This window comes from Staurois parvus, unplaced genomic scaffold (genome assembly GCF_062004578.1).
Source record: "Staurois parvus isolate SC_StPar_1 unplaced genomic scaffold, SC_StPar_1.0 ptg000170l, whole genome shotgun sequence".
NCBI classification, from domain to species: Eukaryota; Metazoa; Chordata; class Amphibia; order Anura; family Ranidae; genus Staurois; species Staurois parvus.
The window spans coordinates 4265001-4408957 of NW_028317966.1; the positions used below are offsets into that span (position 1 = coordinate 4265001).

Here is a 143957-nt window from a genome sequence, read left to right on the forward strand (position 1 = left end):
CGTTGCCGGTACCATGTGACCTGCTGTGACCAATCACAGCAGGTCACATGACAGTTGTATACAATGGATGGCTTCATTCATGACCAAATCACAGCTAAGCACAAAAAAAAAAAAAAAAAAAAAAAAAAAAAAGCTGAATGAATCGATTTCATTCAGGTAAATGCTTGCTTATAGCAAAGTAATTCTTTGCTATAAGCAAATTGTGTAAAAAAAAAAAAAAAAATACTGATCACTTCCCCAAAGTAGTACAGTGTTACTATGGTAACATTGTACTATTTTGGTCATAGTAAAATATGAAAAAAAATCTTAAAAAAAATAAAAAAAATGTAATAAAAAATTAAATATAATAAAAAAAATTAAAAAAAAATTAAAAAATATATATATATTTTTTTTTCTTCATACTGTCACCAGTCAGTGTCGCTGTTCATCGCCATGCCAGTTATATGATGATGCTGTACTGCACTGGTGACAGTATGTAAAAAAAAAAATAGTGAAAATAATTTTTTTAATTTTTTCATTTTCCAAAAAATTATGACAAAAAAATACAACTTCAAAAAACTCGCCATGCCTCTTATGAAGTACGTCGGACTGTCTACTCTGCAAAAAGGGGTCATTTGGGGGATATCTGTATTGTTCTGACATTCTTGGACCTCAAGATATTAGATTGGCTGTCAGTACTTCAGGATTGATCAATATTCAGATCTATACCATAGTTAGTGAACTCTATAACTTGCCTACAAACTAAAAAATACATCCTAATTTGGGTTATTTTCACCAAAGACATGTAGCAGAATACATCTCGGCCTAAATTTATGAAGAACAATTATTTATTTGTAAACTTTTATAACAGAAACAAAGAAAAATGTGTTTTTTTTCAAAATTGTTGGTCTTTTTTTGTTAATTTAGCAAAAAATAAAAACCCCAGCGGTGATTAAATACCACCAAAAGAAAGCTCTAGTTGTGTGAAGAAAATGATCAAATTTTAGTTTGGGTACAATGTTGTATGACCGCGCAATTGTCATTCAAAGTGTGAGAGCGCTGAAACCTGAAAACTGGCCTGGGCAGGAAGGTGTAAAATTGCACCGTATTGAAATGGTTAAGAAGCAGAAAACCTGTTGTTTGTGAGACAGCAACACAAACCTTTGAGATCCATTCTCTATTTGATCTGGTGATCATTGTTACCAGGAAAGTGAGGGAAATCTGATTCTTTGAATATGTCTAAGCGGTTCAGGTTTGTGCTTTCCACTTTGGTTTTTAACAGTATCAATAGGAAAATATCCTTCATCAAAAGCAGCTTCTGAAAAGTCCTGTCAAAAAGGTGCAATATGACTGGCATTCCATATGAATCCATCAGAGAATTCATAGGTATGAGGTTCTCATTGATTTGTCATTCTAAGTGGATTGTAAAAATTGTTCCTGTTTTAATAAGTAGACATGTGCACACCAAAAAATTTTGTTTTGTTACAGATGCATTCTTTCATTGAAGAATTTCATTTTATCGTATTCCCGATTTTAAAAAATGTAGCAGTTTTTCCAAAAGATTGCTACTGTATATATTCAATATACAGTTGTGGCCAAAATTATTCAACCCCCAATGCTGTAAAGGGGTTTAGGGACTATAGTGTACATTTGGAATTGTATTCAGAATCAAATCCTACAAGGACGTTGTAACTACCCAAATGCAACTAAAATGACATCAATTGTTTATGTAATACAGTAGTAAATGGTTCTTATGTGGTTTCTTCATTGCCACAATTATTCAACCCCTTAAAGACTACCACTCTGAAGAACAGAGGTTCATACAGGTGCTTTCCATCAGGTATTGAAAACACCTGTGGATGTCACCGAGCAGCAATCAAGCATAATAAGCACCAATTAGGCAGCTTTAAAATGACTGTGATACTCAGCTCCTTCTAGACATTTACTGGTGTGGTTACAAACATGGTGAAGGCAAGAGAATGGTCCAGGAAGACAAGAGAAGAGGTGATTTCTCTTCACAGGAAGGGCAATGGCTATAAGAAGATTGCAAAGATGTTAAACATACCAAGAGACACCTTAGGAAGCATCATTCGCAAATTCAAGGCAAAGGGCACTGTTGAAACGCTACCTGGTCGTGGCAGAAAGAAGATGCTGACTTCGACTGCTGTGCGCTACCTGAAGCGTAGAGTGGAGAGAAGTCCCCGTGTGACTGCTGAGGAACTGAGAAAAGATTTGTCAGATGTGGGTACAGAAGTTTCAGCCCAGACAATAAGACGCACACTGCGTAATGAAGGCCTCCGTGCCAGAACTCCCAGGCGTACCCCCTTGCTGTCTCCAAAGAATAAGAAGAGTCGACTGCAGTATGCCAAAAGCCATGTGGACAAACCACAAAAGTTGTGGGATAGTGTTCTGTGGACTGATGAAACAAAATTAGAACTGTTTGGGCCCATGGATCAACGCTATGTTTGGAGGAGGAAGAACAAGGCCTATGATGAAAAGAACACCTTGCCTACTGTGAAGCATGGTGGAGGGTCAATCATGCTTTGGGGCTGTTTTGCTTCTGCAGGTACAGGGAAGCTTCAGCGTGTGCAAGGTACCATGAATTCTCTTCAGTACCAGGAGATATTGGATGGAAACGTGATGCAGTCCGTCACACACCTGAGGCTTGGGAGACGTTGGACCTTTCAACAGGACAATGATCCCAAGCATACCTCCAAGTCCACTAGAGCATGGTTGCAGAGGAAAGGCTGGAACATTTTGGAGTGGCCATCGCAGTCACCAGACTTAAATCCGATTGAGAACCTCTGGTGGGACTTAAAGAAAGCAGTTGCAGTGCGCAAGCCTAAGAATGTGACTGAACTGGAGGCCTTTGCCCATGAAGAATGGGCGAAGATACCCGTAGATCGCTGCAAGACACTTGTGTCAAGCTATGCTTCACGTTTAAAAGCTGTTATAACTGTAAAAGGATGCTGTACTAAGTACTAAGATTGAATGTCACTTGGGGGTTGAATAAAACTGATAATGCTGTGAGCACAGAAAAGACATTTGTGGTTATTTCATTATAACTGTTATGTTATATTTGTCTGACCTACAAGTGCCTCTTTAATGTAAATGTAAGCAAGATGACTGAATGATCAAAAGCAATGTCAAACTGGCCAAAACACTCAATTTCAGTGGGGGTTGAATAATTTTGGCCACAACTGTATTATTGAACTGGATGGATTTGAATCAGAAGGATTCAATCATTTTCAGATGCTAGTCCAACCCACCAATAGTAATGGCATGAGTAGATTGGACAATATCAACTGGCGTCAGGGGCGGACTGACAACTCATGGGGCCCCTGGGCAATAGGGGATCATGGGGCCCGTGTCCTTGCCTACACTCAAACCACACCCAAAAAAGCCTATGAAAGGTACCAAGGGCATATCATGGGGCCCCTTACTGACCCCAGGCCATCGGACAGTGCCCAAATGGTCAGTCCACCCCTGCCTGGCGTCATGTCCATCCAAATTACAAATTGGTGTGCTGGTGACATACTATCTGCTTTGAATGTCTATAGTTTTCAGGAGGTGGTAACTGCAGCACCTACTGACATCCACAGCCATTACTCAAGAATTGGGAATATTGTGTTTGGGCTTTTATAGTCCAGGTGCTTTGTAGACATGTAAGAATGCTGGTCATATGTTGGCAAAGACATCAACCCAGTATGGCCATGTTTAGCCAATGCTTTAACCGTTATCCCGCCTCTTTCCTTTACATAGCTGATGACAGCTCAGATTGTTGTCAGTCATTTAGCTAGTGGAACCATCGGGATCAGTTAAATTTTTTTTATTATTTATTTTTAAGAGGACCCTTCCCCCCTTAAATTCCCCCAAAGGGTCTAGTATGGATTTCCTGGGGATCTCAAGCTTTTTTTTTTTCTGTATGAGATACCCGCTTTAAAACCCATACAAGACTTATACAGTCTGGTATATATTTTGGAGAGGGTTCTATCCATTTTTTTAAATTCTTTCTGTAGAAATGAGTAACAGTTACACAGCATGGAGGTTTTTTGGGAAAAGAAGTGTCATCATTATCCACACATCCTGGGAAGTAATCCCATGCACATGGCGAACAATACCGATGTGGCAAATTTGTACACAATGTCCCATTTTCATGTATGTGCAGCTCTGCACTGAAGTTTAGTGATATCTTCTAACTTTGTATTGGACCAAACGTGTCTTATGAGAGGACGATTCTACATTTTCTGCCTGCTTGGTGTCAAGTCCCATGATTGAGGATTTTTGCCTCAACGGTTTCACTTTGGCTTAAAATTGTAATAGCCTTTGCTATAGGTAACCCATGTTCCAAGAGCAATCTTTCTCTAATGTAAACTGAATTGGTTTTTTCTACTAGCTGGTATCTTATCATTTCATCTGTCAGCGATCCAAACTCACAGGTAAAAACCAGCTCTCTCAAAGCTGTTATAAATAGAGATGAGCGAATCGAAGTAGCCGAAGTGGAATTCGAGTCGAATATCGGAAAAATTTCGATTCGCGCCGAATCCGAAAAATAGCCTACTTCGGAAGCGCGAATCGAAATTTTTCCGAAAATGGCGGCGGACATGTGCGGCGACGGTGCGGGGATGTCTGGGAAGGCGCGCTGACCCATAATGCATTCCTCAATGACATGTGATCGCATCAGCCAATCAGCAGCCAGCCAGCCAGCACTGTGTAATGGTCGAGCTATAAATAGCGGCCATTTTGGAATTCTTCATTTGCCTGCAGTCATTGAACAGAGGCAGACCGCTCTGTATTAGGGACAGAGTTAGGGCCACAGAAACGATACTTGGGGACAGAGAAACGTTACTTAGGGACAGAGAACCATTACTCAGGGACACAGAATTGTTAGTGAGGGCCACAGAATCGTTACTTAGGGACAAAGAAGCGCTAGATAGGGCCACAGAATTCTTACTCAGGGACAGACAGAATTGTTACTGAGTGCCAGAGAATTGTTACTTAGGGCCACAGAAACGTTATTAGGGCCACAGAATTGTTACTCAGGGACAGACAGAATTGTTACTGAGTGCCAGAGAATTGTTACTTAGGGCCACAGAAACTTTAGTTAGGGCCACAGAATTGTTACTCAGGGACAGACACAGAATTGTTACTGAGGGCCACAGAACTGTTACTTAGGGCCACAGAAACTTTAGTTAGGGCCACAGAATTGTTACTCAGGGACAGACACAGAATTGTTACTGAGGGCCACAGAACTGTTACTTAGGGCCACAGAATTGTTACTCGCACAGACACAGAATTGTTACTCGGACACAGAATTGTTACTGAGGGCCACAGAACCGTTACTTAGGGCCACAGAATTGTTACTCGCACAGACACAGAATTGTTACACAGGGACACAGAATTGTTACTGAGGGCCACAGAACCGTTACTTAGGGCCACAGAATTGTTACTCAGGGACACAGAATTGTTACTGAGGGCCACAGAACTGTTACTTAGGGCCACAGAATTGTTACTCGCACAGACACAGAATTGTTACTCAGGGACACAGAACTGTTACTGAGGGCCACAGAACTGTTACTTAGGGCCACAGAATTGTTACTCGCACAGACACAGAATTGTTACACAGGGACACAGAATTGTTACTGAGAGCCACAGAACCGTTACTTAGGGCCACAGAATTGTTACTCAGGGACACAGAATTGTTACTGAGGGCCACAGAACTGTTACTTAGGGCCACAGAATTGTTACTCGCACAGACACAGAATTGTTACTCAGGGACACAGAATTGTTACTGAGGGCCACAGAACCGTTAGTTAGGGCCACAGAATTGTTACTTGCACAGACACAGAATTGTTACACAGGGACACAGAATTGTTACTGAGGGCCACAGAACCGTTACTTAGGGCCACAGAATTGTTACTCAGGGACACAGAATTGTTACTGAGGGCCACAGAACTGTTACTTAGGGCCACAGAATTGTTACTCGCACAGACACAGAATTGTTACTCAGGGACACAGAACTGTTACTGAGGGCCACAGAACTGTTACTTAGGGCCACAGAATTGTTACTCGCACAGACACAGAATTGTTACACAGGGACACAGAATTCTTACTGAGAGCCACAGAACCGTTACTTAGGGCCACAGAATTGTTACTCAGGGACACAGAATTGTTACTGAGGGCCACAGAACTGTTACTTAGGGCCACAGAATTGTTACTCGCACAGACACAGAATTGTTACTCAGGGACACAGAACTGTTACTGAGGGCCACAGAACTGTTACTTAGGGCCACAGAATTGTTACTCGCACAGACACAGAATTGTTACACAGGGACACAGAATTGTTACTGAGGGCCACAGAACCGTTACTTAGGGCCACAGAATTGTTACTCAGGGACACAGAATTGTTACTGAGGGCCACAGAACCGTTACTTAGGGCCACGTAAACGTTAATCAGGGACAGACACAGAATTGTTACTGAGGTACACAGAATTGTTACTGAGGGCCACAGAACCGTTACTTAGGGCCACGTAAACGTTAATCAGGGACAGACACAGAATTGTTACTGAGGTACACAGAATTGTTACTGAGGGCCACAGAACCGTTACTTAGGGCCACAGAACCGTTACTTAGGGCCACATAAACGTTAATCAGGGGGACACAGAATTGTTACTGAGGGCCACAGAAACGTTACTTAGGGCCACATAATTGTTACTCAGGGACAGACACAGAATTGTTACTGAGGGACACAGAATTGTTACTGAGGGACACAGAACCGTTACTTAGGGCCACAGAATTGTTACTCAGGGACAGACACAGAATTGTTACTCAGGGACAGACACAGAATTGTTACTCAGGGACACAGAATCGTTGAATTAAAGAGTATGTCAGACAACATGCAGAGGAGTGGCAGAGGAGGCAATGTTTTAGGAGCGAGCAGGCGTGGCAGCAGAGGAAGGGGTCGAGGCAGCACTATTCGCAGCCAGAGGCCAGTGCTCCCGGTGTCATCCAGCGGTCGTGTCTCCACCGACAACCCTGCCGTTATCGATTGGTTGGCTCGGTCGTCTTCCTCTTCCCAGGTCACCTCTGACACCTACAGCCAACGGTCGGTGGGTACGTCAGACACAACCGTTAGTTGGCATGGCCCGGGACCAAGCCCACTGAAATCACGTGTCCTCTACCTGCCCCTGTCCTTTGGTGTTCCCTCACCAAGCGAAGTATCGCATGCTGTGGGTTCAGCCCCACTGTACAGTGAGGAAGAGCTAACAGAGGGCGGTCAGGAACGGGGGGAGACATCCGCCTTTTCAGCAGCCAGGCAAAGAAGTAGTGGCGAGGAGAGTGGCCCGGTAGCCGGTCTAGAGACAGGTCTGTCTCCTGACCCAGACGCAGCCGAGGGGGCTAGTAGTGAGGCGGAGACCCTACTTGATGATGAGGAGGTTGATCGCACTTGGCAGCCTCGTCGTCATCAGGCAATTTCTTCCGCATCATCAGGAGAAGAGGGTGGCAGCTTGGCAGTGAGCGAAACAGTCGGTGGGTTGCCCAGGAGACAGCAGCAGGGTCGCAGCAGTGTCAGTGGAAGCAGTGTCAGTGGAGCCAAACGGCCACGGAGTAGAGCACCAGCTCCACTGCAGCCTACCACCACGGCCAGTAGTGGTGCCGGTGTGCACGGAGGAAGCAGCAGTCAGCCAGTGAGGAGTATCGGGGGCAAAGTTTCCTACTCGGCGGTGTGGCAATTTTTCGTCAAGCCGCCCGAGGAAGTAAACGTAGCCGTATGTCGACTATGTGGCCAGAAAGTCAAGCGCGGCCAGGGGGCCCATGTTGGGACTACAGCGTTGCGGCAGCATATGCAGCGTCGCCATTTGGTGGCCTGGGAAAACCGTGATAAAGATACGGCGGTTCTGCCCGCCCCAGCCCCCGCTCCATCACCCGCTCCGTTACTTGCTCCGTCACCCGACGTCAATCGCCCTCCATCAGCCAGTCAAGGCTCCAACACCTCTGCTGAGGGGAGTTGTCGCTCGTTGGCATCTTCTGCTCGTTCAGATGCTCCTTCTCCTGCTACTCCTCTTCACGGATTCCGTCAGCAGTCTTTCTTGGAATCCGTTTCCAAGAGACAACAGTTTGCGAGCACGCACCCGACGGTGCAAAAGCTGAACGTCCTCCTGTCCAAGTTGCTGGTGCTGCAGTCCCTCCCTTTCCAAGTGGTGGACTCAGCACCTTTCAGAGAAATGATGGCTTGTGCCGCGCCGCGGTGGAGAGTGCCAAGCCGTCATTTCTTCGCCAAAAAGGCAGTGCCAGCCCTGCATTCACATGTAGAAGACATGGTGGGCCAGTCTTTGAGCATGTCGGTCTCTGCCAAAGTGCACGGCAGCGCCGACGTGTGGAGCTGTAACTACGGTCAGGGACAGTACATGTCATTTACGGCCCACTGGGTGAACGTGGTGCCGGCACAGCCGCACCAGCAACTTGGACAGGTCACGCCGCTTTTGCCTCCACGTTTGCACGTCCTTGGTCCGGCAAAGATGTCCGCCTCTACCACCTCTTCTTCCGCCGTGTCCTCAGCCGCCACCCCCGTGCCAAGTCCCATTACCCGACCGGCATATCACATGTGCAGGGCGCAACGGTGTCACGCTATTCTGCACCTGGTATGCCTTGGCGAACGTAGTCACACAGGGGAGGAACTTCTGAGTGTAATGAACAGAGAAATCGACAGATGGCTGTCTCCGCGCAAACTGAAAATCGGAACCATGTTGACCGACAACGGAAAGAACATGGTGTCTGCTCTGCGTCAAGGAAGGTTGTGCCATGCGCCATGCATGGCTCACGTGTTCAATCTGGTTGTCAAGCGGTTCCTAAAATCCACCATCCCACTGCAAGACATCCTTAAAATGTCACGTAAACTTTGCATGCATTTCAGCCATTCCTACACCGCAAAGCACACCCTCCTTGAGCTGCAGCGGCAGAACGGAATTCCACATCATCGCCTGATCTGCGACGTTGCAACAAGGTGGAATTCAACCCTACACATGTTAGACCGCCTTTACGAGCAGCGAAAGGCCATCACCGATTTCCTGATGTTACAAACGGATAAAGGTACTCCCCTGTGTAACTTCGATGTCAGCCATTGGCAGCTCATGCGTGACACCTGCCGCTTGCTCAGGCCCTTTGAGGAGGCCACGCTATTCGTGAGTCGGCAGGACTATGGGATGAACGACGTCATTCCTCTGTTGCACGTCCTTGAACAAATGCTGTTAACAATGGCTGGTCAGGGTGCGGTAGACGTGGCGCACAGATCTCAACGCCACATGACCCCTGTGGGGGCAGGACAGGAAGAAGAGGAGGAGGTAGAGGAGGACATTGGTGCTCAGGAATTATTGAGTGAAATGGGTGGTTTTTCCACTCAGCGGACAGGAGTGGAGGAGCAGGAGCATCTGGTAGAGGAGGAGGAAGAGGAGACAGAGGACCCAGACGCACCGTGGCAGTATGCTGTGGAGATGGAGGCAGGGAGTCCCTCGCATTCCTTGGCACAAATGGCCCATAGCATGCTCGGTTGCTTGCGTAGTGACAGCCGAATAATAACCATCAGACAGAGGGATGACTTTTGGCTGTCCACCTTGTTGGACCCTCGCTACCGTTCAAAAATGGTGGCCTTTTTCACACCTGCTGAGAGGGAGGCCAAAATAACGTACTATAAAAACCACCTATGTAGTCAGTTGGTCTCTGCCTTTCTGCGCCAACGTCCATCCTCAGACACTGTGGGCCCTGTGCGCTCGCGTTCCGCTGCCATGGCAGCAGGGGAGGGGTGGGGTGGTAGGAGCAGTGGCAGCTCCACCAGCAGCGGCTGCCTCAGTCTGCAGTCGATGATGAGTAGCTTTCTTCACCAGCGCAGTGAGGAAACTACTAACCAGCCGCAGCAGCAGCAGCAGCAGCATCAGGTGGACCTGGAGCAGGACCTCAAACAACAGGCTTGGGCCTACTTGGACAGCACCCTGCCAACCGAGGTAGACAATCCCCTTGACTACTGGGCAACGAAACTTGACCTTTGGCCCCAACTAGCTGAATTTGCCCTTGAAAGGCTGTCATGCCCGGCCAGTAGCGTGGCATCGGAGCGCGTGTTTAGTGCGGCAGGAGGTATTGTAACTCCGCGGAGGACACGTCTGTCCACCCAAAGTGTGGAGAGACTCACGTTTGTGAAAATGAATCAGGCGTGGATTAGTCTGGATTTCAAACCACCAGTTCCTGACACAACTGACTAAATCCGCCATGAATCATGCCTCAAACATGTGCCACTTTCAGGTCTCCTCACACACTGCTGGTGTGTTCCATTTTTTGTCATAGGGTGCTGGCAGATTACGGGCCTCCCATAGCTGCTGCCAGGCCCCTAATCTGCCATGGGCCCCTATATACCGCCTCCTCATGCTGCTGCCAAGTCCAGAGTCTCTCATGGATCCCTGTACGGCCTCCCATTGCTGCTGTCTCCATCGCCACACTCTGCCATGTGCCACTTTCAGGTCTCCTCACACTGCTGGTGTGTAAAATTTTTTGTCATAGGGTGCTGGCAGATTACGGGCCTCCTATAGCTGCTGCCAGGCCCCTAATCTGCCATGGGCCCCTATATACCGCCTCCTCATGCTGCTGCCAGGTCCAGAGTCTCTCATGGGTCCCTGTACGGCCTCCCATTGCTGCTGTCTCCATCGCCACACTCTGCCATGTGCCACATTCAGGTCTCTTCACACTGCTTGTGTTTTCAATTTTTTGACATAGGGTGCTGGCAGATTACGGGCCTCCCATAGCTGCTGCCAGGCCCCTAATCTGCCATGGGCCCCTATATAACGCCTCCTCATGCTGCTGCCAAGTCCAGAGTCTCTCATGGGTCCCTGTACGGCCTCCCATTGCTGCTGTCTCCATCGCCACACTCTGCCATGTGCCACTTTCAGGTCTCCTCACACTGCTGGTGTGTAAAATTTTTTGACATAGGGTGCTGGCAGATTACGGGCCTCCTATAGCTGCTGCCAGGCCCCTGATCTGCCATAGGCCCCTATATACCGCCTCCTCATGCTGCTGCCAGGTCCAGAGTCTCTCATGGGTCCCTGTACGGCCTCCCATTGCTGCTGTCTCCATCGCCACACTCTGCCATGTGCCACTTTCAGGTCTCCTCACACACTGCTGGTGTGTAGAATTTTTTGACATAGGGTGCTGGCAGATTACGGGCCTCCTATAGCTGCTGCCAGGCCCCTAATCTGCCATGGGCCCCTATATACCGCCTCCTCATGCTGCTGCCAAGTCCAGAGTCTCTCATGGGTCCCTATACGGCCTCCCATTGCTGCTGTCTCCATCGCTACACTCTGCCACGTGCCACTTTCAGGTCTCCTCACACACTGCTGGTGTGTAGAATTTTTTGACATAGGGTGCTGGCAGATTACGGGCCTCCTATAGCTGCTGCCAGGCCCCTAATCTGCCATGGGCCCCTATATACCGCCTCCTCATGCTGCTGCCAGGTCCAGAGTCTCTCATGGGTCCCTGTACGGCCTCCCATTGCTGCTGTCTCCATCGCCACACTCTGCCATGTGCCACTTTCAGGTCTCCTCACACACTGCTGGTGTGTAGAATTTTTTGACATAGGGTGCTGGCAGATTACGGGCCTCCTATAGCTGCTGCCAGGCCCCTAATCTGCCATGGGCCCCTATATACCGCCTTCTCATGCTGCTGCCAGGTCCAGAGTCTCTCATGGGTCCCTGTACGGCCTCCCATTGCTGCTGTCTCCATCGCCACACTCTGCCATGTGCCACTTTCAGGTCTCCTCACACACTGCTGGTGTGTAGAATTTTTTGACATAGGGTGCTGGCAGATTACGGGCCTCCTATAGCTGCTGCCAGGCCCCTAATCTGCCATGGGCCCCTATATACCGCCTCCTCATGCTGCTGCCAGGTCCAGAGTCTCTCATGGGTCCCTGTACGGCCTCCCATTGCTGCTGTCTCCATCGCCACACTCTGCCATGTGCCACTTTCAGGTCTCCTCACACACTGCTGGTGTGTGGAATTTTTTGACATAGGGTGCTGGCAGATTACGGGCCTCCTATAGCTGCTGCCAGGCCCCTAATCTGCCATAGGCCTCTATATACCGCCTCCTCATGCTGCTGCCAAGTCCAGAGTCTGTCATGGGCCCCTATATCGCCTCCTCATGCTGCTGCCAGGTCCACAGTCTCTCATGCCATGTGCCACTTTCAGGTCTCCTCACACTGCTGGTGTGTTGAATTTTTTGACATAGGGTGCTGGCAGATTACGGGCCTCCCATAGCTGCTGCCAGGCCCCTAATCTGCCATGGGCCCCTATACCGACTCCTCATGCTGTGATGTTGCAACAAGGTGGAATTCAACCCTACATATGTTAGACCGCCTTTACGAACAGCAAAAGGCCATCACAGATTTCCTGATGTTAAAAGCGGATAAAGGTACTCCCTGTGTAACTTAGATGTCAGCCATTGGCAGCTCATGCGTGACACCTGCGCTTGCTCAGGCCCTTTGAGGAGGCCACGCTATTCATGAGTCGGCAGGACTATGGGATGAACGACGTCATTCCTCTGTTGCACGTCCTGGAACAAATGCTGTTAACAATGGCTGGTCAGGGTGCGGTAGACGTGGCGCACAGATCTCAACGCCACATGACCCCTGTGGGGGCAGGACAGGAAGAAGAGGAGGAGGTAGAGGAGGACATTGGTGCTCAGGAATTATTGAGTGAAATGGGTGGTTTTTCCACTCAGCGGACAGGAGTGGAGGAGCAGGAGCATCTGGTAGAGGAGGAGGAAGAGGAGACAGAGGACCCAGACGCACCGTGGCAGTATGCTGTGGAGATGGAGGCAGGGAGTCCCTCGCATTCCTTGGCACAAATGGCCCATAGCATGCTCGCTTGCTTGCGTAGCGACAGCCGAATAATAACCATCAGACAGAGGGATGACTTTTGGCTGTCCACCTTGTTGGACCCTCGCTACCGTTCAAAAATGGTGGCCTTTTTCACACCTGCTGAGAGGGAGGCCAAAATAACGTACTATAAAAACCACCTATGTAGTCAGCTGGTCTCTGCCTGTCTGCGCCAACGTCCATCCTCAGACACTGTGGGCCCTGTGCGCTCGCGTTCCGCTGCCATGGCAGCAGGGGAGGGGTGGGGTGGTAGGAGCAGTGGCAGCTCCACCAGCAGCGGCTGCCTCAGTCTGCAGTCGATGATGAGTAGCTTTCTTCACCAGCGCAGTGAGGAAACTACTAACCAGCCGCAGCAGCAGCAGCAGCATCAGGTGGACCTGGAGCAGGACCTCAAACAACAGGCTTAGGCCTACTTGGACAGCACCCTGCCAACCGAGGTAGACAATCCCCTTGACTACTGGGCAACGAAACTTGACCTTTGGCCCCAACTAGCTGAATTTGCCCTTGAAAGGCTGTCATGCCCGGCCAGTAGCGTGGCATCGGAGCGCGTGTTTAGTGCGGCAGGAGGTATTGCAACTCCGCGGAGGACACGACTGTCCACCCAAAGTGTGGAGAGACTCACGTTTGTGAAAATGAATCAGGCGTGGATTAGTCTGGATTTCAAACCACCAGTTCCTGACACAACTGACTAAATCCGCCATGAATCATGCCCCAAACATGTGCCACTTTCAGGTCTCCTCACACTGCTGGTGTGTTCCATTTTTTGTCATAGGGTGCTGGCAGATTACGGGCCTCCCATAGCTGCTGCCAGGCCCCTAATCTGCCATGGGCCCCTATACCGCCTCCTCATGCTGCTGCCAAGTCCAGAGTCTCTCATGGGTCCCTGTACGGCCTCCCATTGCTGCTGTCTCCATCGCCACACTCTGCCATGTGCCACTTTCAGGTCTCCTCACACTGCTGGTGGGTTCCATTTTTTGTCATAGGGTGCTGGCAGATTACGGGCCTCCCATAGCTGCTGCCAGGCCCCTAATCTGCCATGGGCCCCCGTACCGACTCCTCATGCTGCTGCCAGGCCCGTAATCTGACATGGGCCCCTGTTGTCGCTTGTTGGCATATTCCGCTCGTTCAGATGCTCCTTCTCCTGCTACTCCTCTTCACGGATTCCGTCAGCAGTCTTTCTTGGAATCCGTTTCCAAGAGACAACAGTTTGCGAACACGCACCCGACGGTGCAGAAGCTGAACGTCCTCCTGTCCAAGTTGCTGCTGCCAGGCTCGTAATCTGTCATGCGCCCCTGTACCGCCTCCTCATGCTGCTGCCAGGTCCAGAGTGTGTCATGGGCCCCCGTACCGACTCCTCATGCTGCTGCCAGGCCCGTAATCTGTCATGGGCCCCTGTACCGCCTCCCCATGCTGCTGCCAGGTCCAGAGTGTGTCATGGGTCCCTGTACGGCCTCCCATTGCTGCTGCCAGGCCCGTAATCTGCCATGGGCCCCCGTACCGACTCCTCATGCTGCTGCCAGGCCCGTAATCTGTCATGGGCCCCTGTACCGCCTCCTCATGCTGCTGCCAGGTCCAGAGTGTGTCATGGGTCCCTGTACGGCCTCCCATTGCTGCTGTCTCTATCGCCACACTCTGCCATGTGCCACTTTCAGGTCTCCTCACACTGCTGGTGGTTTCCATTTTTGTCATAGGGTGCTGTATGGCCTCCCATTGCTGCTGCCTCCACCGCCACACTGTGGCTCCACACTCTGGTTTTGGCCCCGTGACTGCCCAAATGAGTGAAGTGTGCGGTGATTCTAAGATCGACGGCACTCATCTGCATGTCATACTGACTGACAGTATTATTTCTCTTCCCCAGCAGACTCCAAGGGCATTTAAATTAAAGGTACAGTGTTCTGCACTAATATTAAGTCTCTCTGAAGCCTAGAAACACCCTTTTTTAAGTTAAATTCACAGCGAATTTATTCGACTCGAATCGAATATTGTCCACGAATTCGCCGAATCAGTCGAATCTAATTTTTCATTTCTTCGCTCATCTCTAGTTATAAACTGTACTGTGGGTTCACCATTATGCTATCCACGTTGCTGGAAGTTATATTGATCTGAAACCACATTTACTTTAGGCACAAAGAAGTTCTTTAAAGCAGTGAAAGATGTATCATAAGGGTCATCTGCTTCCAGTACAGTATAGAAATATGTGGTCCTTCTGCTCCCAGGCAGTGTATAAGTAAAGCACAGTTTCTAGCCGGAGAGAAGTCCCCCATGATTAGCAGCAAGTATGTAATTCTCAAACACAAGAATCCAAGCAGTATAAGGTACTGCAGACTCATCAGGATGTGGAAGAATATATGCAAGGATGCTGTAGAAGTGGAGGAGAAATCCTCATTGTGTCCTGAAATCTGGGAGGCAGATTAGTCATAAAGTGCTTTATTGACAAGTTCAGGCATCCATAATACATGTGCAACCTTCATAGTATTTATCACACTATAGTGAATTATTAAAGTGATACTAATATCAGGACCCTGCATTCACTATATCTGGTCTCTCACAGTACACAGAACATGGAAATGCAATTATTTTAGTAAATATAAAATGCTAAATACCTTTTCCCATCAACAGAGCAATCTTTTGACATCAGCAGAGCACATGTTAAAGCTTGTAGGAGGAGTTTTATTTCTGCTCTAGGAGTATGCAAAACCCCTGACCCTCTCTCTGGAAAGTACTGATTGGCCCTGTGCTGATCACATGCACCCAAGAAAAAAAAAAAAAAAAACCTCTCTAGCAAAATATACACCAAACTGAGCATGTGCATGTGACTACAGATTCAGTTTGATCCTTTCTGTTCTGCCCCTCTTCTTGTTGAAAATGTCCACCTGATACAAACAGCCTTTTTACACAATGCAACCTTCGTAGTATTTATCATAACAGGAACATGAGCTTTGTACAGAGTATAGCGTGTATTATAGACATAACTGTAAACAGTGACATCTAAAGCTCAGGAGATATGAACACCACACATTACGTATACTTTACATTTTACAAAGTTCAACAATATAGTGAATTATTAAAGTGATACTGAAATCAGGACCCTGCATTCACTATATCGGGTCTCCCACAGTACATAGAACATGGAAATGCAATTAGTTTAGTAAATATAAAATGCTAAATACCTTTTCCCATCAGCAGTTAGAGCAGTCTTGTGACTTCAGCAGAGCACATGTTAAAGCTTGTAGGAGCAGTTTTCTTTCTGCTCTAGAAGTATTTGAAACCCTTGACCCTCTGTCTGGACAGTACTGATTGGCCCTGTGCAGATCACATGCACTCTCCCATGGAAAAAAAAACTCTCTAGCAATACACACCAAACTGAGCATGTGCCTACGGATTCAGTTTGTATCAGGTGGACATTTCAACAAGAGGAAGGGCAGAGAAGAAAGGATCAACCAGATTTTTTACACAATGCAGAGGATTAACCCCTTAGGATCCACAGTGAGTATAACAAGCATGCTTTACTGCATATACAGACTGATTTTACTGTTGTGGGTTTAGTAACACTTTAACTCCTTGGTGTCAGCGCATCCCGTCCCTTTAAGGGGTTTGTGACCTTGGGAGGTGGGGAGGAGTTTCGGGTCATGTGACAGCCGTGATTGGTTGACACATAATGAGAAAGCTCCCAACCGCAAGTAGCAACAAAGACCTTTCTGTAAAGTGCCAGTAAACGTCCTAGGAGCACACAGGATGAGTGCTCTTGGCACATCTTTTGTTTGCATTGGGTATGCAAATATGTGGCCCCTCAGGGCCCATAGTTGCGTGCGTTTGGCGCCAAGGAGTTAAGCAAACTTAATTTTTTTTAAACAAGTGTTTAAAATTGTTATACTGATCCCTGAAGAATTGCTAGGACAGTAGCAATGAGGTTCAGGTTCACAGCAAATCCTACAGCGTTGAAAGTTGAGGTCTTGGAGAATGTTTATGGAAATTCACTGAACCAAATTCTCTGGAAACATAATTCCCTAATATTAGGTGTGCAGTACCAAAAAATAATCAAAAGTGAAAATTCATATACAGAAATAAATAGCAATAATAATTAAAAAAGCGTAATGTCTAATGTGCACAAATCAGTGACAATCTAAAAGTGACAAGTGCAAAAAACAACCATATATGACAGTTTATAAACAGTCCCAGTGCATTGCCGGATAATGTCGTCAGTGTGTAAACATATGAACACTTCAGAATTAAGTGCTTATAACCTGAATTTTTCAGTTCAAGAAATTCATCACCGAAACTTCAATGTCTCCACCAAGGACAGGACAAACAACATAAGAAAACTGCTTAACCAAACTAATCTGCCCCACAAAGATTGAGTGGTCAAGTAGCACTTGTCTGAACAGTCCCCAAACAACTAGGTCAGATATTACGTAAATGCCAAACTCATACGGATCTGAAAAAAAGAAGAATGTCAGTGTAGCAGTAAAGATGCTCCTTTATTGAAAGTTTAAAAATGCTTACTCACATATTGCATAAAAGTATGTTATATATGACAGCTGACAAAGTGAAGGCAACTCCAAAATGCCACATTTCAGTAAAAAAATTAAACTAAAGCTAATTGGGCACACAAATGCAATACATTGCCCAACCTCATTTTTTATATTTTACAAAAAATTTGGGCAGAGTACATAGAGATTCTCGCCAGTGGAATTTCTTCCTAGACCGGGAGCAGCAAGGAGGCTCCAGGTTAAAGGTCTAAAGGTCATAGTAGGTGTGGTCTGTGATCAAAATGTAAAAATATTGATCAAAAGAGGAAATTTGTAAATTCTGTATGCTTGAGATGAGTGTAGCCGTATTAGTGCATTTGCGACAGAAACAATTGAGTACTGTCCGTGATACTTTTTTTATTTGCACTAACATACAATTTTGAGGACAAGCTTTCAGGGCGTGTCCCCTTCTTCAAGGTCCAAGCAGTACTGCTTGGACCTTGAAGAAGGGGACACTCCCCGAAAGCTTGTCCTCAAAATTGTATGTTAGTGCAAATAAAAAAAGTATCACGGACAGTACTCAATAAATTCTGTATAAAATTGTATTCTATTTTGTATGCTTTGCCTATGTATTGTACACTGCACTCCTTGTGAACATGGAACTAATTATGTTTTCATTACGTTTGAATTCCTTCAAATTAGAATTTAGCCTGCCTATGTAACTCCCCTTGTTACCATAAAAGTACAATTGTGATTTGATGTGATACCTATGTAATCAGGTGTATGAAAAAAAACTTCAAATGTGTTGAATAAACAGAACAGTTATTTGGAAAGATGCTGAGTGTATCTTTTTGTGTCTGTTCCCTACTGCAGGAGTTATTCATTTGGAACCACTAATCAATATGGGGATAGGAGTTGCCCATCTATAAAATTTTCAGTATTAACCACTTGCCCTCCAGAGGATTTACCCCCCTTTCTGACCAGGCCATTTTTTGGGTTACAGAGCTGCGTTATTTTAACTGACAATTGTGCGATCATGCAACACTGCATTCAAATTAAATTTACGTCCTTTTTCCCACAAATTGAGCTTTCTTTTGGTGGTATTTGATCATCTGTGCAGTTTTTATTTTTTGCGCTATAACAAAAAAAAAAAAAAGAGACTGACAATTTTGAGAAAAAAAAAACAATATTTTGGACTTTTTGCTATTAAACATGTCCAGAAAAAAAAATCTAATTTTGTCAAAAATTTAGGCCAACATGTATTCTGCTACATTTCTTTGCTAAAAAATCCCAATACGTGTAAATTAATTGGTTTACGTAAAAGTTATAGCATTTACAAATGGCGGTATAGATACTGGGATTTTTTTTTAATGTTTACTAGTAATGGCAGTGATCAGTGACTTATAGGGGGACTGCGGGACTGTGGCGGGCATTCTGACACTGGGTGGGACTGATTTGGTGTCACTGACATCCCCAGTGACACTGACACAGTGATCAGTGCTAAAAAAAAAAGGAAAAAAAAAAAGAACTGACAGTACTAATGGCACTGAGCATGAACGGGTTAACATGAGGGGGATCAAAGGGTTAACTGTGTGCTGGGAGTGTTTTACTTGTGTCTGTGTGTTTCACTGTAAGCACACTGCTTTGCATAGCTGTGCTGTGTACAGCCATCCAAAACAGTATGCACGAGCTGACAGAGAGGAGTACTGTTTTGTTTACAAACTGTTCTCCTCCTCATCGGAGATGCTCGGCAATCACCGGGCGCCGGCGAATAATCACCAGCTGGGACCCAGTGATTGACAGCTGCAGCCACAAATGGTGGGCGCGCCCCCTACCCGGAAATGCAAAATCACATATATATGTGATTTTGCACACCCATGCTGCCCTCTAGCAGTATTTCCGGTATAGGGCAGTCAGGAAGTGGTTAATGTTCAGAGCAATACCAAATATGTCAAGCATTAAAGTTGCGTGTGCCTGTGAAATTTCAGCAAACATCAGTACCCTACATTTTCCATAGACAACACTTTAAAAGTCCCTACAGATCATCAGTTTACAATGAAAAATAATATATTTATGACATGGTATTCAAACTATACAACATAAAGATCTCAATGAAAGATTTCTGAGACTTTATATAAAATGTTTTTTTTTCTAATGGCGTCAGAATGTCTGGAAATGTTACATCTCTCTGAGAACACCATGGCTAGAGTGGTGGTAATTGAAGGACTGTGACTAGATGTACTATTAGGGCTCGTTCACACTTGAGGGTGGTGGTGGGGGGGAGGGGTAAAGCCTCATGGCTGAGCTGCAGTTGTACTATCCTTCAACTGCTACCCTTTTTAGCTGCAGAGGCAGTGGCACAACTGTGGCAGGAATTAAACCCTCTGTACTTTATACCCACCAATCGTGACCCATTCAAATGAATAGGGGTGCTTGTGCTGAGTCCAAGGAGTTAAAGCAGATAGTGAGGAGGTGATACAATGCCCCCTCACTGCCTGGCCAATGCTCTCTGAAGAGCTAGCTAAACACAGATCTATCTTCAGAAAGCAACACTCCCTTCCAAAGTGCAAATTCCCTTGCCATGTGAACAAGTCTTTATGGTGACACTATGACAGGGTGTGGCAGTTACCAGGGACACTGTGACTGGTGTGGTGGTGATCTGGGACAATGCGAAAGGTGTGTCAGTGATCAGAAACACTAACTGGTATGGCAGTAATTAGGTACAATATAACTGGTGTGGGAGTGATCAGGGACACTGGGACTGGTGTGGCAATGATCAGGGACACTGGGACTAGTGTAACGGTGACTAGCGACTCTGAGTGAGTGGCAGTGATTAGGGACACTAACTGGTGACTGTGTGTAAAAAGAGGAAAAAATTTTTTTTTTTTTTTCCATACTGGCACCAGATTAGTACAGTGTTACCCTAGTGATGCTGTACTGCCCTGGAATGGGGGGGGGGGGGGATTGATCAAGATTTTTTTTTTTTAACTGTGGTTGCTTTTACAGCCATGATGGCTGTATAAGCAATATTTTTTTACACTTTCCAGCTACTGTGATAGTTGTGATTGGCCATAGCTATCACATAGTACAAGGCTTCTGTGATAGGCCCTGCACCATGTAATTGCTATGCCCAATCACAGAGATATGTAGTATGAATGATGAATGACAGCCCTGGTTTACTACTGTTAAAGTGATCCCTGTGATTGGTCACAGCAATCACATGGTACCAGGGACAATCACAGTGGCGCAGTATCCTGATCTGTGATACACTCTGTCTGGTGGAAAAAGCAGTCACAGATTTTGTCTCTGCCTGGTCCAAAGGCTGTGCACGAGCGCCCATTCTTGGAGGACGTACAGGTGCAATGCTTTTCCTGCTTGGCCATTTATGCACAGTGGCTGGGTGGGAAGTGTTCAAGACTACAAAAAAGTGGTAGCGCTATCAGATTTTGTGGTTGATTTACTAAAGGCTGTTTAATTTACAAGGGAATCTACCCTTAGCTAAATGAATGCAGGGAATCAATGCTAACTTCCATCAATACATTATGTGCTGGCAAAAGTTCTAGGGTGTTTTTCCTTGCATGTGATTGGGTATTCTTTGCAAAGTTGGTTTCACCATATTCACTAAGCGAAGGCAAACCTTCCTTCCAAAGTGCAAATTCCCTTGCCATGTGAACAGCCTTTAGTAAATAAACCCTTTGTCTTGATTTTTAAATGAGTTCCTGTCCACTATAGGCTCAGCTAGGCAGGCCAAACAGGAACTGTACATCTGTAAAACATACACATGGGTTCATTTAGATTTCTCAAAGCCAACTGGATGAATTTTGCTCTGTATTTTCTTCCTACTACAATCTGTGTTTGCATCTGCTGAATAATCCAGCTCATATTGGCATATTTGCCTATTGTTCCGGTGAATGCTTTCATATACAGTAACAATTCTATAGACATTATAAATAATGAATAAATTGCTTGCTTCCAAAAGCAAAAGACCATCTCGGTAAAGCAAAATTTTAAACAAAGTCAGGCTTTTAATATTATAATGTAGGTTTGCTAGAAACCTTTTCCACGTCTTTATTTTAACAGACTTCTTTTTTATGAACGTACAAGTAAGGAAAAAAAAAGAAAAAATTACATATTTTATTCAGTAAAATGTTCAAACGGCAGATTTTCAGTCCCAGTGGCTGAGGCCTCAGCTTGTGAAAAGAGGATCATTACTTTTGAAAGTTGTATTTACTTTTCCCCCAGACTGTTGGTTAAGAGCTGGAGATCGGAGATTCGGTGCCAAATTTTTAAATAGTGGGGGTTTGAAGCGGCATATCACAAACCACGCTTATTACCGCCATGCAGTTTATCTGCCATGACAGCTTTGATATTTTCTTAAGTGCTTTCGGTTAGGCAATTCATGTACATCTGTAGCATTTAAACTGTCACTTAAGAGATCACCTTCTGGTAAGTAGTTTTACATCCAGATAAAAATCATGCTGATCAAACTACTGAATTGCTAAACACACTTTCATCAGCAGAAGCCAGATGAAGAATCCAAGTATCCTAGTAACAATGCTGAGGCAGCTGCAGCTGCTTCACACACTAGACTAGAAGAAAAATGATACAGCGGGTTAAAGAATGGCACCTTCCAGTTTCCTACTTGGAAGATTAATGGAAGTATAATGGCTTGGGAAAGGCAAATAAGAAGTCATCTATTTGTACAGGTCTCTAACTGATTCGGATTAAGGAAGAACATACAAAAAATATTGATTCTACTTTAAACTATGTTATGCATTCAATAAAAAATATATTTAAAGTGTAACTAAAGGCAAAACTTTTTTTTTTCATTTTGGATAAAGTAAGAGAAGGTTAGAACCCCATTAGTTTTTGTTTTTTTTCACCATCTGTATCCAATTGGGGAGATTCTCCTTTACTTCCTGTCTCATAGTCAAAACAAGAAGTGATGGAATCCCTGTGTGTCACCTGAACTAGTGTCCCCCAAATTTACCCTCTATTATTGTTCTGGTGTCAACCCCAAATTTGTGATTTTCTTTTGCATTCACTTTCAATGATAAATGCAAACAGGACAAATAGTAAGGGTTAATGTCGTTAACGGGAGCACAGACAATAAAAACTAACAGGTGTTTGGAATCCTCTACACTCTGTCCAAAACCAAAAATAAAGTTAGGCTGGCCACACACTATACAATTTTCTTACAATTTTCTGTCCTTTAGATTTACCTTCAGCTATGTAATGCAAGGGCCTGCCTAATTGGATACAACTGAAAAGTATTGTTTAGGTTTGACCTCGTTTTATATGGTTTTTGGTAAATCTAAAGAAAAATTCTCAAGAAAATTGCATAATGTATGGCCAGTCTTAGGCTGGCCATACACTATACAATTTTCTGTCCAATTTCCTTTATATTTACCTTCAACTATGTAGTGCAAGGGCTTGCCTAATTGGATACAATTGAAAGTGTTGTTTAGGTTTGACCTCATATTATATGGTTTTTGGTAAATCTAAAGCAAAATTCTGAAGAAAATTGTATAGTGAATGGCTGGTCCTATTGAGTGTATCTGAATATGTGTCAGGGTCCTGCCCACGGCATAAGTTCTGGAAGATCTGGCATTTCTGCCAGTATTCTGCATGGCCGCAGAAGCACACATCAGTCTCAGTTTGGTGCCAGACGGCCTTTATAAAGAGGCTCATCACTTCCTCAGGTTGCTGGATGATCTCTAGCTCCCTATGCCCTGTTCCTGTTTCCTGTGATTTTGACCTGTGATTTCCTGTTACTGACTTGGCTTGCTCCTGGACCTGTCTACTCTGCTTAACCCCTGATCTGACCTCGGCTTGGCTTACGGATACTCTCTCTCTCGCTCCTCTGTGTATCCCATCTGACTACGTCTGCTCTGATTCCCACCTGGTACCTGACCTTGGCTTGAACCAACTACCCAGTAAACATCTAAATCCTGGAAGGGCTTGCATACCATGCACAGGCACCTCCTGTCTGCAGACCTATCTCCGTGCACCATGCAAATAAAAATGGCCACCTCCCCAAGTCTATAACTGGCTTATGAAGCAAGGACACAAACAGGCATCACATAGTGAAATAAAGGGGAGAGAACAATGTTCTTGGACAACTTGCCAGCCAGCTTGCTAACAACCGAATTAACCTGTATAACAGTATGCGTTTATAACAGGGGTTTAGTTAGCACACATTTGCAAATACATACGTAAGCCACAGAGCCACGTCACGGCACGCTGATAATCTCTGGTCCTAACTCTACAATTTGAGAGTCCCCATAGTAGAGGCACATGCATTTAATGGATAGATCAAGGGCAGGTGAACCTGAGGGAGCCCACCCCTCTTAAAGGCAAAGGAGTGCACAGGACCCCAGCATGTAGCACAATGGCAGCCAGGGTCCTAGTTCATCCATGTACCAAAACTCCAACATGCAAATAAAAATGGCCACCTCCCCAAGTCTATAACTGGCTCATGAAGCAAGGACACAAACAGGCATCACATAGTGAAATAAAGGGGAGTGAACAATGTTCTTGGACAACTTGCCAGCCAGCTTGCTAACAACCGAATTAACCTAACAGTATGCGTTTAAAACAGGGGTTTAGTTAGCACCAGCTGTGCTTCTGAGTGGACCACCAGCCAGCACTCCTACAGGCGACCTGTGTAACTCTGGGCCTGACTCCTGCTGTCCCACTCTCAGGGGAGTCCGGAACTTAGTTGCAAGGGAAGCCCTCCCTCCATTGGCCTCCATCACCAGGTACGTGATAATAAGCCTCAATTCCTGATCATCAGCACCCTCAGCCAATTAGGACTTTTTGTTTTGTATATTTCATATTGCAGAGCACAGATGACCTCCTCGGTGTGATGTTGCTCTTTTTGGTAGCCAGTCATAAGAGGTCCTTGAGTAGACCAAACAACTTAAAGTGGAATGTAACTGTATCTGAGCACAACAAACCAAAAGAGCTATTCATTTGTAATACTCAAAGTAAACTCACCCATCCATGCATGCCTCTGAGTTTTATTTTGTTGAGAAACCACTTTGAAAAACACTCCCTAGCATTTCTAGCCACAGCCATCTTAAGTAAGTGCAGATGATTCATGTAGCATTTACCTCCATCTGCCCTTAGTTCAGGAATGTAGCAATAGGGCATAATTAGCAGAGAAAACCCCTCCTCCAAATGAAAGAAAAAAATGCCAATGGAGATTCCTTGGATGTATGACATCATTTTGGCCTTGGTCAAAAACCAGGAAGCAACTGAAAAAATGTTTAAAATAAGTAAATCAAATATACCTTTCTATGTATCTACTAAGGCTAGCAGCATAAGGATTAAAAATAGTGTATGTTGATTGATAAAGTCAGGCAGCACTGCATTGTGGGAACTATAGTCCATAGGAGAGAGACTACCGTGCAATCAAGAGCTTTTGAACTACATTCCGTAGAGAGAGATTGCCAGGAGAGGAAAGCTTTATTTTCCCAGGCTGTACAGGACAAAACTCTCTTGTTGTGAGAGAGACCTGAAGGTGCACATTGCTGTCCAGTGTGAACCATCACTGCTGTATAATGGTGACCTAAGTAAAATCCGGAGTGCCAAGTTCAGGGGTGGACTAATCGCTGTGTGTGACAGGAAGGTGAGCTACAATATCGCTGGGACTGGTGAGCTGCTGCTGTAAGATTTACTGTCTGCTGCTAGAGTGAGAGACTGAGCCCTTTGGGAACTGACTACATATATATCTTGTATCCTTTATTGCTGCCTTCAAGCTTGGCTGGAACTATTCTCATGTGCACCAATGTACAACTGGGCCCCAATGATAGCCAGATACGACTATAGACTGCCCCTTTACAGCTGCTACACAGAGACTTTTACCTATTTTTTATGCCAAGAGGTACCTCTCAGGGGACATTCCACCATATCCTAGCCATTCTCCTAGAGCAGGGGTAGGCAACCTGCGGCTCTCTAGCTGTTGTGGAACTACATTTCCCATGAGGCATTGCAACATTACAAAACTGACAGTTACAGCTATGACTTGCAGCAGCATGATGGAACTTGTAGTCCTGCAACAGCTGGGTAGCCGCAGTTTGCCTACCCCTGTCCTAGAGTGAACTCTATACTAATTATACTATTAATATTCACATTGCAGTTAATGCTAATATGCAGTGTTTATTGCTGATTTCGCTGATTATGTGTGGATTCCAGTCTAGTGGTAGAGAACTCTATTCTAAGTCACTTTGGCATAGTGATTATACTATATAGCAGACTGTGTCCAAGCCTAGCCTCTGTATGCTCATTTATTTTAACTCCTACCAATATATTGATTACATTTACAACTAAACAGTCTGGTGTCTATTTCTTGATTGTGTCTATTCACATTCAAGTTAACCACTTGCCCTCCAGAGGATTTACCCCCCCCCCCCTTCCTGATCAGGCCATTTTTTACGTTGCATTGTTTTAACTGACAATTGCGTGGTCATGCAACACTGCACCCAAATCAAATTTATGTCCTTTTTTTCCCCCCACAAATTTAGCTTTCTTGTGGTGGCATTTCATTGTCTGTGTGTTTTTTATTTTTTGCGCTATGAAAAAAAAAAAAAAAATTTTGAGGGAAAAAAACTATATTTTTGACCTTTTGCTATGAAACATGTCCAGTAAAAAACTTAAAAAAATAAAAATGTCATCATAAATTTAGGCCAAAATGTATTTTGCTACATGTTTTTGTTAACAAAAAAATCCCAATACATGTAAATTAATTGGTTTATAGCATTTACAAATGGCGGTATATATACTGGGATTTAAATTTTTTTTTTTACTATTTTTACTAGTAATGGCAGCGATCAGCAACTTATAGCGGGACTACGGAAGGCATTCTGACACTGGGGGGAACTGACCTGGTGTCACTGACATCCCCAGTGACACCAATACAGTGTCAGTGCTAAAAAAAAAAAAGCATTCACACTGTACTAATGGCACTGGGTTGGAAGGGGTTAACATGAGGGGCAATCAAAGGGTTAACTGTGTGCTGTTTTACTATAAGCTGTGTCCATGTGCTTCACTGCAAGCACACTGCTTTGCATGGCTGTGCTGTGCACAGCCATCCAAAGCAGTGTGCACGAACTGACAGGGAGGAAAATGGTTTTGTTTAAAAGTAGAGATCCTGAGTAATCACCGGCTGGGACCCAGTGATTGACAGCCACAGCCCCTACCTGGAAATGCAAATTCACATATATGTTTCTGCTATAGGGTGGTCGGGAAGCTGTTAAAGATATCTACACTTGTGTTCTTATGAGTGCTTGCAGTAACTTTCACTCAGCCATGTGTTTCAGAGGGGCTAAGGCTGTTCTTGGAGTCAAGACACAGAACAGAGAACCCAAATTACCAAGCAGTACTTTGGGGGGTAGCATTACACGTTCTTAAGGCATTCTTTTTTTATGCGCATTTATACCTACATTTTTCAGGTGTATTCAAGCTTGGACAGTTTTGTTTTAGCCAATAGAAAGCTAGTAACTAGGATAAGCAGCGACAAACCATTACGCACAAATGCACATTACATGCATGTTCAGGCTTTTTTAGGTGCCCTAATTGAAGTATATAGAGAAAAGAAAAACACAACTCTGTCCCAAAAATGCTCAAGTACTCTTTCAAGCTTCCAGTGACATGTTTCAAGTAATATAATAATGTGTGAGTGGACACAACTGAATATGAATAAAACAAAACTCACTGCGCTCAACCCATGGATTTTTTGAAGGCTGTAGGGAAGAGGTGGTGCTCCTACAAGCAGTAATGATTCCACTATGCAAAAAAAGCTGGCAGTGGGTCAGGGACTGAAATAATAACTATTCATTGCCAGCGGGGTGAAAAATTCATGAAGTATAGCTACTCTAATGTGTTACAGCCAAAGAAAGCCAACCTACAAATGGTTGGGATCAAGTGAAAAAGTAGGCAAGGAACAAGCCAAAAGGTCAATAACAAATGGTTGCAGGTTGGGGTCAAGTGGAAGCATTGTTGAGGAACAAGCCAAAGGTCGGTAACGTATGATAGTGAAGATAAGGACAGCTGCAGGTATGCAAAGGGGCAAGATATTGGCCAGAGAGATCACAATAATCTGGCAAACAGGAAGTGCAAAGGCATGGCTTAAATAAGAAGTTCATGGTAGGAGCAACGAGTTCAAGGTTCACAAGAAACAAGGCAGGATTGTCCAAAGGATCACATAGGGTGCTGTTCAGTATCTCAGGTGGCTTACCAAGCAGAGCTACTGCTGGACACAGCAAAGGTTCTGGGTTCAGATTCTAGTCCTGACACCCTAAATGACACCACTGGAAGTAATGTGAATCTTCATGGTGAGCACTGAAGCTTTTCAAAAAACATGCTTCAAATGTGTTAACTGGACTGAATTATTCTGATGACTAATGTAAATAAGAATTAGGCTCCATGTACACTGCAGCTGATAAATTCACGTTTAGGAGCTTTTCTGTGTGCTTTTTCAGCAGCCCCTGAACTCTCCCTAATGTTTTCCCATGTGTCTATGTACACATCGTCGTTTACAGTCGTTTACAGGCAGTTGAATTTACAGTTATTTTTTTTAAAGCACCAAACTTGTGTTCAGGAGTATATTTTATCAGTGTTTCAAACGCCAAATGCTTGTAAACGCAGCTAACCGCGTTTATAAGCAATTGCAAATTTTTTTTAACTCTTCCATTTCCAGATGCTGTCCAGAGCCTTTTTTCATCCTGGAAAATGCATGCAAAGCGTTTTCCCAGTACTCAAATGGACCTGGTACACCATACTTTGAGGTTTTGCATGCAAGAAAATATGTTAGACACTGCTGCAATAATTTCTGCACAGAAATGAGCTGGAACACATCCAAACACCACAAAAAAAAAGACAGCTAATCTCAACAAGTACTGCTCTCTCTGCTTCTGCTCTCAAAATGTCTGAAATAGTTAATTTTTTACAGTTTTTCAGTGCATTCTGGGCATTTTGGAAGGTCTCCTGAGGTTATCTGTAAAAAACACTTCTAAATGCAAAAGCTCATAAACATGCATAAACGCTGTATGCAAACGCAGCTAAACAGACATTTTTTAACCTACGTTTTCTAGCAGTCAGTTTCCATCGTTCAGAAGTGTTTTCCAAATGTCCTGTGTACATGGAGCCTTAAAGTGAGAGTGAATCCAAAATTGACCAGAAAAGAAATATGGAAGAAGTCTTCCAATTAGGACATTTACTCCTATGGTCTGTCTTATTGGGGATTTCCCTTACAATAGAAAGATATCCTCTCACATCCTGTTGAGTCTACAGGGCAGAAAGTGTCGAGAAATTTTCCTAATAAGATACACAGGGGAAAAAAACAAGAAAAAACTGTCACTTCACTGCCTTCAGCGTTTGATTGGACTGTGAATAAGCAGACTGATGAGGTCGCCTCTACACCATTCAGCATATTCTTTGTCAGGTCATGTACATGCAGTACACTTTATTGTCTATAGCGCTGGCCCTGTTTATCACAGTTTGAGAGCTGTTGAATGTAGCATTAATACCAAGTCAAAATTTAGATATTTATATTAATTACATTTAAAAAAAAACTATATTTGATGATTTAATAAATGTTGAACTGCATTACTTGGTGTTTATTATAGCCTGAGGCTAGTTTTAACAAAGAATCTCTCATGATAGCTTTCTGACAGCTTTCATTATTTCCTTTGATATTTGAGAAGTCAAAATCCCCAATCGAGAATCCGTGAAAATGCCAGTAATATATTGGATTGTTAGTGTGTATGATTTTATCATGACGGGTTCACTTAGCTAGTTTCATACTTTATAAATGTCACTCACTTCTGCTCAGGAACTACTTGTCAGTTTAAACTAAAATTTTAGGGTGGCCATTTACAGTGGTTGTAAATGCTGATATATACCAACTAAAAGTCACTATCTGCAAATGATACACAGAGATGAAGCAAATCCTCCTGCATAGGTTGAACCTGTTTATCTGCAGTCATATCTCCTCTACAGCCTCATAAAACACACATTTTAGTGCTTTTGTACACAGGACATTTGGAAAACACTTCTGAATGATGGAAACTGACTGCTGGAAAACGTAGGTTAAAAAACGTCTGTTTAGCCAGGTTTGCGTATAGAAGCGTTTTTTAAAGATAACATCAGGAGACCTTTCAAAATGCCCAGAATGCACTGAAAAACAGTAAAAAATGAACTATTTCAGATATTTTGAGAGAAATAGAGAGAGCAGAAGCAGAGAGCAGTATGTGTTGAGATGACCTGCCTTTTCTGGTTGTATTCACTATGGATCCCATCATGAGCATAATGCGGCACATTCTACCATTTTTTCCTTCACGCAAAACCTGGAACTGAATGCCCTGGTGTACTGGGTCCATTTGAATACATGGAAAATGCTTTGCTTGCATTTCTGATGATGAAAAAAGGCTCTGGACAGCATTTGGATATGGAACAGTTAAAAAACGCTTCTAAACACAAACACTTATAAACACGATTAGCCGTGTTTACAAGCATTTGAAATGCTGATAAAATCTATTCCTGAACATAAGTTTGGTGCATTACAAAAAAGACTGTAAACTCAACTGCCTGTAAATGACATAGTGTACATGGACACATAGGAAAACATTAGGGAGAGTTCAGGCGCTGCTGAAAAAAATGCAGAAAAGCTCCTAAACGTGAGTTTATCAGCTGCAGTGTACGTAAGCCCTTACACATTTTTCTGAGCTTCCAGAGGATCCAATGTCATACATTGCACTGTATAGAGCAGGAAACTGAGTGTAATCTGAGACCTGAGTAGAGTTAATTGACACACCCCTATTCACAGTCTCATAGGGAAATATGCACAGCTGAGGCTGTCAATCACCTGTTATGTGCTGGAAAGTGGGGGGGGGGGCAAGTCCATCTCCCAGGGTTGCTTGGTGTCAGCATAGAATCTTAGAAGTGACTCATTGTGATACGAGTGTGACAAGCTTGTATAGAATGAATGTATAGATTATAATTGAACGCTTGGTTTCTCTGTTACCGGTATAACAGGTTATTACAGGTCTTGGTTTTGCACTGTTACAGGTATAACAGGTTATTACAGTTCAGATTAGTTTGTGCAGAAGGGGATGAAACTGGTTTTATCTGGAATTATGACTCATGGTCATGAGATAGGGCACACCGTGAGAACAAGCAACTGAGCATGAGTACACACTGTGTTCACGTGCCAGAACTTAAATACTGCGCATATACACGCGTGAAATAACAATTTTATCTTATAAAAAGGGGGGATTTGTGGGGAGAAAACCGGGACTTCATCGTGGTGCGACAGACATGTCTTGCAGTGTTTGCCCTGTTTCCTCCTCGCTGATTGCTGGAACTCCCCCAATCGAGGCGACGAGTGATGCTACAATATCCGGTGATGTATTGATGCTTACTCTTTATGATTTATTCTATATGATTATCTGTAATAGGAAATATTAAATATCAATAAATATACTTTTTTATTTTACCTCAAAAGACTTGGTCTTTGCCTATCTAGTATGATAGTGAGTGAGCTGTAGATTTAATTTTGAGCAGGTAAAACACTCATTCAGATAGATAAGGAATGGCAGGGCATACAGAAATCACACTTGGTGCTTTGCATAGAGGCAAGTACACACTATAGAAGGATATGATTTGTCCATTTTTCATTTCACTTTACAATACAGTTTTGAAAAATCTTTGGCATTTCTTAAATATAGATTTAAATTGAACCATTTTTTCCCTGGAATTCCATTTTAGAGCCTGCTAAACAGCAGCAATCATATCATGTATATAAATGGCTGTGCTAACCCATTTCTGTGCACAGCTATACATATATACATTCACTCTGCCTCCATACTAATATGGTTACTAAGTATATGTGACTTCTGGATGACACCATAGCATTTTATAGGGCTATGAAAAATGCAATAGGGAGAACTGCTCTGCTATACGAGAGTTGTATGTACAATAAATGCTTTTGGTATGCAGCAATATAAAGGCTACTCTGTCTGTATTTTTCTCTTACTTCACTTTAAAAAGGTTTACAATATACATGAATGTATACATTATTAAACAGGCGATATGTTGCTTGTTGTGTCCTCTATAGCATATAGGAAACCAAAATCCCAACGATAACTAGTGACCTTTGTTGAAAATTCTTATTGTAATATTATCTCATCACATATAGTTTTCAAAGGCCAGCATATCCCCAAATGACTGGAGAGTTGGGAAGGAAATAAGACTCAGAAGAAGCACTACAAGGTCATGGCCAGAAAGATAACTTCAGTTCCCTGCTGTAATAAACACATTATGCTCGGGAAGCATTAGCAAAATAAACTTCTCTCTCCATCTCCTGCTGCTCAATCCTAGGGTTTTTAAATTGAAGTGGAGAAAAAAAAGGCTGTGCATCTACTAGATTCACATACTTTTAAATATGTAGGCAACTTGGGCAATAAAGTGCAAGCCTTAACCACTTCCCGTCTGGCCCTTGTATATAAATGGCCGGACGGGAGCAGTGCAGGGGTAAGTTGCTGTTCATAAACGGCGCCCGCCATTTTAGCCTGTGCGCGCTCCCTGGGAGCGCGCAGCACCGTGATCCAGTGCCCACTGTGTCCTCCGGATCGCTGTACGGGACCTCTGTGTGAGGTCCCGATCATGTGATCACTGATTGGCCAATCAGTGATCACATGAATAGTAATAAGCAAGATGTGACATCTGACATCATTGATTACTACTAGTGAAATCTGTGAATGATCACAGAGATCACATGGTTAAAGGCTATTCACAACAGCCTTGTACCATGTGACAAGCTGTGACCAATCACAGCTCTCACAGTATTTCTCAATGGATCAGAGAGAAAGAGAAATGATTGCTTTTATAGCCTTTATGGGTGTAAAAGCAATCTGTAAAAAAAAAAATGATCACCCCCCCCCCCCATGGTGACACTGTACTGCTAGGGTAACAGTATGTTAAAAAAAACAACATAAATAATAATATAAAAAAATAAAATAAAAATGTAAAAAACATTTTTGAAAAATTATAATTTTTGTTTATAATTTGGGTTATTTTTTTTTTACTAAAAAGATAGATGAATACATTTTTGCCAAGATTTATAAAGATGATTTATTTGCAAAATTGTTTAAAAAAAAAGAATTTTACAAAATAGAAAGTTTGTTAAAAAAAGTTTTAAAAAACACCGCAAAAATGTTTAAAGCCCCCCTGCCCCCCCCAATTTATGTACATTGAGTGTGCGTACATTTGGAATTACAATTATAGCACACATATTAGGCATCCCTGGATATGCAAGAGTGAGAGCAATAATTATATTGTGCGTGCTTGTTACAAAAAGATGCTGATGAATGGCTGTGAATAGTGTGTGCTCCCCCACCAGTAGTTTGGGGAAGTGGCATTGAGACTCAAACAGCGTGCTTTAAAGTAGATGTTTTGGGCCTGAAAAAAAAAAATTTTAGGGAATGGGGAAAAATTGAGCTGGACCTATGAGGTTATCCTTTTGGTACTGCTGTCCTATCTGCAGACATTGATGTTGATGTAGGTGATCTGGTTCTGGTACAGTTGGTGTCTTCTACAACCCAGAGAACACAAATGGAAAGTGAAGAGCCACACCATTGCTAAATGGCCCAGATAGGACTCTATTCCAATAAAGCTCAGGAGAACATTCGAAAGAATAGCCAACCTGTTTGGGGGTTCCAAGAGTGCCCCCTTCATCAGGGCTTGAGATTAAAAACACTATAAATGGACTAGAAGTGAACTGGACCTGTAATGGTATTCCTTCCAGTGTGATTACAAACACAGGTCTTGTCAGCAGTTGGTTTGCCAGTGCTTGTATATTGCTTTCAAACTCAAACCATGATGAAGGGGGCAATTCTGGAATCCTGAAAAGCATTGGTTACATTTTCAGTTGTCCCCTTGACATTTATTTACACAGCCAGTAAAAAAAAAAAGTCATGCCCAGACCCTTTAGTAGTGGTATGGTGCTGCAATCTACATTTTTGTTAAGTTTTGTTTAGAAGAATGACATAGCAATCATACCTAGTGAGATGGAGATGAAGGGAAATAATAAATAAAGAAATTGGGGTTTAATACTACTTTTATAAAAAAAAAAGTATCAGGAAACCTGTGCTGAGAAAACTTAAAGGATGCCATTGCTGACTTCTCCTTAAAAATGATATTTTTCTGACTATCATGCTCTTCCAAAGACACACTATGCATTGAGTCACTGACCATGAATTTCTGCATTTCTGAATTTCTGAATTTCCTCTAACTGCTTGACTAAGGTGAGTAAGTCAATGTAGCCAGAGATAGCCAGGCAACTAGCATTTTCAGCCATGACAGCCTCCATATCTATCTTGCTTCAAGTGTCCTTTAAGAAGCATGACTAGAAAAGCCTATGCAACATAAATCCTCATACAAATGTAATAGATTTCATCAAGTGTGATAGACACTACTGCACACTAATTTATAGTTCATCTCTGCCTTCCCTCTACATCACCCTCTCATTCTGCTCTGAAAAAAAAAAAATGATGCTTGATCGGCTTAAAATAGTAAAAATACAGATTTCATTTTGTATTCTGAAAGTATTTGTTTATGCTGCTGGCCAAGCGGCATTTAATAAACAATGAATACGAGCACATAGTTTCCTCATCAATCAAAGCCCATAAAAAGCTCAGCCAGAGATTTAATCTCCCTTTTCTGGGAGCTGTCGTAACACAGCTCTTTTTTTTACAAGATGTTTTTGTTCCGAACATATACACTCTATCCACGTCTTGTCATTAATTTGAAAAATTACATGCATGGATCACAGTCCCTTGGAAACATGGACAAATCTTACAAGTATTCTTTAGAACTAATTTTTCTCAACACAAAGTCAGGGTGATCATCTGTACAATTGCTGTCAGAGAAGCAAAACTCAACTGAGGGCTCTTCAATTCAAGACTTTACACAGTTTTGTGTTTATTCCAACATTTCACAAAGCCAGCTGTGATCAGAAATAATGACTTAATCAGTTCCTTTAAAAGCAGCTCATTGTCAGATCTATAGGTGTGGAAGACTGTTCATGTCAGATAAAGACAAGGTAACTTGACAGGACTTATTTAAAGAAAAATGTCACCCTACCACACCATAAAAATCCTGGTGATTATTATAAATGTCCTCCAATACAGTATTATGAAGAACAAATATCCTTACAAGCTCACTAAATCCATTGTCTTCTGCAATAGGTGCAGAAAACTGTTCACATCAGATAAAGACAAGGAACCTTGACATAATTTGTTAAAGAGAAATTTTGCCCTACCACGCAAAAGAAATCCTTATGGCTTTTATAAATGTCCTCCAGTAATATGAAGAATAAATATACTAACAAAGACATTGAATCCAGCATTGTCCACAGTAGGTAGGGAAGACTGTGCATGTCAGATAAAGACAAGGAACCTTGACATAATTTGTTAAAGAGAAATTTCACCCTACCACTCCAAAAAAATCCTGATGGCTTTTATAATTGTCCTCCAATAATAGGAAGAATAAATATACTAACAAGGACATTGAATCCAGCGTTGTCTACAGTAGGTGGGGAAGACTATGTCAAGGTTCCTTATCTTTATCTGACATGAACAATTTGTTAAAGAGAAATTTTGCCCTACCACTCCAAAAAAATCCTGATGGCTTTTATAAATGTCCTCCAATAACAGGAAGAATAAATATACTAACAAGGACATTGAATCCAGCGTTGTCCACAGTAGGTGGGGAAGACTGCATGTCATATAAAGACAAGGTACCTTGACATAATTTGTTAATGAGAAATTTCACCCTACCACTCCAAAAAAATCCTGATGGCTTTTATAATTGTCCTCCAATAATAGGAAGAATAAATATACTAACAAGGACATTGAATCCAGCGTTGTCTACAGTAGGTGGGGAAGACTATGTCAAGGTTCCTTATCTTTATCTGACATGAACAATTTGTTAAAGAGAAATTTTGCCCTACCACTCCAAAAAAATCCTGATGGCTTTTATAAATGTCCTCCAATAACAGGAAGAATAAATATACTAACAAGGACATTGAATCCAGCGTTGTCCACAGTAGGTGGGGAAGACTGCATGTCATATAAAGACAAGGTACCTTGACATAATTTGTTAATGAGAAATTTCACCCTACCATGCCAAAAAAATCCCGATGGCTTTTATAAATGTCCTCAAGTAATATGAAGAATAAAAGATACTAACAAGGACATTGAATCCAGCGTTGAACAGTCTTCCCCACCTACTGTGGACAATGCTGGATTAAATGTCCTTGTTAGTATATTTATTCTTCATATTATTGGAAAACATTTATAAAAGCCATCAGGATTTTTTTGGCGTGGTAGGGCGAAATTTCTCTTTAACAAATGATGTCAAGGTTCCTTGTCTTTATCTGATGTGAACAGTTTTATGCACCTATTGCAGAAGACAATGGATTCAGTGAGCTTGGAAGTATATTTGTTCTTCAAAATACTGTATTGGAGGACATTTATAAAAACCACCGGGATGTTTATGGAGTGGTAGGGTGAAGTTTCTCTTTAAACAAGTCCTGTCAAGTTACCTTGTCTTTATTTGACATGAACAGTCTTCCCCACCTACTGTGGACATGTCAGATAAAAACAAGGTACCTTGACAGAATTTGTTAAAGAGAAATTTGGCCCTACCACGCCAAAAAAATCCTGATGGCTTTTATAAATGTCCTCCAACACAGTATTATGAAGAACAAATATACTTACAAGCTTACTGAATCCATTGTCTTCTGCAATAGGATCAGAAAACTGTTCACATCAGATAAAGACAAGGAACCTTGACATAATTTGTTAAAGAGAAATTTCGCCCTACCGTGCAAAAAAAGTCCTGATGGCTTTTATAAATGTCCTCCAATAATATGAAGAATAAATATACTAACAAGGACATTTAATCCAGCGTTGTCCACAGTAGGTGGTGAAGACCGTTCACGTCAGATAAAGACAAGAAACCTTAACATAATTTGTTAAAGAGAAATTTCGCCCTACCATGCCAAAAAAAATCCTTATGGCTTTTATAAATGTCCAATAATATGAAGACTAAATGTACTTACAAGGACATTGAATCCTGTATTGTCCACAGTAGGTGGGGAAGACCGTTCATGTCAGATAAAGACATGGTACCTTGATAGAACTCGATAAAGAGGAACTTTGCCCTCCCATGCCAAAAAATCCTGATATTTTTCGATAAAGGTCCTTCCTATATTATAAATAATTGAATCCAGCATTGTCTACAATTCTTGTAAAAAATGTCTCAGTCTGTGCCACCATTTTTTTAGTCATAAGGGGACATCTTCATCATCAATAATGCAAAGAGACAGAAACCCTCCTGATGACACAACACAAGATCTTGCAATTCAGGGATCTGTTACCTTCTCAGATACATGACATGGCTATCCCAGGATGCTGCATAAGGAGGCACAAAAATCATTTGCACCTATGCAATAATGGAAGAAGTTGTGGGTTAAAAAAAAAAAAGTAAATAAAAGCATATAAAGAAAAAAAGTGGATTTTTAATATTGCGTGAGGGGGAGATGCCAATGGGCATAATGGGGATATTTATAAAACCTGGAGCAGAACCTGGCAACCAATCAGCTTCTGTCTTCAGCTTGTTTGGTTAAAGCAGCACTAAACTTCTGCTGTCACAACTAGCGAGCAGGCAGGCTTTTTATTTCAAAAGAAATGTGCAATGTCCCTTCTGCAATAAAACACACCTACCTGCCTGTTCCCAGACTTCCATGTGTGCTTGGATGATAGTCTCCTACGCATGTGCAGGAGTGACATCATCTAGTACCTGCCAATGAAGACGGCTGAAGACTGACACCTAGGAGAAGAGGCCAGTTAGGGATGGGAATGGTTGAAGGAAAAGGAAGTATGCATTCACAGCTGCTCCAGATTCTGTCTACTCCAACATTAGTAAATTTCCTTTGAAGTGTTTTTAGGCTGCAGGTCTGCTTTAAGACTTTGATGTTTAGCATCTGTGAGGCTGAAGGCCACTTTTTAATATCATTTTTGGTTCAGGAAATTGGTAGCAAGGCAAAGTGAAAGCAATAACTCTTATCTACATTTTCCCTTTCACTCACTTTTCAATTTTAGCAAGCTAAAATTCATTGGGCTACTACTGCATTTAGCACATTGTTCTTCTCCGAACTGCTTGTTAAAAGTTAAATTATAATGTGGCTTCAAAAAGGTTTTTTTTTTCCTACAATTAAAAAGGTGTTATACTTGCCTGCATTGTGCACCACCTCTTCTGGGGTCTCCACTCTTCCTCTATTCCAAGTGCCCCCATAGCAAGCTGAGTGCTTTGGGGGCACTTGTGTGGGTGTGCTCCCAAGCTGGGCTATGCATGTCTATAGCTACACACAGTGCCACTCAGCCACACCCCCACTCCCTCTTCATAGGATCTGACTAACAGCATCCAATGGCTCCCACTAATCTCAGAGCCTCCTGTGAGAGCAAGGAGTGAAGAGGGAAGAGATGCAGATGGCCACGATGTTGGATCAATAGAGGACTCAGGTTAGGAGTTTAGCATGGGATTTTTTTTGCCTTAAGGCAGAAAAATGCTGTGATTTTAAAACCACTTCAAAGCTACATTTTGTGAATACAGTAACTAAAAAAAATAGATGAATGCACCACTGTGTTCATTAATATATCATTTAATGTATATTCTTAAATCTATTCAGAGTAAGTACCTGAAATTAGCCTGTTCTAATGCCTGTACAGATTGAGAGAAGTGGGGCAGCACTGGGAGCCATCAGGTTTGCTTAAAGTATTACTAAACCCTCAACAGTAAAATCAGTCTGTATGTAATAAAGCATGCCTGTTATACTCACTGTAGAACCTAAGGGGTTAATCCTCTGCATTGTGTAAAAAGGATGTTTGATCCTAACTTCTCTGTTCCTCCCCTTTTTCAAGCGACCACCTCTCAAGACTGAACCGTAGGCATGCACATGCTCAGCTTGGTGTGTATTGCTAGATCTTTTTTTTTTTATTTGGAGAGTGCAGGCCAGGGTCAATCAGCACTGCCCAGACAGAGGTCAGAGGTTCTACATCCTCCTAGAGAAAACTCATCCTACAAGCTTTAACCAGTCCTCTGCTGTCACTGATAGAAGTCACAAGACTGCTATACACTGCTGATGAGAAAAGGTATTATATTTATTAAAATAATTGCACTTCCATATATTGTGGGAGACCAAATATAGTGATTGCATGATCCTGGGTTTAGTAACACTTTAAGCACAGATGTGCTAACAAGTGCATATTGATAGAAGAAGAGAGCAGGGTGATTACCTATCAGTGTGCTGCTTCTCCTTCACTGACCAGGGAAGCCTTTTTCAGCTACTTCCGGTCTACATTCATGCACTCCAGCATCAGCTGCACATCATTGCTTTGGACTGGCTTCCTGATAGTGACAGTGTGGACTATGCCTGGCCTATGTGTGTTGACAAGGCAACCTGTAGTCATACAGGGGGTGAATGTGACAGAATGACAATCCAGGAGGACATCTGGGAGACAGTTGTCACCCCAAAATAGGAAATGCATGAACAAGGACTCTTAGACCCCATGTACATGAGCAGCTCCTAAATGCGAGTTTAGGAGCTTTTGGCACTTTTCTTGCCAAAGCTCCTCAACTCAGCTCCATAAAAGCCTGTCTGTCCATGTACACATAGGCTTTTAGCAGAGTTTAGGAGCTGCTGCGTTTAGGTGAGGTTAAACCGTCCTCTCCTGAATGCGGAAGAATCACATTCAGGATTAGAACATTTTGACCGCCGACCGCGGGAAAAACGCAAAATTGCGGTACCGCAGTTTTGCTGTGATTTGCGGTTTCCCGTGGCCGGCGGTCATGGTAGGTTCGTGTACATGGAGCCTTATAGTTGGGTAAACAGATATTCTTTTAACCAGTTGCCGACTGCAGATAGCTGAATGACGGCTGCACTGCGGCCAGCCAGTTCTGGGAGGGCGTCTAATGACGTCCTCCCAGAACACGCTCTCCTGTGCACCCCCTGGGGTGCGCACTCGGCGGTCTCCGTGATCACTGTGTCCTACAGACACAGCTGATCACGTGATGTAGTACAAGGCCAATCAGAGCGGCTTTTTACCACGTGATCAGCCGTGTCCAATGACACGTTGATCACAGGGAAATGCAACTGCCGGTTCTCGGCTGCACTTTCCTCACGCTGTCAGAATGTGGGGAAAGTACTGCCGAGAACCGGCAGTTGTCAGAGCAGGGATCGGCACCGATCATCAGGGCACTGATCATCAGTGCCCTGATGATCGGTGCCCAGCAGTGCCACCCACCAGTTCCACCCACCTGTGCTCAGCAGTGCCGCCCACCAGTGCTCAGTGGTGCCACTTACCAGTGCCCATCAGTGCCACCCACCTGTGCCCATCAGTGCCACCCACCTGTGCCCATCAGTGCCACCCACCTGTGACCATCTGTGTCAATGACATGTGCCCACCAATGCCACCCACCTGTGTCACCCAACTCTGCCCATCAGTGCCACCCACCTGTGCCCATCAATGCCACCCACCTCTGCCCATCAGTGCCACCCACCTGTGCCCATCAGTGCAGCCCAGCAGTGCTACCAGTCAGTGTCCAGAAGTTGTGCCAGTCAGTGCCCAGCAGTTGCGCCAGTCAGTGCCCAGTAGTGCCGCCAGTCAGTGCCGCCTATCAGTGCTGACTATCAGTAGCCATCATCAGTGCCGCCTATCACTTCCACCAATCAGTGCCGCCCATCCGTGCCGCCCATCCGTGCCGCCTCATTAGTGCTGCCTATCAGTGCCCATCAGTGCTGCCTATCAGTGCAGCCTCAGCAGCGCACATCAGTAAAAAAAGAAAAATTACCCGTTTGCAAAATTGTATAATAGAAACAAAGAAACCTTTTTTTTCACATTTTTTGCTAATTGTTTTGTTTATAGTGCAAAAAATAAAACCCTCAGCGGCAAATAAATACCACCAAAAGAAAGCTATATATGTGAGAAAAAAAAATGGAAACAATTTCATATGGGTACAATGTTGCATGACCGCTCAATTGTCATTCAAAGTGTGACAGCACTGAAAGCTGAAAATTGGCCTGGTAAGGAAGGGGGTATAAGTGCCTGGTAGGCAAGTGGTTAATGAAAGCTGCAGATTTAAAGTGTTTAACCTCCTTAGCGGTGTTCCCGAGTGTAGCTCGGGGTAAAATGTCTATACCAAGAGCGGTAACCCCGAGCTACACTCGGGCTTACCATGCGGCGTTGCTCTGGGGGTCCCTGCAGCACTTACCTTGTCCTTCGCTCCCACGATGTGTCCCCTGCAGCGTCCCCGGCCATCTCCTCCGGCTGATACCGCCTTCTGTGTTCCGGTCCCTGTGACGCCGGGACGTACGGGCGCCAGAACTGGCAGGAAATTTGAAATTTTAACAAAAATTTCATTTTTGCTGTCATTGCTGTTTCAATGCATTTCACATATATTTTGTCCCTACTGCTTTGTCCTGTGCCCTGCCTGCATTTTGAATGTTCTATCTGCCTGGAAACTTAGAAAAGTCCATGGCGTCCAAAAAGCGTCCCGTGTCGTCAAAAGCGGTTTTAGAACAGCGATAGTAAATCAGAACTACTTGCAGAATTGAGTGATAATGATTCGTGGGGAAATTCGTCATCAGACACTGAAAACGATTTTGCGACTTTGCCCAGCGATGTGCAAATTTGCCTCTGTATTTCAAATTTCAGTGTTTTTGGTTTGATTATATTATTGAATTAAATTTATTATTATTATATTATTATTTTGTTATGATTATTTATTAAATTATAATTTATGATTTCGTGTTTCAAATTTTATCATATCCGGAATGTTTAATAGACTCTTGTTCGGACAGATTTCAGTGAGTTATTCCTAAAAATTACAGCCTACAATAAAAAACCAAATATTTCCATGCAAAAAAATGGTACCGCTTTCAGCACAAAAATCGGAAAGAATCATACCGCCAAGGAGGTTAAAAAGAAACTTGTAATTGCATTACAATTTAATCTAGTAATGTGCTCCTGAGGAATCTTGAAATAATGTTTTTTTTTTTTTTTTAACAACTAGCTTTTGAAATAATTTGCTAACATCAACCTCCTTTGATACTTTGCACCGCAGCACTATTTTTTGCAGTAGAGGTTGGTAGTTAGTGGATCTCACTTTATTTAGAGGTCGTGCATTTCAGATGGCAAACTTTGACTTCAATATTATAAAAGAAAAAAAAAAAAAGAAGGATTAACCACTTGCCCTCCAGATGATTTACCCTCCTTCCTGACCAGGCCATTTTTTGAGATACAATGCTGTGACTTTAACGATGTCAAGTGACATCTTGCTTACTACTATTCATGTGATCACTGACTGGCCAATCAGCGATCACATAATTGGGACCTCACACAGAGAACACAGCAGGCTCCGGATCGCGGTGCCCTGCACTCCCAGGGAGCGTGCACAGGCTGTGAATGTGGAGGCCGTTTATAAATGGCCACCCGCTCCTGCACTGCTCCTGTCCACCCGTTTATGCACATGGGCCAGATGGGAAGTGGTTAATATACTTTTAAGCTCAGGAATAAAAAAAAGTCTAATGTAATTGAATTAGTGTGATGTGCCATGCCTACCCAAATAGTTTATTTTAACATTTGAATTAGAGGGAAATGACTAAAGTAAAAGTATAGAGACTATCAATATTTTAAACTTGAATAATGGTACTTCTGTGTAATTCTCTAATTTCCATTATTTAGTGTGTGTCACAAATAATCATGCGGTTTTTAATCTATGTGCGTGATCAAAGAAGCCACATCAAATGCTTTCTCTGCATATTACTGACAGTACTGAAAACTGAGGTATTATGTAAAGGTTTGCTTGTCTCACTGACAGTACAGACGTCACATGATCCTCAGTGTGTCAGGTCTGTGCACAAAGATATGAAGGCGCCCAATCAAGCACTCTATATTTACCACTTTGCTTAACATTTTGCCATTTATCATTAGGAATGGAATGTATAACAAAGGCTGGAGCAAAATCAATTACCTCTATAGACACCTTCAGAATGGCATCACTCGATTAAAGAGTGTGAACGAAAGGCGAGAGATGCAATAAACGGTTTATAACAACTTGCACTAATCAAACCGTTCTACAATATATACAATTTGTTCAAACATATATACTACTTTTGTGGCATCCCCCTACATAGAAGTACAGTTCTTATTTGAGACTTAGGGGTTGATTTACTAAAGGCAAATAGGCGGTTCACTTTGCAGAGGAAATTGCACTTTTCAAGAGAGAAGTTGCCCCAGAACTTAGTTAACACCTTCCCGCCCAGCCAATAGCAGATTGATGGCCGGACGGGACACTCGCCACTGTAACTGGGCATCATATGATGTCCTGTCAAAACTAACTGCTCACACGGCCGCGGGGCCGCGCAGCAGCACGATCTGTCACCGGCTGAGTCCACGGGACACAGCCGATGACATATCACTACACCGGCCTGTTGCCATTGTCATGTGGCCAATCACAGCAGATCACACGTCCATTGTATACAATGGATTGCTTCCTGCCATGCCATCCATTGTATACAATTATGTTGTTAGCTGTGACTGGTCAAGGCAGTCACATGATACAAACAGAACCAATCACAGCCCATCTGTATCATGTGATCAGCTTTGCCCAATCACAGCTAATCACAACAAAAGACTTAATGAATCAGTTTCATTCAATCACGATTGCAAATATCAATGAAATACATTGGTATTAGCAATCATAATGTGTTACAGAAAAAAAATCCTGATCATTTGCCCAGAGTAGTTCAATGTTACTATGGTAACATTGTATTGCTTTGGTCACAGTGTGCTGAAAAAAAAAAATAGTGAAAAAAAGGAAAAATGCAATAAATAAAAAAAATAAAGCAAACATTTGAAAAAAAATACAAATTCAGTTATTGTTATGTTCAGAAATGTAGCAAAATGCATTTTGACCTAAATTTATGAAGAAATGTTATTTACTTGCAAAATTTTATAACAGAAATGAAGTGTGTTTTTTTTTTTCAAAAGTTTCAGGTGTTTTTTGTTTTATTTAGCAAAAAATAAAAAATTCAGTGGTGATTAAATACCACCAAAGGAAAGCTCTATTTGTGTGAAACAAATTATAAAAATTTCATATGTGTACAGTGTTGCATGACCGCGCACTTGTCATTCAAAGTGGGACAGTGCTGAAAGCTGAACATTGGCCTGGGCAGGAAGGGGTTATAAGTGCCCAGCATTTAAGTGGTTAATGTGGTGACAATTCACTTTGCAAAGAGTACCTAATCACATGCAAAGAAATTAAAAAAATAAAAAAAAAAAAACTTAATTTTGGATTGTACATAATTGGATGATGAAGTCTGAATAGCTTCACCTCATTCAATAAGCGAAGGGAAAAATCTTTTGAAATATGCAACTTCCCTTGCAAAGTTAACCGTCTATTTAAATTTAGTATATCAACCCCTAAGCCTCTGCATTCTTTAATTGTTTTCCACTTGTAGTCAATAATATAAATTTTACTATATTCCATAGAGAAAGAAGGCCTACATATTATAAAACACTTTACAGCCAACACAAACCGATTCACATCAGTTGCTGCCCTTGATCATAGCTTATACTGTAATCTAATGTCCTTCCTGCACTTTTAAAAATACACACACTATGGGGAGAACATTGGTAGGATACTAATAAATCTTTCATAATGATTTTCTTTACATGGTAGGAAAAACAAAGACACACACGGGGAAACCATATGGATCCTAGCTGGAGAACATGATATTCAATTTTCAATATTCATTTTTTTGCAGTAGACTTGTGTACTAATGTCAGGTTGAGTAGAGAAAGAAAGATATAATACACAGGGTGTCAGCATTCCCAAAGAATACAAGGGGGGGGGGTCCTCTTTTCGACGGGACTTTAACTGCACAATTTTCTTATATAGTAAATTTAAACCGTTCAATAAAGATAAACAATATAGAGTTTTATTTTTCTAATCTTAAAAAACAAACAAAGCTACAATTCATATTGCAGCGTTGTCATCAAAGGTGGTATTGCAAATCTAACCATGGATCATGCATGGTTCATACTTGACACGTTTCGAGATCAACAAAAATCTCTTCCTCAGAAGTGCTCAAGAAGGCATGACGCATGATTCCATGTGAGGTAAAAACCGCCAGAAATTTAAGAACTAATTGTTATATGAGCATAGGCAAGGATTTCTCATATATCTCAAGCAAAAATTATGAAACAAAAATTAGAAGGGGCCCCGCCCAAATGTATCGGCAACAAGATTACCTGCTGGTTGATACTGATAGGGTAGTGTAGGAGTGCGGAATGATGACCACAAGAAATTTGCGTAAGAAAATATTGATGGCCTGATAAAGATCAAGACTGGGTTGTAAAAAACAACCCGCTATGGGACAATGTACCAGGTCTATCAGACGAGGCACGATGGCTTAATGTCAGGTTGGGAAGACTTGAAGTCTTAAAAGAAGAGGTAAAAAAGGGTAGCAGTAGAGATGAAGAGAGCAAGGCCACTAAGAGAATCAGAGGAACTGAGGAACTTGGCTAGAAGGAGCAGAAGGTCCATCATATATTAGGATCACCAAGTATTATTTTAATAAAAAGAAGACAGAAAATGACTTCACGGCATCCAGATGTTCAAGATTACGAGATTTTGTTGACTGAATTTAGATTTAATGTAGAGCACCAAAATCTCCCATATAGGACGCATGTAACATCCTGCCATGGAAGAAATTATCCTTTGGTTTCAAATCCTTCCTTTCTTTAAATCACCAAACGTTTCTCCCCAACTGAAGGATAGAAAACAAGGAAGCAAGCAGTTATACAAAGCCTTTTACATAAGAAAATAAGCTCAGTATGCCACATGGACAACATCAACCAATGCATTTCCCCACTAATGGCTTTTCTACAGGCATGCTCCCATGATACTTAGCAGAGAATTCATAGTTACAGTTTCAGTTCATCAAACACTATGATAAAAAATATAATATAACAAAAAGCAGATATAGCATCCTGCTAAAAATCCCCAGCTGATAAAAATCAATAAACTTTATAACAATAAAATCATTTGGCACCAGCAATACTTAAATAGCATACATGCAATGTTCGCATTCATATTATTAAAACTCTCCTTAGATACAAACATTGTTCAATTGAGATACCAAGTTGCAAATAGCCTCCTAATTTCTCATAAAACAATTAAAACATCAGTGTAACATTTATGCTTGTAACGTGTAACACAGGACCCAGCACATTAGAACTATAAAATGATAATTATAAAATGTACCTAATAAATCATAACTAATACCAACCACTTAAAAAACCTAATCTACACCAATCTTCTGCAGCCTGCTCCCTGTAATGAAACCTATGTCAACATTTGGTCATTATAGGTAACTCCAACATTTTTATTTTTATTAGTTGGGATTTATAGGAACATTTTAGAATCATAAGACTGTGCAATGAGAGCTTTGGGACTAACGGCCTATATTGCTTCAAAGCAAGGCTTAACAGAAAAGGAACATTAAGGCATTACTCTTTTTCATTTGGTATAGTTAACATGGGCAATCACAGAAGCCTTTCTTAATTTCAACGATCAATTGTTCTGTTTAGCTTTGGCTATTTTTTAAGCGAATTTGTCACAAGAGAACAAAGGATCAAAGAGTATTTTGTGTTGGACTGCAGGTTTCTCAAGTTTTGTGCATGTTTTTCTCTCTCTTTTCTTTAACTACTTCATTCCCCACACCTTTACTGTACTTTCTGCATTTAAAGCATGTAAAGCTTTAGTGCTAGGGTGTGTAATGATTAGAACCACAGCTAGGTTTTGGCTACAGTCTTCTAACTCCTAACTGTCCCGCATTTGAAGGTACGCTTCTCTTTTTTCCCCAGTAGTACAAGTTCTGGGCATTTAAAAGAATAGACAATCAAGTGAATGATTATAAAGACAGCAACTGAAACCTGTAGTTTACTAAACAAATACAAAGTTAGAGGCAATAATGCAAAGCAGGTTCAGGATGGCTAAATAATTTCCATACACTTCAGAAAAATGAAAGCGGCACAAACATGGACTCCTTACAGCAGGCAAGAGATTATGCAATTTTCTTTCTTTTCACCACTGGTGGAAGGAAAAAAAAACTTGCTTGATTTCCCCAATAGATGGGGGGAATCAAGGAATCAGCCAGTATTGATGGGGGAATCCCTCCTGCAGCACTATTGTGTTCCCTGCCAGTAGAAAATAATGGATTAGTGTTGCTGGCTATAACCGGCAGCACTCATTGTTCGGGAAAAAAATGACAGGTTGCTTGTACAAGTCAAACGGTAGAATTGTTGAGGAAAAAATGACAGGCTGGTTGTACAAGTCAAAACGGTTGAATTGTTGAGGAAAAAATGACAGGCTGGTTGTACAAGTCAAACGGTTGATTACCTTGTGTTCAACCAGCTTGCCCGTACGTTCCCTGCTGAACTGGACGAATTTCCATCCATGTATGGCCAGCATGTCATGATAATATGGCCATACAGAGCCAGCATGTCATGGGAATATGGCCAAATAGCATAGTCCCAAAAAAAAAAAACTTTGTAACAACAGAGAGTCTAGCTGAGAACAAATACTACAGTAAAACAGTTTAGAACTAAAACAGCTACTTGCATTGATTAACCATTTCCCGTCTGGCCCATGTACTGAAACGGCTGGACAGGAGCAGTGCAGGAGTGGGTTGGCGTTCATAAATGGCACCTGCATTTTCAAGCTGTGCATGCTCCCTGGGTGCGTGCGGCACCATGATCCGGTGCCCACTGTGTCCGGAGGACACAGCGGAACACCGATCGCTGTACGGGACCCTCTGTGTGAGGTCCCGATCATGTGATCGCTGATTGACCAATGAGTGATCACATGAATAGTAGTCAACAAGATGTCACTTCTGACATCATTGCTTACTTCTAGTGAAATCTGTGAATGATCACAGAGGTCACATGGTACAAGGCTATTCACAACAGCCTTGTACAATGTGACAAGCTGTGACCAATCAGAGCTCTCACAGTAATTCTCAATGGCTGCAAGAATGCAGCCAGAGAGGAGAAATGATTGCTTTGACAGCCTTTATGGGTGTAAAAACAATCAGTGTAAAAAAAAAAAATAATAATCACCCCCCACAAGTAGCACAGTGTCACTATGGTGACACTGTACTGCTAGGGTGACAGTGTGTTAAAAAAAAAAATATTAAAATTTTTTTGAAAAATTATAAATTTTTGGTTATAAATGAATGTGGTTTTTTTTTTTTTACTAAAAAGATAAACAAATAAATTGTGGCCAAGATTTATGAAGAAAGATTATTTATTTGCAAAATGTTATTAGAAAAACACTATTTTTCATTTATATAGCAAAAAAAATAAAAATCCCAGTGGTGAAGAAATACCACCAAAATAAAGTTTTATCTGTCTCAAAAAAATGCTAAAAAAATTCATATGGGTACAGTGCTGTAAACACACTGGAAAAAATACCACTACAGCTCCAGTTCACTTCTAGTCCTATCCCCTGGTTTGCAATCAAGCTCTGATGAAGGGGATTTTTTTGGATCCCTTACACGTGTTGGCTACTCTTTGGATTGTGCCTCTACTTTTTATTGGAATAAAATCATATCTGAACCTTTTAGCAGTGGTGCGGTGCTTCAATTTATATTTTTTTTCTAGCAATAAGAACCATGACAAAGATTTTAACCGTTCCCTACTTTCCTTTCCAAAACACAATTAGTTCATGCAGACATTCTACCTTCCATTTGATCTGGCTTGCCACAGGGCAACAAACCCGTCATAGGCGATGTCATAAACTTACTCTCAGTCCATCAGCACAATCCATGCAAAAGGGCATGTTGTATATAGTTGGATACAAGGGATGTGACATGGCACTTCATTAGACTGGCTTGTCTGAAATGATATACAGGATGTCACTAGGGTTGTGCCCAATGGGGAAAGCAGGAGCACATCTGCAGAGAATAAGATGTCATATGCAGAAACTCTATGTCACTTTTTTTTACTTTTTCTAATGCAAGAGTTCTAGTGTTCTGCAAGAGGTCAAACTTTGTATGCTGACTGCTAATTATAATAGATTGGTGTATGACTAGACTAGGACTCCTAACATTTACACAACATGACATGTGCATGTCTCTTCAGTCACTCGCTCCAATCTGTGTGGAAGCCAATGTGAAACAGTTTCATCCTACCACCATCAGGAGAGGTTCCGTAGAACTGTCAAGATAAAGACATTTCCCATTGACCTCCACAATGATATATAGTGTGTCATCAAAGACTGCAAGATCTCACATCCAGTTATTTGTAGAGTTCATAGCTAGAGAATCAAAATGATCTAACATAGTCCTTCAAGCACATGTTTTCTGAGCACCCTTGTGTGCTACCCATGTGTCACTCCAAAATACCAGATGTATTGTACATGCTTGGTGTATTTCTTCACAAAAGGACAACAGTTACAATGACAGCTGGCTTAATTTTGTATCATATAACTTTGATCTTTAATCTTTGATCTGTGGTCTTTAAATCCAGAAAACACACACTGTGGGGACCAAATACCTTGAAGTTCATTGCTAGTTAATGTGTTCCTTTAACATCGCCTCCCGCCCAATGAGCCGCAAAGCTTCACCACAAAACATAGCCTCTCAGGGTGTATTTCATACGAGAATCTTTACATCTGGCAGGATGACAATTTCTCCTATGAAAGCGATAAAAATGCATCTCAGTTGGCCTGCAGTCACATATGTTAATGTGTGTTTAGGTGCATTTATGAGTTTTTTTTATATGTGTTAATGTGCATTTTCTGCTTAGTTCATTTTTTAATTAAAGGCATATTTTTATAGATGTTATGATCAATATGGATTGAAGAATATTTAAAATTTTAGTCAGTCCAAATTTACCTATTCCAGGGAAAATGTAGGACAGATAACCCTGCTTTATTTTGTTTGCTTTGTTTTTAACTACTTGCCGACCTACTGTGGCGGGGTGGCAGCTAGAGGCACCGCAATGTACTGGTAGGTCTCTGCCTGTTTCCAAGTTTGGGGTGCCTACTTCCCACCTACTTATTTCCCTGTGATTTGACACAATGGGAGTTCACCAACAGATCCCGGCCAATGATCCATGGCTGGGACCTGCTGATGGGCTATGTAAAATCACAGCTTAGAGCTCTATGTTGGTAAATACAAAGCTCTATACAGGGGAGAGATCACTTGGTTTCTTTTGCCTGCTAAGCAGGGAAAATAAATAACTAAATCACTAGTACAAAGCAGCACACAGTAAATGCATTAACACTTGATAGGCACACAATTAACCCCTTGATTGTCCCTAGAAGTTAACCTATTCCCAGCCAATGTCATTAATACAGTGACAGTGTGCATGTTTAGCACTGATCACTGTATTAGTGTCACTGGTGATGACAGTGTCAGTTAACCACTTACCTTCTGGAGGATTTACCCCCCTTCCTGACCAGGCCATTTTTTGCGTTATGGCATTGTTACTTTAACATTTGCGCGGTAATGCAACTCTGCACCCAAATTAAATGTACGTCCTTTTTTCCCACAAATTGAGCTTTCTTTTGGTGGTATTTGATCGCCTGTGAGGTTTTTATTTTTTACGCTATGAAAAAAAGGACAATTTTGAGAGAAAAAAAAACAATATTTTTGACTATTTGCTATTAAACAGGTCCAGTAAAAAATCTAATTTCCTCAAATTTAGGCCAAAATGTAGTCTGCTACAGTGGGGATCGAAAGTTTGGGCACCCCAGCTAAAAATTTGTATTAATGTGCATAAAGAAGCCAAGGAAAGATAGAAAAATCTCCAAAAGGCATCAAATTACAGATTAGACATTCCTATAATATGTCAACAAAAGTTAGATTTTATTTCCATCATTTATACTTTCAAAATAACAGAAAACAAAAAAATGGCGTCTGCAAAAGTTTGGGCACCCTGCAGAGTTAATATCTTGTACTGCCCCCTTTGGCAAGTATCACAGCTTGTAAACGCTTTTTGTAGCCAGCCAAGAGTCTTTCAGTTCTTGTTTGAGGTATCTTTGCCCATTCTTCCTTACAAAAGTCTTCCAGTTCTTTGAGATTTCTGGGCTGTCTGTCACGCACTGCTCTTTTAAGGTCTATCCATAGATTTTCAATTATGTTGAGGTCAGGAGATTGTGAAGGCCATGGCAAAACCTTCAGTTTACGCCTCTTGATGTAATCCCCCGTGGATTTCGAGGTGAGTTGAGGATCATTATCCATTTGTAGAAGCCATCCTCTCTTTAACTTCAGCTTTTTCACAGATGGCATCAAGTTACCATCCAAAATTTGCTGAAATTTTATTGAATCCATTTTTCCTTCTACTGGTGAGATGTTCCCTGTGCCACTGGCTGCAACACAACCCCAAAGCATGATTGATCCAACCCCATGCTTAACAGTTGGACAGAGGTTCTTTTCATTAAATTCTGTGCCCCTTCTTCTCCAAACGTACCTTTGCTCATTCCGGCCAAAAAGTTCAATTTTAACCTCATCGGTCCACAGAACGTGTTTCCAAAATGCATCAGGCTTGTCTATATGTTCATTTGCAAAGTTCAAACGATGATTTTTGTGGTGAGGACGTAGAAGAGGTTTTCTTCTGATGACTCTTCCATGAAGACCATATTTGTACAAGTATCTCTTTATAGTGGAATAGTGTACCACAACTCCAGTGTCTGCCAGATCTTTCTGGAAGGATCGTGCAGTCAAACGTGGGTTTTGAATTGTTTTTCTCACAATCCTGCGAGCTGTTCTGTCTGATATTTTTCTTGGTCTTCCAGATCTTGCTTTAACTTCCACTGTTCCTGATGACTGCCATTTCTTAATTACATTCCGAACAGAGGATACTGACATCTGAAAACGCTTTGCTATCTTCTTATAGCCTTCTCCAGCTTTGTGAGCGTCAACTATTTTCAGTTTCAGTTTTCTAGACAACTGCTTAGAAGAACCCATGGTGCTGATTGTTGGGGCAAGGTCAGATGAGTCTGGGCATTTAAAACCTTTGAGATTGACATCACCTGGTCTTCCCAGATGATGATTGAGAACAATCCATGACACTGGCAGGTCTCAGCTTGGCAAAGGGGGCAGTGCATGCTATAAATTCTGCAGGGTGCCCAAACTTTTGCAGGCGCCATTTTTTTGTTTTCTGTTATTTTGAAAGTGTAAATGATGGAGATAAAATCTAACTTTTGTTGACATATTATAAGAATGTCTAATCTGTAATTTGATGCCTTCTGGAGATTTTTCCATCTTTCCTTGGCTTCTTTATGCACAATACTACAAATTTTTAGCTGGGGTGCCCAAACTTTCGATCCCCACTGTACATGCCCTTGCTAAAAAAAAATCCCAATACATGTAAATTAATTTGTTTACGTGAATGTTATAGTGTTTTCTTTTTTTTTACTAGTAATGGCAGCAATCAGTGAATTATCACGGGACTGCGGCAGCATTCTGACATTGGGGGGAACTGACTTGGTGTCACTGACATCCCCAGTGACACCAATACAGTGATCAGTGGTAAAAAAAAGCACTGACACTGTACTAATAGCACTGGGCAGGAAGGGGTTCAAAGGGTTAACTGTGTGCTGTTTTACATAGTGCTCTGTCCCTGTGCTTCACTGTAAGCACACTGCTTTGCATGGCTGTGCTGGCAGGGAGGATAACTGTTTTGTTTACAAACAGTTCTCCTCCCCATCTGAGATGCTGGGCAATCACCGGGCAGCAGCGAGTAATCACCGTCCGGGACCCGTTGATTGACAGCTGTGGCCCCGAACAGCGGTGTGGGTAGGGCGTGCTCCCCTACTTGGAAATGCAAAATCACGTGTATATATATGTGATTTTGCACACCCGTGCCACTCTGTAGCAGTATTTCTGCTATAGGGCGGTCAGGAAGTGGTTAGTTAGTGCCCACAAAGTGTCACATTGCCTGCTGCACTATCACAGTCCTGCTAAAAGTCGCTGATCGCCACCATTACTGGTTTACAAAATAAATAGATACAAATTCCAGTATATATCTCATAGTTTGTAGACACCAACTTTCACGAAAACCAATTAATATACACTTTTTGGGATTTTTGGTAACCAAAGACATGTAGCATAATACATTTTGGCCTAAATTTATGAAGAAATTTGATTTTTTTTTTATATTGAATATGTTTTATAGCAGAAAGTAAAAAAAATTCAAAATTGTCAGTATTTATTCATTTCTATAATAAAAAATAAAAAACCCAGTGGTGATCAAATGCTACAAAAAGAAAGTTCTATTTGTGGGGGAAAAATTATATAAATTTAGTTTGGGTATGTGCAAGTCCAAGTTAAAGTAGCAAAGTGCTAAACTGCAAAAAAATGGCCTGGTCATGAAGGGGGTAAAATTTTCCGGAGCTGAAGTGGTAAGGAAGTCTTTAGTGATTATTCAAACCCAGAGCGTACCAGGATGGCAGATATCACAGCATTCAGTCAGTCAGATCTTAGTTTTCTTTTCTCCTCTCACCAGACATAAAATATTTCATCTGTGCCGACAGTGAGAGATACACACCGATAGACACATAATCGCATAGAGACTTAGCAGCGAGGGGAAAGATTAGAAATTCTCTTCTACAGCTTTGACAGTATCAGAGAACAGGGGAAGCATTTCTAGTTAGACTTTGCAATCACAAGATGTAGATAGCCTAGGTTGTATGGGGTAACTGGTAAATGGCCAGCATTTCCCAATGACTGCTGGACAACCGGAACGTGGACAGAAATCAAACATGGTGCGCTGCATTTATCAAGGTACATGTGTTATATGGATGTATAATGTTAATAAAGTCATTCTAGGGAGAACATCCACATAACAAAAATGGCAATATCTTAATCTCTTTAAAGTGATAGTAATCCTTCAGTTTTTAAGCATCCTTAACAGATAATTTGATTGCTTACTGAGTATGCAGGTTCTTCATCATTGTAGCTGTTTTTCTATGGCTATTTTAGTGATTAGATAACTTTAATATAAGAATGATGTGTTTTAGTTACATGTATTGTTTTTAACAGCTAGGCTTCCCCTATTCATATGCCCATGAACTTGTTTGACTCGTTCATGAGCTCAGACAGGAAATGATTCTACAGGAAGCAAAAGGAGCATCATGAGTTGTTTTGTAGGACAACAAAAAGCAAGGAGCAGTCTGGAGAGATCCTAAATAAAACAAAGACAACCCTATTCATATGCCAATTAACGTGTTTGACTGGTTCATGAGCTCAGGACAGGAAGTGATTCTACAGGAAGCAAAAGGAGCATCATGAGTTGTTTTGTAGAACAAAAAGGAGCAGTCTGGAGAGATCTTAAATAAAACAAAGACAACTCCATCACCAGGACCTAGTATGAACCTGTCAGGGACCATCGCGACGCATGGGTCTACTCATGCGTAGGTGTCTGTCAAGACATGCAGGCAGCAGGGCACTAGGACCCAGGAGTACCCATCGTCTATGACAATACTGGGCAGGCACTAGGACCTAGGCTGCGCCTGTTAGGTGCAGGGCGGGCTACTTAAACCAGCCCTGAACAGACACTTGTTGCCGAATGGTCTTTGCGTATCCTGTTGCCTGTGTTGTGAGTACTCTGATCTGGATTGTCTGACCTTGTTGCCTTCTCCTGTCCTGACCCCTTGGCTTGCCTGACTCTGCTCCTGGATGCTCCCTTATAGATCTGATCTTCTGGTATTGACCCTGCATGTGACCCGACTATCCCTTGCCTACCGCCTTGTACCGCGCCGACCCGCTAGTTACCGACATGGCCTGTTTGACTCTGATCTTGCTCATCCATCCATCAGGGATCCCCGGGCTCCCTCACATCAGACTCTTAACCCACAGGAACCTCTGGCAGACTCCTCTACCTCTGGTAGAGATACCCGGTAGCTGCGACCTTGTCCCGGAGCGCTCCAAGTCCATCCCCACCATCAGGGGCCCTGGTGAACAAGTGCTCCGGTACTTAGACTCCGCACTCTGGTGCTGTCAGGTGGTCCATTACAGAACCTTGTAGAACCTAGTGCATGTCTACCACATATATTGTACATGCCTTTTTGCTAGAAGATTAGATGTTTTAGGAATGTTTTGTATTAGGTTGTATGTCTTGAACTGTTTTTCCTACAACTGTATGCACAGCAGTTTTGTTTAGTAAAGAATAATACACTAGAGAGGTTTTTATTCATCCTTGCTTTTACTGCAAAGAACCTTAAAGCGGAGTTCCACTCTCACTGTAAAAAAAATGAAAGTCAGCAGCTACAAAAACTGTAGCTGCTGACTTTTAAAAAAAACAGCCACTCACCTGTCCCATGATCCCACGTTGCCCCCGCCACAGCCCGTTTCACCGGCCGTCCTGTATTCCAGGAGGCCGGCATCTTTAGTGTGGGCACCCTGCTGTAACAGTTTGCGGCTTCACAGCTGGGTTCTCACTGCGCATGCGTGAGTAGTGCTGCGCTTCCTGAATGGACCCATTGTCTTCTGGGACCTGTCAAGTGTCCCACAAGACTTCGGGGAGGGAGGGTAGGATGACAACTTCTGTTTCCGATCGCCTAGGCGATCGCAGCGGAAGTGGGAGCGGGTACCTGTCAAATTCGGGTACCCATTCTCCCCCCGCTCCCAAAAGGTGCCAATCCTTAATGGGGAGCGGGGGACCAGTCTTTAAAGCAGAACTGCCCCTTTTGGGTGGAACTGCGCTTTAAACTCAAAGCAAAAAAAAGTATATTTACCTATGTTCCAGATTAAGTTGATGACATGTTTACTGCTCCACATTTACAGTTTTAAATTGGTTCCGATCTCTTTCAGCATCCTATGTAGCTGACCTTGCATGCAGGGACTAGAGCTGTGTCTCCTTAAACTGTGTGTATTATTAGAAACACACAGTCTAGTTGTCAAGATGGCAAGGCACTGCCCTCCTCCTCCAGAGACTACACTGTCCGCTGGTAACACCTTTCTGTGAAGTCTGTATGTTCAGGGTAGCAGCACTGAGGGAGCAGATGCTGGGTTAAGAATTTTATCAGACAGTTTACTGGGGAATGTTTATTTTATTGTGTTCAATGTATTAGGCTAAAACAAAACTGAGGGTTTATTGCCATATTAAGCAAACAATGTGGAGTAAGCACACCATAAATAAATATCCAATTCTAATATTTTACTACATAGATTATGAGTAGCTTAGACACAAGCAGGAAAGGCAGGAATGATTAAGTACAACCCTTTGGGAATGTATAGTACACCGCTTTTACAATGGGCTCATAACGCACACATATATGTGAATAGAATCAAAGGATTACCACAGGATTATGTGTATATAACCTCAAAGGATTGAAATGCCTTGGTTCGCATTTACATGAATTTAACATATAAAATCCCTACATGCATAAACAATGTTACCCTAGAAAACAAAAGAGCTCCAAACTATTTTACACATATATTTTGTTAGCCATAATCTTTAAAAAGCCAACTCAGTTTTAAGGTGTCCAATGTGCCCTTTTCATCAAGACGAAGGGTTGATCTCCTGGAACAACTTTTGTGAAGTGTAAATAGCCTCGTTTGGCAGCAACACCATGACCAATAGTGAGGATGAATTGGTCTACAATGTTTCAGGCAAAGATGAGTGTGTGTTGCCTGGGCTGCGGCATGAAATATGTCCTGCATGTCAAAGCACATGTTTGTTGAAAAAGTCATTTAGCTCATCTCTAACCTCCTGGCCATGAGTAGACATGTCTTCTCTAGAGACTACAAAGCTGCTTACATTGGTGCTGCTCTAATTGTCCGCTGTTCTAATGGACACTTTCCACAAACACACTGCCTAAGGAATTCAATAATCAGCTTAGTGAAGATCACAATTCATATAATAACAACGTAGCAAGTCAAGTGAGAACTGATGTATCACCCAGATAAAAAAACATTTGGTTTTATAGTGTTTACTGTCATCGAGTTGAACGTTGTGAATAACATTGGAAATGTCTAGTGAACTACAATTTATTATTAAAAAAAAAAAAAAAAAAAAAACCCCAAAAAACAAAAACAAAAAAAAACAAAAAAAACAACCTTTGCTCTCATCTTACTGGCTTTAAACCATTTGTTTGCCACGAACACTGCACAAGGTGAAATTAAATATGAAATAACCTGCTTTCTGTTGGGTCCCCTGAACCAAATATTACTTATTCATTTTGTTTTTTTTACAATTTAGAGAAAATGTTTATTTTGCCAAAAAATGTTGTACAGGAAGTAACCATGACAATGGCATCACAGAGCCTGATTGATTTTGTAAAAGGATTTTCCTTTTGTAAAAGGAGATCACAGCAGTAGCTATTTCCTTTCAGACTGTCTTTCAGTAAATGTTTGTAGAGCCACACACATCTGTGTAATACAAAATTTGCCTATTCAGCTCTGCAAATCAGATTTTGTTTTCCACCAGTTGTTGTTAAGATTAGCCTGAAAAACTGCTAAAAAAAGAGGCTTTCAGCGCCATCTGCTGGATGGAAAACCCAGTTAAAAAGTGTTCTACAGCTCCATCTGTTGGATGGCAAAACAAGTGCATGGAAGCCTACAGCTCCATCTGCTGGATGGCAAAACAAGTGCATGGAAGCCTACAGCTCCATCTGCTGGATGGCAAAACAAGTGCACGGAAGCCCACAGCTCCATCTGCTGGATGGCAAAACAAGTGCACGGAAGCCCACAGCTCCATCTGCTGGATGGCAAAACAAGTGCACGGAAGCCCACAGCTCCATCTGCTGGATGGCAAAACAAGTGCACGGAAGCCTACAGCTCCATCTGCTGGATGGCAAAACAAGTGCATGGAAGCCTACAGCTCCATCTGCTGGATGACAAAACAAGTGCACGGAAGCCCACAGCTCCATCTGCTGGATGGCAAAACAAGTGCACGGAAGCCCACAGCTCCATCTGCTGGATGGCAAAACAAGTGCACGGAAGCCCACAGCTCCATCTGCTGGATGGCAAAACAAGCGCACAGAAGCCTACAGCTTCATCTGTTGGATGGCAAAACAAGTGCACGGAAGCCTACAGCTCCATCTGCTGGATGGTAAAACAAGTGCACGGAAGCCCACAGCTCCATCTGCTGGATGGCAAAACAAGTGCATGGAATCCTACAGCTCCCTCTGTTGGATGGCAAAACAAGTGCATGGAAGCGCACAGCTCCATCTGCTGGATGGCAAAACAAGTGCAAGGATGCCTACAGTTACCTTTGCTCGATGGAAATTGTAAATATGAGATAGTGGAAAAAAAGAGAAATAAAGGAAACCTTTAAATTTCCTTAAGTGCTATTTGTGAAATACATGTGGTACTGTACATGTTTAAGACGGTAAAGGTCTGATTAAAGATTCAGTTCTGTTTTGGGCATTAGTTCACAAAAATGATATTGGAGAACTGGAGAAAGTGCAAAGAAGGGCAACCAAACTGATCAGAGGCCTACAGCAGATCAGCAGCGGGGAAAGATTAGCTGAACTGAATTTCTTCTATCTAGAGAAAAGGCGGTTAAGGGGAGTATGAACATGTATAAATACACAATTGGTCAATAAAGTGAACTTGGTGTAGATTTATTCATTTTAAGGTCATCACAAAGGAAAAAGGGGTCATTCTTACGCCAGGAGGAAAAGAGATTTAACCTCCAAACACAGAAAAGCTTCTTCACAATAAGAGATGTGTAAATGTGGAATAGACTCCCTCAAGAACTAGTTCTGACCAGCTGAGTAGACTGTTAAAAAAAAAAAGGCCTGGACTCTTTCCTAAATGCACAAAATATAACTGAATACTACTTTATAGGCGATAACGCCAGGGGTAGTTGATCCAGGGAATATCTAATTTTCTCCTGGGGATTTAGGGAGGTATGTTTTTTTCCCCTGCAAATTGGATCATGTTTTATTGGGTTTGTTTGCCTTCCTCTGTAGGTTTAACATTGTGTATATGGATGTTTCCTATTTTTGCGTGTGTATGTATGTTTCATTTTTTTTTCCTTTTTCTTTTTCTATTGCTTGATCTAGATGGACTCTTTTTTTCAACCAAGCTATGTAATTATATAAAGATAAAGTATACATCTGTCTTCTCTTTATTAGCAACACATTCTATATAAATATGATATATATTTAATAAAAGCTGTTGCGTGATAGTATTTAAATATAGTAGAGATATTGAAACTAAACTGTAAATGTTGTCACCTGTAGCCAATATAGTTATAACGTGTCGTTAATTGAACACTAAAGACACTCAACATTCTTTAGACGTAACTCCCTGCCTATTCATATATCTAGTCCTCTGGGTGGGGGGGAGGTAACAGCAGACAGATGCACATATTGTATAACCGGCATTAGAAAACACAAGGTAGAATTTTCTTGATTGCTATAGAAAGAATTGTCTTTATTTTTCCTTTTCTCCACTTTTAACATCCATCCTGGCATGCAGACTGCCTGCTAAAGCCCTGAATGATTCCTGGTTTTGGTATATAGCAGCAATCTCGCTATAAATGTTGTATGATAATAACATATTACTCATTTTATCTCCTAAAATACATGAGTGGCCACCAAATGTCACTTTGGTACGTAGATGTCAGATTTCATTTCATTTCCAATTGAAACCATTCTTAGAGTTGCCTATGGGAACCTCATCTTCATCTGTGGAATTGTACTGGCCTCTAGTGGTACTGCTTAAGAGTCTAGAGTGTAGAAATAATTGATAAGCATGCTTTAACTGCATGCAGTAATGAATTCTTTTCCCAATACAATTAACCGTTACAGAACTACTGCTTTGAGTCGATAAATTAGTTCATTCTCAACAATCACTTTAAAGCTGAAAAAACTAAATACACAATTGCAATACACACACACACTGGTTCTCATAGGGTTAATTCTTTGCAGCCACTCTTGTGATCCAGCCACCATTCCTGCCAGATAACACAACCAGACACTCAGCCTCCAGTGCGGCAACAATGCAGTTTGATCAAGAGCACATCGCAGCCTGTTGATTGGACAATGAAAGGACAGAAGTGTTCTCTCCCTACTCTGTCCCCCTGTCAACTTTTTCATTGCCTGCAAATGTTCATTGAGCAAACTCTGATTGACCTCTAGTATTGGCTTTCCTTTTCCCAGTCTGAGTGCTGACATACAGACACATTATATTGCCAAAAGTATTGGGACGCCTGCTTTTATAAGCACATGAACTTTAATGGCATCCCAGTCTTAGTCCGTAGAGTTCAACAATGAGTTGGGGCACCCTATAACATCTTCAACTCTTCTGTGAAGGCTGTCCACAAGGTTTAGGAGTGTGTCTATGGGAATGTTTGACCATTTTTCCAGAAGTACATTTGTGAGGTCATGCACTGATGTCAGACGAGAAGGCCTGGCTCGCAGCCTCCACTCTAATTCATCCCAAAACTGAGCTATTGGGTTGAGGTCAGGACTGTTCCCACAAAGTTGGGAGCATGAAATTGTCCAAAATGCCTTGGTATGCTGATGCCTTAAGAGTTCCCTTCACTGGAACTAAGGGGCCAAACCCAACCTCTGAAAAACAACCCCACACCATAATCCCCCCTCCACCAAACTTTTCACTTGGCACAATGCAGTCAAGCAAGTACCGTTCTTCTGGAAACCACCAAACCCAGACACGTCCATCCAATTGTCAGACAGAGAAGCATGATTTGTCACTCCAGAGAACACGTCTCCCCTGCTCTAGAGTCTAGTGGTGGTGTGCTTTACACCACTGCATCCGACACTTCCAAGAAGCTCTCTATGCACTGTTTTTGTGATAATCTGAAGGCCACACGCAGTTTGGAGGTCTTTAGCTATTGACTCAGCAGACAGTTGGTGACTTCTGCATATTCTTTATGTCTGGACGAAAAGAAATGTAATCTCCAAACACGGAAAGGTTTCTTCACAGTGAGAGCTGTAAAAATGTGGAATAGACTCCCTCAAGAGTTGGTTCTGGCCAGCTCAGTGGATTGCTTCAAAAAATGCCTGGATTCTTAGATACACAGAATATAACTGGATACTAACATTTATAGGTAAAGTTGACCCAGGGAATATCAGATTGCCTCTCGGGGGATCAGGAAGGAATTTGTTTTCCCAGCAGGAGAAAATTGGATCATGCTTTGCTGGGTTTTATTTTGCCTTCCTCTGGATCAACTGTGGGTATAGGATTATAACTTTTTTTTTTTATGGCTGAACTGGATGGACTTTTGTCTATTTTCAGCCAGACTAACTATGTAACTGTGTGCTTCAGCATATGCAGACCCTGCTGTCATTTTACGTGGCCTAGTTGCGGTTTCCAGTTGCTTCCACTATGTTATAATACCACTAACAGTTGACTGTGGAATATTTAGTAGCAAGGAAATTTTATGGATGGACTTATTGCACAGGGGACAACCTACCGCGGTACCACGCTTGAATTCACTGAGCTTCTAAGAGCGACCCATTCTTTCACAAATGTTTGTAGATGCAGTCTGCATGCCTAGGATTTCGAGGAGTGTCCCAATACCTTTGCCAAAATAGTGTATGTTTAATTCCTAGGATTGTCAGGTCCATTTAGTGACCATAATGTGTTGTTTTCCTGATTGGAGTATTTCTCTGCAATTCTATGATTTACTCTATGAATATGCTGCATCTAGGAGTTAAACATGTTAGAATTGCAAGCACTCAGGAATATAGTCTGCGCACCAGATACTTCACTGACCACTTCTTGCCCGGCCTATGGTAACAATACAGTTGGGAGGGTGCTCTCTGTTATCCTAGGTGAACATCAAATGATTAATTCCCACACCTGTGCACCAGCACGGTCTGTTACCAAGCGGTCGGCACCAGACCGCTGTAATTGGCCCAGGTACCGTGTGATCATGATCACATGTTCACCAGTAAATAATTGTCATGAATGGCTGTCATTCAATATCTAATATTTACTATTGTGATCTCTGTGATTGGTCACAGTGATCGCATGGTACAGGACCAATCATATCAGCCCTGTACCATGTGATAGCCATGGCCAATCACATCATCACAATAGTAAACAAAAGTCATGAATGAAAGCCATTCATGACAATTCAAATTATTGCTGTTACAGTGATCATTGTAATAAAGAAGGCAAAATACATTTTAAAAAATAATACACACACACACACATAAATAATTTTTTTTCCTGTATTTTACATACTGTCACCAGTTGGTGTCCCTAATCCCCACCACCCATTCAGTGTGTCCCTAATACCTGCTGCACCAGTCGCAGTGTCCCTGATCACCACCACACCCATTATATTGTTCCTTACCACTGCCACACCAGTTAAAGTGTCCATGATCACTGCCACACCATTTACAGTGTCCCTGATCACCACACCAGTTTGTGTCCCTGACCATTGCCACAGTAGTCACATTGTCCCCCTAAGGACTTGTTCACATAAGCAATGCTTCATGTTCAGATCGCTCTTCAGAGAGCATTTGACAGGCAGTGAGGAGGCATTGTATTGCCTCCTTACCACTCCCTTTAACCCCTTGGACCCGACACAAGCAACCCCACTCACTTGAATAGGGCATGATCAGTGGGAGCACAAAGTGCTGTGAAACAAAGCATCACAAGCATGTGTACACCCCAAGCCATTGCCTCTGCAGCTAAAGCTAAAGGGGTTAGAGGTTGAGAAGTGGTAAAACCACAGCTCAGTTGTGAGGTTTTACCCACCCCCCAACCTCATGTTTGAACAAGCCCTAATATTGCGGGCAGTCCACATTTCAGTTCACAGTCACCACCACACCAGTCACAAGTGTAGCTAGACTCAATGTTCCTGATTGTCACCATGGCAGACCAGTGCTGGAAGCAACAGATTTTCTGACCACTGCCACACCAGTGCAGTGTTGCCTCTGTTTGCTGCCTGTACTAACCCTTCCCTGTTTAGTGACCACACTTCTGCCTGTTGCCTGAACCGATCCTTTGCCTGTTTGCTGACCATGCCTCTGCCTAAGCCTGAACTGATCCTTGTGCATGTCCCACTGACGATGTTCCTGTGAGACACCTGTCCCAGCCATCCCCTGTGGATAACGGCACTCCTGAAACTACAGGAACTCTTTTGTTTTTCCTTTCTTTAGCCTCCTATAGTCCCTGGTCAGTGAAGATGGCATTTCTGAGGCAGCCACATACCAGTAAGCTAGGCTTGCCTGACTTATAGGATAAGGGACTGCTAAAGATGATAACCCTTTACCAGCAATAATACGCTCTCACCATTTAAATAGACCTCACAAGTAGGTCTAATGCGCTTGCCCCTTGTAGTGGGATCTCCTATACCACAGATATGATGGCTTTATCCAATCCACTGGTGCTTCTCAATCCATCTCCATTCATTTCAATCCTTGAGTGTATATTGGTAATACACTCAGAATAAAAAAGTGCTCTCTGAATAAAAACTACCTTTTACAGTATTGCTTAAAAATAAATTACACTCAACTTTTTTTGGTGCCAAATCTGGTGCACACAATATACAGGGCATGTATTGTTGGTTGGTTCACTAGGCCACATGCCCTCAACATAGGGGATGCTTTGGGGATGGGGGCTCCCCCACAAAGCACCATGTCCTCAAACTGTTTGGTCTTTTTTGGAACTACATTGTACCTGAGCACCACAAACCAAAACCACTATTTAATGACTTTTTATAATTCAAAGCAAAGCAAACTCTCGCATCCATGTTTCCATGCTTTGCTTTGTCAAGAAATCACTTTGAAAACTCCCACCCAGCATTTCTGGGTGCACCCATCTTGAGTATGGGCAAATGATTCATGTAACATTTACTTCCAGGAATCCATTGGCCATTAGCTCAGGCATGCAGGCAGGAGGGCATGCTCAGCTGAGAAAGCCTCTCCTCCATCTTAAAGAGTCCTGGGATGTATGACATAATTTGCCTAGGCCTGGAAACCAGGAAGTAACTAAAGAAATGTAAAAAAAAAAAAAAAGTTTCTAACAAGTAAATATAACTTCCTATCTATTCCAGAATGCTAGCAGCATAAGAATTAAAAATAATCAATGTTGATTGAAGGGGGAAAGTTCCACTTTAAAATATCACCAAAAATTGATCTGTCCTAAAAAATGGTATAAAATTAAATTTGTGTACAGTCTTACCTGACTGAGTAATAGTCATTCAAAGTGTGGCAGAGACCCTCCTCCATGCATTTGTTCAAAATCTACACTAAATCTTCAAAAGACACCCCTAGAATGGGTTTGAGTTTGGCGGTCTGCTTTCACGACTGAAAATCGGGTGGGCAGCCTCTGGACAAGCAAGAGGGTAAGGGGAAGATTACTTCCAGCAGCCCCATCAGGGGGTCAACTCTACATCTATGTCTATTTCAGTGCTTTCAGAGACACTTTAATAATAACATAAAAAACAGGTGCTGAGTTGGCAATACACATGTGCAGAATGAAAAAATGTGTTTAGTTTCGGATGGATTTGTTAATAATTTTGCTTCATTGCATCTGTTAAATTTGGATGATTCATTTTCTTAATTTGCTTTGTTTCATTTATTCGTTTTTAAATGGATTAAAATTTTTGGAATTATTCAAATTGAATCTAAATTTTTTAATTGATTGAAACTCAAATCGAATATCCGAAATTTAGTTAGGTACTACCTGTTCTTATACGGTTTATATATTTGTGATTTTTACAGATAAATAAGCAGTTTTCACAAAAAAAAAAAAAAAACACCTCCATTATGGGCCCCACAGAATGTTAAATGAAATTGTAGATAAGTTGTCATCATCATCACATATACAAATTGTGGTATCTACAAGAGTATTAATATGCGCTGGAAATTATGGCGGCAACTTAATTCTATGTATAAAAATTGGTTTACTAGTCTATTACTAACCTGAAACTCACATGACTGAAAATGCTATCTTTTTGTATACCTTAAGACACACATGCGTAAAAATTAAGTTGAGTATAGTCATTAAAAGCATGTTATGCCTTCACGTGTGCACACCATCCACTGCCGCCAGAATAGGGTTGGGGCAATCTATTGACTTGGGTACAACCAGCATTGAGTGTTCTCCCAGCAGGGATGGCTACCAGCACGCTATGGTTGCAGAAAAGAAAATCCAACCATCTATGGCCAGTTTAAACCTTTAATAAAAGGATTGAAAGTAAAAAAAAAATTGAAGGGTCCTAGGAGCCTGGGCAAAATTGTGAATGGGTACCTGCCACTGTGGTACTTTATAGCACAGACCATACATTTGAGAAAAGGGAAATGATCCTAAAAGCTGGAATGGGGCATGGAGACCTTTTTTTTTTTCTTCTGCTCAAAAAAATTTAAATAAATAAACAAACCCTCTATTATGGGCCCCTCAGAATGTTATATGAAGTTATAGATAAGTTATCATCATCATCTTCCCATATACAAATTGTGGAACTACAATAGTATTAATATGTGCTTGAAATTATGGCAACTTTATGTGATGTATAAAAATTATGCGGTGTATAAAAATTGATTTACTAGTCTATTACTAACCTGAAACTCACATGACTGAAAATGCTATCTTTTTGTATACCTTAAGACACACATGCGTAACAATTATGTTGCGTATAGTCATTAAAAGCATGTTATGCCTTCACTTGTGCACACCATCCACTGCCGCCAGAATAGGGTTGGGGCAATCTATTAACTTGGGTACAACCAGCATTGAGTGTTCTCCCAGCAGGGATGGCGCCCTATGGTTGTAGAAAAGAAAATCCCACCATCTATGGCCGGTTTAAACCTTTAATGAAAGGATTGAAAGTAAAATAAAAAAAATGTAAGGGTCCTAGGTTATGAGGCATATATGTTGATCTGGACACAAATGATGGTAAAATGATTAATTCACCAGAAAAACTGACAGTTTGATTTTTGAAAAGTTAGTTTTCTTTGTATTAATAATAATAATAATAATAATGTTTATTTGGAATATGTGTCTAAGTTCTAAAAGCAATATCTGACTTCAACATTTTGATGTCTATGTACAGTACTCTTCAAAACTTTTTGGCAGGTGTGAAGAAATAAAGTACAAAGGCTTTCAAATATATATATTTGATGTGTTTATTTTTATCAATGAAAAAAATGCAAAGTGAGCGAACTGAAGAAAAATCTAGACCAAGTCAATATTTGTATACCCTCTGGCTTCAAAACAACATCAATTCTTTTAGGTACACTAATACACAGGGGGAGATCAACTAAAACGGGAGCCCAGAGAATTTGGTGCAACTGTTCATAGTAACCAATCAGCTTCTAAATTCAGCTTGTTCAATGAAGCTTTGAAAATAACACCTAGTAGCTGATTGGTTACACTGTTCAACAGGTAAAAAGTTTTGGGCATAAAATTAGCTAATCTTACATAATTTTGGGGTGCTGAAAACGAAAATGACCCTAAAAAATGTTGATTGGCTCTAGTTTCCATGATATATTCACCCATCTAATGACGTAAGCCATTCAAAATTATGATGCAACTTCAGCTGCATATTGCGCAATTGATACTGGTGACCAATAGAAAATTGCATGTATACTGAGATGATGCAATATTAGCCTTTAATTGCATCACTTCACTGCATAAAAGCTGCAGTATCTGTAGCTGATTGTAGTTCGACAGCGTCTTTACATTTCGTTTTATGCTTATATAGGCTACTCAGTAATGCCTCGAACTTGTGTGAATAAAGCAGATAATTTCTGCTATATCTGCGGTGAAATAACTTTTATCTCACAAAAAAGGAGGATAACAGGAATGATTAAGAAAGCCTACAACTTGTATTTTGGCTGCAAGATAGGAGACCAGGACAAGAGCTGGGCACCACATATATGCTGCAATTCTTGTGGGACGGCACTGGAGCAATGGTTGAATGGAAAAAAGGCATCTATGCCTTTCGCTGTGCCAATGATTTGGAGAGAGCCAACAGATCATGTTAGTAATTGTTACTTTTGTATGGTGCCTCCAACAAAAGGGCTAAATAAGAAGAAAAAGTTATCTGTGCACTATCCAAATATTCCATCGGCAATACGTCCAGTTCCTCATGGAGAGGGGCTACCAATTCCTAAAGCACCAGTATCCTTCGTGGTTGAGTCAAGTGAGGAAGAACCTGAAGCGTGTAGTCACGTGCAGTTGTAAGAGATAGCCCTTTCCGCGAATACAAGAGAAAAGCCAAGAGAAGCAAAACCGACACAAACTGAAGACAAAACTAGTGAGAATCCTAAGTATTAAAATGATTCAACTTAGCTTATGGCTATAATTTTTCTTGGTAATCCTATGCAATATATTATGCCATTTAGGCTTTGTTATGTAGTCAATATCACTTGCTTTATATTTGTGGAAAGACATCTATCTATATAATTATTGTGCATTATGTAGTCATTACGCCTATAGTAGAAAACTTTCCGTTTACAGAAAAACTAGAGCCAATTGACAAATTTCATTGTTATAGTTGAACTCAGAATGTGAAATTCATTAAGAAATGGATCCTTTTGTTTCCAAAACTGGCAAAAAATAAAAATTTGTTGAACAGTGTTATCAGGCACAGTTGTGCCAGATTCTTTGTGCTCCAGTTTTAGTAAACCCACAGTCTTTAAAGGAAATCATCAATAGTCAGCAATTTATTTACATTCCAAATTTGTTTTCGAACTCAAATTCATTGTTGAATTCAGTTGGTATATTTTGGGGTTTTTTTCAGATGCAATTTCATTATTTCGGATTAATTTAAATTAGTTACTATTCGGATAATCCGAATAATGAAAAATTTCATCCAAATTTTGATTCAGAATGAAACGAACCGCATATGTCTAGGTGACAATAGATGTGAGGACCAACTCAGCCAGCCAAAAAAAAGCAAAGGAGTAGAAGTTGTATTTGCTTTTGTCCTTTAACCTTCCTGGCGGTAATCCAGAGTGTGACTTTGGATCAATTTCAGTACCGAAACGGTAACCCAGAGCAACACTTGGAATTACACTGCAGTGATCCCTCGAGCCTTACCTTGTCCCATGATCCCGCGAGGTCCTCCTGCTGTGTCCGCCAGCCGATGCCAGCATCTGTCTTCTGTTCCCTGCGAGCCTCGGGACGTACGGGGGAGGAACCGGCAGGAGATTAAAAAAAGTTAAAATTTTACATTCACTCAATACACTGTAATCAGTTAGTATTACATAACTGTATCAAACCATTTCACCTAAATTTTGTCCCTAGTGCTTTGTCCTGTGCCCTGCCTGCACTTTTACCATTCTTTGTGCCTGAAAACTTAGAAATGTCCATGGCGTCCAAAAAGCATCCCTTTAGGTCAAAAGCGGTTTTAGACCAGCTAGAAAACAGCGATAGTAAATTAGAACCACTTGCAGAATGGAGCGATAGTGATTTGTGGGGAAATTCGTCATCAGACACTGAAAAAGATTCTGCGACTGAGCTCAGCGATGTGCGAACTCTGTGTTGTATTTCAAATGTCAGTGTTTTTGGTTTGATGATTATTGAACTAAATGTATTATTATTACTATATTTTTTTTTTATAATTATTTATTAAATTATAATTTATGATTTCGTGTTTCAAACTTTATCATACCCGGGATGTTTACTAGACTCTTGTTTAGACAGATTTAAGTGAGTAATTCCTAAGAATTACAGGTTTACAATATAAAACAAATTTCCATGAAAAACAATGTACTGCTTTGACATTCAAAAATATTGATTAGTTAGACCGCCAGGGAGGTTAAGAAAGAACCCATAGATATACAATTCTCATTCAGAAGCTCACAGACGCCTATTATGATTATTCGGCAGTTAATTCATTTATGGGTCAATCATGGGAAGCAACACAACAATCACATTACTTGCTTTTGTTTGGATAGTATGGATCTTAGATGCATACTCTAGATCTTTATTTTTGCCACACATTTTTGCCACATGGCAAGTAGAGGAAAAGCCACCTGGAGAGGCCATATATATCTTTGGACAGATTGCATACATGCTTAGTGACACCCTGCCGGATATCAATGCAAACTCAATTTACTGAATACACTGGTCATTAAACTACGATGCCAAAAATGAAACACATCACTTATAATCAGAAAATATGAAACACAGCTAAGAGCAGAAATATAAGGCTGGTTTACAAAGTCTAAATCTAAAGCAAAAGTGCAGCAATAGCCCAGAGCAGTGAATCAGAAAGCTCACTGACTGCTAGGGGACCGTTGCTCCAGTTTTGTTCCTGCTTTTTGGGCACCAGTCTTTGTACATCATCCCCAAAGTATATAAAATATGAATGCACACTGACAACATTATTTACATTAAGCTGACTACATTCACACATACATAAAATAAACATGAAACAAAGACAGATTTTTATTTATGGATTCATTTAGAATAATCAAGAGTTCACTTTACAGACGGGGAATTTCCATGCGCCATGCAATTTAGGATAATTAAATAATATCCTTACCAAGATAAATACAGAAAAGTAAAAGTCAAAAAGACAGGTTGTAGTGTCACCCAGGGAATAGGCCTTTGATCTATAAAATCAATCTTTATGTTTTAAATAGTACAGAAAAGCTGCTTAAAGATAGATATAAAATATGGTGTTAAAAAAAACAGTGTGATTTAATTCTTTCAATGCCAGAGCAGTTTTGTTACATTTTTTCCCATTTGTATTTTAATCACTTCTACCAAGGACATTATTTCATTTCTTGCATGCATATTACAATGCACATTTTATTCCTAAAGAATAATTTAACCCACCAAACATTATATTTATTCTGTATAGCACTCTCTAATGTGCTATTAGGGTAGTATAGGTAAATGTATTGTGTATGACTGAAGGTAACTGTATGAGTCTGTAATTAGGTCAGGTTATTGCAGGTGAGGTTGGGTAACTTAACAAGTTGGGACTCTATCACCTCCACCTGGTTCTAGAGGACCATGAAGCTTCCAGAAAGCCAGTGGGTATAAGGGGTGGAGACCTAAATCTGCATGTCTTTGGTAGTCTGACCAATCACAGGTTTGGAGGTCCGGGTAGAGTGATGAGGGCAACCCATAAATGCAGGAGAGACAGGCTGGCAGGGGAGTCAGATGGAAGATGGAGTGCTGAGAAGGCTGTCGGTGGCCTGGTAGAGGTCCACTAAGTCTAAGGAGGCTGGCCTCCGGCTGGCTCAGGAGGATCCATTCAGCATCATAATATGAACAGGATCAAGGCCTGGGAGCAGTGGGAGCAAGGAGGACATCAGCACACCTGGGGATTCACAAGGATAAAGACGGTGATGAGAAGCAAGCTTTCAAAGGACAGTGTTGTGCTTAACTCTTTACCCTTGTCCTGGGAGATCTTCAAAGCAGCCAGGAGGGCTGGTAGTGTCTGCAGGCTGTGTTGCTGGGAGCAGTTCTACAGGGGAGAGGAGATATCTCTGCATGTATTTTGCAACAATCTAAGCTAACTTTCAGAGGGGCTGGGAGTCCCTAGCCCATAAGGGGCTTTTGCTACTAATCCATAAAGACTGGCCACATTCAAGGAGAAGAACAGTCCAGGATCTGTTTCTGTAAATAGGAAGGAAGTTGTGCCTTTGCATTGATTCAGTCAAGTTGGGCATCCCATAATCTCTATTACCCTATCCAAGTTATTTCCCCTAATAAAACAACAAAAAACAAAGCTCATGGACTTTTCACTGAATGTGAATTCAAGTTTGGTAACTGCATGTTGCCTGGCTTAGGGCGACCTAGAAACACAGTGGCCCTCAAGAGGTTGCACTACAACTGAATAAAATACTGGTAGTTTTTGTCACACAATATTAGCGCAATGGTTTATCAAACCAATATTTTCAGTAAAAATACACAGAAAATTTTAGTGCACACAAACACAATATTGTACAAACCTTTCTGGTAAAATATAAAAGATGAGGTTGTGCTGAGTTAAAAGATACCAAACACATGCCCATGAAACAGTGACATATTTTGTTACCCAGAATTGTCCATAGGCGATGTTTTAAAGCCTTAACAAGTCATCAGTTTAGAGTTAATCATAAAATGATGACCCTAGAAGTGTTAGTGTTACTCTGACATGCACAATGATACCCAATATTGTCGTACATTCGTCATTTTTGTATGTAGGAATACTCAACTTTATTGCTATCAGTCCCATTTGTGATAGCACATTGCTGGTGACAAGTCCTCTTTAAAGAAACATCAGGGGTCTTTTAGATATCACATCTGGACCCCATCTGACAATCTGTGCTTGATCAGCTTTTTCCCTGGTCAGCACAGGGAATGACAACTCTGAATATGAGAGTGATAAAATGCTCATCACTTCTGGGTTCATTCAGTGGAGGGGTGACCAGTGAATGGATGTAGCTAAGGTGTCCTATCAAACAGATTTCTACTTTTGGTCATGCATATTCCTTCTTTCAGATATGGAGGATGAGAACGGTAGTGTCAAAGGAATAGGGTACAGCAAAACAGTATTCAGGGGAAATGAGTCAGCAAGAAGCAGTAATGTTTCAGCAGTAGCCTCCAGCAATGAAAAGGTGGTGGATGAAAAAGGTGGCAGACTGTCTGTGGGTGCCATCAATTGGAGAGGAAGAAAGTTGTGATGGAGATACAGAACAGGTGAGCGGAAAGATATGGTGCACAACAAGGGATACTTGCAGAGGACTGGAGAGAGCAGGCATCCTAATCCATTTGGCAGCAATGCCCCACAGATACTGGCCAATGATATCCCCAGGGTTGCTCCACAGAGCTCTGCAGTGTGGCCCTTTAACGTGTATGCTGCTGATGGCACCATTATGGTCTACAGCTAGGGTACCAAATGCATGAAGAAACACATGAGACTGTACCACATCTCAATGAGACAAGTCAAAATGCCCACTCTCCTCACTTTCTGCATCCCCTTCCTCTCTACATTTTCCTGCTGCATCCTCCACAATATATATGGCCTCTAGTGAAAGAGAAGGAAGTCTCAAAAAGGGTTTCAGAGGCTTAGAAAACACCAATCAAGCAATCAAGACTGCAATAGAGCCACCTCAAGGAGGGCAAAGCAAAGGCTTGAACTTCTGCAGAATCCTACACCCACCCAACCATCTCCAGCAGCATCTTCCCCAAGGTAGGTGTCTCCTGAACAGCTTCTGGAGCAGAAGAAAAAAAAAAAGGTCTCCATGCCCCATTCCAGCTCTTGGGATCAGTTCCCTTTTCTCAAAATGTATGGTCTGTGCTATACAGTACCACAGTGGAAGGTACCCATTCACAATTTTGCCCAGGCTCTGACCTGCCCTCCAAAATCATATGGAAGGTAATGTGTCTGCCACTGGACCATGCTTTCAGCTCCAGGGTGCAAGGGGTATGACCAAAGATGTGTGGTCCAAAAAACATGGGCAGGGACAATACATATGCTGTGAAGAATGCAAGATAGCGCACACCACTAGAGTTATTGATACCATCATGTGATGACAGCACAGTCACCTATACTCCCTTCTCCTCAGTGGTCTCTTCCTCTGATTCCTTGGAACAAGCAATGCCACCCAAATTCCACAGAGCATATGCAACATCCCTGGCAAAATTCTGCCATGCTGTGTTGCAGTTTTTATGCCTTGGAGATAGGAGTCACACTGGGCCAGAGGTGTTGGAGTTATTTAAAGCCAGGCTCAGTCATTTGTGACAATGGAAATTGATTGTTTTATACAATCCTCTCGTGTTTCTCCAGGAGCACACATTTCCTGACAGACCAAGCACTAGAGGCACAACAAGAAGAGAAAAAAAAGAAGACTTGCTGCTGTCTCAGGGCCAGAAGGAACCTCTCCCCACTGTGAAGCAAAGGCAGCAGAATGCCAAGGATGAATATGAAGGGGGTGGGTATGCTGGCAGTTAGAAGGAAATTGGCCAAGCTATGAAGAGGATATTTCAACCCTTCCAAACTCAGATCTTATACATGGGTAGGGTGAGATTTTTGAGAACAATGTCGTCCTCTTCTGTAGACAGCTTGTGTAAATAGATTTTATGCCTAAATACCTGTGCAAAGACCCAAGATTTAGGCCATCAATGAGTGGAACCACTATTGGGTGGCCACCCTATTAGATCCCCAATATAAAAAAGGGACAATTACCAGTCTTCTGCATCCATCCTAGGGGGAGCCCAATATGCCACACATTGAGACTGTGCTCAATAAGAACCTTTGTCACGGTGCTGCATAAGAACCTTTTTGTCACATTTCCTAATCCAAACCTAGGCTGATTTGCCCATCACTACTGACAATCATGTTAAATAAACTGGGAACTGTTCTTTATAATCTCTCTATTGGAGATGAGTGAATGTTCATCAATTCCTACTTGTTTTGGTGAACTCTAAATTAAGAACAAATCCCACTGAAGTCTATAAAGAAGTGAAGGCAGATTCTGTTAATAAATCCTAGCTTGTTTTAGAACGAAGAAGAAAACTATCAAAAAAGTCATAGCTAAACACTACAATGGAAAAATTCACCAACACAAAAAAAGTACAGCTAAACCTGGAGAGAGACTTCTCTTGTAGCTTCAGGGTCAACATTACATACAGAACTTCTTTATATAAACTTGCTTGAGAATGCCTTAAAAGCTATAAAACGGTGTTATAAAACAATACGATTTTCACAGACCATTTCAGCCACAACATAAATTAGTGCATATTTGGCTGCGGAAATTACAATTTCTCTTACAATTAGCTGGCCTTACATACAGCAACAGCATCCCAACCTGATTAACTACTTTCCCTCCAGAGGATTTACTCCCCTTCCTGACCAGGCCATTTTTGCGTGCTGTGTTACTTTAAACTGACAATTGCGCAATCATGCAACACTGTACATAAATGAATTTTTTTTACCACAAATAGAGCTTTCTTTCGGTGGTATTTGACAACCTCTGCGTTTTGTATTTTTTGCACTATAAACAAAAAAGACCAACAATTTTGAAAAATAAAAACAATATTTTTGACTTTTTGCTATAAAACATATCCAGTAAAAAAAAAAAAATGTAAAAATCTAAATTTCGTCATAAATTTGCTAAAAAAAAATCCCAATACATGCATATTAAATTGGTTTACGTCAAAGTTATAGTGTCTACAAATGGCAGTATATATACTGGGATTTTTTTTATATACTAGTAATGGTGGATATCAGCAGAACTGTGGCGGGTATTCTGACACTGGGGGGGACTGACTAAATGTGAATGACATCCCAATGACACTAATACAGTGATCAGTGCTAATAAAAGCACTGACACTGTACTAATGACACTGGGCAGGAAGGGGTTAACATTTTGGGAGATCAAAGGATTTAACTGTGTGCGTTTTACTAGGGAGACATGCTGCCTTGTATTGCTCTGCTATGCAGAGCAATACAAAGCAGCATGTCGGTCCTGACAGGGTAGAGATCTGTGTTGTTTACACACAGACCTCTCCCTTTCACTGTTCCTCGGCGATCGCCGGGTGCCAGCAGGGAATCTCCGCCCGGGACCCAGTGTTTGACATCTGTAGCCGCCAATGGCAATGCAGGTAGGGCGGCACACGTGCGCACCCTCTAGCCGGAAAGTTCTGCTATATTGTGACGGGGAACCGGTTAATTTTGGTTTTAAGAAAAAGCTTTTTTTGTTAGCATTAGCAGCATTAGCAGCCAAACACACTTTACATCAAATGGTAATAGGTCCACTTTGGCCAACAGACAGAAAATAGCCGTTTGTTCACTTTGTTTCCCATGGCTGGCGGTCAGAGTAGGCTCGAGTACATGGAGCCTAACAAGTATATGCCTAACATTTATTTTTAGGCTTCATGCACACAGGACGATAAAAAAAAATCCCCTAGAAGCTGTCCTCCTGGCAGCAGTGTTTTTGCAGAAAAAATGCCTGCTGCTTGTAAAAGTATCTAACTCTTTTACAAGCGTTTAGGCGCATTTAAATACACCAAGTGCTTGGGCGTTAATTAATTTAATTGGCCAGATTGATAATTTATTCTAACCATTGAAATGAATAAAGGCTTAGGCATGTTTAGCCGCATCAAGCGTTTTTTCTAAAAAAAAAACGCTGCTGCTTCAGGATTCACTGGCCATGGGTTTTTTTCCTGCTGGTAAACGCTACTGCTACTAAATGCTTCTAAAAGTTTGTGTGTGCATGAACACATAGGAAAATATGGAGAGCTGTGTGGAAGCAGTAATGAAAAAAAAAAAAAAAACCTGACACCCCTAAAAGTGGCTGAAAAAACACCCTGCGTGCATGAGGCCTTAGTCATGTTTTTTTCAAATTTTTATCTCTGCTCTGTCTTTAATGACTCTACAACACTTTTTAGTAAAAATGTACATACAGCGGGTAAAATAAATATTGAACACGTCACCATTTTTCTAGGTAAATATATTGACATGAAAGTTTCACCATGTCGGTAACAACTCATGCAATTCATAGATACAAAGAAACCAATACAAATAAAGTTCAGAAATTAAGTTATCTGCGATAAAATGGAATGACACAGGGAAAAGGTATTAAACATGCTAACTGAAATGTATTTAATACTTCGCATAAAATCCTTTGTTGGTAATGGCAGCTTCAAGACGCCTCCTGTATGGAGAAACTAGTCGCATGCATTGCTCAGGTGTGATTTTGGCCCATTCTTCCACACAGTCTTCAAGTCTTGAAGGTTCTGTGGGCCTCTTCTATAAACTCTGATCTTTGATTTTCTATTGGATTCAAGTTAAGTTATTGGCTGGGCCATTATAGCAGCTTTATTTTCTTTGAAACCAATTAAGAGTTTCCTTGGCTTTGTGTTTGGGATCATTGTCTTGCTGAAATGTCCACCCTCATTTCATCTTCATCATCCTGGTAGATGGCAGCAGATTTTTATCAAGAATGTCTTTTTATGGTATATTTTCCATTCATCTTTACTTCCACGATATGAAACTTACCAGTACTGTATACTGAAAAACAGCCCCACACCATGATGTTCCCCCCTCCAAACTTCACTGTTGGTATGGTGTTTTTGGGGTGATGTGTAGTGCCAGTTGACCTCCAACCATGGTGTGTATTATGGTATCCAAAGAGTTCAATTTTGGTCTCATCTGACCAGACTATATTCTCCCAGTATTTCACAGGCTTGTCTAAATGCTGTGCAGCAAACTTTAAACAAGCTTCAACATGCTTATTCGTCATCAATCGAGTCTTGCGGGGTGAACGTGCATACAGGCCATGGTGGTGGAGTCCATTACTTCTTGTTGTCTTTGAAACATTTGTACCTGCTAATTCCAGGTCTTTCTGAAGCTCTGAAGACAAGTGGTCTTTGACTCTTTGACAACTCTTCTGATAACTCTTTTCACTCCTCTATCAGAAATCTTGCGAGGAGCAAGGCCCCAACAGTGCCCAATGTAACATTCAGAAGTTTAGAAATCCTTATGCAACCAATGCAATCAGTATGTTTTCCAACAAAGTTGCAAAGGTCTTGAGAGAGCTCTTTGCTTTCACCCATCATGAGATGTTTCTTGTGTGACACTTTGGTAATGAGACATATTATAGGCCATCAGTTGCTACTGAACCAGCTGATATTAATTTGCATTGACAAGAGGCAGGATTGCTTTCTATTTACTGATATATTTCAGTTGATGTCTTAGCTTTCCATGCCTTTTGCACCTTCCTTTATGCTTCATGCACACAGGACACTTGAACACTTCAGGTGTTCAATACTTTTTCCCTGTGTCATTCCATTTTATTACATATAACTTAATTTCTGAACTTATTTGTTTTGGTTTCTTTGTATGAATGGGTTGCATGGGTTGTTACCGACATGTGGTGAAAATGTGACATGTTCAGTACTTATTTTACCTGCTGTACATTATTCCTCTGCATGTCTGTACCATATAGAGTTGTATAAAATGTAGCCTTTAATATTAAAATTAAGATGCATGCCAACTATTTTATCTCTGTGTGTTTAATTTCTACATTTCCTTCCATTTAGAAAAAGGCATAGGATTCAAAGTCACATTTTCACATTCTCACATCACCTTACTAATCCTTTCTGTTTTTCATCTGTCTGTACCTTTTGTAGTTCTCTTCTTTATTCCAAAGTAAATATTCAAGTCCAAAGCTCTCTATCACTCTTCAATATCCATTTACTCAGAAGACTTTCTGAGTAAAGGCAGCACCAATATGCAGTAGATAATGAAAGCTGTGCTTTGAATTTTTTAAGCAATATTTAAAAAAGGTCCTAATAACATAAAATGAAAATCAAAAAAAACTCTCAAAAGAAATGAAAACCAAGGGAAACTTTGTTGCAAAAAAAACCCCCAAAAAACACTTTAACCTAAAATGAAGGCTCTATCAACATACAATAACAACAACAATAACAATAAACGAAAACCCCAAAAGCAAAAAAAAGCCTTGCAATGAAACAAAAAAAAATTGCTATAGACAGAACAGGAACTGAAAGTGACCACAACCTAAAAATAAATTACCACTTTCTGACCCCCTTTTTTATATTTACACACATACTTTTAGGGGGTAAAACACTAAAATGGGTTTTATTGCACACAAATATTATATAATATCCAATTTTGGTAAAATATAAAAGATGGGTTTCCATCAAGTAAATAGATACCAACCATGTCAAGAAAATGGCAAAAAAAACTACAGTACCTAAAATTTTTCATAGATGATGCTTTAAAAGCATTTACAGGTTATCAGTTAAGATTTAACCATGAATAACCAATTAGTCAAGCACTAGAATTATTGCTCTCACTCCAACATTCACAGGGATACCTTGCATGTGTAGTGCAATTGCCGTTTACATATGTGCTCACATTTTATTTGCTCATTTGCGTATGGGAAGGGGGGCTTCCATATTGATTTACTTATGTGATAACATGGGCAGGTGACAGGTACTCTTTATAGAGAGATCAGGCTCCTTTTAAATGTCTCCACTGTGCTCTACTACAGCTAATAAATATAGTCCAAAGCTAGCAATCAAGTACAATTTACTAACCGACCCTAATATCCCCTATGCCATTTATTCAAAAGCAGCTGATACTATGGCTTTGTGATTTATTAATGAGGGGGCTTATCAAAAATCTCTTATATCAACCCTTCTAAGCCTGGTGGCCATAGTTCAAAAGCCATGTAATGTTATACAAAAAAGTGAACTTAGTGCTCCTGATATTTAAAACCTAAATAAAAATCTAAAGGTGATTCAGTGAGCGCTAAGATGATGAGAACATAAGCTGCTGATACACTACAAGGAAACCATATAACCTCTTGAATATATACAATATGAAAAAGTACAGCGCTAATAAACAAATTAAATGTGCTATATCAGAGACTGGCCACACCCTCAAATAGACAGTATGAAGTCCATAGGAGCAATGTCCGGTAAATGACAAATAGATGAAATGGTGACTTTGTTACTCCCAGTGAGGCACTCGTCAAAACAGTGTAGGAAATATAAGAAATGCGCACTCACCAGATGTGCATTAGGTAGGCGCAATATTAATAGCCAGAGGTCCCCTCTTATCCTGTGGAAGGTGCAGTTCACACTGGCATCACCCCTTCTGAGGATGCAGTTTGTGTGCGAAACGTGTTAAGGAGGAGCCATACACGCCTGAGACGTCACGCCATCGGATCAACGAGGTCCGGTGGCCCCCATAACTATCCAGCTGGTCAGTTTTTCTAAATGGTTTATGAACGGTTTTGCTGCATGCTTTGTCTACATTTCATTTGCTTTTATGTATGTTCATTACTTTTAACCATTAATAAAAGAATTTATATTTTGACCTACTACACTATGGCCACTATTCTCTGCTTCACATCGAGCATTTAACCCCCCAGGACCATATGGTGACCACCCTGAGGCCCAGAGGAGAGTGACTCATATAAACTGACCCCCATCGCAGCTTCCACCAGTAGAGAAGATCTCTCGAGGCGCCAGTATTGTGGGACAGCCTGTCCAGTGTGAACTGCACCTTCCACAGGATAAGAGGGGACCTCTGGCTATTAATATTGCGCTTGCCTAATGCGCATCTGGTGAGTGCGCATTTCTTTTATTTCCTACACGGTTTTGACGAGTGCCTCACTGGGAGTAACAAAGTCACCATTTCATCTATTTGTCATTTACCGGACATTGCTCCTATGGACTTCATACTGTCTATTTGAGGGTGTGGCCATTCTCTGATATAGCACATTTAATTTGTTTATTAGCGCTGCACTTTTTCATATTCTAAATAAAAATCTGCCAGTGCCAGCTGCAAGTGACATATACCTTCAGCCATAACAGAGAATGCAATGAAATCAGTAGCAACATGGTCAACTGACCAAAAGAGACTAAAGGACATAGCACATGATTGTGACCTGGTAGAAGAAAACAACTGCTGCAAAAGTGACCCCGGAACTCAATCTCAGTCCCATGAAGACCGAGATTGAGCTCTGCAGTCACTTTTTCAGCAGTTTTGTTATTCCAGGTCATAATCCTACGCAATATCCTGTTGTCTCTTTCGGTCAGTTGACCATATGACAATTTCCCAGAAACTGTATATGCCATCATAATCTTTGATAACACATGACATGGCAAATAAATTGGCAACTTCAGTCATAGAAGCACCAGCAAAGTGGCACCAACTCTTTGAAACTCCGTAAGCTCTGGTATGACTTTGTATTACTATCAGCGCACGGAGTAAATGAAGCTTCCCACCTGTTAGCTAGGTGTCTCATCACTCAGCAGAAGCAAAAGAATGCGAAACATGTAGTCACTTTCACACCTGTAAATCCTATAGTGTTTCCATTTTTTTGTCTAACCCTATATATACACTTACCGACCACTTTTTTTAGGTATACATGTTCAAATGCTTAGTAACACAAATTGCTAATCAGCCAATCACATGGCACCAACTCAATGCATTTAGGCATCTAGACGTGGTGAAGATGACTTGAAGTTCAAACTGAGCATAAGAATGGGGAAGAAAGGGGGATTTAAGGGACTTTGAATGTGGCATGGTTGTTGGTGTAAGATGGCCTGGTCTGAGTATTTTAAAAAAATGCTGATCTACTGGGATTTTCACACACAACCATCTCTAGGGCTTACAGAGAATGGTCTGAAAAAAGAGAAAATATCCAGTCAGTGGCAGTTGTGTGGACACAAATGCCTTATTGATGTGAGAGGTCAGAGGAGAATGGGAAGACTGTTTACTGTGACATTAAGATGGTAGGGTCAATTTGGTGTAAACAACATGTAAGCATGGATCCATCCTGCCTTGTATTAACAGTTCAGGCTGGTGGTGTAACGGTGTGTGGAATATTTTCGTGGCCATGAGTGTAGATTTGTCTTCCAACTGAGTGTATTAGCCTTTATCTTTGAAGTGGTTCCAAATTCAATAGGTTTTGTACCAAAACCAAAATGTATTAAGGTAAAACACATTCCACTTGCTGTTGGTTTCCCTTACCCCTCCCAATATATACCCGAGTCTCTTTTAATCCAGTGCTGTGTCCATCTACAGCAGCACTAGTCTCTTCCTGTTCTCATAGAACAGATTGATAGCAGCATGCTGTCAGTCAAATCCAGCTTGAAATGGCTGCACATGTGCCCCCATAGCAATCAGCTTACTATGGGGACACACGAAGAAGAGCTGACCGTGCCAACGGGGGACCCTAAAAGAGGAGGCGAGGGGCTGCTCTGTGCAATATTCTTGAACAGAGCAGAAAATATCAAGTCTCTATTTTCACTTTAGGTAAAAAAAGAGACTAACTGAAAAATATTACTGGGAACGCCATTGTATCCACTCCCAGAAACGCATAATGCAGCCTACCAGAGTGTAAAAACTTCACATGGAAAGGTCATACAGCACTTGTGTTTGTAATCAGCAGGGAACTCGACAGTCACTCCCCTGTACTCACCCACTTTGATTCAGCCTGTTCTCCACCAGCTTTGTCTCAAGACAAAAGCAACTCAGGTATAGATGCTCACTACACTACATCAGCATCTGACGCCTCTTCTAACTCTACCCAACAAGCTTTAGTCAATCAGCCATCTTCAGGGACCAAAGACAGCTGACTGTCTTCTTAGTAGTACTTCACTATGTCAAAATGCATCAAACCGCAAATAAGATTTTCAACAACTACATTAACAATAATAATCCAAAAAACATAATGATTAATCGTATTGGTTGACTAATAAGTATTAACAGACAAGACTATTCTTAAAGTGCACCTCTACCCAGAATGTGGACATAGAAGAATTTATATAAGCATTTGTATGTTCTTAACATGCAGTAAAATAAAGCAAGCCATCTTTGATCTCTGTAGTCGAATGTACTGTGGAGGAATTCTTCCTCAAAGTGTATAACAGAGACATTAAAGTCAAGTTTCCAAATATGTAAATTCAGCTACAGTGCAACCAGTCACATTTTAAGGGCCTTTTCCCACAAGCGGTCAGTTTTCATCATCAATTCAGTCACAATTTTTCAAAGAAAAAACAGATTAGTTTACATCAATTTTGCATCAGTTCTTACATCAGTTGTTTACATCAGTTTTTTGCATCCACTTAACCTTGAGTCCCAGAGCCATTTTTTAAATTTTTTAACGTTTTTGGTTTACATGATCAAAAAAATCATTGTAGGCCTGAAGATTACTTAAAACCCCCAAACATTATATATTTTCTGAAAGCAGAGACCCTAGAGAATACATGTGTGGTAGTTCCAATTTTTTCATGTTGCATGATATTAGCTCCACGATTTGTTAAATGCAAAATTTCAGTAAAAAAATACACTAAAGTTAATTTTAGGGCACACAAACAATTTACCCTATTTTTTGGTAGGATATAAAAGATGAAATTGCACTGAGTAAAATAGATCCCCAACATGTCAAGCATTAAAACTGCGTGCACTTGTGAAATAGCAATACCCTACATTTTCCATAGGTGATGCTTTAAAAGCCCCTACAGGACATCAGTTTAGCGTTACCCATGAGCTCTGGTGCTAAAATAATTGATCTCACACTGGCGTGCATAGTGATATGTAGAACAATTACCCTTTTTTATGTAGGCACCCCAACGACTGCATATTTTTATGTATGCCTGCATATATGGGGTTGGGAAGGCTCAATTTTTTTTTTTACTTTTTAAGTGTTCATTTTTTTCCAACCTATGATTTTATTGCTGTGTGACAGCATATAAGTGACAAGTCATCTTTGTGGCGGAAGGATGGACAGTGTGCAAAAAGAGGGCAGGAGAGGAGCAGTATATAGTGGCAGGGCTCGGAGCTATAAAGTAAAGGAAAAAAAGCCAGAAATTACATTTAAAGCCAGTAATGACAGTCAGCATCACCAAGTGAGGGAGCCTGCCTGTATACACTGCTCCCTCACTGTATATGCTGCTCCTCTCCTGCCTTGCTCCACCCCCCCAACCCCCATCTGTAGTACATACAACCCCGGCGGGCACCAGCTCCTAACAACCTGAACCTTGTAGCTCTCCCCATTGTGTCTTTTCCCCTATGCTAGCATTGTGTCCACAGTAGCATTTGCATAGGCAGAGCAGAGTAGGACTGGCCATAGAGGGATTACTTTGACGCAGTTGGCCAGCTTAAGCATGTATTGCAATATGTGTGAACTAAATATCCCTATTTATTGCATAGTCTGCTTGAAAGGGTATATACCAGTGTGCAGAGGGTCCTCAGAATTTCTAGCTCCTAACAACCAGTGCAAAAATGGACTGTTTGTCCATTCACATCCATTTATTTTCCATTACGTTTTTTAATGGAACAAAAATATGGTTTTGTTTAAAAAAAAAAAAAAAAAAAAAAAAAAAAGATTTGGAAGGATTCGGATGTAAACGGATGATCATCTATTTACATCTGTTTTTCCATAGAGATGCATTGATATCCGCTTTTCACGAAAAACGGACAAATGGAACGCCTGTGTGAAAGGTCTAAAGGCTCTTGTACACCATGTAGCATTGTTGTAACGCATATACCCCAACATGAACAGGTCCTAATTGTTTGATTTTTCCCTACTTAGAAACAAAGCTAGGCTTGAGGATAACAATTTCTCAGCATCAATGTCAAGGGGCATTTAATAAAAACAAAAGTTTGTATTGAAGAAGCTCAGAAAGGGAAATGGTTTCAAGGTTCATATAGTATACAAAAAATGTGTATTCAAAATGCTCTCACAGAGACCACATAAGCAAAAAAAAAATAAATAAATGTCCTAAGTAATAATCATGAAATGTTTTAATGATGCTTCCTTTGGAAAGTTGTCCATGGAGGTGGTTGTTGTCTTTGTATTTGTGAGATTTAATAGATAAGATGTGTACCTGTTTACAATACACACAAATAGCAGTATAATATCAATGAGCTTTTCTTCTTGAATACAAAGCCGACGGATATTTTGAAGAGGCATAATGCCGAAATTCTATTTAGTAAATTAGCAATAGTGCATTTGTCAATTAGATAGCTCATATCAATTAACACCACAAAGATTTTATTTGTTACAGTATACAATTATTTTATGGAGGTCCATGAAGGATACAGTCATTCCCCATCAGCCAAATAAATTTATCATGACCCTTAGATTGACTAAGACACGTGTTATTCACCACCATATTTGTTAATTCTGAAGAATATGCATTCAGCCTATGATTCTTTTGACAATGGATACAAGGACATGTTATTTTCAGATATTTTGTTTTCATTTCTCTTAAACTCTATTACATTAGCATATCCTACAAAACACAAACTGCTTGCTGATGGCCTTGTAACAGAAATCCTGTTATGGCGCTTAGTGAGCTCAGTGTTCATGTGGGGTGTAGTACTGCAATGTTCACAACTAGAAGCATCATCTATAACAATATAATTTTAATATATGATATCAATGGCAATGCACATGATTGTGGTCAATTTACTAATCAGGTATATCAACCATTCAGAAAATTTAAAGTGAACACCAAGTGAAGTATGCACATTGCAGTAGGTAGTGTGGGCATTTTTCCCCTGCCACTGTACAGCTTGTTCTTTCCACATTAACCATTGCTCAAGCCACGTAGAAGAGCATGTTCCAAATTCCCCATCTACTCCATATGTGTGCACATTACTATTGATTTCTGTGCTTTACTAAAGACTTCCATATGCAAAAAATGCTGTTTGTCAGGACCAAAGTCTGAGCCTGTGACTGCTGCTGTGTATGGTGATGTCTCTTCTTGCTGAGCCACCTGGAAAGCTGGACAGTTCCCTGGACAATTCTTCAAATATCATGCCTTGAACCTTATTTGTCTTGAACCTTGAATCAGTTGCTCCTCCCATGACCTTCCTATTAAAGCCATGCCTTTGTACTTCCCATTTGCCAGATTATTGTGCTCCATCCAGCCAATATTTCACTCTTGTCAATTTGCTGTATCTTCACTACCACTCATTACCAACCTTTGACTTGTTCCTCGACTATGCTTCAGCTTGAACCCAACCAGCAACTACTTGTTACCAACCTTTGCCTTGGTTACTGACTAAGCTTCTGTTTGATCCCTACCTGCTATATCTGTTACTGGACTGTCTGGTGGGGCATTCCTGAGGGAAGTGACCTGGTACTAACATGCAGAAAAACACCACCATCAGGAGCTCTGGTGAATACTGGTTAGTACTTAGACCTCGCACCCTGGGTGAGCCTATGTTAATCGTCAGGGCGACCTGCTTGTTTACCTATCCTACTGGTTGGTGGGAGTTTCTCTACCACTATACCTTCTGGTCTTTCAGCCTGACCCCTGACCGTGGCACTGTTCCTTTGTGTTTTCACAAATACTATAATCCTTAACAGCCACAAATGATTGAAATCCACGCTGTGTGCACAAAAAGCCTTTGCAAATCTACATAAAACCTTGTAAATGTAGCAGTGACAACACTGTGCAGAAAGCAGAACTTGGGGAAAAACCCAGCAGGCCCACTTCAGAAGACTACAGGGGGCAAATACAAGACTGCTCTGCACAGGAGGAGAAAGCAGCAGCAAACGGTTCGTATTACAGGAAGTTCTTGCACAGAGACAAAGTATCACATTGGATTATGGCACAGATCTGAAGGAAATACACTAAGCACACCAAGATTCAAATAAAAAAACATATTACAGACAATATTTGCTTACCCCTGAGTTCAGGAAAAAGTAGTGAAAGAGAAAAAAGATCCTATTGCCGACCTTCTTCTGAAATTCCTAGTTGCCTGGATGCTTCTGTCTTCAATATTTAGAGTATAGAAAATCAGAGTGATGTCTGACCTCCTGATCTGCATACTTGTCTCAGGTTAGGGGTTTGTAAGCTGTTGGAAGAGCATGACAGCCAGGCAACTAGGATTTTCAAAAGGAGAGCTAAGCATTGGCAACAAAATTACTATTTCCATACAATGTTAGATCATCCTTTCACTTCTCTAAGGTACACCTAACTCTCTAATTTTTTGTTAGTGTAACAGATCAAATGCCCAGGTTGGGGGCTGGTGTAGGCTTGAAGATCCTTTTCTGGTAACAATGAATTATGCAAAAATAGCATTTTGTAAAAGTTGTCCAGAAAAACTATAAACTTGGCATGATCGTAGTACGTGACTCAGAACATAAAGTGCACTCAATCTGAAATGGTTGGGAGTATTGAGAAAACTAATTCAGTTAATGAAAAAAGCATTTATCATTTCAGGGCTATCTGAAATAATAATGAAAGGAAAGGGAGTAATGAAATCTGGAGCATGCATTTTGTACCGTTTGAGCTTGGGGAGAAAAATGCGGGACCAGCTTTATACTAAACCATCAATTAATGAGTTTAGTTCCATCGGTGAAAGAGTATGTACAATATGAAAAAAAAATTTTTTTTCAATATCTCTATTATCAGTGTTACTGCAACTAAGGCAGATAGGAAGGAGGATGTCAAGGATGAGTTTTATGAGAATCTGAAAGAGAAATATAACAAAGCTCTCAACAATGATGTGAATATAAAAAATGGGCAAGTTAAAAAGGAATGACTAGTAAAAAGACATATACTGACCATATACAGTGCTCAGCATAAACGAGTACACCCCTTTTGAAAAGTAAGATTTTAATCATTATCTCAAGGAACCCAAAAACAAACAATTTCCAAAATGTTGACAAACCTGAGTTTTATAGAGCATTTTTTTAGCTCATTACATGAAAGTAAAGTTAATAACATAACTTTGATTACAAAATCTTCAGTTGATGCAAAAATGAATACACTCCACAACAAAAACTACTACATGCATGACAACCAAGGGCATGGAGTGATGGTAACATCTTCTCTTTCAATATAGAGCAGTACATCTGACAATTCATGATACCATCAATGAAATACAGCTCTCCGACAGCAGCAGCACTCCTTCCACCCCTAAAGAAGGACACTGCCACCACCACCATGTTTCACTGTAGGCACCATGCATTTTTCTTTGTATACCTCACCTTTGCGACTCCATACAGTTTTGAAGCCATCAGTTCCAAAAATATTTCTCTTAGTCTCATCACTCCAAAGTACAGAGTCTCAGTAGTCTTCTTCTTTTCCAGCATGGACTCTGGCAAATTCTAAGCAGGCTTTTTTGTGCATGGGCTTTAGGAGAGGCTTCCCATGCATGCCATTCCTCTGCAGTGTACGCTGTATTGTGTCACGGGAAACAATCACTCCAGTTTGGCTTTTTTAGCTAACTGCAGTTACTGTAACTTGCATGGTGATTTTATTCAACCCTTCTCATCAGAAGATGCTCCTGTCGAGGTGTTAACATACATGGATGGCCTGGATGTCTCTGTGAGATGGATGTAATTTAATCTTTGCTTTATTTTTGTATTACTTTTGCTACATTTTTCTGACTCATAAGTATAGCTTTGCTGATTTTCTTGTAGCCTTCACCTTTCTTGTGTAAAGAAATTATTTTCTCAGGCCTTGTGACATTTCTCTTCCATGTGATGCCATTGCTGACAGCATGAAATAGGAAGGGGTTTTCTTTGTTGAGGAACACCCTTTTATATTCAACTGTCTGCTGGATACCTGTTCAATGAATAGTTAGACTCCACTGTTGAATTCTTGTTAAATTAGGATTTTATTGTCTGAAAATTAGCTTTGCTCCTAAGACATTGATTGGGGTGTATTAATTTTTGCAACAAGGTCTTGAATGAATTTGTTGAAAAAAAATACTTTTGTGTGTGCAAATTAAGAAATCTTGGTTGCATTCAATGGCCTGCATTGGTGGGAGTATTTTGTAGTATACTGTAGTGTTCCATAGAAAATGTTGATTCTGAAAGGAAAGTAAAGGTTTTTTGAGAGATCTGTTGGGGTTTATTCGTTTATGCTGAGCACTGTTGTCACTTACCTGGTAGGAGACTGAATTGACTAGGTTAGCATCTCTTGTATCTCCAGCCCAGGCCCCACTGAAGGTGGAATAAACAGCACTAAAGGGAAAGGAGGAACACAAGTGCTGGCAGGTGTTGAGAGTAAAGCTTGCAGCTGGAGGAGCAGGTTTGGAAAGTCAAGCAGGACATCAGGCCAGAATCAGATGTGATGCATTCTGGACCACCCAAGGTTAAAGGGGCACTCTGCATTTACTGCAGGTTCTGGAAGCATGGCTTATCGAAGCGGGGGTCACAGGGGTAATCGAGGTCAGTAGCAGGGGGGCAAAGAGGTACAGAATTACAGGCAGAAGCGTGGTCAGGAGTGAATCTGTGGTCAGGAATGGATGGGCAAAGGTAGAAACAGAGTAAACACAGGACACAGGTAAGCTGAAGACCAGTCAGCACTGATAATGAGCAGAAGCTTCCTTTAAATAGCCTATCTGGCAGCAGAAACTGTAGGCACTCTCCTGTGTGCGTGCACACGTGTGTGCACAGGAATGTGCACATGCTCATTTCTATGAGCGATGCACCTATGCACATTTCTATTAGCGATTATGTGCACATATCTATGTGCCAGTCGCCTCATAGGAATTCCCGTACAACTGTACTATATTAGTATACAAAAAGAAACTTACCTTAAGATAATAACAGATACAATGAGAAGGGGAATAAAAAAAAAGTAGTATATATTTTAAAATAAAAATGTACACAAATCTATATGGATATCTTGCACAATGGTATGTAAACCATATCATGTGATGATAGACGGGAGTAAGAAGGTTAAGGATGTGTGTGGTGTGATATGGGGGATGTTTAGCTCAGAGGTAGAAGCAATTTTTATACAGTGAGTCCATGTCACTCCGGCATTACAGTTAAGGGCCTGGTAGCCCACTTTTATTAGAAGGTATAAAACAAAAATAAAGGTCCAACCAGGATTTCCACCTTCATTTGGCAAACAAATGAAAAATACCAAGCCACCTTGCTTTCTGGGTAGCAGTACCTTTGCTTGTTTTGGTCTTTCAGACCACTTGCTATTCAGGCTCTCTCTCTCTCTGTAGGTAAATTACAGAAATTTGCTGTTCAGGCCTACAAGACCTCTCGACAGTATCTTCAGTTTGCATCCTACTCCAACTCTCACCACCACCACCTACTGCTCTCGCAAACGCATCATTTTAAGGGCTGTGTGCACCTGGGCACACACCCTGCTGGTTGTCCACAACATCCAGACACAAGGTTGGAGATTCCATCCTGCCCAAGACTCTTAGGAATCTTCAAACCACAGAGCCCCATCCGGCAACACCAAGATCCGGAGAAAGCTGCAAAAGCAGTTTTCTCCACTCCAAATCTATGCTGTGTTGCATTGCAGTCAACGGACATGCAAATCCTGTGTCTTTTCCCTGTCCATTTTCATAGAGATGGAGCCTTGCACTGTCACAGTGGTAACCCTGATCTCTTTACAATTAGGACGAGATATATAAGAGTAGCACAAGAAATATAGAGAAAAAGATAAAAAATAAAAACATTTGGGCAATTGGAATAGGTGAGAAGTGGAATGGCTGGAGAATAAAGTGTAAAAGAGGAATGAAAGCAAGCTGAAGTGAACCTGCCTTTCTGTCTATTCAGAACATGGTGATAAGTTCTCTTGATAGCCTATCCATCTACGCAAATGCTCGCATTAATGTTTCCCTCACCCACACTCACCTGTTGTCCTATTATTCTGGAAGAGCTCAAAGCTAAAAGCTCCATGTAAACGCTGCATCAGTCTGTATCAGAACTTATACAGGGCTAATAACCTCCTACCCCATGTGACAGTCCTTGGGTATGGTGACTGGTCATTCAGGTGCCAACACTGAATTGTGGGAGAAAGAGAAGAAGGTCACATGTGCCCCCATACCTGGAAGTTCCCGATATTTACAAGGGATCTGGCAGCCAAACTGACTATCAAGGGTCTGAGACAAGGCAAGTATTAACAGGAGAGGGAAAGGGCTGTTAAGAAAGTAGTTTCCGAAAGCAAGAAAAACAGCTGTTGCAAACTGAGAAAACAGGAATAGAATTCTGGTTTGATAAAAACTGTCAGATAATCATAGAGGAGAAAAACTAAAATGTGAAAAGCATGAATAGTTCATAAGATTCTCAGATCAAATAAAAGGAGTAAAGTCACATTCAGGAAAATATATGTTTTTTTTGTTAACAAAAACTAGCTATGTCATTGGAACATTAGTGTAGACTGAAACTCTACTGTCCTTGGGGAAAGATAATGTATAGGTGAATACCAGTGTGGAGTCAGGAAGAACAGAACAACTGATTTTTTTAAACAATACAATGTTAATTTCCATTTGATACTTTTGGATTTTTAACCAGCATATATCAACTGAAAAAGAAGGGCAACACTTTACAAAAAATGCTAATACAATTTGTAAGATTGGTTGAAATATAACATTAAGAAAACTAAAGTTGCAGACAGACGTGAAATGCAGAAACACATGGATGCAGCTTTTATTACCTGTGATTGGCTGAAATCCAAGGCCTTTTTATTGGAAAGCTCCAATACCTTCTGAAGGTGCGAAGGCTTGCCTTCACTTTCTGCCTCCTGCCTATTCCTATTGGCCACAGGCAATCTGCAACACTACCTGGAAATGTCAGAGCCTTGTCTGCCAAAATGATATAGATGTTGGGCAAAGCTGTAAGGTAGGGCAAGTATGTTTCAAGATGAAGTTTATTTTGCTTATATCTTGTCTTCCCTTGTTCTTTCCTACCACATCAACATGCTAATGTGGGCTTTATAAACTTTTTCAACACAGAGGAACCCTTTAAATAATGTTCTGGTGTCAGAGAACCCCTGCTATATATACATCTCATGATACATTAGTTTGCTGGTCATTGGGAAGAATGCTCCTTACACTTGTGTAAATCAGGAATAAATCCCCTCTTACAGATAGCTAAAAAGAACAAACAGTGTCTGTGGAAACCTATCTGAGAGGCAGAAATTGCTCAAGGAACCCCTAGCAACCTCCGGAGGAACTTTAGTTGAAAAACACTGCTAATGACTTTTTGTTTCTCAAATAAAACCTTTTTGCTTTCATTACATTCCTTATTATATTGAAGTCATCAATGGGTCTCTGTGCTACTCTATGCAAGGCAGAGAGATCATAGGTGGTGGGAGATGTACAGAGCTTCCTGAAAATGTCACATGAATACACCCTGCAGACTGCATTTGCAAGCTGACTGCCCTAGGTAACACCCACATGTAATGCAGAGATGCCATGACTCAAGTAAATTAAAATCCCTTGAATTAAAAAAATAGATCAGGGACAATAAGGCTGGGGAGAAAAAAAACCTAGATGATGCTGGATATCCTCTAGGCAGGAAATGAGAGACTCTGCACAACTGTGAAAACCTGAGGGTAAGGCTGGATTTCAGCATTAGGCCCCTTTGAGTGTCTATAACTCAGACCTGCTAACAAAATTTTGTTTTCTTCAAATGGCAGAGTTTCTGTGAACAAGGCACCCTGACGGAAGAGTATTCTATATCAGTAGACAAAGATAATGAATAACAGATACAATCGTTCTACTACCTGTACCTGGCTCACATGATAAATGAAGACTAGAGTTTGTTCCAGAGAGTAAAAGAAATGAGCAGCTGCTGGAAAGAGATGTTATTATTCATTGAAGACAGTTATTAAAGTATCCTAACATACAGATTTCTAAAACTATTCTTAGAACTATTGTTATGTATAAAGCTAACAAATGGGTACCAGAAAGTAGAGCTGCATGGACTTAACAGGTGGCAAGAAGGGTTTGAGGGATGTGGAAATGCTGTACTGATAACGCCCGTACTGTATTCATTCTGTAAGCAAACTCTCAGTGGTAATGGATACCATTAGAGTCAGATTGGCTGACTGCAAAGCTTTAATCGTTTTCCCACTGCCCTATAGCAGATATACTACTACAGAGTGGCAGGGGTGCGCAAAATCACGTATATATACATGATTTTGCATTTCCACGGCCATTCACAGCCGTCAATCACAGGGTCCCAGCAGGTGATTACCGAGCATCTCCGACGGGGAGGACGACAGTCCTCTTCCCTGCCAGCTTAGGCACACTGCTTTGGATGGCCGTGCACAGCACAGCCATCCAAAGCAGTGTGATTACAGTGAAGCACACTGACATGGCCCCCTATATAAACACTCCCTGCTCAAATATATAAATAAAAGTGGTAGAATCCTCAAACCCCTGTCAACTAACCAATTCCAAAATAGAAACCACTTTCCACCCTAGAAAGTTACACACATCAAAAATATTTATCTACAAGGAATCCTCCCCCCTCTAGTGATGTAAACCCTACTCACTCAGTAATGCAATAAATAATAATTCAAATAATCAGTGAATTATCCCATATGTGCTCTATATAGCAGTGTCCAATTGAACTCCAAGAATTATAAAAAAAAAAAAAAAAGTGAAAAATTAATACAATGTTCCACTCAAAGTCACTCTTTGTATTGTTTGAAGATCCTCACAAGTCAGCTCTCACTCAGATCCTCAAAAAAAATCAAAAAAAGCTCCACATAGTGCATTATCAATAAAGTATATATAGCACTCCACACGTGTTTCATATAAGTGCAAAACGTGAGAAAAACAACCACAGCAACTTGTGTCACAACAGTGATGTGATATACTAAGTGTATTCGCTACAATGGTGTCAAAATTCTCATGCTTATAGATTATATACCCTTACCAAAAAACAGAATCTCAAGAGCGTTTATAAGATACAATTTAGTCTCCTTGTCTCCACTCTCCAATCTCATCCCCTCCTGGTATCATCAGCCAGTTCCTTGGTCACTCCGATCCATCCAGGAAACAAGGGACAATAATAGTGTAAATCCGCAAAATATCTTTAAAATATACTTTAATATATCAGCTTAAATGTATACAATGACAATCGCGCATTTCCAAGAAAGACTCCCCTGCCTGGGGATAGCCACGCAGCTCCTGGGTGGATGTCCTCACGATTCCCCACTCCAAGATGGCCACCGTATTACTTCCGGTTCCTGCTATTGTACGTCCAACGTCACACCCGCTGACGCGTTTCATCACATCCGGGACTTAATCTTAAGGGATAAGCACATCGGACCAACGCTCCTTGTTATAGTCAATTCAGCCAATTTATTAGGATAATGCGGAATTGTTCAAGGCTTAAAGAATATGTGGAGCAATCAGAATTAATAAAAGAAAGATTTATCCAAAAGGGTTATGACCCAGGTATGTTAGAAAAGATTAGGTTCCAAGTAAGTAAGAATTATAGTGGAGAAAACAAATTGGAATATCATCCTAAAGGAACCTTAAAGAAAAAGAAGGGGGTGGAATTTGCATTTTTATCTCGTTTTAATTGCCAATATAAAGAGATTGAAACAATTTTTAAAAAATACTGGCCTATTATTAGAAAGGACAAAATTTTGGGTCAGATAATACCTGAGAAACCATCTTTTATTTATAGAAGAACAAACAATTTACGTGATGTTTTAGTCCACAATGTTATCTCCTCTCCCAAGAAAAAGAATATCAATATGTTTAATTTGCAAGGTTTCTACCCATGTAAAAAATGTTGCATTTGTAAAACAACGAGGACTACAAATAAGGTTATATCTAAGTTTACTTCCCAGAATACTGGGGAAAGTTTTAAAATTGAGAATTTCATCACCTGTAGAACGGCTTTTGTAACGTATATTTTAGAATGTCCGTGCCACCTGCAATATGTAGGTAGGACATCGAGACCCCTCTATAAAAGACTTAGAGAGCATGTCACTAATATAAAGAAGGGTAAAAAAAGACCACTGTCTATCTAGACATTTCAGGGATGTCAATGAGTGTAATCCAGAAGCCCTGAAATTTTGTGGCATTGACTCTGCAGATACCCATTGGAGGGGGGGGTGATAAAATCAAGCTTCTATCACAAAATGAAACATTTTGGATCTTTCAATTACGGACTCTCAAATCTAGAGGATTAAATGTTGAGCTAGATTTGAACTGTTTTATTTATAATTTTTAAGAATATCGGTAGTTTTATATATATATATATATATATTTTTTTTTTTTATTAATTTTAAGTATTATATAGATATAAAAGGAAGGATATAGGTATGGGTAGGGAGATAAGCTATTATGAGGTTACCCATATTGAATTATATAATTTGTATCTATTGAGTAATAGAGGACGTTGAACGTACAATAGTAGGAACCGGAAGTAATACGGTGGCCATCTTGGAGTGGGGAATCGTGAGGACATCCACCCAGGAGCTGCGTGGCTATCCCCAGGCAGGGGAGTCTTTCTTGGAAATGCGCGATTGTCATTGTATACATGTAAGCTGATATATTAAAGTATATTTTAAAGATATTTTGCGGATTTACACTATTATTGTCCCTTGTTTCCTGGATGGATCGGAGTGACCAAGGAACTGGCTGATGATACCAGGAGGGGATGAGATTGGAGAGTGGAGACAAGGAGACTAAATTGTATCTTATAAACGCTCTTGAGATTCTGTTTTTTGGTAAGGGTATATAATCTATAAGCATAAGAATTTTGACACCATTGTAGCGAATACACTTAGTATATCACATCACTGTTGTGACACAAGTTGCTGTGGTTGTTTTTCTCACGTTTTGCACTTATACTTTATTGATAATGCACTATGTGGAGCTTTTTTTGATTTTTTTTTGAGGATCTGAGTGAGAGCTGACTTGTGAGGATCTTCAAACAATACAAAGAGTGACTTTGAGTGAGACATTGTATTAATTTTTCACTTTTTCATATTTTTTTTTTTTTAATAATTCTTGGAGTTCAATTGGACACTGCTATATAGAGCACATATGGGATAATTCACTGATTATTTGAATTATTATTTATTGCATTACTGAGTGAGTAGGGTTTACATCACTAGAGGGGGGAGGATTCCTTGTAGATAAATATTTTTGACTCCCTGCTCAAAGTTAACCCTTTGATCGCCCTTCATGATAACCCCTTCCTGCCCAGTGCCATTAGTACAGTGTCAGTGCTTTTTTTAGCACTGATCACTGTATTGGTGTCACTGGGGATGTCAGTGACAGCAAGTCAGTTCTCCCCAGTGTCAGAATGTCCACCGCAGTCCCACTATAAGTTGTTGACCACCATTACTAGTATAAAAAAAAATCCCAGTATCTATACCGCCATTTGTAAAACGCTATAACTTTCACGTAAACCAATTATTTACACGTATTGGGATTTTATTTTTTAGCAAAAACATGTAGCAGAATACATTTTGGCCTAAATTTATGACGAAATTTGATTTTTAAATTTTTTTACTGGATATGTTTAATAGCACAGTCAAAAATATTGTTTTTTCTCTCAAAATTGTTGGTCTTTTTTTTTTCACAGTGCAAAAAAAGTTTAAAAAACACACAGGCGATCAAATACCACCCAAAGAAAAAAGGACGTAAATTTAATTTGGGTGCAGCATTGCAGTCAGTTAAAGTATTATTGTCAGTTAGAGTAACGCAGTGCCGTAAAGCAAAAAATGGCTTGGTCAGGAAGGGGGGTAAATCCTTAGGAGGGCAAGTGGTTAATAGGAAGCTTGATTTCAGGTATTTTGTCAGTTTGTACAAATAACTGTGAAGAGCTTTTATTTGTGTTTCATTTCCTTATTTTTTTTGTTTACTTTTTTTTTTTTTTCGTTCAGATCCGCCTGCCTCCCCCCAGCCATTCTTGCCTAGGTAGTGTGCGGAGCTAGCACACGTCATCAGGATTGCAAAGGCCAGTTATAGGTTGGGGTAGTTGCTGTTTGTATACAGCATCGGGGGCTTGGCTGTCTGAAACCAATACTTCTGATGGCTGAGGAGGACCAAGATGGTGATACAAGACCCCAGCTGTCTGAACCTAGAAGAGACGTCTGGTGATTAAGGAGATGGTGGAGCAGGACACAGGTAGTGGCACCTGATCAGCGGATCACATTTCCTCTTTACCCCTTTATTGCCACGGCCATAAGGTTTACAGTGGCAGCGGTGGGGGGGGGGGGTACATTCCACAAGCCAACTGTTTGCTTTATAATTAAAGTCATCCTGTGGCTGAATAGGTGGTTCATCGCTTTGTAAGAGTCCACAACTGTTATTGAGTGTGGGAGCAAAGGAGGTAAGCACCGCATAGTAATATTGGTACTAATTATTTTTAAAGAAGACTGCCCAACGCAGGGGCGGACTGACCATTTGGAAACTCTGGCACTGCCCGAGGGCCCGGGGTCAGTAGAGGGCCCCATGAGATGCCCCTGGTACCTTTTTCATAGGCTTTTTTGAGTTTGGGCAAGGACACAGGGGCCCAATGATCCCCTATTGCCTGAGAGCCCCATGAGTTGTCAGTCCACCCCTGGCCCAACGGCACTATAGACTACACAATTATGTGACTTCAATTTTATTGATGCTTGCACGGACATTGGTTACACATCACTGTATAGGGCAGAGATTTGAGTTATTTTGAATTTGCAATATAAGAGTGATATACCCTATCTTAGCAGCAGCCTTATATACTTATATTTTAGTATTAATCATATAATATTTTGCAGCGATTTCACATATCATTGTTTTGCACTTTTTTTTGGTAACACAGTTATACTATAGTCCTGGCACAAGTAGTTGTGGTATTTATATATATAGAGCAGCATACTGACGTGATTTTAGTGAAAGGGTGATAGGTGCACTTTAACAGAGATGATCATGTCCTCCTGAATGGAAAAGCAGATAAACTATTGTCAAATGGACATACTCGGATCTCTGCGAGAGGTTGTATTTACTCATTACATAGCATGTGTAGCCCTTTTTTGTGGGCTTATGGGAAATGGCCCTCTCAAAACAGGATATTGTGCTAAACCTTTAGATAAATAATAGAACTGGAACCTTTGCCAAGTGGAAAAGTGGGTTTGCTAATAAATCGGCAGTGCCTCCACCCAGGACAGGGCCTTAGTGAACAGAGGGGATTTCTTTCCTGGGAAATGAATCAGTAATCTAAAGAAAAACTGCTGCAACCAGTATATAACATTACCCCTGAGTATATAGATGGACATACCCGTATAAAAATACTACTGTATAGTTAAGTCCAGGCACTAGGAAACCTTGAGTTATGCTGGCCATGCAACAGTACAACTTTACTAGAACGTTTGTATGGACATACTGAAAAATCGTTCATTGGAGCGTTCCATCTTGCCATGAAGTCTAACTTTCAAAAGCCCTTAACTTTTCATCTAGACCAGCAACTTGAGTGGAATATTAGACATATTAAATGGGTTGCTTTTGTGCCTAGAAGATGTGCAATACAATAGATATGATTTTCCTGAACTAAAACCACATTCACAGTTAGAATTTTGTTCATTTGAGAAACATTTTACATCCTGCTCCTTTACGTTTTCTCATCGCTATGGTCAAAACCTATTGGCTATTTGACCACACTAATTATTAGAAAATGTAACAAACTTAAAAAACAACAACATTTTTTTAATAAAATTTCTCTAGTGTATGACCAGCTTTACTTGGGCACGCTAAAACATCGATCAAAGAATGCCCAAGATATATCAAGCAGGCAAAAAAGTTAATTTCTACTTCCATAAAGTTAACAATTAATGTATTAACAAACTGATATCGCTTGAGGAATATTTTACAGGATAAGCATGAAATGTGAACTTGTTCCTATAAAATGTAGAACGTTGCTATTTTATTGTGGTGAGCGGTTTTAATGAACTAACATAACTGCCATATATACCAAATGTTCTTTTTTGAGCCCTATGAGATTGCAGTGGGCAGCATTTCATTTACAAAGAAATTGTATGTACCATTTTATTAAATTAAGAGCAGCAGAAACATATTGCATTTAATTAAAAATCCTCCAATGCACAATGCACAGTCAAGTGAATATAATTATGGAACACTTGACTGCAGTGCATAACTATATGCGTGGTTAGTGATCTATGAAGATTTTACATCTGTCTCCATGCACTTTACATGAGTAACATATCTGAATAACCCCACTTCCACCATTTTGATTAGTATGTTCCTGGAAATTGCTAGATTGACTGATATGTATGCAGGCATTGATCAAAATGCCAAGTCACTAGAAAACATAATTAATGCAATTATTCCGGAAGACAAAATACCATTTGCACATATGGGATAAGACTTTTTCCTAAGTCTGTTGAAATATTCACTTAGGTGGTAGCTTCTGAAGCATCCAAGAATGGAACCAGTATCCATGGCATAGAAGAATATGAAGGTAGCATAAAACTGGAGAGTTGAGTTTCACTTTGTATTAACAATACCAGTTATATAATCTTTAAAAATCTACCATTAACATTACAGCCAGCATAGAAGTAAGGAAGCTATTACAGCTATGTGCACTATATATACCTATCCTATTAAAATTTGAGGACATCTCTTCTGAAGGCTTTGAAAGAATATAACACACATAACAGCAAAAGCTCTCATTTATCAAAGTGTGTTTTATAAGCATTGGCTTCACAGCAACCAGTCAAATCAAATCTGCTCTGCAAAGTAGTGATTAGAGAAAAATTTGAACCCAACCATGGCAATGTAGACAGTTATTCGGTAAGATACTTTGCTAAACATGGCTCAGAGCTGGGTTAAACCGCCCTTCTGTACAATAAAATTCTCATTATTGTCAGTTCATTAGAGCTGTATGTATGACATTTTTCCCTGTTCACATATGTTTTATTTGACCAAGATTCTGCACCACTTGAGACTTGCTAAAAACTTACTAGTGGCTCGTTTAAAGTGACAGCTTTTAGGAACCACCATTAAGATCTGTGTTTAACCTCCCCAAACTGGAGCTTTAACAAGCTATGTGAAGCTTACTGAGAGCTTTGAACAAGCTTTGTAAAATGTTACGTTACACAATGCTGAACATGTGAAAGTCTGTCAGCAGTTAAGTTGCCATTTCATGTGAAAAGATACCAATTCCATACCCAAGTAATATTTCTGTTTGTAAGTGTAATTTTTTTTTTTTGGGTGGGGGGGGGAAGTTGGGGAGGAATGGAGTTCAAATAACTCATCTATCTTAAATGAATGAAATATGCAAATATTGTGGAAATGCTTTGAAACAACTTAAACTCACTGTAAGGGAAGGATTGCCCATAGTAAAGATTGCACATATAGATGCACAGGCCAGCAGGTAGCCATGCACATGCCTGGGCACTTTAGCACTCATCACTAACAATGGCGCAAAACTATTTAAACTGGGCTGCGGCACTGGCTCATTGCTGTCTGATCGACAGTTTCCGGGTAAAATGTTATCCCTTCCTGTACCTGACCCACTGTTACTGACACAGCTTGCCTCCGACTACGCTGGAACACCACCTGCCTGAACCCTTGCTTGTCTCTGGATTTTGCCTTTGCCTCCTGTGAAACCTAATCTGCTCCACCATTGCTGTCCTTGGCCTGAACTCTGACTACTCTTTTGCCTGCGGTTTGTGCCTGATTCGACCATCCGCTACTGATCCGGCATGTCTGACTCTGCATCCTGTCTTATCCTGCTGACTGGTTCTCTACTTACCTGGTAATCACCAGTCTTCCCAGCATGGACAACCTGTAATCTGCCAGTCAAGTATCTGCCAGTCAGTTGTCTTTCCGTCCAACGTTTGCAACGGATGCCTACATTCTATTGGTCAGTAGTCCATCCTTCTCTTCAAACCATCTGTGAGCCCTGTCAAGGCCCAGCAGCTACCTGCGGTCTCCACCATCTGACTCCTCACTGGAGAAGCACCAACTACCTGCCCTCAGACTGCTGGACAAGCTCACTGTGCTCTTATGGCTTCTGTCGCCCATCCAGGGGTCCTTGAGCCAGAGTTGTAAGAGGCCTTTCTCTTCATGTCAACCTCTACCACCGGCTACGTGACACAATCTTTAAATTAATGTTGCCTTGCATAGGGCTCCATGATGTGAGAATGGTAATCTGACAAGTTTGGCTCCTTCTAATGACAAGAAGAACTGTTTTCAGGGTGATGGTATGATCAGTGTCAGCTTTTACACAGTGATCACATGCAGGTTAGAGGCTTCATTCACAAAATAAACCTTCACTTTAACAGTTACCATTGTTAAATTTACTTATGGTATTTAACCACCTTCTGTCCGCCGTATAGGGAAATGACGGACGGGCGGGATTTCTCGTTCTTGGAAAACAACATGTGACATCCTCCCACTCTAGCTGCACATGTGCGCCCCCAGCGGGCGTGTGGCAATCAGTGGTGCGCTGTGTCCCTGGGACACAGTGGATGACCAATCGTGGTATAGAGCAGATGACTTAGGCTCTACCATGTGATCAGCTGTGTCCAATCACAGCTGATCACATGTAAACAGGAAATGCCAGTTAGCAGTCCTCTCCTCATGCTGACAGCGCATGAGGAGAGGGGAGCCAGTAAGCAGCATTCCTCAGAGGGGGAATCTACACTGGATAATCAGGGCACTGATCATCAGTGCTTTGATGATCAGTGCAGCCCCATCAGTGCTGCCTTTCAGTGCCCATCATTGCTGGCAATCAGTGCCCATCAGTGCTGCCAATCAGTGCACATCAATGCCAGATATCAGTGTCCATCATTGCCACCTATCAGTGCCCATCACTGCCGCCTATCAGTGCCACCTATCAGTTCCAACCAGTGCTAGTCAGTGCTGCCTATCAGTGTCCATCAGTGCTGACTATACATGCCACTTATCAGTGCCACATATCCGTGCCCTTCAGTGATCCCTGTCAATGTCCAACAGTGCCACCTATCAGTGCAGTCTATTAGTACCCATCAGTGCTGCCTATCAGTGCCCGTCAGTGTAGCCCATCAGTGCCCGTCAGTGTAGCCTGTTAGTGCCCGTCAGTGTAGCCCATCAGTGCCCGTCAGTGTAGCCTGTTAGTGCCCGTCAGTGTAGCCTGTTAGTGCCCGTCAGGGCTGCCCATCAGTGCTACATATCAGTGCCCTAAGGAATACTTTTTTCAAAATTTTGTCTTTTTAGTTTCTTTAGTAAAAAACAAAAAACCCAGTGGTGATTTAATACCACCAAAGAAAGCTCTGTCTCAAAAAAATTATAAAAATTTGGTTTGGGTACAGTGCTGCATGACCGTGCAATTATCAAAGTGCGACTGCACTGAAAGCTGAAAATTGGCCTGGGCAGGAAGGGGGTGAAAGTGCCCAGTAGGCAAGTGGTTAAAAACTATTTTTTTAGAAATATGTTATGTTTTTTAAAATTTTCTTCATTAAAGCATACAGAGATTGCCAAATTTGACATCTAGGTTTCAATATCCTCTGATCATAAAAGGGCTAAACATAATTCAGCAGATAAAATGTTTTCAGTTTCTGTACATCAGTTTTATGCCCATGTGTCACTGTACAAGAGGATTGTGGACAAGTTCCTTTATATCACTTATCATCTGAAAGGGCAACTTTAAAATCGGCAAAGGAAGTGATGAATGACTGAGGCAGTAGAATAGTCTTTTGCAATTTGCAGGTTTGGTGCACATCTTTCTAACAATAGTGCTAATAACCCACTGAACCAGTGATGTGTGATTACCTTCAGGGATTCTCTAAAGGATCAAATACTTTCAGGGAAAGTACATTTCAAGCATATCAACAATGATCTTAGAGCCTAGTGTATACCATAATTATCGAAAGTACATGCTACTGTCAGTATTGCTATGGTTACGTCTATCACTTTTGCCTTACTGTGGAACTCCGTCCTCTGATGTTATACAAATTAATATATTGTCTTGATCCCGTCTGCATTACGGGAGAACGTACTAGAAACTTTGCACGGACTGCGATCCGTATCTGTCTATCATTTGTTTACCTTTCATACTTCAATAAAACGTTTTTTTGGAAAAAAAAAAAAAAAACAATGATCTATAAGGAAAAATCATCAAGAGCTTCCTGTAGTAAATGTTCATTTTTTATGTCTTAAAAAAACAAATTTTACATACAAGTATTGATTGTAGTTTTGTCATCTGAACACTTTACATGGGAATGTTATGTATGGTTTTAAATTTCTAATTATGTTATGTTATAATGTAAAATAGACACTTTAAATTGGCATATATTGTGTGATATTGTGTTGATTATCATGTTCTTTTACTCTATATAGGATATTAGAGGCCAGCTGGGGGGGCTCAGTAAAAACAATATGCCAGCCACACATGCATAGACAAACCTAAGAAATCAACGAGCAGTTTTGCTTTCATGTTGCTACCTACAGGGGCGAATTTGCCGCAAGACAAACTAGGCATTTGCCTAGGGCGGCACTTTTCAGGGGGGCGGCACGGTGGCAGTGCCGCCCCCCCTTTCCCACGGAAGGGACACTTCCATGGGAAAGGGACAGGGGCAGGGCCGCCATGGCTGAGGGACCGGCTGCAGAGGAAAGCAGAGTGGTGGGCGGATCCCCGGTGTGCGCTCAGAGTGCATGAGGGACGGGGCCCGCTGTCAGTGTGCCGGTGTAGCAGCAAGATGAGTCCCCCATGAAGATCCGGGATCTGCAGGAAGGCAGAAGAGGACAAGGTCAGGGGGGCGGAGCCAGCCCGCTCCTTTGCAGCCGCCGCCGGAGATTGTGGGGGAGAAGGGACACAGGCACAGGAATGATCCTGACACCATCTGGAGGAGCCGCTGCTGGACAGGTAAGTGCTTGGAGGACTGGTGCTCCCTCGGTCCTGTCTCACTGTCCCCTGATACACTGCCGCCCCACCTGTTCTACTTCCCTCCCCTGTCCCATTGCCCCCCATCCATCACACTGCCCTCTGCCCCCACATCACCCTGCCCCACACCTGTTCCACTTCCCCCTCCTGTCCCTCTGCGCTCCTCCTGTCCATCTGCCCCTCACCTGTCCCTCTGCATTCCTCTTGTCCAGCTGCCCCAGTTCTGTCCCATGCTCCCTGTCACACTGCCCCCCACCTATCCCTCTGTGCTTCTCCTGTCCCATTGCCCCTCACCTATCCTTCTGCGCGCCTCCTGTCCATCTGCCCCTCACCTGTCCCTCTGCGCTCCTCCTATCCCTCGGTGTTCCTTCTCCTGTCCCACTGCCCCTCACCTGTCCCACTGTGCTCCTTCTGTCCCACTGCCCCTCACCTGTCCCACTGTGCTCCTTCTGTCCCACTGCCCCTCACCTGTCCCACTGCCTTGATCCTGTCCCATGCCCCCCCATCTGTTCCTCCTTGCTCCTCCTGTCCCACTGCCCCTCACCTGTCCCACTGCGCTCCTCCTGTCCTACTGCCCCTCACCTGTCCCACTGCGTTCCTCCTGTCCCACTGCCCCTCACCTGTCCCACTGCACTCCTCCTATCCCACTGCCCCTCACCTGTCCCACTGCCCCCCACCTATCCTTCTGCGCTCCTCCTGTCCCACTGCCCCTCATCTGTCCTACTGCCCCTCACCTGTCCTACTGCCCCGATCCTGTCCCATGCCCCCCATCACGCTACCCCCTAACTGTCCCTCTGCGCTCCTCCTGTCCAGCTGCCCCTCACCTATCCTTCTGTGCTCCTCCTGTCCCACTGCCCCTCACCTATCCTTCTGCGCTCCTCCTGTCCCCTGCCCCCCCCCGCACATCTAAATTTGTCCCACCCTTTCATCTGCAAACTCCACCCCTTCCTCTTTAGGCTCTACCTCTTCCTATTATAGCTCTGCCCACTGACACCGATGGGGCACTATTCCTCCCACTGACACCAATGATGGGGTACGATTCCTCCCACTGACACCAATGATGGGGCACTATTCCTCCCACTGACACCAATGATGGGGCACGATTCCTCCCACTGATACCAATGATGGGGCACTATTCCTCACACACTGACACTAATGACGGGGCACCATCATTGGTAGGAATAGTGCCCCATCATTGGTGTCAGTGGGAGGAATCATGCCCCATCATTGGTGTCAGTGGGAGGAATAGTGCCCCATCATTGGTGTCCATGGGATGAATAGTGCCCCATCATTAGTGTCAGTGGGAGGAATCGTACCCCATCATTGGTGTCAGTGGGAGGAATAGCGCCCCATCGGTGTCAGTGGGCAGAGCTATAATAGGAAGAGGTAGAGCCTAAAGAGGAAGGGGTGGAGTTTGCAGATGAAAGGGTGGGACAAATTTAGATGTGCGGGGGGGGGCAGATTTTAGTCACTGGCTACATATAACATTTTTGAGGGCTCAATTCAGAATGTATACTCCAAATAGTGGTCCAAATTTTGTCTTCATAAGAAAGATCCAGGATTAGAATAAACGTCAAAGAAGTAAGGGTGACATTCTATGTAATGGACCATTGCCTGTGACAGTTTTATGCAGCTGTTGACCCAGCATATGAAGTATTATTATTATACAGGATTTATATAGCGCCAACTGTTTGCTCAGCGCTTTACAATATAACAGGAGACAATACTGCAACAATAAAGTTCAATACAGGAGGGATAGGAGGGCCCTGCTCCTTGGAGCTTACAATCAAGGAAAGTAGGCTAAATGGCTAGCCCTTCCGCCTGGCAGTACTAGGGTCGTTGGTTTGATTCCCAACCATGGCACCACCTGCCTGGAGTTTGCATTTTCTCCCTGTGTCTGCATAGGTTTTCTCCGGGTACTCTGGTATCCTCCCACACTCCAAAGACATGCTGGTAGGTTAATTGGCTCTGGTCTAAATTGACCCTAGTATGTGTATGTATGAATGTGAGTTAGGGACCTTAGATTGTACGCCTCTTGAGGGTTAGGGACTGATGTGAATGTACAATATATATATGTAAAGTGCTGGGTAAATTGACAGCGCTATATAAGTACCTGAAATAAATAAGTATAATCAGACACCCTTAAGGTAGCAAGTGGTTGGACAGCTACCTAGCCAACCATATGTTACAGAACATAAACAATACATAATGTATACAAACAGAAAACATGCCTAATAAAAAAAAAGGGTGATCTTAAAACAAATCTAAAACAAAAACAGAGCAGTCTGGTGGCAAGTATTGGTACTAATGCAACAAACTTTGACCACAACGGTAGAGCATATTTCAGTTTGTAAAAAACCCCTGGAGTGTTAGAAAATTGTGCAAGTTAACTTGCACTGAATCCCATGTGATCAAATGAAAGAGGGGAACATGTGTGAGGTTAAGGGAGTATTGCAGAGACACAAAATCAGCTTGTAGAAAAGAAAACAAGTTAAAAAAAAAAAACTTAATTGCTCGAACATTATTTTTAATAGAAGCACAAGCCAACTGGGACAGCCTTTAGTACTAGCCCAGTGACTCGAAGGATGCCTCGTATCCATACACACGCCTGATTAACTGCTCACTCCTCGTACTGCCAACAGTGCTAAGTGTCAATAGCTATGTATAATTGGCCCCATTGGTGCCCTGCTGTCTCAGTTCATTCGTGTTTAACAACATATTAAGACTGGTTGTTTAACCGCCTCAACGCAAAAGAATTTGTGAAAGCTGAAGAAGCCTTGATGAAACTTACAGAACGCACTTGTACCAAGATGATTTCCAACCTTAGAGCCAATGCTAACCTAAACTATAACTTGAGGCAAAACTTTTTTTTCTATAGCTTAAGATGGAGCTGAGAGGGATTAGAACACCTGTCAAGTGTCATTGCTGTCTGTGCCCGTTTGGGAGATTCACAATCTCTATTTGTGCTGGTGACTGTTATCACCAAAAGGTGAAAGTAAAAGAAAATCCCAAAGTTTGGGTTGTCACCAGAAAAGGAAAAGAGTGGAAAATCTTCCAATGGTAACACTAGTACTGGTGACCCCTATGACAAACGGGGATTCCCTCACTTCGGAGGGATTTCCTCTTGCTTTTTGTTTGGGTATGGGACAGAATGTTGCTGATTTCTTTGGAGTAGTGCCACTTCCATTACTGTAGACGGGTTATCAAAAGTGCAGGATAAGCACTATTTTTAAAAAATATATTTTATTAAAAATATGTTTTTATTTGATTAGGCATTGTCCCATAATCATGTGTTTTTTTTTTTCATTTTTGATCAGTTTTCCAATATTTTATTCTTTTCTCGCCTGCCCGGGCTTGAGAAAGGGGCATTATAGCCTAGAAATGTGTTGCCTTTTATCCCTGTGGTTTCCTGTTCCGGCCATGCTGTGTATGCAGTGCACTTAATGTCTGTGTCCCTCCTGTGTTTGTGCACCGGTCAGGCTCTCTCCTCTTTGCCACCTGCCTCTCATGCACCAGTCCTAGTTGAGATGACACAACTGAGCCTTGTGTGGATCCTGGCTCTCCTCCCCATCTACACTTGCCTATCTGTGATACTCTGTGAGCTGATGACTGCAAGGTTGGATGTCCCCATGTAAAACACACAATTGGATGCTGTTTTCTTCCTAGTAAAGTGAATTTTATTCGGACATCACCCTGCTCTCTGCCTTTTGTTTCTCCTGTCATGGGATATGAAGTGAAGGTAAATCACTCAGTCTGTCATTTATATAACTAACTGCAGTAAGATTTAGAAACTTCCCCACATGTGCTTCTGTGTGGGACTTCATTGTCTTGTTATATGATTCTTTGCTGTCCAACCTCCCTCTCTGTCCCCAGACTATAATAAGACTACAATTGGTAATGGTGACAATACCCTAAGGCTAAGTTCACACTATAACCTGCTATCCAGGTGCATTTTCTGAGCCACATCCAAAATGTGCTGCATATTTAATTTTGTGTGTACTATAAAATCATGTTGAATTTTTAAAAAATAGATTATTTCCACTTTAGCCAATGGCAGTTTTTAAAAGAGAAAAAAGTTGAGAAAGATAATTAAATGAGAGAAGATGGAGTCTGGGGTTAATAGGAGGCTCATTTGGGTTAATTATAATACGTACAGCTTCTGTGAGATAAGAAAGAAAACATCAGTTGGGGAAATTATCCAGCAGCTATTAAAGACTGAAATATGCACTTTATGCAAAATGCCCTTTAAAGAGAATGTGTAGTGGTTTTATACATAGGTTTTTATTTTATTAGGGTCAGGACTAAAACATACAACTATTAAAGATGTATATATATATATATTTCAATTGTCAGGTAATTAGACTATACTAAATAATAATTAAAAAGGTATTCTCAAAAGGAGATGGAGTTCTAGGCTCATTTTCATATCTCTATCTCTAGACCCTGTTGATGAAAAAAAAAGTTTGACGTTTACAAAGCTCTGTAACTCAAGTGACAATTTACACTCAAGAGGAATAAGGCAGTGAATCATCCCTCTACATCAGATGGCTCAGGCCCAGGTTGCAATAAGACAAAAAACCAGGCCAGACTGCATTGAGTTGATTTTTCCTGTGCTCTCTTTATATACAGCCTCCACTAAACAGTGTAAGAAGTTACCTTAATGGTCTCCTTACAAGAAGCAAAGCTTCTTAATGAGAAATGGGACACAAATTCTCAATCCTGATCAGAAAACAAAAAAGGAAGCTAAGACATGCATCTTAACAAGCTTGGGATCCCATTGGAATGAACTGTGCACTTTATTGGAAAAGCCAGTGTTGATGCTTGAGTTCAAATTAACTAAATTCTTGGGGGATACATCAAGCTCAGTAGCAAGACTGCATCAAATTTGAAGAACATGTTAGTACATAGTGGATACGGAACAGCAAGTGAAAAATCAAGCAATATCTACAAACTATCAAAAGGTATACAAGTGTGGTCATTGCAACATGTGCAAATATGTAGGAAAAAAAAAAGTTTTTCTTGGATGGTAATCAACAGAAATTGAACTCAATCCTTTGTAAATTACTCAACTGCATAAAAATCACAAGGTTTGTGGGACAAAATGTACATAGAAAATACAGCAGGAGAACCCACAGTTAGAAGAACACACTCAAGACATATTCGAAGCATTAGGACAAAGGAAAGTTCCTGTCAGGAATGGACTGGCCAGCAATAGTGGGACTCACCTGCCTTATGAGCTGCAGTACCAGGGCTGGCCAGCGGGTGCTCCCAGCAATCAGAGACTCAACCTTGCAGCCAGTCAAACACCTGGAACTAATTATACTGGTGTATTTAAGGGACATTCAGACCTGCAGACTCTGCCTTGGTGTGTTTTTCCTGGGCCCTGTATCCTGTTCCTGCATCCTGTTCCTGTCTTGTCGCTGACCCTGCCTGATCTGACCTCTGCTGACTTCTCCTGCTCTGACCCCGGCTCGCTCCTGACCATCCCTCTGCCTGACCCTCTGTACCACTCTGCCCGCTACCTGCTGAACCTGGCTTGTGACCCTGACCATTCTCCGCTTGCTCCCCCTGTACCTACCTGCCCGATTGATATTGACCCGGCCTGCCTGACGACGCTTGCATTGTATGTACTGTTATCTGTGGGTGGTTGGTTTGGTTTGTTTGCACTGTGTTATGTTTTAGTATTGCACTGCGTTTATGTTTGTATTGTTAGGGTTAATAAATTACATTGTTATAACATATCTGAAGTCTGCGTTTCCCTGCGTCAGTCACACACCTCTGGTCATACCCGGTAGCCCTGACAGTTCCTTATCAAAACATTTTAGAATATATCACCAGTCATCATTGAAGGGTTTCAAGCTTTGTGGGATCTACAATTAAATTATCTTCATGAAGAAAGCATAAAAACAGAATCCTTTTTCAAAGAGAAACATGCTAGATATATATTCAGAGGTCAGTTACGGATACTGTTTCTTTTCTGAGTCATTCTTTAATGAGTGTTGTAGCAGTTTCAACACTGCTTCTATCACTTTCTCATCATGTCTTCTCTGCTCTTTCACAGGTAAATTTCTGTCTGCAGCAAAATCCACATGTCCAATATCCTTGCCTTGTATGACTGATATTTGACACTGCTATGCTTACAGGTGAAACTCAAAAAATTAGAAAATCGTGCAAAAGTTCATTTATTTCAGTAATGCAACTTAAAAGGTGAAAACGAATATATGAGATAGACTCATTACATGCAAAGCAAGATAGTTCAAGCCGTGATTTGTCATAATTGTGATGATTATGGCTTACAGCTCATGGAAACCCCAAATCCACAATCTCAGAAAATTAGAATATTGTGAAAAGGTGCAATATTCTCGGCTCAAAGTGTCCCACTCTAATCAGCTAATTAAGCCATAACACCTGCAAAGGGTTCCTGAGCCTTTAAATGGTCTCTCAGTCTTGTTCAGTAGGAATCACAGTCATGGGAAAGACTGCTGACCTGACAGTTGTGCAGAAAACCATCACTGACACCCTCCATAAGGAGGGAAAGCATCAAAAGGTAATTGCAAAAGAAGTTGGAAATATTTTTATTTGAAAAAAAACTTGCAACCAGCAACAATTTTTATACAAAAATATCAAAAGATTAAATAACGTAAACATCCTACTTGGTAACAAACAAAGGAAAAAAAACGGATTACCCTCCTATATAAAACCCATAAAAGACAAAGAAAAACCTGATCATTAGGACCAGGACATATAATTTTTACCTACTTAAGGACCTTTATAAACCTCCATTTTACAGGAAAAAGTAAACAAGACAACAAAAGGAAGGCTTTAACAGCCTACCTATTATCCCTATGCCCCACCCTATTAGATTGTAAGCACTTATGAGTAGGGCCCTCTTTACCCTCTTGTTTCATTTGTATTGTAACTGTACTGTCTCCCTTTAAATTGTGAAACCCTGTACAAACTGTTGGTGCTATATAAATCCTCTATAATAACAACATTCTTAAAGGAGTCACAGCATACACTTTCATTTTATAACATCAACATTGTAACAGCAATACAAACAATGATTATTATTGATAATCCAATATAAGCTTACTTGAAAAAAATCACTTTTTAGGTTGTGAATGCTGCCAGGCTACTAGTTCTCTTGTAGCGCTCACCCCTGAAGGGGCCATTGGAAATGATCCAGGTCTCCCTTACCTGTTCAGAGACTGCTAAGCCCAGGTATCAATTCAAGAGAACACCGACAAACACAGTCTCAGTCTACAGTAGAGCAGGGGTAAGCAACCTTAAAGAAGTGGAGATCTAGCTGAACAACATGGGGGAAGTCAGAGATCACCGGGCACAGTGTCACCTCCTCACACCTGACTGAAACCTCTAATTGCCGTGCTGCTGTGTCGCAATCGCGTACATTGCACGTTTTTAATCAGGTGGTGAGGAGGCCACATATCACCTCCTCACCACCTGTCACACACTCGGATCACTTTTTAGAGGAGCAGCAGTGCCTACTGCATTTGTGAATGCACCCTTATTTCCATTCGGCATTGGCACCCTTAGGGCTCATTCACACAAAGTGGGGGTGGTAAAACCCTGTGGTTTAACCACTGTTTTACAGTCCCCAATACCCCCCCCTTTAGCTTCTGAGGCAGCAGCCAAAAGGTGTACATATGTCGCTGCAGGAATTGCACCCCCTGCTGCTTTTTGTGGGTGCTACCGCCTGCCAATGGTGACCCATTCAAGTAAATGGGACCATTCTGCAAGCGCACTGCAACTGCATACTTCTGTGGGGTCCAAGGGGTTAAAGCAGGTGGTGAGACAGCAACACAACACTGCCTGATTTTACCTTGTTTGCTGTACTGCCCAAGGTTGCAGGGCATTTGCAGAATTGCCTCATTCACTTGAATGGGTCATGCTCGGCAGGTGCTACACCCACCAACCACAACAGGGCATATAACTTCTGCTGCGGCATGTGTACACCCCTGGCTACTGCAGCTAAAAGTGTTGCTGTTGGGGCAGCGGTGGTTAAGATACATCTTAACTATAGGGTTAAACCAACCCCAAAACTGCAAATGTAAGTCCCTTATAAGGCTGCTTTTACACTGATGTGCTGAGGTTTACCTGCACCGCAAATGCAGCGTAGTGCATCTGAGACTTTCCTGGGTTCACTGTGCTTTGCCATAGATTTATTATATCCTGTAGGTGTGGTGCACTTTTTGAAAGTGCACCAAAACGCTTGCATTCAGGAGCACACCAAACCCACAGGATGTAATAGAAGTCTATGGCTAAGCAAAGAAAACCTGCAGGAAAGCTGCAGGTACACTGCAACCACAGCGCATCAGTGTGAAAGAACCCCTATACTATTATGCCCAGTGTATTGCTTCACAATGACCTGAAGATCTCTTCTTTCCTGCTGTTGGCACCAACCTGGATATCTCTAGCCGGGATAAGAGGTGGAGTGCAGTTGGTATCACTCTGCATGGTACAGGATCCAGCACTACAGAGGTGGCATCTGCTTATGTAGCTCTTGCTCCCTACTACAGTTCCCCTGCCTTGCCCTCTGTTTGATGCTCTGGGATGGCAGGTCAGCAAGTCTAGACCATGATCTACTAGGCACTTGGCAGTGACCCCCGGTCTAGAGGATATCGTTTTGTAAATGTATGTTAGTAATTGAACAGGAGAGAGAGATGAAGGTGCACAATACTCCAAAAAACACTAGCAGGTACAGGAGAGCAGATGCTCAAGCAAAAACCCTTCCGCAGAAGCCCTAAATATTGCTGGAGGTAGGTGGGGTGGGAGTCCTTTGCTAGCCCAGCTTCCAAAGGTAAACTTCCTTTAATCCAGGTTAACATACCGTAACAGGCTGCCTCCGAGGTCAGAGGCCCCAGGAGAAGAGAGCTCGGAACAAACCTTCCCAAACGTTTATCTTCTCCCCAGCCACCTTCTGGGTGCCCCCTCCCATGGATTGGGTGAAGTAAATATTCATAGCCCAGATATTAATCCTCCTACTCTATTTCTGAAAGTATCTTACAGAGGCAGGCAGGAGCAATCAGCCTCCAGGTTTAGGGATAGATCTGACCAGACTTGAAAAATGAAATGTTGCTCTACAGCAGAACCAAAAAAAAAAAAAAACCTATCTAACCTAGACCAGGGTGCTACAATCGTTTTCCCACACTTTCTGGATTTACTGCATGTGTTTCAGCTTCTTCTTTACTGAAGACTTTTCTAAGGATTACATATCCCATCGTACCTTGCTGCCTGCAGGCTGTGATTCCTGTACTGACTCCGCCTCCTGACACTATTCCTCTCAGGACCAGTGCAGGCTATGTGAAATGTGTGACAAAACAGTACCTGCTCATAGGGCATAGTGAATAGGTGTCAGAGAATTCAGGTAATTGTATGGGAAGCCTCACAACGTAAGGTCATTTAGAGTATTACGAGTAAGCTAGTAATCACTGAAATACAATGTGGAAATTAATATATGATTTTACAATTTAACCATAGATACACTTTAATTCCATGACACTTAATAGACTACATATTACATTTGTTGCTATAAAGCAGCATTTGAGCGCTCCCCATTTGGTATGTGCATAAATGGAATAAATACCATTAATTGGAGGTCTATAATCTTTAGACTTTAAAGTATAACTGAAGGTAAAATATTTTTCATAACTTTGCATAGAGTGGAGAGGGATTAGAACCCCTGCCAGTTTGTATTGCTGTGTGTCCCCCATCAGGGAGATACACCCTGTCTTGCTTACCGTTATCATTGAAAGTATAAGAAAATGCCGAATTTTGGGTTGTCCCCAGAAAAGTAATAGAGGGGAAATGTTCCAATAGGGACACTAGTTCTTGGCTTCCAGGTATAGACTGAACTGGGTGTCCAGTGCTCTCTCTTATCTTTCTGGCTCCTTTCCCTGTAGGTTACCTACATTGGGCGGACAGCCACCAGCATAGGTAATTTGCTGTAATACTGATGAATTATGGTTATCACATGTATAGAAATATTGTGGTGGAAGATGCATAATTATATGCTGTTATAAGCATTCTTATGGTTTTTGTATACTCACAGTGCTCTTTCATTCTCCATATTTGAACCCCTGAAGAAGCCTACCCGGCAAAACACATTGGGATCTACCACCCTCCTAATACATCAGTCAGCTTATCAAGTCTACAATTATCTCAACATTCTATACTATCAAGGAAAGTGGTTTGGGGTTGATTGCACTTTAAGAACTATGATATTTCCATTGTTTTTACAAGTACACAAAATGTTTTTGTGTTTTTAGATATTTTGTAATAAAGCTTTATTATTTTTTACATTAGTATATTTGTGTGTTTATCCTGAGGGAACTTTTGCACCTTAAAAATCCCACATACCTTCTCCTCTTTAATTTTTGACAAAAGTATAAGAACATCCCAAATTTTGGGTTGTCCCCAAAAAAGTAATAGAAGGGAAATCTTCCAATAAGGACACTAGTTCTGGTGACCTGAGGGTCCCCAAGGAATTGCCTTAATTTGCATGGATTTCCTCCCAGTTCCTGTTTGGCTATGGAGCAAGAAGTGAAGGGAAATCTCCACCATGGGACACAGATGGCGGAAAAAAAAAAAAAAAAATCGGACGCGTTATTACCCTCTCTTACTCTATCCAAAATGGAAAAAAAAAAAAGTTCTGCTTACGGTTCTACTTTAACCATTTTGATAAGGCCAAACCTTGTGGAGAATAATAACAGCAATTTAAAAGTAAGTTGATACAATGTCTCCCCGTCTTGTCCATACCATTTACATAGAGCCTCATTCGAAATTTACTAACGGGAGTATATATAGATTTAGCGATTTTTAAAAGAAGGCAATACCCAATATCCAGTACTTCCTGACGAAGTCCATTACTGGATGTAACGCTCGCTGCCCCCTGTCCCCATTCTAGTGGCATGGATGAATGACTCACTGTGTGCTTACAGGAATCAGAAATAACTTACAACGGCAACCTGTACAGTGGCTGTGGGCCAGAGATAAGCAATTTCTGAAAGTACAAGCTGATATCAGCTCCCGATACATTCCACATGCTAAGAACAATAGCACTACAAGGATCAATGGTACTAGTTTGTACGTACAGAGGTAATACTCTATATGACTGACTGTCAGTATTGCAATTATATGCCTGTAATGCGGCTTGTCACTGCTTGAGTAACCAAGCTGGATTTTCTACTTGACAGCTATATCATTGCTACTGGTTTGTTGCTTTGTGGAAGGCGTTACAATCATTCTGCTTAATCTCTAATACAACTAACCCTATATGTCTGAATGCAATTGCTGTAATTTCAGGATTAACTGCTTGCCATGTACTTTCAGCTTTTTTTGCAGATGTGTGTGAAATGGCCGTAAAAGGCTGTGAAATGCCTTCCCCATTCCATCTACTTGCTTTAAGGCTGAGTTAATCTCTATGCCTAATGATTCGCATATATACTGGTGGGGTGATATGGAGGATATTTGAAGGTGGATAGACATCTATTTATGAATCTGCAATGGAAACATACATTTCAATATTATGAACTCCATGTCTGCAGTCAGGAGCCAGTGTTCAAGCCACATTGATTATCAACTAGAGCGATTAGTTCCAACATTAATCTGTTTTTACGGGGAAGGAGAAATGTGTGTGTGCGCCTTTTTGAATCTATACGAATTTTGTAATTATAAAAGTTAAAAAAAAAATCTTTTTGGGGTTAATCTTATTTTGTGGTGTCCATGTTACTGTCATTTGTATATTTACTTTATTATAATTTGTTTTTTAAATACATAGAAAACCAAGTATTTTAAATACTTATTTACAGTGCATTTCTGTTCCATTATTGGGATATGCCTTTGAACTTACTAAAGAAGAAAACAAAAAACCTGTAATTTTCTGTGTAACGGTGTACGATTAAATGTTATATTGTTTGTGAGCAATTATTGGCATTATTTAAAAAGTCCCTAAAAGTACAACTGCAGCCAAGATGTTTCTTTACTAGCTTTGGATAGAGTCATGAAAGATTAAAACTTTGGGTTTTTACTGTTACATGTCCATATTAGAAGGTCTTCCTTTCTATATGGTCTGGTCTCTCTTCCAAAAGGAAGACAACCCAACCAGAACACTACTTGCATGGGTTTGCATGTTATACCTCTGCTAGTGTGGGTTTCCTTCAGGTACTCTGGTTAATTGTGGGTGGGGCCTAGGAGACCTAGTGGGGGACACTGGAACTACACCCATGAATTGCTTAGGTTCTAGGCAGTCGTTTGCATTCATGCAAAAATCAGCATAAAGGCATAACTCCAGACTTAGAAGTGAGCATGTTAACCCTCTTAACCCATGGCTAACTGTTAACACTAAGCACTACAAACACTGCCACAGTTAAAGAACACCAACTCCCAGGTATGCAGCATTTATGAACCAGTGCCGCAGAGCCTGTACCGGCATCCACAACCCAACAATACCGGTCACCTCACTCCCAGTGACATGTCCACAGTTACTAATGGATACAGGAAATAAAACTCACTCTAACTTCATGCTTGCTCTCTCTCCGGACCCCTTCTGCATCTCTCCCATGACTCCAAGGCTAGGTCACTAGGTACTCCGTGCTGTAGGTCAGATTAAAAAATGTGGTGAACCGGCTGCTAGTGAAGGGGACAAGCACAACATCCCTTCAATATCAGAGTAACCGCCACTCTAAGCCAAGTCAACCATTTCCTGGCTGGTTGGCTGCCTTAAGCCTACACTAGATGAAAAACTACATGCTGGACTAAAATGCTCTGCATCTCCTCTAACCCACAGTCCCCCTGTTACAAGCCCTGTTTTTTGGATACTCCATGCAATGCACCACTTAGGAAGATACTTCAGACCAGGTATTTAACAGTTAACAGTAACTTTACTGAAGAAAGGCAAACATACTGGAACAGTTCTTGTAAAGCTGCTTCTCACATGAAATCCTGAACAAAAGGTGCTTTAGTGCCCATAAGGTCATCATACCTGAATAACGTACCTGAAATACAGAGTCCATAGTAATTTAGAGGTAAGTGTCTATGATTGGCAAATAATCCACAAGAGGTTGCACAGAGTCTATATAGTCCATGATCAGCAAAGATCTTTTAAGGCAGTAAGTCCAAGATTAGTAGTTAAGAGTCCTCAGGTTCCCAGTCCCTTAGAGAACCCTGTCTGTTTCTCCACCCGCAGCTGAGGGCTCAGTCCAGCAGCATAACAGCCTACATTTAAACAGTGTTTCCAGCAGCTCTCTCCTGGGACACTAAAGAACCCCTTTTTATGTAGATCTCTAGAAAAGTGGTGGGAAAAACAAGCCAATCAATTCCTCATGTCCACCAAACACCAATATTTTAAGAGTTTCAGTGGAAAGACAGACTTGACCCAGATAACAGAAGAACATGAGTCAGCACAGAAAAAACATTAACCCTTCTTAGGCACCAGCCTACATGCTCCCACATTCCAAAAACATGCTAATTGGACTGTCTATATTGGTTGTAGTATGTGTCTATATGCATGTGAGCAAGGAACCTTGAATTGTAAGCTTTATGAGGACAGTGATTGATGTGTACAATATGTAAAGCGCTAAATAAATTGTTGGTGCTAAACACTGATCAGCCATAACCTTATGATCACTGACAGGTTAAATGAAAAACATTGATTATCTCATTAGAATGGCATCTGAAAGTCAATGGGATATATTAAGCAGCAGGTAAACATGTTCTTGTTTATGTCTTGAAAGCAGAAAATGAGCATCTGAGTTTGTTACGTATGGGGCTGCGTAGCTGCAGATCAGTCAGGGTGCCTATACTAACCTGTGTCCTCAGCTAAAACTGCCTACAATGGAAATGTGAGCATCAGAACTGGACCACAAAGCAATGGGAGAAGGTGGCCTGGTCTGAGGAATCACATTTTCTTTTACATCTTGTGGATGGCTGGGTGCATGTGCGTCGCTTACCTGGGGAAGAGATGGCACCTGGATGCAGATTGGGAAGACAAAAAGCAGATGGAGGCAGTGTGATACTTTGGGAAATGTTCTGGTGGGAAAGATTGGGTCTTGCCATTCATGTGGATGTTACTTTGACACATACACTCCTTCATGGAAATGGTATGTCCTGATGGCCTTCTTCAAAAGGATAATGTGCCACACTGCAAAAATGGTTCAAGATTTGTTTGAGGAACACAACAATGAGTTCAAGTTGTTGATTTGGCCTCCACGTTCTCCAGATCTCAATCCGTTGCGCATCTGTGGGATGTGCTGGAAAAACAAGTCCAGTCATGGAGGCTCCATCTCACAGCTTATAGGACTTAAAGGATCTACTACTGACAGATTTGTGCCAGATACCACAGCATACCTTCAGAAGTCCAGTGGCATCCATGCCTTGATGAATGATGGCTGTTTTGGTGGCAGAAGATGGACCTTCTCAATATTAGGAGGGTGGTCATAAAGTTATGGCTGATTGGAGTATAAATAAATACTAGTACATACTGGGCACCGACTGTATGTATATCCACTAGTCTAGAAATACACACACACAAACAAAAAGGTTTGAAAAATTGTACTTTTCAAGTACATAAAGGGACAGTACGCAATAATCAGTATTTTGTATAAAAACACAATGTTTATAATATATGTAACCACTTCAATACTAGGCATTTTTACCCCCTGCCTGCCCAGGCCAATTTTCAGATTTCATCTCACAGTTTGAATGACAATTGCGCGGTCATACAACACTGTACCCAGTGAAAACAGAACATTTTGTAAAAAAAAGAAAATTTTTCTTTGTTTCTGTTATAAAATTTTGCAAATAAATAATTGTTCTTCCTTAATTTAGGCCAACATGTATTCTTCTATATTTTTGGGGTGAAAATAACCTAAATCAGTGAATATTATTTTGTCTGTAGGAAAGTTATAGAGTCTACAAATGATGGTACTGTATATATATCTGAAAATCAATCAATTCTGATGTACTGACAGCTGATCTCCTTTCTTGAAGCCCAAAAATGTCAGAACAGTACAGATATACCCCAAATTACCCCCTTTTTGAAAATAGACAATCCAGGGTATTTAGTAAGAGGCATGGCAAGTTTTTTTGAAGTTGTAATTTTTTGCCATCATTTTTTGAATAATGAAAAGCATTTTTGATGATTTTTTTTTAACATACTGTCACCAGTGCAGTACATCATCATCATATACTGGTGTAGCGGTGATCAGGGACACGGATTGGTGACAGTACTAAAGAAAAAAAAGTTATTGTTTATTTCTTTTGTCTTTATTTATTTTACACACTGTTACCAGAGCAATATAATGTCACCATAGTAATATTGTACTACTCTGGGGAAGTGATCATTTTTTTTTTTTTTTACACATTATGATTGCTTATTGCAATGAATTGCTGTGAACAAGCATTTTACTGAATGAAATAAATCAATTCAGTTTTGTTTTTTTGTGGTTAGTGGCGATTGGCCACAGCTTATCACAGGCTACAGATGGGCTGCGATTGGCACAGTCTGTACCATGTAGTCACTGTGGCCAATCACAGTTAGCAACACAATTGTACACAATGCATGGCAGGAAATGAAGCCATCCATTGTTTACAATTGTCATCTGACTTGCTATGATAGGTCATATGGTATGCTGATCGGCTGTGTCCACCCAGATCGACAAAAGAACCTCTAACTGGTTAAAAAGATCCAATGGGTCAGCGTAAAAGTAAAAAAAATAATCAAACATTACATGAAAACAAACACACAAAACCATCAAATATGAAAGGGACACATTCTTATATACAGTATTGCCAATCCTTATTTAAAAAATGATTATGTATTGAGGTAATAAATAAGAGTGTCCCCTCCAGTAATGTAAATGCATTTCATGGCCAGAAGACTTCCTTAGAAGAAGATGGTATAGTATGAATACACTAAGTGGAAACAAAATTAAAGATATGCATTTTATTTGATATACATATCAACATGAATAACCAAAAATATGATCACATGGCAACATGGATGTTTTTATAAAAAGCTACTGATACTGTTTATGTATCTGAAAAGTCACATTTTTAAAACCTATTTTTGTTTGCATCTGTGGATCAGTGTATGAACAAAGACTTGATTCATCTGAGTTTTTACACTTTCCCCTATCCAAAGGTAGACAAACTTTTGTCTGGCATAAGGCATTAAACCTTCTGCCAGACACAGAATCATAAAATATGTCTAGGTAGGAAAGGATTAAGGTGTTACTAAACCCACAACAGTAGAATCAGTCTGTATATGCAGTAAAACATGCTTGTTATACTCACTGTACCTAAGGGGTAATCCTCTGTATTGTATAAAATGGATTTTTGATCCTGTCTTCTCTGATCATCCCTTTATTCCACAGTCCTCAATCCATCGGCTGATAGTACAGAACCCTAGGAGGCACTAGGCACATGCTCAGTTTTGTGTGTTTCGCTAGTTTTTTGTTTTTTTTTTATTTGGGAGCGTGCATGTGATCAGCACAGGGCAAATCAGCACTATCCAGACAGAGGGTCAGGGTCAGGCCCGGGCTGGCAATAGGGCATTTGCCTGGTGGGCTTGGGCCACATGTCCCTACAAGACAGCTCCGGAGGGTAAGTCCAGGCCTGCTGGAGGCCATCAAGTGCTTCCCTGAGCCGCAGACCATACAGTAGCTGCTGGTGGTGATGGTCAGTCACAGCAGGCTGCTCCTTAACCTCATTGACCTGTATATCTTCTGGGAAAGCCCCAGGGCCAGCCATGACGCTTACACAGAGGAGGCGGCGGACACATGTACAGGAGGAGGAAGAACCGGAGCCAAGGGAAGAGATAGGCTAGAGGGAGCCAACCATAGAGCCAACAGCCTATCCGTGTTGGTGGTGCTTAGGAAGCATGGTGAGGATTACTGCAAGTGTCATAACAACATGCCCATTACTGGGGCCACATAGTGGCTGATCCTTTTAAAATGTGCCAATGTAGGCATTTTTATGACTGACTACAGGTCGGTCAACCCCTGCCGCTGTGAGGACACCGCAGGATCGTGCGACAGGTAAGTGTCCATTTTTTAAAAGTTAGCAGCTACAGTTTTTGTAGCTGCTGACTTTTTTTTTTTTTAAATTGCAACTGGACCTCCACTTTAATGAACTGTGAGGGTGCTGGAGAGCTCTCTGGTAGTTCAATGATCTTCTTGCTCTTCAGAAACTGTCTGCCTGGTACCTCCCAGAAACAGATTTACATAATTCCAAATGATTGATGAATTATAGTGACTGAAGCAGGCCAAGTATAACTAAAAGACATCGAGAAAACTGGTAGTTATTATTTGTAATTTGTTTAAAAAAGAAATTTAAAATTCTTGGGCCTATTTTTGACCCAGTCTGGGCCTGGTCAGGGGTCATGCAGCCTCATAGGAAAGTCAGAGCAGAATGAAAACTCCTACAAGCTTCAGCTAGTGCTCAGCCAAACACTGACAGAAGTCACAAATCTGCTATATACTGCTTATGAAGAAAGGTATTTAGCAGTTTAGGTTTACTAAAATAATTGCATTTCCATGTTCTGTGTACTGTGGGGACCAGATAGAGTGAATGCAGAGTCCTTGGTTTAGTAACACTTTTAACCGATGTTCACCTATTAACCACTTGCCGCCCAGCCACTGTAGAAATATGGTGGCAGGGCGGCACGGCTGGGCAAAACCATGTTTTAAACCGTGTGTTTTTAAAACAGGTAGGGGGCATGCGCGAGGCGCGCCGCCGCCCTACCTGTCCTGCCAATCATGGCCACGGATGTCAGTTGCCAGGTCATAGCCGGTCGTTACCGGCAATGTCTCGGTGATTAGCGGCAATCATTGACAGAGAGCACAGCTGCAGTAGCTGTCTTTCTGTCAGTTCCCTGACAGCTCCAGGACACGCTGATCGGGACAGAAGAGTTTCTCTCTCCCAATCAGCGGTGTTCCCTGCAGTACACACCCCCGCCCCCTAGTAAAACACTCCCCTCACACAGTTAACCCTTTCACTGAATAACAAAAGTTAACCCCTTCCTCCCCAGTGCCATTAGTACAGTGTCAGTGGGTTTTTTTTGCACTGATCACTGTATTGGTGTCACTGGGGATGTCAGTGATCCCAAGTCAGTTCCCCCCCAGTGTCAGAATGTCTGCCGCAGTCCCGCCATAAGTCGCTGATCGCCGCTATAAGTCGCTGATTGCCACCATTATTAGTATAAAAAAAAATTAAAAATCCCAGTATCTTTCCCGCCATTTGTAAACGCTATAGCTTTCACGTAAACCAATTAATTTACACGTATTGGGTTTTTTGTAGCAAAGACATGTCGCAGAATGCATTTTGGCAGAAATTTATGACTAAATTTGATTTTTAAATTTTTTTTTACTGGACATGTTTTATAGCAAAAAGTCCAAAATATTGTTTTTTTTCCTCAAAATTGTCAGCCTTTTTTTTATAGCGCAAAAAATAAAAAACGCACAGGCGATCAAATACCACCGAAAGAAAACTCAATTTATGGGAAAAAAAAAAAAGATGTACATTTCATGTATGTACCGTATTGCATGACCGCGCAATTGTCCGTTAAACTAGCGCAGCACTGTATAGCAAAAAAATGGCGTAAATTGCAGTATCTATACCATAGTTTGTAGACGCTATAACTTTCACACAAAGCAATCAATATACACTTATTGGGATTTTTTTTTACCAAAAACATAGAGCAGAATACATTTTGGCCTAAATTTATAACTAACTTTGAGTTTACTATATATTTTTTATAGATGAAAGTAAAAAATATCGTTTTTCTTCAAAATGTTTGGTCTTTTTTTGTTTATAGCGTGAAAAATAAAAAAGCACACAGGTGATCAAATACTACCGAAAGAAAGCTCTATTTGTGTGGAAAAAAAGGACATAAATTTCGTTTGGAAGCAGCATTGCATGACCGCGCAATTATCAGTTGAATTAGTGCAGCGCCGAGTAGCAAAAAGAGGCCTGGTCATTAAGGGGGGTAAATCCTCAGGAGGGCAAGTGGTTAAACTGCAATGCATGGTGCAAGAAACCTTGCTGTACTCTTAAATCCCTGAAATATCTGGAAATGTACAATAGTACCAACATTCCATTTAAAAGGCTTTAACTTGGTTTAAGTTTCACAAGACCTAGAATAGCAGTTTAACTTAGTCAGGACAGAGCTGGGCGAATATAAAAAGGAATTTTATGCTGTTCATTATTACAACACACAGTGTATGCTTCCACAGGTCGACCTTTGAACACTGGCATACCTCGATATGGCTCATTTCTCTAGAAGACACGAACAGCTGTGGCCACAAATGAGATCTCTTGTGACTTCCAACTGCTGACCCCTCATATAGCTCTTCTAACCACATAGAGAAATAGTAAGATATCAGTAGGGAGAAAAGTCATTCTGAAGTGCTATGCTACCCTACTTTCCTACCAGTAATTGTAATTATTTTATTAAATAATATGTGTTGAAAAAATACAATTGGTGTCACAGTATATTAAATTGGGTTTCTAGAAAACCTGGAAGTCCCTTAAAACAGCATCAATGAAACCATAAAATGATAACCAACTATATAAAGGGTAGTGTACAGTTGTGACCAAAATTATTCAACCCCCAATGCTGTAAAGGGGTTTAGGGACTATAGTGTACATTTGGAATTGTATTCAGAATCAAATCCTACAAGGACGTTGTAACTACCCAAATGCAACTAAAATGACATCAATTGTTTATGTAATACAGTAGTAAATGGTTCTTATGTGGTTTCTTCATTGCCACAATTATTCAACCCCTTAAAGACTACCACTCTGAAGAACAGAGGTTCATACAGGTGCTTTCCATCAGGTATTGAAAACACCTGTGGATGTCACCGAGCAGCAATCAAGCATAATAAGCACCAATTAGGCAGCTTTAAAATGACTGTGATACTCAGCTCCTTCTAGACATTTACTGGTGTGGTTACAAACATGGTGAAGGCAAGAGAATGGTCCAGGAAGACAAGAGAAGAGGTGATTTCTCTTCACAGGAAGGGCAATGGCTATAAGAAGATTGCAAAGATGTTAAACATACCAAGAGACACCTTAGGAAGCATCATTCGCAAATTCAAGGCAAAGGGCACTGTTGAAACGCTACCTGGTCGTGGCAGAAAGAAGATGCTGACTTCGACTGCTGTGCGCTACCTGAAGCGTAGAGTGGAGAGAAGTCCCCGTGTGACTGCTGAGGAACTGAGAAAAGATTTGTCAGATGTGGGTACAGAAGTTTCAGCCCAGACAATAAGACGCACACTGCGTAATGAAGGCCTCCGTGCCAGAACTCCCAGGCGTACCCCCTTGCTGTCTCCAAAGAATAAGAAGAGTCGACTGCAGTATGCCAAAAGCCATGTGGACAAACCACAAAAGTTGTGGGATAGTGTTCTGTGGACTGATGAAACAAAATTAGAACTGTTTGGGCCCATGGATCAACGCTATGTTTGGAGGAGGAAGAACAAGGCCTATGATGAAAAGAACACCTTGCCTACTGTGAAGCATGGTGGAGGGTCAATCATGCTTTGGGGCTGTTTTGCTTCTGCAGGTACAGGGAAGCTTCAGCGTGTGCAAGGTACCATGAATTCTCTTCAGTACCAGGAGATATTGGATGGAAACGTGATGCAGTCCGTCACACACCTGAGGCTTGGGAGACGTTGGACCTTTCAACAGGACAATGATCCCAAGCATACCTCCAAGTCCACTAGAGCATGGTTGCAGAGGAAAGGCTGGAACATTTTGGAGTGGCCATCGCAGTCACCAGACTTAAATCCGATTGAGAACCTCTGGTGGGACTTAAAGAAAGCAGTTGCAGTGCGCAAGCCTAAGAATGTGACTGAACTGGAGGCCTTTGCCCATGAAGAATGGGCGAAGATACCCGTAGATCGCTGCAAGACACTTGTGTCAAGCTATGCTTCACGTTTAAAAGCTGTTATAACTGTAAAAGGATGCTGTACTAAGTACTAAGATTGAATGTCACTTGGGGGTTGAATAAAACTGATAATGCTGTGAGCACAGAAAAGACATTTGTGGTTATTTCATTATAACTGTTATGTTATATTTGTCTGACCTACAAGTGCCTCTTTAATGTAAATGTAAGCAAGATGACTGAATGATCAAAAGCAATGTCAAACTGGCCAAAACACTCAATTTCAGTGGGGGTTGAATAATTTTGGTCACAACTGTAGATATACAATAAATATCCCCAAAGATATCACTACTTTGGGGCTTCAGTTGTTAACCCTTTGAGGACCGTAAGGTTTTGGAACGCCAAAAGAATCAATTTTTTTGTTTTTAAAGTTCGTACACTTCAGTTGCTGTAACTAAGCCATTTCATGAAATAATTGGCAAAAAGCAAGATCCATTTGTTGTTTGTTGATAAGAACTAATATTTTGACTCAAACCAAAAAAAAAAAAAAAAAGAGTTTTAAGTTCTTAAATCAGATGATACACGCAATTACAAACATGGGACAAATACGTCCCTTGGTCCTCAAAGGGTTAAAGTGTATCTCAGACCAAGACAAAAAGCCAATATATTGCGACTTACCATTCTGTAAATAAAATAGCTGCAATAGCTTTCTTTTATGTTCTTGCCAGTGACACACTTGTTTCTGGGCTGCAAAGTTCACTTGCCGTACTGTATCTACAAAAGGAGCCCAAAAAGGGAATATTTTAGAACACGCTCAAATCTCCTCATCTACAAAATATGGTGGAAAGATGTTGTGTAATTCACAAATGAATGTGGCACAGGTATATTGCACAGGAATGTTTTCAGTTTGACAGAATCCTCATTTACTCAGCATGCTCCGATGCAGGCACAGAGCCCTTTAACTCCATTTCCCACAACTTCCTGGGTTTCTGAACATGCCAAAGAAAGATAAGTCCTTCAGCTTTCTTTCACTCACAGCTCAGACTGCATCTGATGGGGCAGAGATAGCTGGGCAAGTAATCCTCACCCAAGGAGGGGCCCTCCACTGTCAGAACCAGTGTGCCAGGAGCCGAATAGCTTGTAGGTTCTCTAGAAGACCCAGCTGCTGTGGTGAGTACCACCCTAGTAGCTACCAGAGCACTGCAATCCAGGTAGAGTGGGCTTTTGTACCCAAGCTACCCTGGACTTCAGTGAGAGGGATGTTTTTTTATATAAAATCAATGCAAGTAGCTGGGTTCTGTACAGATTTACTGTAATAGTTATTCTAAGCTAAAAACTAACTTTTGTTACAGAGACTTAAAGAGACTATGCTATTCATCCACCCAGACTGAGCCACAGAGACATTGCTGTGAAAATTCCATATTTGTGAATCTTTCTTAAATTGGTTATTATATTTCAGTGTATCCATTCTGTTTAGTAAATATCAAGTTACAGTTACTACCTACCTGATCATCTGGCTGATTACTTATTCTGTTAAATTTGGCATCTACAAAACAGGATCAGCCATGTCAGACAATGTGGATGGGAATGGTGCAACAATAGCACCCGTTAATACTACTCGAGAGAGAAGTAGGCAACCTGCCACGCCTACAATGATGACACCCCTATTACTGGCAGAATTCCTGCTGCAACTATAACCCGAGTAAAGAGGAGCAGGTCAGGACTTGGTTGATTGGGTTATAAAGAGATTGCAGGACCTGATCCAGCCAGAAGGGATCCCAATGGCTCTGCAGGCAGAGCCTGACATTGTCACCTTACAGGGGAGAGCAGGAAGGCTAACTCTGCACCTCACAGAAGAAGGAATTCCTTGGCAAGATAGTTATTTATTTATTTATTACAGGTTCTTATATAGCGCCTTCAATTTACGGAGCGTTTTACATACACACACACACATATATATATATATATATATATATATATATATATATATATATATATATATATATATATTACATTCACATCAGTTAACTACTTACAAGCACTGTATAGCCAAGCATCATAGGAGACCTTAGAGTCCATTTTATCAGCAGAAAGGTGAGAATGAGAAAATCCACATGCAATATACACTGGAAGACATTAAAGCAGAGATACTTCTTGCTATGGTGATGCACACAGATGGCTGAAGGAACAATTTGTAGATGGACTGCAGTTGGACAATGTAAGAGAAACCTTGGAAGAGCTCACAGTGTGTCAGGAGTAGAGGTGTATATGCTTGGATACACCCATGGACAACACAGGTGGGAAATCGTTAGACCCACCTGCCTTTGGCATTTGGAAACTGACAGAAGAGATAACTCAGCTACAGAGTTTTCCAAGCTGAGCACAAACAGTAATACCCCACAGTAACACAAGTGACAAGAAGGCGGGGGGGGGGGGGAAATATCATCTTAGAGGAGGTCATCTCTAGAGCATTTACACCAACCATACACAGAATACCCTATTGGTAGGAGTCAAGCAGTGGGGCAGCAAAGTGTAATGACTGCCCATCCAAAAAAAAAAAAACAGAAGAAATTAATGAAGAAGCTGAAAATATAGAAATCCCCGACTTAACTGGAGGAAGGCCTAGAAGTAGGCTTAAGGTGAACCTCATCTATATACTTGAAAAGTATGACTGGCAGAGACCCACAGAGAGCCCCAAAAGGGAGTTTTCAAAGAACCTGTCCAAGTTCATGTGCAACTATTGTCTCTGCCTCCTACTCTTCACCACTACCTCCAAGACCCTCAGAAGTCATAAGTCTTGACTACGTTACACAGTCCAATGGTCACCCTGCTTATGTCCATGCTTATACTGTGGAGCCCTCTGAACCAATATCCACTCATGTGCCAGAAGATAGAAATATACCACCTCTTGTCCTGGAAGATGGAACCATGACTCAACCATTTAGGCGCTCCAAGAGGCCTAAGTTTGGGAGATCCCCTGTACACTTTGAACAGAATAAATTTAAATGGTCTCAGGCTTGCCAGGGAAAGCAAGTTTAATTGGAATGGAGTGCATAAGCATACCCATTTACGCACTATGCTCAAATGCAGGCACAGGCCCTTTTTATCCCCTTTTTGTATATCTCTCTCAGGATCCTGGACTCACCCAGGGAAGATAATTTTCTCTGCTTTCCTCCCTCAGCAGCTCAGATAAGGCAGCGATACCTGCGTAAGTGACCTGGGAGGCCCACCACTGTCAAAACCAGAATGTAGGCAGCTGGGCAGGATGCAAGCAGCATCTCTGGAAAAGCCAGCTACTGCCAGCAGCACCTATCCAATTGCTACCAGAATACTCTAGTTCAAGTGGGGTGGCTCCCCTGTGTATTTGAACCTAGGATCACGCCAGCTGTTTACCTGTGTTGTCGGAGCTACCCTGGACTTCAATCCATGGGGATAAACACAAGTAGTTTGCATTCTGAATTGTTTTACTGAAGTGGTGATTCTTAACTAGATTATCTGTTGCTATAGATTATTATAGAGACTATATAATGCAACTACAGTTGTGACCAAAATTATTCAACCCCCAATGCTGTAAAGGGGTTTAGGGACTATAGTGTACATTTGGAATTGTATTCAGAATCAAATCCTACAAGGACGTTGTAACTACCCAAATGCAACTAAAATGACATCAATTGTTTATGTAATACAGTAGTAAATGGTTCTTATGTGGTTTCTTCATTGCCACAATTATTCAACCCCTTAAAGACTACCACTCTGAAGAACAGAGGTTCATACAGGTGCTTTCCATCAGGTATTGAAAACACCTGTGGATGTCACCGAGCAGCAATCAAGCATAATAAGCACCAATTAGGCAGCTTTAAAATGACTGTGATACTCAGCTCCTTCTAGACATTTACTGGTGTGGTTACAAACATGGTGAAGGCAAGAGAATGGTCCAGGAAGACAAGAGAAGAGGTGATTTCTCTTCACAGGAAGGGCAATGGCTATAAGAAGATTGCAAAGATGTTAAACATACCAAGAGACACCTTAGGAAGCATCATTCGCAAATTCAAGGCAAAGGGCACTGTTGAAACGCTACCTGGTCGTGGCAGAAAGAAGATGCTGACTTCGACTGCTGTGCGCTACCTGAAGCGTAGAGTGGAGAGAAGTCCCCGTGTGACTGCTGAGGAACTGAGAAAAGATTTGTCAGATGTGGGTACAGAAGTTTCAGCCCAGACAATAAGACGCACACTGCGTAATGAAGGCCTCCGTGCCAGAACTCCCAGGCGTACCCCCTTGCTGTCTCCAAAGAATAAGAAGAGTATGCCAAAAGCCATGTGGACAAACCACAAAAGTTGTGGGATAGTGTTCTGTGGACTGATGAAACAAAATTAGAACTGTTTGGGCCCATGGATCAACGCTATGTTTGGAGGAGGAAGAACAAGGCCTTTGATGAAAAGAACACCTTGCCTACTGTGAAGCATGGTGGAGGGTCAATCATGCTTTGGGGCTGTTTTGCTTCTGCAGGTACAGGGAAGCTTCAGCGTGTGCAAGGTACCATGAATTCTCTTCAGTACCAGGAGATATTGGATGGAAACGTGATGCAGTCCGTCACACACCTGAGGCTTGGGAGACGTTGGACCTTTCAACAGGACAATGATCCCAAGCATACCTCCAAGTCCACTAGAGCATGGTTGCAGAGGAAAGGCTGGAACATTTTGGAGTGGCCATCGCAGTCACCAGACTTAAATCCGATTGAGAACCTCTGGTGGGACTTAAAGAAAGCAGTTGCAGTGCGCAAGCCTAAGAATGTGACTGAACTGGAGGCCTTTGCCCATGAAGAATGGGCGAAGATACCCGTAGATCGCTGCAAGACACTTGTGTCAAGCTATGCTTCACGTTTAAAAGCTGTTATAACTGTAAAAGGATGCTGTACTAAGTACTAAGATTGAATGTCACTTGGGGGTTGAATAAAACTGATAATGCTGTGAGCACAGAAAAGACATTTGTGGTTATTTCATTATAACTGTTATGTTATATTTGTCTGACCTACAAGTGCCTCTTTAATGTAAATGTAAGCAAGATGACTGAATGATCAAAAGCAATGTCAAACTGGCCAAAACACTCAATTTCAGTGGGGGTTGAATAATTTTGGTCACAACTGTACATATGACCCTGATTGCTTTGAAGAGTCTGTGTTTGTGCAGTTCACGTTTCATAGTCATGAACCAAGGAGCACACCTACAGTATGTACAACAAAATAGCCAGGGATAAAGGACACTTCCACTGATGCTTTGTGGGACTTCATCCCTTCTTCAGAATGGGGGTGGCATCAGATTAAGCTGTATTTTGAATCTGGCTGACAACTTACCCCATCTTCTTATAGGAGGGATCACAAAACAGGAGGATGGTGTACTCCAAAGGATTGCAAAAGGAGAATTAAGATTCAGAGGTAGGAATACTTACTGGGTCATGTGTTCTAGAGGGCTGTGCTGGTGAGCTGAATAAAGAATAATTATTCCTCTATGCATTGGTGTGGGACACCAGTCATTCTCGCATTGTTAGTAAATTTGTTGATCCTAAAATTAATTTGCTGGTGAATAGGGATGAGATTCAGGATGGCCACTACAATGTGTTTAAGGAGAATCCTGTGAGTTTGAGGTTCCAGATCCTGGAGAATTTTTGTGTAGATTTGCTTAGGTGAATTTATTTAACTTTTCAATGGTTTTTATTGAATAGTTTTACAAAAGGAAAAAAAAAAAAACATACCGTAAGTAAAACAAGCAATATCAATGAACAATGTTCCATCGTATGCACAGATAGAAACATCAAAACAACAAATCCTGCCGCAACAATTGGCAGTGAAGACAAGACATAAATCACGGCCAATTCGAGAACAAGTATAGCTCGCCTTGCCAGCATAAAATATACAATGCAGAGCAATACAAAAAGAGTAAAAAGAACAAAGGAAAGAATAGAAAGGAAAAGGTGAATTTATTTAAACCATAATGCACTGCATGGGATTTCAATTATGGCCAGCAGACTTAACCTCCCTGGCGGTCTGATTATGTCAGTATTTTTGAAAGTCAAAGTGGTCCATTGTTTTGCATGGAAATTTTCTTTTTTATTGTAGGCCTGTAATTCTGAGGAATAACTCACTTAAATCTGTCCAAACAAGAGAGTCTGGTAAACATCCTGGGTATGATAAAGTTTGAAACACGAAATAAATTATAATATAAAGAGTTATAAATTATTATCAAAAATTATAAAAAAATAATAAAATAATAAATTTAATTCAACAATTGAATCAAACAAAAACACTGAAATTTGAAATAGAGCACCAAGTTCGCACATCATTGAGCTCAGTTGCAGAATCATGGCTGTCATCACTTTCAGTGTTTGATGACGAATTTCCCCACGAATCACTATCGCTCAATTCTGCAAGTGATTCTAATTCACGATCACGGTTTTCTAGCTGGTCTAAAACCGCTTTTGACCTAAAAAGGGACACTTTTTGGATGCCATGGACGTTCTCAAGTTTCCAGGCAGAAAGAATGGTAAAAGTGCAGGCAGGGCACAGGACAAAGCAGTAGGGATAAAACGGAGGTGAAATGGTTTGATACAGTAATGTGACCCTAACAGATTACAAAGTATTATGTGTATATCCTGTTTTGTTTACTTTTTTAAATCTCCTGCCAGTTCTGCACCCTGCGTCGCGGCACTCGCAAGGAAGGGAACCCGGAAGACAGATGATGGAATTGGACGGAGGACACAGTGGAAGGACATCGGGTGATCGCAGGAACAAGGTAAATTACACTACAGTGTAATCCCGAGTGTGGCTCGGGGTTACCGCTGTTGGTACTGAAAAGTAACCCTGAGCTCCACTCAGGATTACCACCAGGGAGGTTAAAAGGACCAGTAAGGGGGCCACTGGTTGAGCTGAAGAGTGCAAAATCTGGTGCAGCTGTGCATGGTAGCTAATCAGCTTCTAACTTCATTGGAGGAGCCTGCCTTTGACGCTACGCCGCCATATCACGGCGGTCCCTGCATCATACCAGCTGGTCAGTGCTCATAGCGGCGCTTTTTGCTGCTGCGTTACGCTGCAATTTTTGCTGCTTAATTACTCTGCATTGTGTTACTCTGCAAGGACAGTGTCCGCTATTTCATATTTTATATCTCGTATGATTACTAATAAAATTCATCTTAAATACTACACTATGGGCATTCCCCTTATGGCTCTTTGGTGAGCTTTTAAATCCCCCAGAGCTCCCCCTGGTGACTATCCCTGGTTTATGAAGAGGCTGTATATACACGTCCTTAAAGTGGACCCCTGGATGTAAAGACACCCTGACGTTATCTACCTATCCTAAGCTGTACCACCTTATGAGGGATTCCGGATAGACCTCCGTTTGATTAAATACATTGCACATTTCCCTTGCGCATCTGGTGAGTGTGCATTTTATATACTTGTTGCCACCCACCATTTTGATTGGATGACCGATATACAACTGGGACAGAGGCGGACTGACAACTCATGGGGCCCCCGGGCAATATGGGATCATGGGGCCCCTGTATCCTTTCCCACACTCAAAGCACACCCAACAAGGTCTATAAAAAAGGTACCAGGGGCATTTCGTGGGGCCCCCTACTGATCCGGGCCCTCGGGCAGTGCCCGACTGTTCAAATGGTCAGTCCGCCCCTGCATTGGGATTAACCGCAGCACCTTGGGGCCCACACATGATCCTTGAATTTATTTATGGACTTTTATTTTAATATTTCATGTTTTAAGAATTATACTATGATGATCATTTATGGTTTTCACTTGACCCATACATTCTATTATCTATATTATCTTATTGATTTTATTACAGTAATATAGTTTTTTAGCGCTGCACTATCTTCGATTAGATTCTAACGTCAGCTTGTCCAATTAAGCTTTGACAATAAAACCTGGAAGCTGATTGGTTTCTAAGCAGAGCTGCACCAGATTTTGCACTCTCCAGTTTTAGTAAATCAACCCCAAGGTGTCAGCAAGTCAGAATCTGTTGTAGAAAAAGCTGACAAACTGCACAGCTAGCTTTTAGGACAATCAACAAATGCCTTTTTTTCTTATTATTGGGGGTTTTTTTGTCTTTCATTTTATTTTGTGCTTAATGTGAAGTCAGTGGTCACATCTGGAAAATTTTGTTTTTTGCAAGACTTTTAAAAAAAAAAAAAAAAGGGGGGATTTTGTTTCAGGAGTGGTATTTTGGTATTTATTTATTTTGGGGGTTCTTTATTTTCAATACTCTATCAAATTTTACAAAATAAAATAGTACAAACATTGACAGGCCAGAGCAAGGATACGATCCATTGTACAAAGCAGAGGTGTAGTTGAGTCGTACCAAACTTTTTCAACATTTGCTTTGTAGAAGATATGCCTGCAGATTAATCGCAAATGGCATATGTACCCAATGTTTATGTATGACATAGATGTACCATTAGGAAAGGAATTTCTGGATCAACAGCAAACTAATAAACCCAGTACAAAAGAGTGAAAGAAAGATATATAATATCAGCTATGTATTATCCTGGTGTGACCCATTGTGCATCTGAAATTTACTGTACATTTTTCATCATGATGTGTTTCAGCTATGTGGTTTGTGACAGACCCAACTGCTACAGGGGTTTTTGGAGGGAACTGCAGGCTAGTGTTCTACATAGTGATTATGGCCCATGGAGAAAGCAGATTACTCTCCAATGATGGACAACAATGTGATGAACGCTGAGAGCGCGGCCTGGATTAATTATCTGCATAAAGACAGTAAATCTTCCTTTCTGGAGTGGATGGGAAGATAGAATATAAACTCTGCAAGTTCTACAAGTTAATGGTCAGAGGAAATATGGTGCCCTCATACGGACTGGGTTGGAGAAGCTCCTCCACTTGGGACAGAAATATTTATCAACAATGTACTTCACAAAATCTAAGATAAAATAATTCCACTTTTTAAAACTTGGCATATTGTATGAGTTTTGTGATGGACAGATTATACAAGTGAAAGAAAACACCTGAAGGACAGCTAGTGGCCCTCTTGCAGACTGGGTTGGAGAAGCTCCTTCATTTGGGACAAAAATATTTATCAACAATCTCCCTCAAGAAATCAAAAAGAGTAAAAGAGTAAATAATTCCACTTTTTCAAACTTGGAATATTGTATGAGTTTTGTCTTATGATGTATAGATTATATAAGTGAAAACAAGCACCTGAAAGACAGCATTTGTAATGGACTTTTTTATATTCGGGGTGTGAGTTTATTGCCAGTCTGTCTGGGGTGGGCTCCCTGATTATCCAAGCATGTCTGGATGCCTGGCTGTTGATTAGCTTGATGTTAATTAGATCACTGTTAGCTGTTGGCTGTCTGGTTTACCATTTGCATTGTTTAGGGTAATGTGATGAAGCTCTTATCTAATCCATGTGGGACGATTATCCTAATGTATAATATTTGTGTTTATTGTTCCTGTGGGCACTGCCCTCTTTCTGGAGTATATAAAAAACGATATCTGTTCAATAAAGAGTTCCTGTTTGGCATCTAAGCTAGTGTCACCTAGTCATGGTCCTGTGTCCCAGCGGCAAGAAAGCAGTTCTCCGACGGAGTCACCCAATCGGGTCTTTAACCTCTAGTATACCAAGTGGCTCATTAGATTTCCATTGTCTGGTAATGGCTAATCTAGCTATCAGAATATGCATAAATATTGGTTATAAGTGGGATGCAACGCTATCTATTGCAATGCTTAATATAGCTAAGTCTGGAGTGGGTGTTATAAATGTGATAGATGTTATGAGTTTAAAGATTCCTTTCCAAAAGCAGTGCAGGTGTGGGCATGTCCATAACATATGAATAAGAGAACCAACTAGTCCACAGCCTTTCCAACTCTTATCTGTGGATGAGTCAAATTTTACTTTAACATTGGGGGTAAAATACCATCTGAGATGGATTTTTGGGATATTTCCAAGTATGTGGAGCAATTGGAATAGGTAATGTTATTCAATATGGCATGCGTCATTTAAATTTCTGTATAGGGTGCTGAAGTTGGATTTCCACTTTGAGAGAGGAGGTGATTTGGTAAATGTACCTTTGTTTTGTAGTAAAATGTATATAGTAGTTATACCTTTACATTTGGGTAGTGCCCCAGGCCAAAACAGACAGGTTTTGGTGGGAATAGATAGGACAGGAATTGGATGGCATTTGAAATAAGGTTGCAATGAGGCATAAGGTAAAAAGATGGTGGGTGGAAAAGAAAAGGATTCCGCTAGGTGTATTAATGGTTTGATGGCTTGGATTTGTATTATGCCACACAAGAGTAAAATTCTCATCCTTGGCTGATGCCTAAAATATATGAGGGGTTAGGAATTGAAAATTTGTAAATGGTAAAGAGACCTGGAGTACTGGTTCAGTAAGGCTATGGATTTTTAAAAAAAACATTTCCATACCTGGGAGTCTTGCCGAGATTGTGGGATGAGATGTTTGATATACAAAATTGACAGCTGAATTAGCTAAATGTAAACATTTCAGAGAGCCTACCTCAACATAACTTTGTTCAATGATACACCATGTCTTATCTGATTGTGGAGTGATTCAATATTTAGCCTGGGTGAAGACTGTTGCGATGTAGTAATCTTTGAGGTCAGATAACCCCATATCCACAATTCTCCTGTGCTTTATAAGAAGCTTATGAGTGCAACAAGCTCTCCTGCCTTGCCATTTAAATTTAGACAACATACATTACATTGTTTTAAAGAATGAAGCTGGTATTGGCAGGGCTTGAAAGTAGTAAAAGTATTTTGGGAAGGATGGCCATTTTAAGCAGTCAAGCATCTTGACCAGGACAGATATAGTTTAACCACCTTATCTAGTTCACGTTGTGTTTGCATTAATAAGGGAGCATAGTTAATATGATAAAGCTTTGACAGGGGAGTGATAAATTTAATCCCAAGATATGAGAGCGATTCCTGGAACTAAGTAAATGGTAGTTAGCTCTGCAGTTTTGAGGATATTGCTGTGTGAATACCATCATTCATAATCTGCGATTTAGCTTCATTAATTTTATAAAATTAAACAGTTGAATAGTTTCAGAAACTTGTGTGCAGTGGGCAACGACCTCTCCGGGTCTAACAGTGTCAGTATGATTGATGATTGTGATTCCAGACACATTAGGGTTGTTTTCTGAGTTTTTCGACTAGTGGCTGCATTAGGAGAGCAAAAATGAGGAATAATAGGGGCAGCCTTTGTGGGTGCCATTGGTTATATGGAAACTACTAGATATCATGCTTTCAATAAAACTTTTTAAGAGAGGGGGTAGTGTACAGTGCCATAATAGCCGAATAAATGTTGCAAGTCAGGCCAAATTTGGTCAAAGTTTGGGTCAAATGCCTTCTCTGCACCCAACATGAGGAGCAGAGAAGGCACTTTGTGTTTGAAGCATGATGGAGAATATTAAACGACCCTACGCGTGACATCTGGAGCTTGCCATCCCCCTATAAAGCCTACTTGGTCTGATTTAACTAATGAAGGAAGGCATTTTGCAATGCAGTTGGCTATGATTTTAGCATATAGCTTTAAGTCTGTATTTGGTAATGATATAGTGAATGTTATTAGGTTGATTGGGCTCTTTCCCCGGCTTTGGGAGGGTGATGACTTTGGCACATAACATCTCGGAAGGAAAGGAGGTTGAGGCCACAGCAACACTGAATACCCTCACTAAAAATGGGCTTAGTTCAGTTTAAAGTAGGCGGTAGTATTCCTCTGAAAGCCCATCTGGATAGTGGATTCTATTTCCGCTGTGGTGATAGGTTGGTTTAATGTGGATAGTTGAGAAGAGGGTAAGTTAGGTAGGTCTACTCAGGGGCAGACTGACCATTTGGAAACTTTGGCCCGGGGTCAGTAGGGGGCCCTATGAGATGCCCCTGGTACCTTTTTCATAGGCTTTTTTGAGTTTGGGCAAGGACACAGGGGCCCCATGATCCCCTAGTGCCTGGGGGCCCCATGAGTTGTCAGTCCGCCCCTGGGTCTACTGAATCTAAGAAATCTTTAATAGCCGCTGTATTAGGCTAAGGAGTGTGGCAATCATATTGCAGATTATATAAAGCTCCATAATAATTTTTTTGTCGCATACTGACATCACCATACATCAAAAAGATTGGAGGTGGTAATAAATTGTTGTAGCGTGACTCTATGGGAGGGGGCATGATCTTGAAAAGAAGAGTCCAGAGGTACGGAGGGCACTGTAAACGTCTCCACACAAGAGCACAAAACCCTGTCGATGATGTTCATTTTTCCTCAAGAATGGGAGCTGAAGTGAATTCGGCAGGTGGAGGTTAAACTATGGTGCATTTAGTATTATTGATTTCAAACACCAATATTAGGTGTCTGCCAGATTCATCTGTGCGAGTAGAAACATGGGAAAAGGTGACCGAAACTTTTACCGCCATCAATACCCCTCTTCGTTTAGATGTAGCATTTCACATAAAAATATGAGGAAAAGACCTATGAGTAAATAGGGGGGGGGGGTTCTTCTTATGGAGCCATGCAGCTGTGAATGAGATTGCCATCTTTCCGCATTGCTGTGTCTCTCCCCACCATCAGAGAAAGAGTGATTTCTAGGAGAGGAAGGCGAACTGCTGCCGGCACCATTTGGCTATGCACCCAAGTTTTGGGGTTCTTTTTATGATGTATTGATAGGGCATTTATTTTTGGTTAAATGATTATGTTTATGTTGCTGGAAGTGGGCTTTTGTTTCAGATGTGGTGTTTTAGAGTTTTCATTTCTTTTGTGGGTTTATTTCAATTTTATGTTTGATAAGGAGTTTAAGTTTGGGATGCTCAAAGTGAAGGATTTATTTGTGACACTGACTATCTGTTCTTGTAGCTGCCTTTTGTTTGCAGCACACCACTGCATCTTTTTGATAGAAATCAACTAAGTGCAAGAACAGCTGTCTACCTAAACCACCTTATATTATACAATTCTAATGTAAGTGCAGCGCTAAAGCATAAGTGATAAAAGCAATCATAGAGTGCTTATGTGAATAGAAGTGTTCATACAATAAAAATGTCTCAGATCATATAAAATCATATGAAGATGTGCATGCGCACGAAACGGGTTTGGTAAGCCTTACGTGCTGACGTCACACCGCAGCAGCTAGAGTTTGGAGCGGCGGCCATCTTCGTATGCTTTTATGCATTTAACTGTATCCACATGGATTACTTTTGACTATTTACAATAAATACTACACTATATTGCCATACCTTCGGCTCCTGTGGTGAGATTCTCCCCCTGGGAGGATCCTTTGCTGATTTTGCATAGCCCTGACCCTAATTATGGCTTCCTGAGACCCCCCCATAAGGATCAGCATTAACGCTATTATACAAGTAGCATTCTGGTGAGAGCACATCCATAGAAGGTGGTGGATTCCTATGTTGGATCATGAGCACTCTCGAGCAACCCAGCTGGTATTGCTGCACCTTGTAGTTTCATGATCACCGGGCATTGCTGTGATCTGTAGTGCCACAGACTATGTATAATCACTAATATTGCTAAAAAGCACACACATCACTTGGCACTTATGTGACCTGTAGTGCCACGGACTATTTATATTCACTATTTATTTTCAGATTTTTAGAGTTTTTTATGATTCCATGATTTTATATGATCTGAGACGTTTTTATTGCATGAACGCTTCTATTCACATTAGCACTCTGTGATTGCATTTGTCACTTATGCTTTAGAGCTGCACTTACATTTGAATTGATTACTGTGGGTTTGTTACCTTGCCTTTTGTGCTAGCAGCTACCATATTATCTGCGCTCGCCTTATATCTTGTGTTATACCTTATATTATACCACTTACATTCAATTCTCTCTCCTATCCCCATAAACGAAAGTTAGGCATATACCAGTTAGGACTATTATCCTGATTAAAACCGAGCTGCTGCTGGCCAATAATTACACTGCTGTATCCTTAATGTAGTAAAATCCAGCCTGTGCTTTTTGTCTCTAGTAAAATGAAGGCTAGCCTGTACTTGTTTATAGTACATTTAGGTCTATTATCACAGATGAGATCGGTCCTGCTTATGGGCAATTTTTTCACTGTTGTTCTTGTAGTGAATCCCCAGTCTGTACTATTAGTAGAGTATAGCCTTGCTGTGTAAAATCGAGCTGCTGCTGGCAAATTTTGCACTACTGTGACATCTGCCATCTTTTAATTCTTGTAGTACCGTGTCATTTTCTCTTGTACATTTTGGTTCTTATTATCCCTATGTCCTACTGCTGGTCAATTTTACACTAGTTTATCATTTGCAATCTCTTAATTCTTGATGAGTTTATTCAACTGCTGGTGAAAGCAGGTCTATTACCGTTCGATGAAAAATCATGTGCTGCTGCTAAATCTACCTGCAAAAAAGGGCATTTTCAGACTGAGATGAATCAGATTGGGGTACTGTTGTATGTAGGCCAAACTAATTGTACAATAAAAACAAAACAACAATTCCATAGCCTTACATGCTCTTCCAGTGCACAATGTCCATGAAAATCATACTGTTCCTTAACACCAAGTATAGCTTGAAAGTATAACTAACGTTGTTTTGGTAAAAAAGTGCTCAAAGGTAGTCTTTTTATGACAAAAGAGACTGTGTGCCTTTTCTTTCATAAATGTTCAGTCTCAGAGCTCAGTGTACAGTCTCAGAACAATTCTGTGCCAGTTCAAAGTAACTCCCATGCACATGCATGGAAGTGTGTTATCCAGGACCGGCTAATCAAGAAGCTGAAGACTCTGAACCTAGAAGAACATGAGAGAAAATGAAAGTGCCAGTGATGGAGGGGAGTGCTGACATCGCAGTACTGGAGGGGATTGCTTGGCTCGGTAAGTCTGCCATAATGTGTCAATATGCTAGAACATAATGACAAAAATCTCCTGGTGGCCCAACATTTTTTCATTTGATGTTGCAATTTAGTTCTACTTAAGGAATCCAGGTCTGTAATTTAAAGGGTTTGTGCATTTTCAAAACTGCCCTCAAAAGCAGCATGAAAAGATCCTCTCCACGCTATAGGATATATATTTTAGTATACAATTTCCTCATGGCAGCATCACGGCCCGTTGTCAGGCTTGGAGACCAGTAGCTAAAGCAGTTAGGAGATTCCTACCAATTAACCATTAGCCGCCCAGCCTATAGCCGTTTGGCGGCCGCAAAAATGCTCTAGCTTTCCGGGTGCACACCATTTGGCATCCTCCCGCACATGCGCAGTTCGAGCGGTTGCAGAGCCGCGCAGCGGCGCGATCTGTCACGGGCCGTGTACCTCGGACACGGCTGATGACAGATCTGAGTACCGGCGTTGTCGCTACCATGTGACCTGCTGTGACCAATCACAGCAGGTCACATGACAATTGTATACAATGGATGGCTTCATTCATGCCATCCATTGTATACTAGTGCCTAGCTGTGAATGGTCACATGCACATGTCATATGATTAGCTGTGGCCAAATCACAGCTAAGCACAAAAAAAAAAAAAAAAAAAAATCACCTGAATGAATCGATTTCATTCAGGTAAATGCTTGTTTATAGCAAAGTAATTCTTTGCTATAAGCAAATTGTGTAAAAAAAAAAACAAAACACTGGATCACTTCCCCAAAGTAGTACAATGTTACTATGGTAACATTGTACTACTTTGGTCATAGTAAAATATGGAAAAAAAAATAAATTATATATATATATATATATATATATATATATATATATATATATATATACACACACACACACACACACACACACACACACACACACACAGTGGGGATCGAAAGTTTGGGCACCCCAGCTAAAAATTTGTATTAATGTGCATAAAGAAGCCAAGGAAAGATGGAAAAATCTCCAAAATGCATCAAATTACAGATTAGACATTCTTATAATATGTCAACAAAAGTTAGATTTCATTTCCATCATTTACACTTTCAGAATAACAGAAAACAAAAAAATGGCGTCTGCAAAAGTTTGGGCACCCTGCAGAATTTATAGCATGCACTGCCCCCTTTGCCAAGCTGAGACCTGCCAGTGTCATGGATTGTTCTCAATCATCGTCTGGGAAGACCAGGTGATGTCAATCTCAAAGGTTTTAAATGCCCAGACTCATCTGGCCTTGCCCCAACAATCAGCACCATGGGTTCTTCTAAGCAGTTGTCTAGAAAACTGAAACTGAAAATAGTTGACGCTCACAAAGCTGGAGAAGGCTATAAGAAGATAGCAAAGCGTTTTCAGATGTCAATATCCTCTGTTCGGAATGTAATTAAGAAATGGCAGTCATCAGGAACAGTGGAAGGTAAAGCAAGATCTGGAAGACCAAGAAAAATATCAGACAGAACAGCTCGCAGGATTGTGAGAAAAACAATTCAAAACCCACGTTTGACTGCACGATCCCTCCAGAAAGATCTGGCAGACACTGGAGTTGTGGTACACTATTCCACTATAAAGAGATACTTGTACAAATATGGTCTTCATGGAAGAGTCATCAGAAGAAAACCTCTTCTACGTCCTCACCACAAAAATCATCGTTTGAACTTTGCAAATGAACATATAGACAAGCCTGATGCATTTTGGAAACACGTTCTGTGGACCGATGAGGTTAAAATTTAACTTTTTGGCCAGAATGAGCAAAGGTACGTTTGGAGAAGAAGGGGCACAGAATTTAATGAAAAGAACCTCTGTCCAACTGTTAAGCATGGGGTTGGATCAATCATGCTTTGGGGTTGTGTTGCAGCCAGTGGCACAGGGAACATCTCACGAGTAGAAGGAAAAATGGATTCAATAAAATTTCAGCAAATTTTGGATGGTAACTTGATGCCATCTGTGAAAAAGCTGAAGTTAAAAAGAGGATGGCTTCTACAAATGGATAATGATCCTAAACACACCTCGAAATCCACGGGGGATTACATCAAGAGGTGTAAACTGAAGGTTTTGCCATGGCCTTCACAATCTCCTGACCGCAACATAATTGAACATCTATGGATAGACCTTAAAAGAGCAGTGCGTGACAGACAGCCCAGAAATCTCAAAGAACTGGAAGACTTTTGTAAGGAAGAATGGGTAAAGATACCTCAAACAAGAATTGAAAGACTCTTGGCTGGCTATAAAAAGCGTTTACAAGCTGTGATACTTGCCAAAGGGGGCAGTACAAGATATTAACTCTGCAGGGTGCCCAAACTTTTGCAGACGCCATTTTTTTGTTTTCTGTTATTTTGAAAGTGTAAATGATGGAAATAAAATCTAACTTTTGTTGACATATTATAAGAATGTCTAATCTGTAATTTGATGCCTTTTGGAGATTTTTCCATCTTTCCTTGGCTGCTTTATGCACATTAATACAAATTTTTAGCTGGGGTGCCCAAACTTTCGATCCCCACTGTATATATATATATATATAATTTTTTTTCATACTGTCACCAGTGTCCCTGTTCACCACCATGCCAGTTATATGATGACGCTGTACTGCACTGGTGACAGGATGTAAAAAAAACAAAATTGTGAAAATAATGTTTTTAATTTTTTAATTTTCCGAAAAATTATGACAAAAAAAATACAACTTCAAAAAACTCGCCATTCCTCTTATAAAGTACGTCGGACTGTCTACTCTGCAAAAAGGGGTCATTTGGGGATATCTGTACTATTCTGACTTTCTTGGACCTCAAGAAATTAGATTGGCTGTCAGTACTTCAGGATTGATCAATTTTCAGATCTATACCATAGTTTGTGAACTCTATAACTTTCCTACAAACTAAATAATACATCCTAATTTGGGTTATTTTCAAAAGACATGTAGCAAAATACATCTTGGCCTAAATTTATAAAGAACAATTATTTGTAAACTTTTATAACAGAAACAAAGAAAAACGTGTTTTCTTTTCAACATTTTTGGTCTTTTTTTGTTAATTTAGCAAAAAATAAAAACCCCAGCAGTGATTAAATACCACCAAAAGAAAGCTCTAGTTGTGTGAAGAAAATGATAAAATGTTAGTTTGGGTACAATGTTGTATGACCGCGCAATTGTCATTCAAAGTGTGAGAGCGCTGAAACGTGAAAAATGGCCTGGGCAGGAAGGGGTAAAAGTGCTCGGTATTGAAGTGGTTAAGAGGATAAATACACAAGCAGATCACCTGAGGTACAGAGTCTAAGCACTACCAGGTGTTCACCAGAGCTCCTGATGATGGATATGGATTTTGCTGCGTGCTAGCACCAGATCATGATCCCTATGATCGCCTCTCCAGTTGCAGATGTAGCAGTTAGAGATCAAACAGAAGCATAGTCAATAACAAGCTAAAGATCGGTAAAAAGTGTTTGCAGGTGGGGATCAGGCAGAAGTGTATTTGAGGATCATGTCATTGTCGGTAAATGGTTGCAGGTTGGGATGAAGCAGAAGCATAGCCAAGGAACATGCCAAACTTGGTAATGAGTGGCAGTAAAGATATTTGAGCACATTATACTGTGCTAAAATTACTGCCTTTTTTTGGGGGGGATGTGCATGGGATGAGATGAAGATTTTTGTGGAAGATGTGGAAACACTGAAGGGAAAGCATTATTGGAAGGAGCAGAGGACGTAGAGACAGAGTTGTTGTGAAGCTTTATTAGACCCATTTTGATATATGTGGGTCAGATAATCCAGTAAGAGTCTGGTGAAGTGAGTGGCAGAAGAGTACTCACCTTAGACAGTTAACATATTAATGAGGTGCTGGACAGTTGGTTTTTATTGAACCTGGCAAACATGAAGTGCAAATGTATGGCTTAAATAAGAAGTTAATGGGAGAAGCAAGAAGTTCAAGGTCCAAAGGAAACAAGGTACAAGGCAAGATTATCCAAAGGTTCAGACAGGATGCTGACCAGAATCCTGGTAGCTTAGCAAGGAGAGCTGCTTCTGGATGCAGTAGAGGTTGTGGGTTCAGATTCTGGTCATGACAGCCAGTGTCCTAACAGTAGTTTGACTACTAACATGAAAAATGGCTAGAATTTTAGAACAAGTCCCCACCCCCCTCCCAAACACACTTCAATGGGATTTGCTTCTTAAGTTCGGGTTTGCTAAATTTCCAAAAGATTCACTCATCACTACTGGTGATACTCAAACACCCTCCTGGTATCTGGTGCACATAGAAATAGATATTTGACATAATTTTCCCATAATGTGTATGGTTCATATGCTATACACAAACAACCTTATAGTTCATCCAGTATTGGGGTAGATGCTGGTTTCCTATCCCCGCACAGGTAGCTGCTCTCTTGCTAATCGGTGGCATGAGCACACCAGCCTCCTCCTCATGAAGTCACCTAGCTTCACCGTATTGTAGCTGCTGTAGTTTTGGCCATTTGTATGGACAAGCACATTCCAGCACCAGAACTGGAAGCTCTAGGCAGGCAGCAATTGGCTGTATGGGTTGTTTGCAAGCCCCTGCTGAGCTGATTTTCAAACGTCATAATTGATTTTTACTTGTAGCATAGATTTACTCTTTATTACAGTACATGGCAAATCTAGGAACCAGGCCTATTTCTGTCGACTTTCCGAAACGGAATGTTTCCTTTTATTTTATTTACTGTGAACGAGTTGCAGTATAATACACCCAGAGCCAAGTAGCATTTGGCTTCTGCTCAGATCTCAAAGAAGTGCATATCTTTGCTTACATTTCCTGTACACAAGTTATGGTAGAGGAAATGTACTCAAGACAGGGACTTCTCTGAGATCCAAGTGTAAGCCAAGCTGACAGCTGGCTGACAAGACTGAGCCTGGCATCCAAATATGTTGAGCCCATCTTTAACAAACTCAAGCACAAAACAATATAAATTGCTTCCTTTACTGACATCCTGATATTTCCTTCTTAGAGTTCTTTCCAGAACTATTTGGACCAGCAGTAAAATGGTTAATAAGACACGTTGCAAGCACTAGCCAAACTGCAGAAATTGGAACTGGGGGAGGGGAAGAAGACAAGGAAAAATTTAGAAGATGCACTAGTTATTTTACGAAAATAGAGTAGCACATGGATTGAAAATGACCAGGAAATAAATAAGTTGGCCCTGCGCACATCTTGCTCTGCTTTTAGCTCCCTTGGCCATAAATCTTTTTTGAAGCAGAAATTATACCCTCCTATTACCCTGAAAAGAAGGATGAATCACTACACTGAGACAGGGTCAACATCAATTTATCTGCATAAGTCTTTGTCAGTGCAGATGTCAGGCTTTATCAGCCCAGATAAAGCATATTTGATTTTGCTATTAACTTCAACAGCTTTGTTTGTTACAATGCTAAGGCCAGGAGAGCTTGAGGTAACTGATCTATCGCCATGTCATTTTTGACAACATATCAGTAGACTAAATAACATTTTGGACAAAAGGAACATATTAATAAAGAGGAATGCTCTTCTAGACTTCAAAAAAGGATCTAGTTTAGACTGAAGCTCAAAAGCAATAAAGTATTTGTAAAACTGTGCCCAAAAGTATGCACAGGAAGCATGGGATTTGTACAAATGCAATCCAGGCCTAGCTTTTCAGGAGAAGGCTGCGTTTCTACTTTTTAAAGCATTCTATATTTCTCATAAAAAATTTAGAATTGCTGTGATTGATGAGTTGGTAGCATTATTAAGGGTCTCTTGTTTTTATTAATCAACATGTGAATCAAAAGATGAAGAAAGTGAAGCCAGAATTTTCAGTCTGGTCATTATTTACAGCAGCTCATAGTATTGTGGACCAAATACTGCATTTTATGACATCTTGCGCCTCACTCCTTCTCGGAAACATAAATATATGGCAACAATTCAGATTTCCATCTTTGTCTCAGAGTATGATGCATGCGCTTTTAGCTTTTCTAATACCTCTGAAATAGAGCAGAACTGGGAAATTATTTAACAAAGACAAGACCAACCAAAATATGTTGAAAAGAAAGCCTTTAGAGATGAGGTCACAGTTTGAAATATTAGCTCTATATTATGCCAGCTGTTGAGTTTTGTAAAGACAGAAGCCAAGTAGAAAACATACAGAATGGGTTCTAGGATGTGATTTTAGATTTATCCCATAATATGTCCAGCACCAAAACATAAATGTGTTTAAGTGGTCTTCTACAGCTCACAGTTACATTATGCAATCTTCTCCAGAAGCTTCACTTATATGCCCAATTACCCGTGTGTAGCCATCATTTTCCATATAAATAAAACAAAAAGTACTTTCTGCTGTGACATACAGTATTAAGCAGGTTCTCTGGGTCTCAGGAAGGAAATAGATCAATTATATTTCCAGCCAACTACACATTTTGTTCCCCATTTTTGTCATTACTAACTACATTTCTTAATAGAAGTGAATCCATTAGTAATGTGAGAATTTGTGTTGGTTTTCCTGTCATTTGGACTGGATGGACTTGTGTCTTTTTTTTTTTCAGCCAGATTAACTATGTACCTATTTAAGTGCAAATCATTCCCTATTAGTACATTAAAGGCCAGGCGTTTATTGGTTTTAACTAGAAATGCCTCTATGGGTGGCTGTATTATTCAACACCTCTGAATTCTGTTGCATTCACCATGGAAAGGGTGGCTGAGAGATGA

General features: G+C 41.2%; 1 long non-coding RNA gene across 1 annotated transcript; it reads left to right on the forward strand.

The window, feature by feature from the left end:
* The first annotated feature begins 30535 nt into the window (after positions 1-30535).
* On the forward strand, positions 30536-111798 carry LOC149462704 (uncharacterized). The gene is made up of 3 exons (XR_016312604.1): positions 30536-30766; positions 107543-107624; positions 111551-111798. It is a non-coding gene; the product is annotated as an uncharacterized LOC149462704 (long non-coding RNA).
* Positions 111799-143957: the final 32159 nt, after the last annotated feature.